Genomic DNA, 142,704 nt, shown 5'->3' with positions numbered 1-142,704 from the left:
CTGTATGAACAAGAATATCTCCAATATTAGCATGGAAATAGAATTTTGTCAGATCCCCAAAAAACAGCAGTGAACTTGTGTTCACACTAATGTGTTTCCCACCTCAGAACAGAGGCTAATATCAATACACCTGTGCTGCCATATTCAAAGCTGATATGAGGTCATCCAGGTAATTGTGGACAGGTATTTACATGCACCAACCCAGAACTGGACCATTTGAGTATCCCAAATCATAGGCTATTGATTTATTCACATGCATGTAAATGGGCTGATTGTCATTATTTTCTCTGCTATTGTTGTTGTTGACATATGATGATTATGATGATGTGGTGGTGGTAGTGATGCTGGAGGAAGACAGCTGTAAGAAAACAAACCCCCAATATATTTTAGATTTTTCTCATACATGTTCCTCATATCTGTTCATCTTGCTGCCCTAGCCTTGACTAGCTACTGCATGTAAATCCTGTATGACCTATCCACATTATATTGCAACTGGGAGGGTAGAAGTGCATAATAAACTATATTTCAGAGTTCAAACAAGGGTCAAGTATGTTCAGTATGCCATTCTTTAGTCTCTTGCTATGTCATTTGTCAAATCTCTCTTCTTTTGTAAGCCCAGACCAATGTGTACAGTATGATAAAAAAAAATATTTTGTCTTATCTGCCTTTTTATTATAAACAGCTCTATTTATACTGTTGCTCAGCCCTATGGATAAGGTACCACAAGGATGGAAGGCCAAAAATAAGTTAGATATAATTCAATACATGTCTTTATTAAATTTTAATTGTTTTTGAAGCAACTTTATTCAGGCAAAGGAAGACAGCCTCCAGGTCCTTCAGGCCCACTGACGTCATCAGGCTGTTCTCGGTTCCACGGTGGGGAAAACGTGGAGCGGTTCAACAGCGTGTTGTGGACCTGAGATCAGTCAACTTTAGTAAGTTTTACGGGTTCTCGTTTGTTCGAAATGAAACTATCGAATCATTTTTGCTTGGCATTTTCTGCTCATGTCTCCATAGATGTCACTGAAACATAAACAACGGAACTATCCGGCTTAGCCTTGAATGCTAACTGTCTGATATCCATAGCATTTAGCATATAGCATATAGCCATGGCAGTATACTAACGTTAGCTGTCAGCGTTACAGTGCGTGACTACCTTGCCGAAAGTATTTGTCTATCTATACAATTGTCTAGCTGTCTATAGCCAACTATCTAGCTGTTTAGCTGGTCTATTATTAAACTATTGTTAACTTTAGCGACCTAATCGTTGCTCTCAACTGTTGTACTGCTAACAACATGTAGATTTCGGTCTCCATGTGTACACTTACTCGAAGATCTACTGAGACAAATTAATTTGAATTCACCTACTGATACGATTGTAAAGTTGTTGACACTACTAGGTAACCATTAGCCACCCCACATCCTAGTACTAGCTACTGTTACAGCTGTCCTTGGGCTTTGACAAGACTAAATCTGTGGTTGTTTTTCTGTCTTCAGAGATCACTGAGATACACAGATCTATAAAGTTGACGAGAATGGAATACATGCAGGCTCCTGCCACAAGTAGCCAGGGGAATATGTAAGTACTAAGAATTTATTTATGTGCTCAAATTTGTTCTTGACACATTCATTGCGTCTTATTGACACATGTATCAAAGATATTTCTGTCACATATTTGTACACAACGGTCACAAAAAGATATGTGCTAGACAGTGAATCTAGATATATGAAATACCAATCCAGCCATGTATTTTACTCATTTCACCAGTGTTTCTACTCTCCCCTCTCCAGCCTGTGCTGTACCTGTGGGATCCCGATCCCTCCCAACCCGGCCAACATGTGTGTGTCCTGCCTGCGCAGCCAGGTGGACATCTCCGAGGGAATCCCCAAGCAGGTCACGGTGCACTTCTGCAAGCAGTGTGAACGGTTTGTTCCAAGCCTGTTTGTATTCATGCATTATTTTACAGTGTGATATATTGATTACTTTGCTGTTGCTCCCTGGAAAACATTTACCAGGACACACAAAGTAACTCCAGCAATTACTGTATTGACTTTGTTGAGAATGTATAAGTTGAGGCGGTGTGTTGAAGGCACATTTTTCCTCCTCTGCTCAGGTATTTACAGCCTCCGGCCACCTGGGTGCAGTGCGCTCTGGAGTCCAGGGAGCTGCTGGCCCTTTGCCTGAAAAAGCTTAAGGGCTCCATGACCAAAGTAAGCATTCCTGATTCTTACCGCACCACAGCACACACGATTGCCTACTTGCATTTTATTTACACTCAGATAAAATGCATAAGACAACATTATTTGCCATGCTCCTTGTTCTGATCACATCATTCTGTTAGTGCATCTTTTCTTCTGCCCATATGTTCACTAGGAGGGAAATCTGTTCCACCTATACCCTTCTAATCTATGATTTTGATTGCAGTCTTATAGTACTTAATGTACTTACTTCAGTCCCATCTTGTAATTTCCCAGATATATCTTCATCATGATTTTGTGTACCTGAAAAACACCTTGGATACTTTGTGAATAATAGTAATACATTTCAATATATATCAGTTTTGATTATACTTTGGGGGATTTGTTAGAGAGTTAGAAAAGAGGAGGGAGTTTTACATGTATCTAACTGTTTAGTGAGTGATGGAGTTACAAGTATATGGTTTGCACCATAGCCCCCTCCCCCTCTCCCCCACCAACACCACCAGTGCTAACAGGACAGCAAGAATATCGCCACTTTGTAGTACCACCTAATCCCGGATCTTGTGTTTCCCTGTTCCATCAAGGTGTCAAGATGACAGTGGCATTGCCCCCTAACATTACAATTCAAATGTGATCTAACATCACCAGTAACCCTAGTTCTTTGACCAGTCCACGTTAGTTCAGTGGTGATTTAGGTCGAGGAGAAGTGCTTGTGAACATGTGAGCAGGGCTCTTGCCACTTCATGCATTCAGCGTGACCTCTCTCCTCACAGGTGCGTCTAATTGATGCCGGCTTCCTGTGGACAGAGCCACACTCCAAAAGGATTAAGATGAAACTGACCATACAGAAAGAGGTAAGGAAACAGAGTAAAGGTGATAGGCATGAGAGAGTGGCATTCAACCGAAGGGATTAAAACTGATTAGGAACCTGAGATAGGCAAGTTGCTTGTTGTCCAAAAGTTGTCTTGGGTGTTTTTTTCCAGGTGGCAGTGAATGGATGATCGCCTCAGTTTGCGTTTGCATTGTTCACCCTCTTTTGAAAAATATTGTGATATTTTGAGCTTTTTGGTAAACAACAATGTCAAGGCTTAACACATGCACCCGATTACCACAGATGACACACAGTTTCACATGAAGATAATTATTTACACAACAAACTTTTAGAAAACTCTTAAGTAAGAAAACATGTAATTGTCTGTTCTGGTCTTAGTTATCTGATTGTTTGAGACAAGTGAGTGTTGCCAGTGGCTGTCATCTCATCTCTCTGACCTTTAGTGAGAACCTGAGCCCCACGCCTCTCAGGACCAGGTCTTTTGTTTGTGCCGGAGGAGGGTCTGTGTAACACCGTCTCTAGAGCCCACTTGTCACATATTCTCTTCATGGCACAGAAATGGCAGCATCAAAACCAAAAGTTCTCCTCCCAAAAGACTTGGTTAGAAAAGTACTTTGAGTACAGGATTTGGCCACTGTTTGCGGTGCAGACGGAGCACATGATGTAGCTTGCTGGTGTCTTTCTCTCCCTCCAGGTGATGAATGGCGCTATCCTGCAGCAGGTGTTTGTGGTCGAGTTTGTCGTCCAGTCCCAGATGTGTGACGACTGCCACCGTGTGGAAGCCAAGGACTTCTGGAAGGCTGTGGTGCAAGTTAGGCAGAAGGTCGGTGTCAGTGGTCTCAGGAAATATCATATAAATAAATATTTTTCCTAGTTTTGGATTTCTCCTGTTTTAGTTTACCTGGACTGGACTCAGCTTCTCACCTTTTTAACGCATTTTTACATCCACCTGTAATCACACAATGTTTAATATCCATGCTTATATTAAGAATAGATTGTTTTTATCAATATGCATCTTTTCTCAAGTATTTACTGTTTAGTTTAAATACTAATAGTGGTTTTGTTTTGGCAAACCTGCCTAAAACTGGTTGTCTAGGTAGCAAAAGGGCCCAAAAAGTTCACACCTCCGAAACAAATGAGAGTAACTTATACACTAGGGCTAGAAGGCTTTGGCAATGTATCACAAACATTTCAAACAGGTTTTTGCAAATATTTTTTGGCTCCTACACCCCTTAAATCTGACCCCATATTTCACACCGGCTTGCTCCCCTCAGCTTCCACATTAAGATGCTTTCTTTTGATATTTCCATGTTACAGTTTACTCACATACCAAATCTTTTACTTTTTGCCCTCACAATTCTGTTATTCTGTGTTTATGTCTGACCTCCATTTTTAAACATGACTCTTTATCCTTTGTTTTTCTATAAAACAAGCGAAGAGCCCTGGATATTCCGATATGTCATATTCACAGTGAATATGACACTAAAGTCATAGTGTTGCACTTCTATCCATTTATCACTATTGTGTGAAGGTAAACCAAGCTTAGCTGCACTGGTAGAGAGGCAGTAGAGCAGAGACTTCTATTGAGGGGAGGACTGTGGTTTCATCAGGACTGGTCTTCTAAGAGGGTCACAAAGACCACAGCAGGCTTTGACAGAGAAAGATTGTGCAGACGCTAAGCCGTTTATCCAAGTTTCAAACCAATACTTTTTGGAAATCACAACAGGAGGGGGGTTTGTGTAAGAGTCTCTATATGTTGGTGACGCTGAAAAATGTGTTTCTTTGACAGACTGCTCACAAAAAGACGTTCTACTATCTAGAACAGCTGATCCTCAAGCACAAACTCCACCAGAATGCCCTCAACATCAAGGAAATCCATGGTAGGTCAATAACACATAGTTTTATATATTTTATATTGTTACATACACTACCAGTCAAAAGTTTGGACACACCTGTTTGAATGTATAATGTTTTTCATTATCTTAAAGCCATTTTGATCTAAAGGCTTATGCTTATATACTTGAAATTTGTTTTGTAGTCATATATAAATAGTGAAGTTGATGCCTATGTATGAAAGCCTTTGCCTTTCCATCAAGACAAAGGGCAGCTTCTTTAAAGAATCTAAAATATAAGATAGTTTTGATTTGTTTAACACTTTTTTTGGTCACTGCATAATTCCATTTGCGTTATTTCATAGTTTTGATGTCTTTACTATTATTCTAAAATGTGAATAATAGTAAAAATAAAGAAAAATGTGTGTGTCCAAACGTGACTGTTAGTGTACATAAAAGTATGCAGAGAGGGGCCTACTACTTTCTACGGGGTCTCAATCTGAATTGCACTGAAAAGGGGGAAACGTGTCTCATTCATCGCCAGTGTAGCTAATGTGGATTAGAAATAAGCGGAACATAATGATGTGTCGAGTGTTAATTACCTCTTCCCGTAACGGGCAGCAAACCACGCATGCATATCACTGGCGCCAATCAGTTCCTAATACAGCTGTCCTTGTGTGGGCTTCAGAAGGGCATGCGATGTGGATCTAATCAGCATGCTGTAATCAGACCAGGCATTCCATACAAGATGCCAGTAATGCAAGCTTGCTCCATGCCCTGTTTACAGATGCAAATTTCTACACCACACACACACACACACACACACACACCCACCCAGGCATCCACACACCCAGGCACACATGCTATGGATTGAGTGATGGCTCAGCACCGGCACTCTGTGCTCTTGGACTGGGTTGTAAAGGCGAATTTGGCCCGACAGTTTAATTTAAATTATCTCCATATCTCGGCACGAGTTAAAAGCTTTATGGAGGCTTTCGACATGTGGCTGCCATATTTTCTCCCATCCTCATCTGCTCTGCTGTGTGTGTGTGTGTGTGTGTGTGTGTGTATATGTGTGTGGTGTTTGCATGCGTATGTGTTCTGCTGTGGTGGCGAGCTGTGAATTATGTCTGTGATTAATTTATTGGTGGAGGGTTTGATGGTATTCCTCTTCTCTCTCTCAGAGGGGATTGATTTCTACTACGGCTCCAAGCAGCACGCTCAGAAGATGGTCGACTTCCTCCAGTGCACCGTGCCCTGCAGGTGAGAGATGCCGGAGTCTGGGCCAATGAACTAATTGTCCACATGAAACACAGTAATAGGATCACATTCCACTTTTATTCAGATGCTGATCATAACCTTCAAAGAGAAGATTCAAACTGAGGACTGCTTATAATCAATAGCTATGTTTCCATCCAACCCTCAAGCATATTTTGAGGGAACGTTGGTAATGTTGCAAAAAAAGAATGTGCAAATTAAGTCCATTACCATTGGCTGGGCTGAACAAAGAACAGAACTAGTCAGAAAACACTTTCACAAGAAAAATGGAGCTATTCTTATGCAATGTCATTATGTGACAGATGTGTTTCCATCTTATCACATCATTTATTTTTTGACAAAAAACCTTCTGCTACAAGCAAGTATAAAAACATTTTTGCAAAATTCATTTTCATAATTTTCATTCATAATTTGCCATTTCCAGCCTTCCTACTTCAATACATTATAATCTGTATAAAAATAGTTGAATGGAAAACCAGCGAATGTGATCAGGTGCTCTTAGTGGATGTTCGGAGCCCTGACATTATATAAAGTTGCCTTGATGCTGAGATGACCTTCAACACTTGGGATGAGCTAGACCACACAATACACTAGTCATTTGCATGTGTGGAACATCTTATTGCACACAGGCACTGTGGCTTACAGTCGGTTGTTTTGTTCGTATGATTTGTCCATCATCTGGGACTGTTTGTACTTGGCTCTGTCTCTTTTTCAATTGAATGCTGTCTGTGATGATGATAATAAACAAGTCTTTCACTTTTAAAGGTCAAAGACATCCCAACGCCTCATCTCCCACGACATCCACTCAAACACGTTCAACTATAAGAGCACCTTCTCTATGGAGATTGTTCCTGTCTGCAAGGTATAAAGCACTGTGTTCTGTTGTTGTCAGTTTGAGTCGGACCTTCTTTCCGAATGATCTACTCCTGTATCCGAGACACACCCACATCTCCTCTTTATTTCAGACAAGCCAGAACTGTCATATTCCCATATCCCGTCACTACTGAAGCCTCTACTTTGTTGGTTTAGGAAATATGTTGTCTTAGAAATTTGTCTTACATTCTGCTGACATGCAGATGGAAATCTGAGCCTGGCCAAGAATCTTTCATGTTGGATCTGCCTTTGTCAGTGAAAGCTGATCATAAGCTAGACCCATTCAACAGCAAGAGAGAATTAATATGCTCCGACATGAAAACTAAGTTGGGTAGGGACATTTTTGGCAGGTGTGTTTCTTTTTTTCAATGGATGCTAAATCCTATTTGACATGTAGTTCTAGTTCTGTATTTTAAACAACCATGCAGAGTAGATTTAAGCTTTGGTCATTTGACATGTGCTGACAGCAAATTCTTTAGAACTGTCACTATGTTTTTATAGCAATCCTCCAATCTTTAATATTATATAAGATGTGATAATACCAAAAAAGTTGGTTAAAGGTTATAATGAAAGTAGTTAAAGGTCATAGTGAAAGTGTTAATATTCTGATCATTTGTATATCAGGTTATTGAATATGCCATAGTCCATCTGAGTCTGTCAGTCTGTCATTTATATACTTGGTTTACTATTTTGTTCACATCCAGCCTCTGTAGTTGTCTCAGCAATGGACAGCTTGTCAGAAAATCACATGAAAACAACACAAAATGCCATGAGAGCATCATGATGACAGCAGGAAGATAGAGGATTATACTTGTATAGGGGAAAGGGTATTTGTGATTACATGAAAACAGGGATATGTATAGGACATTACTTTTTCCTACACATAACATCTTAATGAGATTGTTGTGTACGTACTGTTGAGACCAGAGTCCAAAGCTTACCTTTCCATGTTATTCTTAAATTAGTGTAGAAAGGTGTAATCCAGAGATAAACTCCTAATCTCTGCTGTATGATCTCTAGGCTTTCTTTGGAAAACAATCAAGACTTGTAGGAAACGATGTGGACTTCCATAACAAGTCCAAAGTCTTTGTTTTTTTTTCTCGGTGACCTCACTTTGACCACTGTATATTTTGTTGCATCTGGTTGCCAGGACAATGTAGTGTGCCTTTCACCGCGGCTGGCCCAGAGCCTGGGGAACATGGGTCAAGTGTGTGTGTGCACTCGTGTCACCAGCACCATCCACCTCATCGACCCCAACACACTACAGAGTGAGTATTCTTTCTACAGGTGTACTGCTGTATTTTCCACAGGTAGGCTCATCCTGTTGTACTCAAACAGCTGCAGTGTAGCGTGCCTGGGTATCGTCGGCTCACTGTGTGTTATAATTTGATTCACTAAAGCCCAGAGTACTGATGTCTTCATTCATTCAGTAATGTGTGCCCCGTGTGCACCTACTGTATTGCGCAAGAATTTATATATAACAGGCCAGGGGTTCCCAAACCCTCTCCTGCTAGGAACCCTCCCCTGAGGAATTTGCCCCATGATTTAGCACAGTGTGAACTTTGTAATGTTTAATATGATAGGTAGGGAGATAACTGTGGGGAGTGTCAAATCTATGATCAAACTAGATAATCAAGTTCTTATATATTGTGATCCAATTGTTCTAACTCATAGTAAACATTATCAAAGTTAAATTAAACAACTCATTTTGTTGGGGTCAGTTATAGGCTGCGCATACGTGTGCGTTTGTGAGTGTTTGTTTATGTAAAAAAGCATCAAAAATATCTTATTTGTGTTGGTGATTTAACTGAGACTGGTGGAATGTGCCTAGGTATAACCTTTCCATGCTGCACTAAACTGACCCTAGTCTGCTGACCACATGTTCATCACAGCTGTCTAACTCAACAGCTTCCCTCTGCTCCCAATCACGTCATTCCACACAAGACACACACACAAACCATATTTTCAGTTTACATTATGCATGCTCACATAGCCAAGTCACACATTTGGAGGGATGTGTAATCAATACGAGGATGGTGACAATTAGTGATGATACGTTTCCTCCGTTTCTGGTTTAATCACTGATTATATGAGAGATTCAGGCGCCCCTCCTCAACAGAATTCTGACATTTTGAAAGGCAGCGCACACGTTTTTAATTACTGTTCAAAGATCCAGGCTATTTTTGCTGCAGAAAGTTTTTGAGCTGGCTGAGCAGCGGAGACGGCCTCTAGGCAGAGCAGCATCGGCCAAAACTGGGCTGCAGTCGACAATTAAGTGCACTACTCGAAATATATGCATGTTTCTGTCTGTCTGCCTGTCTGGTTTATTTGTAATATGGACAGATAGAAACACATTGACAATCAAATGTATTATATCACATTGATTCTAGCTAATTTCTATCTTCCATCCCTAGATGTCTTTTTGTTATAGAAACTTTATAGAATTTTAAAGTGAGTTTTTAAGAAATCTAGATCAAGAATTAGATTTAAAATACTCTAATGCATCCAGATTGGCACATTTCTAATACACATTTCTAATACAAACCTGTCTATGAAATGATAGTTGATAAAATGGACGTGATTTATCTCATCTTGCAAGGTAAATGTTGACTTTTGAGGTTTAACTGTCTGGCAAGTAAAGTCTCAGTGACTTCAAATATTTGAAACTCTATTAATTTTGCTCACTCTTGTTGGCTGCCTGTCTTATCAGACTAGGAATGTAAAGCGGTCTGTCAATAATAAATACATTAATAAACTCTGACCCACTAGTTGCTGAGGTGGATGGGAGCACATACTGGCGCAACCCCTTCAGCAGTCTCTGTAACCCACGGCAACTGGAGGAGTTTATTGTTATGGATATTGACATCATCCGTGACCAGAAGCTGGGTGCTGGAGCTGGCCTGAGGTCCAGTAAGGTGAGGGTGTGTGTATGTGCGCATGTGTTGTGTTGTAGGCAGTGCTGTTGCACAACAGATTGCATTATGGAAGAACATTGCTCTTCTCTGGGAAGCAAAATCAATAGTGGACCATTACATTATCCCCGAACCTGCATGTGTGATTCAAGCCAAAAAACAAAAACACGCAGGAGTGTTTGTGTAACTGGCGCAGGGAATGAGGTTTGCACGGATACTGTTCCCTCTCTCCTGTCTGTCAGAGTGTTGGATTACTATCAATGCTACTTTTCTGTTGGGATGAATTGGAGGAACGGAACAAGAATAATATTGTTAGAATGGCTTGAGACTAAATTTAGTCTCACTCCCTGTGTGTGTGTGTGTGTGTGTGTGTGTGTGTGTGTTACAGCACACCCTGGCTGAGCTGTGGGTTCAGAAGACATCAGAGATGGATACCAGTCAGCAGTACCACTGCCGTACATTCCTGGGCCACCTGCTAAACATAGGAGACCTGGTGCAGGGGTAGGTATGGAGGGCTATATAGAGGGGTGCTGGGAAGTCCAGATGTCGGTCGGGTGATTACAATAAAGACCAATGGGCCGCTGTGATTTTGCACATATAATAGCACATTTACTTCTCACCCTACAGCTTTGACTTTGCCAATTCCAACATCAACGATGAGTACCTGAATAAGATGAATCCTCACCATCTGCCTGATGTGGTAAGACTGAACTCTTTACTAACATCCTCAGTGAACAAACCTGATTTTCAGAGGAGTCCTCAGTAACCACTGCAGAGTTGGTTGACACTGACCTCTAGTGGCAACATACAGTATTGACTATAGATTTGATCTCATTCTTTGAAAAATATTACATCTCCTGATCACATAGGAAAAAATAGGTAGATATCTTGTAGTATCTGTACAACAAGATTGTGGATCCTCTCAGGTGCTGATAAAGAAGAGCTACGACCGCAGCAAGAGGGTGAAGCGCAGGAACTGGAAACTGAGGGAGATGGCCCGAGACAGAGAGGGCATGGACACAGATGATGAGAGGTAGGAGAGTGATGCCGGCTTTATACAAAGTTCTTGAAGTGTCTCAATTCAGGCTTCAAAAATGTGACCACTCAATACCATGAAAGTCGCCCACACCCCTTTTTAATGATGAAATATTTGGAAACCCCTGGCATTTCACTTATTTGAATAATTTATTCATGCTGAAATCAAATTCCCACAAGTGCACTGGCTTTGTTGATATTGATATTGTATTCTCAAAACACAACAGTGTTTTAGTCTAATTTTGTCTTTTCACAACAATTGTAGATATGATTGTATTGTAGATGAAAATGCCAAATACTATTTGAATAACAGTGTTTGAAGTCATTACATCTTTATGAACTGTTGTAATGGTGATAATGATCATTTATATGAAGCAAGAAAAAAAGCAAAAACAAGCTTGGGCCCTCCTGAAGGGAAATGAGTATTAGGCAGTAGAAAGTAATATTAGAAAGTAGTATTGGTCATAAACCTTTTCTGTCAGTAATAGTATGACAGCCTGTAGGAATAGGGAACGGTATACTTATTATATGCTCCACTGTAATTGTGACTGTCTGCTTCCATCTTTTTTTTTTCTGTTAAAACTCTACTGTATGTTATTAACATGGGGATGCTCTTCACTTGCTTTCCTCTCCTCAGACAATACCAGGACTTCCTGGAGGACCTGGAGGAGGATGAGGCTCTGAGGAAGAACGTTAACATCTATAGAGGTGAGCACCTGGACCTGGACAGATGTTTTTATGACTCACAGTGTCTATAATAGCAGCTTGGACTCTACTGTTGACACACTTAGGTTTGCATTGTTGCAAATTAAATTGGCAGGCTATGGCTCATTTTTTTGTCAAGGGCTGTTAAACAGTTTGTGTTAGATTTACACTCGGGTATATCTGTGTATCCTTTTATACCTGTAGTGTCACAGTTTATTATGGATGAGGTATTAGATGGTTAATGAATAAAGCATCATTTTGAATTTCAGATGCATCAAAGATCCCAGTGGAGAGTGACACTGATGAGGAGGGAGCACCGCGTATTTCCCTGATGGAGATGCTGGAGGACCTCAGCCTATCGGATGCCACTGGAGGAGAGGGTGCCGACATGATGACAGAGTAGCCTGTTGTGGTCCTGTTTGTATGACATTGACAGCTGATCTGTCAAATGCGGCTCCTGCTGACATCATTATAATGACTGATCAGTCCAGTCAGACTTGACATTTGTGATCTGACAGGAGATTGAGGACTGACTCAACCATTCACAGATGGTGTTTCATATTGCACCAATCACAGTCCCTCGAACTGTGATGATGTTACTCGTTCCAGTTAAAACCAAAAAAGTGTGGGTTTTAACATCACCATTTGATAGATATCCTGTCCTTACAGTGACAAATAAGTTTCCACTGAGAAACGTGACTTTCACTTCTGCTTACTGGTCACTAACCTAGGCCACCCAGTCTTTATGCATTTTTTTAATCTCTCTATACTGGGCATGTAATAATAAGATCTTCAGCTATTTCTTCTGTAGTACTCATTTCCCCTTCCCCATGTGAGTAGAAATTTGAAGTGATGTGGAAATGGAGTGCAAAAAATTCACTATATCAAAATAAATATTTGCCCTAATGCAGACTTGTCACATATATATTCTTAGAGTTATGGATGGAAAGAAATGCAGTATTACCAAAATACAAATTTAACTACATGACTAGTTGTGTTTTTTTTAAGTGCTCTGCTAGAGGTTTCCACTAGAGGGAGTTTTGGACCATTTATGACCAGGGAAGTAATGCATCCAAAAAGATACACATGCCATAAGCTCAGCCCAGCTGGTTACCTTGGTATCATTTGGCTGCCATTGGAAATATTCAAATGCTCAGCTGCACCAGCCAGATAATGTGCGGTCCATGGTCTGATAGAGAGTGATGGTCTGATACAGAGTGATGCTCTGAAGATACACATTTGAATTAAGACTGTTCTCTGAAAAACAGTCAATCAAATTTGTTTCCATAGTATGTTCTTGTATCTGGAGCAACTGATTTGAGCAATGGCTGCTGAAAGACAGTCCCTCACCTCCACCCTCACCACACACACATACACACTACCACCACCACCAAGTGGCGCACCTCTTGTATGTGTTTCATGAACGCTGCCTCCAAGGTCTCCAATCTGCATTCGGCTTCCTGAATCAGACAAACAAAATTAAGAGAAAGATTCCCTTCCTGGACAAGCTCGAGATGCCTCTCAAAGGGCCAAACTTTGCACCAGGCCACAGGCGTGAAAAAAGAAATGACAACAAGGCTGTCAAATGTATGGATAGGGAACTAAGATGTATACAATGTAACCAGGAGCCAGACCTAACTGAGCTCTAAATGTGATCAGTAATTCTGTATCTAACTGGTAACCAGTGGCGAGATGCTAATATTGGGGATATTTGGTCTCTTCATTTGGTTAAGAGTTAAAATCGTAGCTGATGCATTCTGACAACAGGCTGGAGACTTGAGAGTGACTTGATTTAGGCAGGAATAAAGGGAGTTGCAGTAGTTTAAACGGGAAGGAGATAGAACACGGATGTCCCCTAGATCTTAAAAGGAAAAAAACAAATGTATTTTTGATACGTTTCTCAGTTTACTCTCTCTCTCTGTTCGTCAAGAGTCAAGTCACTGTCAAAAATCACTCCTATGTTTCTGGCCACTGGCATTGTGTTGGAGAATAGATTACCAACAAGATTTCTGGAGCTATGAGGGCAAATAAGACCATTTTGATGCCATTTAGCTGTAAAATGTTCTGCAGCACTTGATGTTTGCGAGGCAATTCTTAAGAGTGTGTATGGAGTTTGGGTCGGTTTAAACTGGAGGTATATGTAGCTGTGTATAGTCTGTGTAGCAATGGAAAGAGGCAGCATGTTTGTGAATGATGTTGCCTGATGGAGAAAAGGATGGGGCCTAGGATTGAGCCCTGAGGTGAGGTGATGCCTACCGTGGTACATAAACAATTGCCTTTTATACAAGGAGCTTTAGATAAGAGAGTTAGGATTTGGACGAAAGGGATTGAGATTACACAATTTCCTGTATCTGCTGTTTAAAAGGAGGCCATTTGTTACTTTTAGAGGTGTTGTTTCTGTGCTATATAGTGATCTAAAACCTGATTGGAAATTCTCAAAAATATTGTTAAAAAAAAGAGTAAAAAGTACTTTTTCTAAATTTTTTTATTAAAACAGTAATTCAAGGATAGCTCTGTACTTAAAGGTTTGGTTTGTTCAGGAGTGGTTGAGCTAAAATTACTGGTCAGAGAGCTATAATAAAGAACTAGGACTTACATTATCAAAGACATCTTTCAGAAACTTTAGGGGAACAATATCAAGTGAACAGATAAAGCACCTCATGCAGGAAACAGTTTCCTTTAAAAACAATAGGGACATCATTTCAAATTGTCTTAAAACAGCATAATTTTTTTGATAAATGGAATAAGGTACAGTTAGGAGAGGAGGTCTTAATGGGCCCTGATGGTGTTTTGGGGAAGGAATAAACCATGGACTTTGCAGTCACACTTAATTTCTTCCCTTGTAGGCCAAGCTTAACCCTAATTTGTGTTTGGTAATATTTTCCTAATCACAATTTATAACATAACAGGACCTTAAAGGTACACCAACCGTCTTGGAGTTTATTATGCTGATGGGCAGAACTGACAGGAAGCTATAGGTGATGTAGGACACTGGAAGAATGTCTGTGGCACCAGGTGCATCAGTCTGTGACAGGTCTCAGATTCTAAGTGGGTGGAGGCGGAGGAGAGAGGCGGAGGAGAGAGGCTGAGTCTTGTTTTTCGCAAACCTGAGCTGGTTGTTGGCGGTAATCAGATCCACTTGGGAAAGTGAATGAAGTGAATCACTGCGTGGGAGGGGGGAATGCAACAATGTGAACTGAGTGTGTAGGGGTGGTGGGGGTCTTGCTTTTCTCTGATCAGTCTCCCCTTGACCTCCTTTTCTCGCCGTCTTTGCATGTGCATACACACTGAGCCCTTAATTGTGACCCATATGCTCGGCCTCTTAGCCCCCTACCACCATTTTTTCCCCCCAGCAATTTCTTACTACAGGCTCACATTCCAAGTGTGACATAATATATAGTGTGCCATTCAAACTTTAAATGTCAACAGTGTCTGATCTTAAGGGCTCAGCCGGCTGGTTTAAGTCTCTGGCCTAGATACTGAATCACCTAGATGCCTAGAGGACGGGTTCATGTCAGGTCACTTCATGCAGCAGAATCAAGCAAGCGATGGCTCTCTTGATCTGCACACACACACGCACACACGGTCTTTCCTAGGTGGGAGAGTCTCTTGTGCATGGCTAGACGATATCTGCATGGTGAAATGTGCGCTCGTGCAGTGTGTCTGGCATTTGCAACGAGTCCTCATCCATCCACGTCGCGCCGAGCGTTTAACGCTAATACAATCGTGCTGACACGGTGTGTGTACTCCTCCGTGAGCGCTGTGCCACGGCGGCACTGTGTTTACACATCAATAATGCATAGTGTTGTCAAGTGTAAGAATTCAGCAGGTCAGCAAACACTGGGAAGATAGGAGAGGAGATTTGTCCCCAGACTGTCCCCAAACATAGCGCCACCTGCCGAGTCTGTAGCCTACTGGAAATTATTTGGAAATTGGCGTTTCTTTTTTCCATAAATTAATGCTTTTCTGAAATCTGCCTTTGTTTACCTTTTATTTACCACTAGCCTATATCATGGCCTAGCCCCGATACGTGCCCTTTTCTCTTAATGTAGGAGAGTGTAGCTTACCCATATGAAGTTATCCCTAATACAAATAGAGAGAAGATATGACAGTCCATGCTTAATGCGATGGACAGGCTACAGATCCAGCACCTGTGCAGTCAGCCAGGTGCGTCATCATTACACTGAACCTAAGCTATGGCAAAGTCCTTGCATCTAATAGCCTCCATCCAGCCTGCATCTAATAGCCCATCATTTGCCACCAAAACTTCGAAACACGCTTATCGACTACATTTTTGGGGATAAAATGGAACAAAGACTGTTTGACAAGATTATATTTTCTCGTGATAAATTAGGCTATTAGACGTCGGTCACCAAACTTTTGCACAGAGGGAACACTGGTCCTATGCTCCCCTGATGTGATCTTACATGCACTGAGTGTACAACATATTAGGGACATTTAGGAAGTAGAGGTGAATCCAGGTAAAAGCCATCATAAGTTATTGATTTCCCTTATTCAATTTAGACCAGGAGGGGATAAAGAGAAGCAGACGAATTGGAGAGCTTTGGGTCAATTGAGATGTGGATTGTGCAAAAGGAGCTGCAACTCAATATCAGGAAGATGTCCCTAATACTTTGTACATTCAGTGTATGCCTTTAAAATGGATTTCTGACCATTTTTGTTTGATCTTTCTCCATTACAGTAATTAAAAACTACAACATCTAATATGGACTCACTTAGCCTACGGTATGGTGAGTCCCAGTGCCATATCCATATCCATTTGACGCCCATGCAGTTACGTTTTTTTTTTCTCCATCCTGTGCAGCAGAGCAGCGCTGCTGCTGAGCGCCTACGTCAGAGGTTGTACTGCGGCGCAGTGCCGGGCTGCAGCATGGTGGGACAGATGCGCAGGAGGATGCGACACGGGCGGAAAAAAGTTTGAAGATGCTGCACATAGCACCGGTCTTTAGATGGCGGAACTATAGCTGCATCCTACAAATTGATTCCTAGTCTGTTTCTAATGCGAGGACTGTTTCCCTTCGGCTGCACAAACACATGCGTTAGTCTCCGGTCACTCCACCTGCATGTCTGAACCAGGTGAGTGTAAACACGAGTAGTGGGTGTGGTGTCATTCTGATAGTGTGTATGACCTACTACATATAGGCCACTGGCAAACTGGTAAGGCAGCTTTTCGTTTACACAAAGCAACGGAGCAGCAGTGGGACGCGGGCTGCTGTCTATAGCGCGTCCCGCAATTATCTCAACCATTAGTAGCCAATATCCAGGGGATCTCGAGTCGGCTGCTGAGGTGAGTCAACATATTGATTCTAATATGTAGGCTGCATTACAGACTACAGTAGACTGGGACTACCGTAGGTACATGAGAGATGGTCTATTCCCTCTGTATGACTTCTATTTAGGCTATTAAAAAATAACAACACTGGGACAGTGCTGAAATATCTCATTGCTATTAAAGTCTTATTATGCCATCAGGAAGCACAACTTTTGCTGAAGTGTTCACATTGTGCCATTTTGAGAGACAAATTTGCTAAGTGGGCTATTTGTAGCCGATTTAGTCAATTTATTCCATTTCAAAGAGGATGCCATCATAACGGGTGAACCTTAAAGGGACATAATTGTGGGTCTGTCATTATTATAGAAAGCTGTGGTGCTTTCTCATAACAGCATAACAACACCCCCGCAGTAGTCTTGTGGGAGTCCACATCTCTTAGACAGCATCCTGTATTTAATAAGGGGCTTCCTTGCTTCCCCAACTTCCACTTCCTCTGCTTCCAAAGTATATTCTAGAAGTGTGCGTTAGGTGAGTTTACCCGCACCTGTAGCGCACCTGTTGACCCCGCCCCCCCCGTGGCAGCAGGCTCTGTTGTGCCTGTGGCGGTGTTAAACCTCAGCTCAAACAGACACATTGTTTGTTTTGTGATCATTTAAAATCAGTTCAATTTTCTCTACTATTAAACTAAGTAGAAACACCACAAGCAACCTATACAAACGGAATTAACAAAGATTTGTGTGTGTCTGTGCACATGCATGTTCAGGTGCCTGTGTTTTTTTTAAAGATTTTATTTTAGGCATTTTATGCTTTATTGACAGAGATAGTGTGAGAGAGAGACAGGAAGGTATGGGAGAGAGAGAGGGGAGGACATGCAGCAAATAACTGCGGGCTGGATCGAACCCGGGAAGGACTGAGCCTTACATGGTACGCGCTCTGCTCGGTGAGCCACCGGGGCGCCCCAGGTGCCTGTGTGGCCATATTGTTCTGTGGGGGTTGAAAGGCGTTACTCAAACTGTGTGTGTGTGTGTGTTCCATATGTGTGAGAAAATATGTGTGTCAAGTGTGGGAATACGTGTGCCAAGAAAATGAGTAAGGAAGATTTCACGTCATCTGGTCCAAGTGGGGCCCCAGGGTCTAATTTCATCAGTGTTTCTCTACCCACCAAACCGACTCCTGTGAGCCCCTGAGCCGCCACAGGAGCTGGTTGATTGCCCCCTCAGGATCCTGACTTGGACTTAGAGGGGCTTGGTGGCTGCTCCTAATTCCCCTTCACGCCTCCTCATTAATAAACACAGAACCACAACTACTGCAGTTTTTTCAAGGAGTGTTTTCCATTGTAGAAGTTACAAAGTGATCCCCGGGGTAAACACAGCTGTGTAGGGCACAACAGAGAAGGCCGTTTCATAGTAATAAGAGAATCAGCATTCATGATTATTCATTGCATTGTGGGGGAAAAAAATACACACTTTGATCTTTTTGTATGGTCGATTTAAAAAATACATCAATGTCGTGATGTTATTGCAACATAATGGGAGCATTATTATAGTGATTTTCCATCCGTGACTGGTACATTTTTCAGAAAAGAAAGTAAACACTGGTGGAATGCTCACCTTTCATTTATTAAGCGTCCTTCCTTATTACTATTGTATATGCTTCCTAAAATACCGGTTATTGTTGTTACTGTAGGTCAGACTTTTTAAGCCTGTGGCAAAACATTGAATAGTGTTTTTTATCCAAGTCACAGTCAGATTGATTTACTGAGTAGTCCAGAGGTAGAAGCTTCCAGGATTGTTGTTTTTCACCCCGTGTCTTCTGTGCAGCTCATGTGTGTCTTGTGGCTTGTTTGTGCTTTCGTCCCATCATGTGACATCACCATGCCCCCGACGCTCCGTACGCCTCCTCCATTTTGACGTTACCTTTCTTACCATTTCATTTAATTCCTTGTATCCGCTCGCTTTCATTCCCCTCTCTCCATCCCTCAACCTCACCACTGTTTCTTCATCCTCCTTCCACCCCTGCCATCTCTCTCTCTCTCTCTCTCTCTCTCTCTCTCTCTCTTTCCTTCACCCCATCCCTTTCTTATGGCCTGGCTCTCATGACCCCCCCTTCATCCCCCATCCCCTTCCTCCCGCCCCTCCCTCCAGCCTACAGGATGAACTTTAAGAACTTGAGGGAGTACCTGGCCTGGCTGTACTACCAGTACCTGCTCATCACTGGCATCTATGTCCTGGAACCCTGGGAGAAGTCCATCTTCAACTCCATCCTCTTCTCCGCCATCGCCATGGTGATCTACACCTCATATGTCTTTGTGCCCATCCACGTGCGCCTGGCGCTGGAGTTTTTCTCCGGGATCTTTGGTGGCCAGCCTGAGAGCGCCATGGCACTCATGAACTAAACGGGAGAGAGAGTATGGATGGATGGAGGAGAGGGGGAGAGAGAGGTAGAGACTGGGTGGACCAGCATGAGTCCCCCGAAATCAATTACTAACATGACTCCTTAGCTCACTGACCGCCCTGAGCCCTACCACTCCTCTTAACACCATGCTCATCATCCTCTCACCCCGCCCCGAGCCGCTGCGCTCTATCGACCCAGCCGAACGAGGCTGAATCCAGGAAGATTTTGTGGAATATTCTGGAAATCGGAGCCTTGCCATCTTCTTTACATCCTAAACCCTCTGGCCTTACCCCATGGTATTAGACACGCTACTGTACATTACTTTCACACCCTCGCTGTGAAACGTCTTGTGAAATGTTGTTTGTCCTATTTCTGTTTTTTATTTTTATTCTCATGTGTCCTGTGTGAGTGCATACCACCTCTGGGTTTTGCATGATAGGGTAACACGTGGGTGGTAGATTTGCATGCTTGTCAAAATATAGGTACTTTGCCACTACTGCACCTCCTTCCCTCCATCACACCTTTTGTGTGAGAGTCTATATGTATGAATGTGTGTATGTATGAGTGTGTGTGTTTATCTGCCTAATCTGTAATGCCATTTTTCACTGATTGTTAATTGCTCTCCTGATAAAGAAGGAGACAATTTGGTCCCAACATTATGACACACACTTAACATCACTGGTTGATTTATGGTTTTGTATCAGAACCACCATCACCTTTTGTTTAATTACCTTGATGCACTGTAATGCTAACCGGCAGGGCACATTGCACATTTCATGAAGTCATCATGTAGCTAATCTTTGAAGAGAAAGAGAAGAGTCTGGAGAAAAGCCCCAGCTATGCAATGAATCCAAAAGCATTAAGATCAGGGAACTGTTACACAGTTGTGGAAAGTTTGTCCCCTGCCTGCATTTATCAAATTATTGGTCAAAGTGAGTAATAAACTGTAACAATTGCCGAGCCCTCTCTTTATCTCCAGTGTTTTAACTGTTGGTATGTTGGGAAGGTGTGCTCAACGTTAAGCATGAGCAAATATTGATACAACACTCCTTTGTATTTTAGGCTTGGCTTTGTTAATGACAGGGCTTTGCTTGATCAACAGCCTCTTAACTCAAAAAGGAACTGTTTGGAATCGCATGCAAAACGCAGAGTCACTTCAGTCAAATTGGCCTGAATGAAAAGCAAAGTCTTTGACTGGCCAACCAAAACACTCTCTTCCTTACCTATAGTTGAACTGTAGAGAATGAACTGGAGAGAATAAGGTACACTGTATCTGGTAGTCGTGATGAGCATTTCATTTAGTTGTGTGTTTGAGATTATCTTTGATTTATCTGCTTTGGGTTAAGGGCTTGCTGATTACAGTCTGTACATGATCTATAAGTTAACTTTATTTATATGTTATATATTTATATACACTGGTAAAGCTTGGCTGGTTACAATGTCAATTACCAAACTTGTTTGATTATTTATATCTATGTTCTCTTGTGGCCATAAACAATACAGAATTTATTCTTTATTTTTCTCCAACTGAAAGTGCTTTTATATCATTTCAGTTTGTGTCATTTCATTTCAGTTTTGTTAAATTGCTGCAGTAGTCCCAGACATTTCCTGTACGGAGAATGAAGAGCTCTCTGAGAGGCTTTAAGGCGATGTCTGTGCTTTCTTAGTCACCAATATGTATGTTTTATTTACATATGATAGCAACCCATCACTGCAATGTTCAGAAAATAAAGACATTTAAAAATACCTGGACAGTTGTTTGCTTGTTTTTGCTCATCCAGGTTTGCTACTTGCTTGATATGAGTGTCTGTGCATACTGACAGTGGGGAATATGTATTCATACAATCCCTCCAGCTCAGGAGCATATCAACTCAGGGACACCTCACATGCTGCACAGCATCTGTCAGTGAAGCAGAGCGGTTGTCATGAGCAGAAAGGACAAACAAAACAAAAGCCTGGGTAGCACATTCCTGACACAATGGACTGTACCACATATATTGCATTCACACAATAAGAGGCAGAGCCACCAAACGGGTTCTCCCTCAGACAGTGTAGGAATGAGTGCCCACAGGCTTAGCTTTCCCCACCTGCAGATACCAGGCAGCCTATTGTCCACGTCTAGGAAGCTCCTTTTACCTGGAGGCTGCACACTGCTCTGCCAGTGGACCATCTATTTGTCCGCAGGCCTCCACCCTCTCTACTGCTACAGGAGCGATGAGAAATTTGAACCCATGTACAGGCTGAAAAAAGAAACCCGCTACGTTGGGCTAACTGGTGGAACTAAATGATGCTAAAATGATAACAGAGAAAAAAAATGGTGTGGCATAGCACTGATATGAATAGTTTTGCAGGTTAATCATATTCCCTGTGATATAACTCATTGGGAGGGCGGATGAGGGAATAGGAAACTTTTCAGGTTATCAGTTGGGCCATCTTGGTCTTTCCAGGATGTTGGAACACAATAGCCACTACAACACTCAATTCTCAACTTGCACACCAAAGTTCATCCAAAAATATTACTAGAGTCTCTCATCTCCTCTCCTCTCCTCTCCTCTCCTCATCTCCTCTCCTCTCCTCTCTTTGTTTCTCCTCTCTTCTTCTGGAACTAGACCCTGTAAAATTATTATTATTTTGTCACAGTGCACTTCAGACGCTCTTTGCAGTGCTAGTTGTGTTTGGAATCGTTAAGCTTTTGTCAGGGTCTTTGAAGCGCTGTCCTCTGTTTACAGTTCACATGTTAATTTGTATCCCATGAAGGAAGAGGGCAGAGGTTATCTCCATAATGACAAGGTGTAAACAAAGCTATCTCCCGCCTCAAAATGCTCTCAGCAGGCCCAGAGACTCAGCGGGTATTGTTTTCTGTTGTTTTTAGGTCTGGCTTGTCGCCGTTTCTCTAACAGAAAAGTCGGGAACTCCTAGCAACTGTCGGGTACACAGACAGAAAGGTACATGACACCAAGAAAAACACACACGTGCACAACAGCACCGCCACTACCACTACCACCAGGTTTTAGTTTACAAGGAAACCCCAGAAAGTATTCAAATATTAATATCATTGTGAACATGCGATAACACCTTCCACTTTGGCTCAAGTCACAGCAAAGTGAACCCTGCATGTATACTCTATCGCTCATTCTCTGTCTCCGTCTCTCTCTCCCTCCCTCTCTCTCTTTCACACACACACACACACACACACACACGCACGTGCACAGCTTTAATTCTACAACCACACAACCTCCAGCAATAGGTGCTATTGTTCAGCTCAACCAGTCTACAGGTGTGTGGCATTTCAAAGATTATCTCCATGGTAATGAGCTAAGACTATTGTTCAGCCACAAAGTGTGACATACAGGGACAACAAAAGACACATGTGGACACACACGCACATACACTTGATATTGCAGATTACAGCCTGTGCATGATCTACAAGTTAACTTTATTTAAATGGAGTTATATAATTTGAGGGGTTTCATTCCAAAATGTTATACATTTTGGAAGAACTTTGCTACCTGAAGTTCATCAGGAAGTTATTCTGTCAGCAAAAAAATAACTGTGTTAGTAAAAATGTCTTAAGATTACTCCTAACTTCAATACTAACCTATGATGTGCTTAACTTTCATGCTAACAGTCAATATGGGAGAATGGGTGTAATTTGTTTTTAATGGTGGATATCTCATTTTAGAACCAAACTCTTTATTTATATACACTGGTAAAGCTTGGCTGGTCACAATGTCAGTTACCAAAATTTGTTTGTTCATTATATCTATGTTCCCTTGTGGCCATAAAAACTACAGAATTTGTTCTTTATGTTACTCCAACTGAAAGTGCTATTATATCATTCCAGTTTGTGTCATTTCATTTCAGTTTTGTTAAATTGTTGCAGTAGTCCCAGACATTTCCTGTACGGAGAGTGAAGAGCTCTCTGAGAGGCTTTAAGGCAGTCTGTGCTTCCTTGGTGACCAATACTGCAATGTTCAGAAAATAAAAGACATTTATAAACACCTGGACAGCTATTTTTTTGTTTTTGCTCATCTACGTTTGTGCTTGATATGAGTGTATGTGCATACTGACAGTAGGGAATATGTATTCACACACACACACACACTTGGTATTTGATATTCATATGATATTAATCATGTTTTCAGGGCCATGTTTGGTATACATAAACATCCTGTTGACGTGCAGCGATCACACTAAGCAGAAATGGTGAATGTCCTCTTATCACAGGATAGCATCTAAGCGTTGAGCACTGGAGCAGGGAAGCCCTGGGGTAATGCAAACACACACACATACACACACACACACACACACACACACAAATGCACATACACAAATACTCATACATGCACATACCTACAGACATCCTGGTCAACTTTCTCATTAAGTCAAATCAGCACCTTGGGAAATTCCATGTTGATTTCTTCAGTGCAAAAATGTATTATGCCAGGAAGAACGAGGAAGAATCTGTTTCAATTATCCACTACAGTCTCTGACTCTTGATCAGACAAGAATTAACCTAAAAAATCAGTTTATTTAAAAAGATTCTAGATGTTTGGACTGATGGAAAAAAATGTCTTGACCCCAACCCGCCATTAAAATGTCATTTAACAGGTTTGTTTTGAGGGAAGATTGTTTGCAGTGCTGGGCTGCAGAACAGACGGACTGTGTGTGTGTGTGTGTGTGTGTGTGTGTGTGTGTGTGTGTGTGTGTGTTGTCGGTCAGTCTGTTTGTTTCTATGTGGAAAGTGAGCTCATGTTTTTCAGCTGAGATCTTGAATAGAAACTCATGTGGAGCCATAGGTCTATGAAAAATTCCACCACACCTTGAACCAACACAATTTTACATTTATCCCATAACATCCTCAAATGAATGGCTGCAGAGTGGATGACTGGCATGACATTGAGTCACAGTTGTATGTGTTGTTGAATGATGTTGAGGGAGGAGGCTCGGCTGAATGCACACTCTTCTAACAGTATTTTTCTCTGATTGATTCAGATGTGAACATGAAGAGATCATTTCATATCTATAAAACATAGATGATCCACTCTGTAAATGTTGTCATTTTGTCAGCCAATTACTATACCCACTATCCTTTTAAAAATACCATAATTTAATTTTCTGCCATCAATCAGTACTTTTCTCAACTGGTGGATTTCTAATTTTGAAATGAAACTCTTAATATACTGAAGAAAGCAAAGGCTCTAAACATACTGTTGGCAAATCAACCACTGACCAACAGATGAACATAGATTAGGTAAAATGAAACTTTAATGATCCATGTGGTGTAATTAGGTAACATAATTTGGGAACATAATCACACCCACAACAGACATCAGGTAAATGAGGATGGATTATGATGGCTTGAGGATGCAAATTATTCTGCATTATACTGAGTATGCCTTCTCTATGGCAACATCATTCAGGTAGTTGGATTTTCTTTCTAGACTGAAATCTCTGCAATCATGCGAGTCTGGTTTGTGCTGTGGCATGTGGAGTGATTGTGTAATAATTCCCATCCTTTGTTGATCAAAGACGGAGGAGGAAGTCATGCGAATCATTGGGCTTCACACCTCAAGAAATGGCTCCCAGTTCTGTATCTGTGTTATACATCAGTCAATATGAGCCGGGGAGTGGCTGGTCTGATAAAACTCTGAGCCCAGCAAGGCATGAAACCACAGCTGGAGCCAAACCCTGACACATTTGATGCACTTTCACTAATATGAAAGTGTGTTGTGCAACCTGTGGCTCTTAGTAAGAGTTGCAAGGGATCAGTACTAATGTAGCTAAAGAAACAGACAGAGGTGCTTTGTTTCTCAATGAGGTGTTATAACTACACTTGTGAGTGCAAGGTCAACACCATCATTTGGATATTGTAAACGGTGGCCTACTGTATGGCATAGTTTGTTATAATACATATCTGTTATACATATATTCCTGCTGTAATTAAGCTACATTAAATGTATTCTTGTTAATGTCTAATCAAACATGTGGTATCTTAAAAAGTGCACTAAATATTTCATGTTCAGTGACTGTAACGAGCCCTGCGGCTTGTTTTTAAACACAAGTCTGCCACCAAGTGGTCAAGGAGAGAAACTCTTGATATCTTCTGCTCATTGCAGTACAGTGGTGATCATTTGATTCTCAGCACAGTTAAAATGCTGCCTTGTCAATGGTCACAAGTCCAGTTTAGAGTGTACTTTGGCACCAATAATCGTGATTCAAGGTGGATCTCCCTGCATGACATGCTGCTCATCAGTACATGTAAGCTGGTGTGAAAGAATGTTTGACAGAATACCAAGAATTTTAGGGCGACATGCAGGGGAGGGAGGTAGGGGAGAGAGAGAGAGAGAGAGAGAGAGAGAGAGAGAGAGAGAGAGAGAGAGAGAGAGAGAGAGAGAGAGAGAGAGAGAGATTTGTAATTTGTTTTCCAGAGGACACCAAACCTGCCCTATCTTCACAGAGTCATGGACTCTGTTAGGAAAGCTACTCCTGATCTTAGTGTAAAGGAAATGTGAAGAGGAGCTTTGATTGAAGAGGTTGAGAGGTGTAGGTGGATGTAGGCAGGGTGCCATTTGGGGGAGACAATGAGGTGCGAGGGAAGGGAAGGCGGTAGAAAAACACAGGGTTGGTGGAGTTGGAGGAACAGGTAGGAAGGGTAAAGAAAGAAGGGGGGGGGGGGGGGGGTTGCAGGTGGGTGGAACCCAAGGTGAAAGAGTTCAGATATAGGCCATCCAACCATGACCCACATCTATCATTACCCCCTCATTCTCTGTATGTCGTCCCTTCTCTTGAGACTCAACTCATGTGAGCATAGCGGCACTCCTCCCCCTCTCTTTGTGTTCCAGGAGCTTAACGGACCCTGTTTGCTTTCTGAAAGGCCACAGATACTGGCATCCTCACACTCCTTTCCTTTCCTTTCCCCCTTTCCTCTGCCCAACCACCAACTTTAACCAACTTCCTGTACAAAAACACACACCAGTCGGTGTCTATGGGGAGTCTAGTTCTGTATCTGATCTACCTTAAGTGTAATAATCCTCCTACAAATAAATGCATGTACATTTCACAGTATGTGCAAGTGCTTTGCTCTTGTGCAAAACACCATTGTGCTTACTGAATCGATGGACACGTATGTAGACAGTACAATTTGGAGTGCATTTGAAAACACTCCCTAACATTCGAAGAGCTTGTCGGGGAAAAGTGTGGCAGGAGAAAGTCCTTTTGTGTTCTGTCCTACTACATGAGATGTGCCTTCACTGCCAGACGTTCCCCTGCCAAAGTCATTAGCAGCTAATTCGGGGGGAGATCTAGATTTCCTTTGATAAGATCCCACAGTAAAGAACAAGAAACAGTCTATGGCCTTGTTAGTGGTTAGAGTAACAGGGGAGTAATCATACAGAGAGTGGCTGGTTACTGTGTTGGTTACTAAGCAAGGCAAAAGTCTCTCTCTCTCTCTCTCTCTTTCTCTCTCTCTCTCTCTCACACACACACACACACACACACACACACACACACACACACACACTCTATACACATTCATTGCAACTTCAAGATCTCCTTTACATGAGCAGGGTTAATGTAAGGGAATACACCTCCATCCATCCAAGTCATCTTTGGTCCTCTCTTTGCTCTGCTGCACCTGTTGAGTAAGTTAACTCTTCGCGGTGCATTCTCCTTATCCCGTGCTCTATACAGTGTGTGTGTGATGGAAAGTGAGGGCAGGGCCGGTGCCAGTGTTAAATGAATGGACAGGTGAGCGGCGCCTGGGTCCTCTGTGACCAGGCTGGCACTGTAAGCTGACCGCCGCTGTTGTGTGTGGTCTGAATGGCGCTGTGAGACGGCGGGGTTGAGGTCGGGCACAGAGAACCCCAGAGGAGCCCCACTCTCTCAGGACCCAGCTGCATATCTTACTCTCCATCTCTATTTGTCCTTTATGGAAGCTGTCTGCAGGGGCAAGCCAGGGACACTTCACTTGAGCTGCTGGGAAGGAGGGAGAAGGAGAGGATGTAAATGGAGGTGAGGAGATAAAGTGGCAGGAAAAGGTATAGAAAAGTGCGGGCGGGGAGAGAAGATTGGTGTGGTAACAGTGAACAAGAAGTGAGAGGGGAAAGTGGTTAAAATAAAGGAAACAACGCTGCATAACGGCGTCATATTCTCATGTATCCCTGTCACAGTTCTCCATATTATGAACACACTTTCCTCCCATATTTAGTGTCTAACCCCGGCTCTCTTCTCATCCCTCCATCCCACTTTCACCTCTCTCTGTTTCCCTATTTCATTTCCCTTCTTCCTGCTCATTCATAGCTGGACATAGATCCCTCTGAGGACTTGAGGTCTTTGACAACTGAGGCATGTCATTTGGTGTAGCACTGCTCAAACATTCACTCTCATGGGCAAGTCTCAGTTATGACTTGATGACTACCAGTAAATTACTTTTCCATCAAAACCTGCTGCTATCTCGCTACACCACAAGAATGAATCATTGTCCTGCCCCACAGTATGAATCATGGTTAGAAAATGCAACTTTGCCCGCTGTCTCTCGGGCTCATGCGTGGAAAGTCGGTCACAGTGATCAGGCAGGCATTTCAACTGCACTAAAGTTAAGAGAGATAAGCTGGTTCCTTTGACAACAGCTCAGGTTTAGCAACTGTTGAGTGAGGAGATTATCAGTGCTCTTTAGGCTAAAGCTTTCTCCTGGATGTTCACCAAGCAGATTGAAATGATAGAGTTCCCTGTGCCGTGCTCCAGTTTACAGTCCTAGTCATAATGAAGTAGTTTCAAATGAACTGTTGAACAAATTCACAAGAGCGTTAATCTGGTAAGATTGCAAATATTGGCCTGTATAGTCTTTATCCATCGGTGTGTCATCTTCCGCCTGGTGCTGTATAAAAAACTTAAAAACAAAAAATGGTATGAGATAAAAAAAAAGAAAAAAAAAGGTGTGCAGCTCCTTCCGCTTGTAGCTATGTGCAGAGTCGAAGTGTTGTTCAAAATGACACTAGATAAAGGGCTGTTGTGGTGCTTTGGCCTCTCACAGAACCCTCTTAGCTTGGCTCCAGTCCCACCGTAAGAGCAGGGTAGCAGGGTAGTAGGTTGGATTTTGGAGGAATGCCTCCCATATCGGGTGACCCGTTGCCCCACGGCCTTTGCTCCTTGCCCAGCCCACATTGAGGGAGTGCTCCTGGCGGGCGCTGTATCCCGTGTCACAAAAGCACCTTTTTACACAACAGGGGTACAGAGAATGGGCCACAGCACAGTGGTTCTGCTTGGGTCGGCTCCAGCCTGCCGTAGTTGGATTTCAGACCTCCCCCTGTGCTTCCAGCAAACACCCTCATTGGTGGGGATGTTCTTTCGGCCAAGCCTGGCAGAGATATCACCTGGAGCTCTTGGTGCCGTCTCCAAGCCACTGCTAGAGAGGAGGATAAATGACAAGACCACATATGCATGACAGGGTAAGTCTTACCGACAGTATTTATATGGTGTATCCTGCTTTACACTGCCTGAAGAAGACCTGTCTAGGTTGAAACACGTTGTGTGTAAGTTGGTACCTGAATGCTTTGTGGTATTTTGTTCTTGACTTCGGAGGATGTGCCACCTCTGTTCATTTTTGACATGTGGACACAATTACTTCTATTAAAGTGATTTTTTTTTTTGCATGCAAAAGGAAGCCCTTCCCCTGTTCTTTCTTTTTTCTTCTATGGTGTATCCTGCTCAGAAAGTTGCATGACAGCATGACAGGTAAAGACATTCATTAAAACCATTAGTTTATATGTAATGATTGGCATATATAATTTGGAGAGGGTACAACTCAGCAGTTCTCAGTCATGTGCCGTCGGGACTCAAGAGTCTGCAGGTTTTCATTCCACTTTAGCAGCTGATTTCACCGATTACTTCCTCTTCTCGAAGTAATCTGTGAAATCAGGCTGCTGTAGTGCTTGGTTTAATGAAAACCTGCAGACTCTTGGGTCATGATGGCACTCGACTGACAACCACTGGTAAAGCTCACGATTGAGATTTGCAACATAGGAAAGTTACAAGTGAGAAAATAACATCAGAGGTAGGAGAGGTAAGAAGATGAGTGGAAATGAGAGAAGAGGAGAGAGGAAAGGAGAGAATAAATATTTCTATTCAGTGCTGATATTATGTGAGTGAGATGAAATACTTGGAGTTATCTGTTAGGACAATTTAAAATAAACATCCTGTATATATAAGCCAAAGGCGTAATGAATCCTAACCAGCATGTGATATTTTTGTAAACCACTTGTCAGACCCTAAAGAGTCTAAGTGTGAAGGATAATGACGTTAACACATGGACAAATGGTACGAATGTGTGTTGTGTACACTCCTCTGTTCTCAGATCCCAGTCAACCATGAGGATTATCTCCTGTCACCCAGCCCTACTTGCTGTAGTTGTGGTAGCACTCACTGTGGCTTCCTACTCTGAAGCTAAGACCACGCAGAAACCCAAGTACCAGTACACCAAGAAGCCCGTCCCTCAGGTCACCATGCACAGCACTCTGACCACCAGCATGCCCAAGACGCTAAAGATCGTGGAGAGCACCAAGCCTGCGGAGCCCTACCCGCTGGCCACCACCGAGAAGACCACCTACCCAAGTCACATGTTCCCCGAGCACTACACCGACAGCACCGGGCCCCCTGGTGCCGGCCATGACAACTACACCCTGGACTACAACGAGTGCTACTTCAACTTCTGTGAGTGCTGCCCACCTGAGAGAGGCCCCAGGGGGCCGAAGGGAGACAGAGGACTGGCAGGTATAAGACTGGCTGAATGATCCCTGATAAAGTGCAATGAAGAAAAAAATGTTTTGTTTTTAGCGTTTTAACCTAACTTCCCCTTTTTTTCCTCATTTAGGAGCACCGGGCTTAAAAGGCGAGCCGGGACCCAGTGGTGTAGCTGGACCACAGGGTCTGAAGGGTGCTATGGGTTCAAAAGGAGACAAGGGTGAATATAATATGATTAAATGCACTTTCAACATTGATGATTACAAAATATTTTATGAGGATAGCTTTCATGGTATCAGAACTGCATTTCACAGCCATGAAATATGACAGCCAATCTCTATTAATATCATTCTATTAGAGGGCCTTTGAAACATAAATACAACATTATTCCATATAATATTATTATTAATGTTATTATAATTATAATTATTATTATTAGTAGTAGTAGTAGCAGCAGTATAAGAAATATTAGTATCAGTATATTACTATTAGAAGTATTCGTACCATTATTGATGTTATTAATATTCATATATTGATGTTATTGTTGGTCATTCTCAATTGAATAGTTGTGTTTACATCATTTTTTTAGGAGAGAAAGGTGATCGAGGAAACAGTGGGATGGCTGGGACACCAGGAGCTCTAGGGAAACCAGGAGAGAAAGGTACAGAGACACTGTAATGAGTTCAGGTGATTGTTTCATTGTTCTTAATAGACTTCAACCACTAACTCAGACTGACACAGCGTCCCTCACTCTGCAGGTGATGTTGGCCCCAAAGGTGAGAAAGGTGAAGTAGGATTGCATGGTGTCAAAGGTGACGGTGGGGGGAAAGGTGAACGTGGCCAGAATGGGACTGCCGGTGAGAGAGGAGAACCGGGAAAAGAAGGGCCAACTGGACTGCCAGGACTGGCTGGGGAGCAAGGTCTGAAGGGAGATAAGGGGGATAAAGGGGAGTGTGGCACATTGGGAGAGAGAGGACACAAAGGTGAGCGTGGGGACTCTGGTCCTCCTGGTATCCCAGGAGGAATGGGCCTTCCTGGACTGAACGGCAAGTACGGCCCCCAAGGTCCTGCAGGTGTCCGGGGGGATCCAGGACCTCCTGGACCACATGGGGAGCCCGGGGTGAGAGGGCCGCAGGGACCGCAGGGGATAAGAGGGATCTATGGGCCAAAAGGGGACAGAGGTTACCACGGGATGAGAGGGGAACGGGGCCCTCGAGGCATCAAAGGAGCCAGGGGGGCAGGGATCCCGCAGAAACGCTCAGCCTTCAGCGTAGGCATCACTCCCAGCAAATCTTTCCCTCCCACCGGCTCCCCCATCCGCTTCGACAAGGTCTTCTACAACGACGACAACCACTACAACGTCTCTGCCAACAGCTTCACATGCGTTCATGCCGGGGTTTACGTCTTCTCCTTCCACATCACTGTGCGCAATCGGCCTCTGCGTGCCACCCTGGTGGTGAATGGGACGCGGCGCGTACGGACGCGGGACTCCCTGATTGGCCAAGATATCGACCAGGCGTCCACTCTGGTGCTGCTGCGGCTGGCGGTGGGCGACCAGGTGTGGCTGGAGACGCTGAGAGACTGGAATGGGGCTTATGCCAGCAGTGAGGACGACAGCATCTTCTCTGGATTCCTGCTATACTCAGACAAGGCCTGACGCTCACCGGCGCTATCGAGGCTCTCTTCACCCACTGTACTGTTCCAACTCGCCCATATCCATGAAAAGGCCAAATACTGGTGCTGCCAAACTATACTCAGTTCTCCTGAAATTACTTCCAACTACTCTACTGTGCACTTCACTGCACTATACTAGACTGGGAATTCAAGAACTGGCAATGTCTCGATCAGAGGGAACCATGTTTATTGTACTTTCACCTGACTATCTTCTTATTTTACCTCTCACCACCTCCAAACCTGTTGTTACTGCACAGCCTTCTTCTGAGTACTTCTCAACTTTTTCTCTTTCCAACCCTGAACCCTGAAGTATTTATTGATCCAAATAAACAATAAACAGTCTAAACTGAATTATGCCCTTGCGTAAACACCATGACTCCACGTAACCCTGTAGTCTTTCTGTTGTAACTCAGTCACTCCCTCATTACATGTTGTTCCTGTTTCCATCTTCTTACCACATCGCTGTTGTTTTTCTCCCACACTGACCATTATTACTTCCTTTCCAACTACATTATCACCGATGCCATATCTGTATTTATCTACAGAAAACGAGAAATAAAGAGATATATGATGTATGTCTCATAAAGTATATAGAGAATATCACTGTGACCTATTTCTGTACAATTACTCTTACTGTAAATCTGGCAAGAATGACCTTGCCTTTCTGCAATGTTAAATGATGCAAAGCACTGGAGTAGTATGATATTCATTGTCTCATATTATACCAATATTTCTAATATGTAAGCAGTATTTCTGTATAATAGGGTTGTTACAAGAGATTGTGTCTACACTGAAAATAAAATCCAGTAGAACATATAATTCTTGAAACACTTTATTTGTTTTAAACAAAATTGTATTAGTCATGATCTCAAATACTACTAATCCAATTAAGTTTGTACAATCAAGTTAATAAAGTTGACACTTGGTAAGCTGTAAAATATGAATATGACATCATCATAGTTATGATTCTCAATCATATAAAAGCCTGCAATGGCAGCACAGTGGCCCTGAACGATTAAAGATCCAGTAAGTAAAGATTTGGAATTTACACATTATTATCCAGCAATTGGATCATTCATTTCTGAAATGTTCTGTAATTTACAATAACTTGTCACTCGAGTTGTTCCGGTGCAGCAGGATAGTCCCCAGACATATCAACAAGATCTGGGGGGACAGTTTGGTTACTGGTCTTGGGCATCACACCAGGTAGCTGGGGTTTAGCTGCTGGCTGTATTGGCTTCAGAGGAGCATCTGTGGGCTGGGGGATCTCCTCTTTGAGCCAAGGGTAAGTAGGAGCTGCAGTGGGCTGGCGAGGGACGGGCCAGGCTGCTCTGGGCTCGACTGCAGTGGGCAGGGTGAGGGCAGGGGCTGCGGTTGGGGGAGCGAAAGGCTTTGGGACTCTGGGAGGAAGAATCCTCTGCTCTGTTCCTACTGGGTCAGAGACAAGTTCACCTCAGAGCGGCGCATGAGCTTAAGAGTCACATGAAACAATAATTGCCCCACTAGCCATGCTCAGTGTTTCACATTTCAAGACAATTCAGGAATTATTATTAATTAAGGGAAGAAAAAAGCTAATGGATTAGGATTCAAATATAATTTAGGAAACTTTTTGAGGAAACGCAGGTTACATTTACTTTAACGTTAAGTACCTGTCACTTGTCCAAAGTTTTTGGTCTCACTCCACCTCATCAGGTCTAACTCGGGCACCCTGGCCTTGCAGCTGTACTGGCCTGGGGTCCGCTCGACCGCTACATTGTTCTCAGAGGACGCTGTTGTCAGCTTGTTGCCATTCTTGTAGAAGTAGAAGTGTATCGGAGGAGCAGGAGCGTGGGCGTTGTACTGGAGATGGCAGATGAGCCTCATCATATTTGCTGGAATCAGGGGATCTCTGGGCACCACCTCCAAAAACGGCTGCGTCAGAATCTCTGAGATAGGGCCAGAGAAGAGGAAACATTGCTGACATATTGGAATAGTTTGAAATAATTGCTGAGAGAGAAAGATACTGACAATTTGTTACGCTGACTCAAATCTTTCCACAACAGTCACTGATCCTATTTAACATCTGATCTGTACTCACACACAATACTTTTTGGTGACAATAAAACTCATCTACAACCAGGCACATGAGCTCACCTGAGATATACACCTGACTGGGCACCGACACTACAGAGTGCGAATGTCTTCGTATGTCCCAGGTTGCCCTACACGTATACAGCCCTCGGTCCCTGAGGTCGACGTTGGACAGGTGGACATGTGGGTTGGAGCCAGTTTGTCTCTTAACTTCAACATCGTCTCTGTACAGAATGACCTCTTCAAGCTTAGGGTTGCCACGGACACGACAGGTCACCTTCAAGGTCTCTCCAACCAGGGTGGGATGGGGTGGGACCTGCAGGATAGCCCACCCTCCTGAGCAGGGAGAGGAGAAAGTTACCTCTAAATATCATTCTGTGGTCATTATCGCATTGAGGATCGTACTGATAAAATAGAGCAATGCCTGTGTGTTTGAAATCTATTTTGACATAAACACTGGTAAATTTGCCTTGTTTTCTACTCTCCATTCAAAGAAACCCAAGATATCTACAGATACTGCAAAACCTGAGCTTACCATCCACGTCTATCTCCACAGGCAGGCTTTGGAGGGTGTGTATGGGTCCCACGATTGTCTCCCTCATCCCCTGGCAGGAATACTTCCCGCTCTGCTTCACGTTGGCGTCCCACAGGCTGAACTCCTCCGACTCTTGGAGCTGCTCGGCTCCCCTGAACCACAGGTGCCTCCAGGTGGACTTCACGTCCTCAGGGATGCTGCATCTCAGACGGATGCTCTCCCCGGAGAAGATCCTGGAGTCCCCCGCCACCTGCTCGACCACGGCTTGGTATGGGGCCACAGAGAGAACTGCAGAGATACATGGGTGTCTGTTTTTTTAGTGGAGATTATCCCAAATGAATGTCCAAACTGTTTAACATACAGGGACTAGGTGAAGCAGCTTACATACAGCATACATTATTTCTATTGGCAATGCTAGTGTTAGACAAACTGACTTCCCAATTTGCAAGGGCACACATTACCAAAATGCCATCGGTTCTTTGGCAACATAAGGTAACATAATGATATTGATGACATATACTTACAAAGCTTAACATTACGTTATGTGAGATTGTCCCACCTAAAATCTGCTTATAAGAATAGTCCATACGTACCATCGAGAACAACAATCTGTGGTAGTGTTGAAACAACTGAAATTGGAAAATATTCAAGGATAAAACAAATTATGGTAGATTAACATTATTATCAAACACACTGAATGGTAAATTTGTAAATTTGTGAGATATTGCAAATGAGCTGAGAAAAACTCACCAAGGAGGGAAAGGAGTGTGTCCATTTTGAGCATTCTGTTGCTAATAGATTGGGGCTTAAGTCTTTTATTTCTGATTACAAGGGAAGTGAAAATGATGGTTTCTCAGGCTTTTTACCAATCAAACAGGATATCCTCTTATCCAGAAATAAGTTCCTCTCTTTCATTTCTGGCACAGTTAACCTAACATTTGCGACACATCAAATGTTAGTCATTGTGGGCATACATTTTACAGACATTGATGGAAATATTCTTTATTTAAAAGACATAACAAAATGATCAAGAATGGGGGGTATTATTGTACAGGGGAGCAGCGTCTTTTATGGTAGAGTAGGTAATGGAAATTAGGTATTTCAAACAAATTAAGTCATAGTTAAGGTGGTTATCCTAAAGTTTCATGATCAGTCTACTCCCTAGGAATTCATTTATTTATTTATTTTTTTTTACAAACAATATCTTTTTCAAATCTTAAATATTTCAATTCCACAGCTCCATTTGAGGTATACCTCTCGAGTTCCATTTCTGGATAACGCCATTATAACCAGTGAAAAAGTAAAGGGAAGTAAGGGTAAACAGAAACTTAATATTATTCTTAAAACTGTGGGGAAAAATACTGGTTACACCACATCCTTCTTAGAATTTCTGGTAGAAATAATACTCACCCACAGCAACTAACATGCAAACATGGGCAGAATGATGAAGCAAATTACAAAACGGGAAAGGATGACTAATATGATAAACAGATGACTTAGAGTTCCTCTATAGTGAAGGGTTCTGGTGAGGACTGGTGTGGGGACATTTCTGGTATTGAATCAATCCAGACATCCCTAAGAGGGCTAGGCAAATCTAATCATTATTAACAGTTGTCCTGTATGTTTTCCAGGTTTAATTGAAGTGATATTTTACTTTGGAAGAACCACAGCATATTTAATGCGAATTCTTTGCTGCCCAAATAATCAATAGTCACTGACAACATTTAGGCTTTTTTTTCTGACTTCTGGCAAAAATTGGAAACACATGAGAAATCACAAACACAAAAATATTAGCTGTTACACTGATTTATTTAAAGAGCTTTTGGACTGCATTTTCTAAACGGAAGAATGCTAGCACCATCACTTCAGTATTAATATTGTTGGTGTTTAATGAAGTCATGAGTCAGAGTTTTTTTTTTTGTTAAAACTAATCCTGTCTGAAGATATCCCTATCTGTTAACTTATATGTTATGTTTGGAAATGCGCAATTAAAACAAAAAAAAAATCAGCCTGTTATTGAGTCTTAAGGTTCTGTTTTATCCAAACTTGCATAACTCTTGCATAACTCATAAGTCCACAGACACAGTGAACAGGAACTGCAGAAAAAATCCATGCCTTTTGAATTTTTATTATAATTACTCATTAACACAAGCCCATGGATGCTAATAAAACAACACTGCCCCAATAAGTTACATTTAAATAAAAGACAGTATTGAGTTACTTACTCCCTTGTGATACAATAACAAACCTATAAGGTTACAAAGATGTTTGTTTTACTTCCAAAATACCTGATAAATGGCTTCTGCATACAGTGCAATACGCAGTTATTCAAGCTATTATTTAAATTTGTATTAAAAGCCTTTTGTCAAACTAAAATTGGATAGCAACTGCACGCTGACTACATTATTGCAAATGTGAACTTAAAAGATTAATGTATAGCAAAAAAAGGACAATATTAGTTAACAAGCATGGGGGGAAAAAAAGATGTGCTCTTCAAATTTCTCAAAAGTACCACTCTTCCAAATATGTCACATAGTCTCCCAGACATTCTGCTTAAAACAGGATTGCCAAAGATAAAGACACAGCTGAAATACAGTATGTCTGTATTGGCAACAATCCACAAAACTGTTTTCACCAAAGAATTCAAGTTTGCATCCTTTCCAACATTACAGTTTAGGCAATTACTTCCTTCATTAAACACACTTCTGAGTTAAGATCATTAAAATCAAGCTAAAGAAAAGTGCTGTACTTAGATTCATTTAAATCAAAAGGGTAATATTGATTCTTTTGCACTGGTTAACCAGTAAGCTTTAGGAGTGATTTCATATGCAGTGATTAAGGGGAATAGCATCATCTTCGTCTTCTTACCCACTGATCCAACAGCTCTGACAGAGCAAGAAAAAAACATGAATCTGTAAATAGATTATAATGGGGTAGACCTATGACATCCTCCTGATAAGACAAATAAATAAAGAGAAAAAAGGAAAACGACATTAATTTCTATCCAATCATTAGAATTAATGCAACATGTCTGTACTCAAGACATCTAAGATCTGTATACAATGTTCTTTGACATGGATAGTACTGTAAATATTACAGGAATAATGTCTCCTATTGCATCCAGAAGAATTCATTCACCTGCCACTCCATAGAAAAATAAAATCAATTCTGTAAATCCAGCTTATGACTGGAGTGAGAGGTCTGGCAGGAAAACAAGAATATTTACACACAACTCATGGAATCTCTGCTGCAATAATGTTAACCGAACATGTCCGTGCAAGTGAACCCACATGTACACACACAAACACACACATCATCACTGTCGAGTGAAAGCTTGTAACTCCAATATTGGGGATTTTCATGTTTTAAAGGATTGAAAGTTCTCTACAGGATGATTAATTTCTACAATCCTTGGGCTGATCAAACCCTTTCAAAACCCTCATTTGATGAACTCTAAAATGCATGGTTGTCAAGCTTTGTTCTTGAAAAGCTGACATTTTAGAGACACAAGGTTTTCACCTGACAGCAGCGATATGCTCGCCTGCACCCACATCTTCCACACACTTTCTCTTGCTTTCCTGAAATTTCACACCTTACTATGCAGGACAGAGGAATAGATAGTAGAGAAGAGTACAAATCACTAACATGAGCTGGAGGGGTATTTCCTCATGATTTCCGAGAATTCAGCCTCATCATTTCCTTTGCCAAAAAAAAAAAAGAAGACCTTTCTTCGCTGACTGGCGAGAAATACTGCGCCTGAAATGTCCTGAATGATGACAGAAACATGTTTAAAATCACATCCAACCATTTATACCATCAGTATAAATGAGAGAACAATGACAAATGAGAATAAGTACTGAGGTACTGAGGATGCCATTTTGGGTGACCTACACCTAAACATCTGGAGTGGAAGGAGGGCTGTCAGAGGGCTGCTGTATGTGCATACGGACAGGAAGGTTTAACAGCAGGGGAAAGGGGGAGGAGGAGTAAAGCATCCAGAGGGGTATAAGGGTTGAACTCTTCGCCCAGTTCAAACACATCACCCAGCAAACACCTGCGGTTGGAGTGGTGGGGGCAGGAGGTCATTCTCAACATTATCAGAGTCAATTGCTGATGATGCCGCAGGAGTGCCGGTAGCCGTGGTCGTGGCGGGGGTTTGCGTCTCCAGCGGAAACCTCTCCAGAACGTCCTGCACCTTGTGCTCCACTCCGTCCGTCCAGTCGATCAGGTCGCTCTCCAGCTGGCGAGCTTCCTCCATGACCCGCTCCTGCCTTACCCCCAGCCCTGTCAGCAGGTCCAGCCGTTTGTGGACCTGATTGAGGGCTGCGCTGCCTGATGAGGTGGGGGAGGACGAGGATGAAGCTCCAGAGGCCTGGGGCCGCTGGGGGGACGCCTGGCCAGACATGTAGAGCTCAAACTCCTCAGAGCTCAGGTTCAGAGACTGGCCGTCCAGCTTCTCTATGAAGGCCACCGCACAGCACTGGGGAGAGGCGAAGGAGGGGGTCATTAAAGGAAAATTCCCTCGCAGACTCTTACACATCATCAATCTGTGATGTTCAATGCATTCCACAGGTTATGTTGTGATGAAGTGTTGTAATTCAAACTTTCTGTGTGTACCCACTTTCCCTCAACCTGCTACATCTAATGACTTTTGACAACCAACTGAAAACGTGCCTGAACATTGCAGCTGTGGGATTTATGTGTAGGAGGAGAGAGCAATAGCGCTGCGGAGTGAGAAATTGGTATCTTTGCCTCTTCTATGATGGATTTCTCCCTGTATAACACGTGAAAGAAGCCCTTGCATTTTGATACTGAGGGACTGACTCTAAAACTAGACTTTTGCTCCTATTAAACTCCATTGTAGCTACGCTAGAAATATCTTGATGTGATGTCACATTGGCTTCGTGTGGCCAAATATCCATGGGATTAATAAAAATACACCACCAACCAACAAAACGGACCCAGAAATGCAAGGCACATCACCAATAGCTGTTTTTTCAGACAGTGTTTAAGTGTTTTGGGGTGGATTTTTTTCCTTTAAGGTTGCTCAGAACGTGTCTTCTTTATAATGTACTTGTGCATCAACAGTCAGACATAGATATGTATTTGAGCATGTGCAGACACACACACACACACACACACACACACACAACCTGTACAAGTGCGCATACCCACAGACACACACATGCATACACGCACACACTCACTGCCTCACCAGATTAGTGAAGTAGTAGCCATCTTCTCCGGTCATGAGCCTGCTGGGGTTGCAGAAGCGGGTGATGTACTGGATATTGGACTGCAGTCGCGGCGGGTTTGCCTTCAGCACAATGTAGATGAGCGTGGGGAGGAAGTCGTCTGCAGAAGCCGCCTCTCTCTTGGTGGCCTTGATGGCGTTGAAGATGTGCTTGCTGCAGCGGGTGATGCACCCCAGCTTGTCCTTGGGCACACGCTTTGAGTCCATCTCGATCACATCTGGAATGACGCAGAGATTTGAGGAGTTAGAAAAATTCTGACTTTGCAAATCGTATTGCATCTCTCTGCCACTGGGATAATAAGCACCAGGGGACGTCCTTTCTTTGAGTTTTTAAAAAATAATCCAGTATGAGACTCACCTGTGATGGCTTTGACTACACTGTCAGACACCTCAGGGATCTCCTCATCCACAGGAACACACAGCATCTCAATGGTGACCCAATGCAAGGACCTATAACAGGACATAACCAGGATCACAATCTGCCTAACCCTCAGATCCAGTCAGTCCATTTATTTGTAATAGTGTTTCTTGTACTCGACCAGTAGATATGAATGTAGCTTACAATATCATCATGAAAACTTTTATGCACGTACCTGATTCTCTTCTGAATGGCCAGGTCCTTCTTCTCATCATCTGTGGTTTCGGGACAGAAGACTTCCTCGTACAGGCGAGTCATCATGTACTTCTCTACTTCATCCATAACACTCTCTACACGATCTGATGAACCTGGGGTCAACACACACATGCACACACAGCAAATGCATTATATTATATATGTATATATATATATATATATATATATATATATATATATATATATATATGTATATGTATAACTCTGTCCTCCTCTTGTTAGTGAACTGACATTCAGTCTCTGCTTATCATAGACAATAATGTATGACTCTACATGATTGTAACAGGAAGGCAATACCTTTGAAATGGGTGTGGAGGCGGTCCGAGAGGTTCTGGTAGAAGTCCTGAACACACTCCGACAGCTCATCAGCACCCAGGTCCTGGAGAAATGGGTAAAAAAAAATCAGCTCAGACTCACTTTAAAACCCACTGAGCTGTCAGGCTTTGGCTAAAAAAAATGATCATGATAAATGTGTTTATTGGAGCAAAAATACGGCAGTCTTTTATATGATTTGCTAACAAGATGACAAGACTTACACAACTATTAATAAACAAGAACAAATATCAGGACTTGGCTCCTACAAGATCAATTCACCCACAAACACGTCAGACACTGTAGGTAATCCACTGTAGCTCACCCTCTTGTAGACCATGCTCTCAGTGAAGGCCCGGCACTGTTTGAAGATCTCCCTGCCAGGCTTCAGAGGTTTGAGGAAGTCGATGAACTCTCGTGTGGCGTGGTCGGAGTCCGAACTGGGCTGCCGGCTCGCAGAGGGGCTGGGGCTGGGGCTGGACTGACTCTCAAAAGGAGCAGCATCTGGGAGAAGACAGTTGATATTATTTTAATTGAAAGATAACACATGCAGAATTTTCTCCAAATATGTCCTTGTCAAATAATCGTGGTCATGACCATCTGCACTGCACTCTGTATATTTTTTGTAGGTAATCAAGCCACAAAACTAGCAAAGTGTTTGAAATGAAAGCACAAAGCAGATCATTGGGGCTACTGTTTGTAAAAGTTTTTTTTGCCAGAAATAAAATGAGTCATTATAACTAATTCCTCAAAAATATATATAGCGAGAAAACCTTTCATTCAATATTTCAGTAGTAGTAAGCCAACATTAAGCCAAAAGAATGATAATTAAAGAATAGCAACTGACAGCAGATAATGACACATTTACCTCTAAACTTAAGGTTAGTGGTGGAAACTTTCTACATGCTTTCAAGTGCTCCATTTGAGATGATTGACAACTTAGGAGGGACTCTCACATTTTAACCAGATTTAACCCCAATTTGCTCTTCCCATGCGAAGTCTAAAGATCAGAGAGAAAGTCCCAAATAGTTTTTTCTCAGAACCGCAGACCAACACACACACACACACACACACACACACACACACACACACACACACACAAACACACTCTGTTTCTCAGGAAAAAAACAGCAGGTCAAAGTGCTGACTCAAGAATGACAGTGCCTCCCCAATATGCATTATCAGATGCCATAAACTAGACGTCAAAATGTGTCTTAACTCAAGTAATTAAAAGTCAGAAATGAGTCTATTGATGAGTGTGATAAATAACACAAGGGATTGATGAAGCAAGATTACTGTCAGAGAGCATTTCTTAAAGCTTTCTGAAAAATCACAAAACAAATCCAATCTCACAAAACACTATCTACAATGGAGAAAACATAACTCAAGCATCTCTTGCAGCCAAATATGGGCAATATTATGTACCTTTTTTGGGTGGTGTTTTTGTGGAAGGACTAAAAAACTTAGTGACTGTATTGACTTTGCTGGACTTTTCCTTGGTTTTTCTTTCCTCAAACTTGTTGAAGGGTGTAATGGCAGGTTGGGGCTGTGCCCTCTGGTGTCTGCTTGCATATGCTTCCTCTTCCTCTCTCTGCAGTCTGGGAGGGAAAAGACAGTAAGACTATTGCAGTTTGAGCGATGGACAGGCGGACATACGGGCAAGCAAACAAAATGAAAAAAAGCAGACAGGAGGTAAGACAGCAAGAGACACAGCATTGGCCATATCCAAACAATAGTACAGAGATACATGATAGGGGCATAGAGAGAAAGACAAACCTCTCTGCAAGTGCCCAGTCTTCTTGAATCTGTTTCTGTTTGTCTCGTTGATTTTCCTCTCGCCAGCACTTTGAGCACAGGCCATGCCAGGCTGTGTTGCCATAAAAACCACATCCTTTGCTGCACAGCAGTTCTGACTGGTCCAGATGGATGCCACGGCGTTCCGACCGCTGGCTCATCTTCCCTCTCTCCAGGTAGGAACACTGCTGGGAACATCAGAAGACAGGGGGTTGGAAAACCAAAATAATCATGATGGTAAGAAGCGCGGTGATTAAAAATTTGATTCCACTTTTGCGTTATCATTTGTACCAGGACATGTCATTCTACAGTAAATTAATCCACTTCAAATTACCATTCAGATTAAACTAACGTTCACATCTTGGCTGTAGCGTTAATTCGTAAACGTTAACTTGAATGGGTAAAGTCAAGAGAAGTGAAGCATTTTGACAAGGCTACATATCCTTCGGACCTAATTTGTCGTACATTAGCTTATTGCTTGATGGTTCACATTGTTTAAACAAGTCCCTGGCGAGTCTGATGCCGAACTCATTCAGTGCGTATTTCAATTAATTTATTGGGGCCTATACATCTGGTGAAGGTCCACCTGTGCTAGATAACATTGACTTAGGTTAAGTGCAGTCTCCAACTCTGACCTAGCGACTAGCTAACATCGGTTAGCGTTAACGTTAGCTAACGTTGACTTAGGTTAGCTAACAGTAGTAATGACTTGATAAACTCTATAACATCTTCTCAAATAACTTTATTCGGACGTTAGAATTACTCCCTGTCCTTTCGAAACGATGGATGTTCTAGGTTCGCGTTGCAAATTTTGCTTCATACACAAGAACATTGGCGAAGTCAACAAGCTAGCTATAGCTAACCATATCTCCCATCCGATTCCAGTCTACTATAGCTTAGTGTTTAACTACATTAGCTACGTACCTAGCTAGCCTAAATCGATGGTAGCGTTAATGTTAATGCCGATGTTCTACATTCGCTGTGTAAAACTTGTTTCACATACAATCTCATTCGCAGTGTCAACAAGCTATCAGGTAATGTTATCTTCGCTCCAGCTCCAGTCTACTGTGGGTTGATGTTTACGTTAGCTTCGTCTCACAGCCATTTTGTCTGTCTGTGTTGTTTCTTCTTCTTCTCTAACTTTTTGGGTTTCTCGCAAATCAAGTAAACGGGTGTATCGCCACCTACCACATTGGAGTGTGAACAGCGACATCGTAATTATTTGAATATGCTACAAATAACGACGTTAAAACTCGTTCCCACCACTCTATAAACGTATATATATTGCGTTGGGCCAGCAATAGGTCTGTAAGCAGTTTCTGGAGGCGATCAAAGTGTTACTGTTCAGAAAACATCCTAACAAAATAACTATAACGTATTATTCCTATAATATTCCAATATAGAGTTAGAGTCACATATCTTAAAGTGTTCTGTACTCAATAGTTTGCTTGTAGTGACCTTATCGTGCTCTTTGATATTCTCCTATGGTATCACAATAATATTACTATAATATCCATATAGGATATTATATAGCCTAGGCATATATATAGGCTATATAATATCCTATATGGACGAATATCACAGCAAAACTATAAACTATAGTTTTAGTCCTACTAAAATGTACTGTTGCATGGTCCTTTTTGACAAGGGTAGATATTATTTGATTTCTTCTTTTACCTCAGTAATAAATTGTAATAACAAATTGTGCCATGGATAATAATAGCCTATATAATTACATATATACATCATTTTTAGAGAGATTGTTGCAACTGATAATGTAATAACGGCCAGCGATAATATAACAACTTGTCAAAATGTCCCGCTGGATAACATCATTAGAAGATGAACTGGCGATTATTAGGATCAAGGGGTTTAGCATATTTTTTATCTGATGGTGTCATAAGAATATTGACATAGCCTAGTAGGCTATAACTCATACGAATAAAGAGAATATTCTTTTACATTATTACATTATCTCGCAATTTACTAAATTAACAGGTTTCATTACACCTGACCCATTTACAGGAACATTTTATTACATTTTGACAGGTTATTATTACATGATTAGTTATCGCATTATCACATTGATACTGTAGGCTACACATATCACAGCAAAGATATAAGTGCTATTATAATGCGTTTCATTAGGGATGGCTAGTGGCTTGTGCTGTCCATAAGCCAATGATAGTTGTTTTTCCATTTCCAGTGACGATCAGATTGGCTATTAGCCCATCACATTCATTAGGGGTTTTTCACCAGTTTAATCACCTGTCAGGGGAAACACACCTGGGGCCATAACTAGACGCGTGACTCATTGTACTGCGATCAAAGGTAACTGTACAGGGAAGCTCTGCACACAAAAAGATTTGACGTTGTAGGCCAACCCAAATGTTTTCCTTTTTGTTCGGAGCAATTAAACAAGACTCGCTTAGGTAGGCCTATACAGCAATAATGGAAAAAATCCTGTATCATGTTCGATCTAGGCTAATCTTAAAATGTGGTTTAGTAAAAATTCATTTCTAAGAATTCAGCACTGGGAAGTAAGACCGAATCAGCACTGAATTTCGTTTTTGAGCTGTAGCCTAAACATGTTTATGGCTTCTTTATTGCGAATATCATTAATCTTGTACTTAATTTACACATTTGTCGTATAAAGTTCTGCATCCGCTTCTAGAGGCAGAAAATAATTGTTGCACTGCTCTCCATGGGCTGAAACTTTCAGCCGTGTTGCTTACGTGGCCACACCTCAATCAGATCAGTGCCAAGGCAGGTATTTCCATGGAAGTAGGTTCTTTAGTATTTCGCCTTTGCCAGCTTCAAGCCCGTCTATGGTTGTGATCAGAGAATTGTTACCACCCCGACTCACTGCCACTCCCCCTGTTCACTCTACACCTTTTCTGCATCCTTCAAAGCTGTAGGCCACTTTACAATAGGCGCAGACTGACTGAAAACTGTGTTCACGCACTCTTCATTAAAACGAGGCCAGATTTCGATCCCATCTCAATAGGTTTATAAGGAATGGCAGGTAAGATCTGTGTAATAAATGATTTACAGTCTATATAGCTTAGGCCATGTGGCTGCAGGCGGCAGTAGCCTACCATGCAGGCGATCACCTGTTTATAGATAATTAAGTAGTAGGCCTATATGCAGGCTGCAGTGTTGATGCAGAAGACAATGTTACAGTTTACACCCAGTTTTACAACAAATGTACACCAAAGAAACCTGTTGATGTCATGTAACAAATTGTTTTCTGTAAGACATGATGGTTTCACTTTCACTGTGAACAATCAAGAGATTGTTCATGATCAGGTGGCACACTATCAACATGTCAAGTCAGCCCAGTATGAGCCAAAAACGTCTCTCTTCATTTAGATATATTGTCTGAAGGTTTAAGATCAAAAGTCATACTATGATGTAAAATTGTTATGAATGTTTTTCTTTTTTATTTTCAGTTAACTTTCATCACAATATTCTAGAAACTTTTTTTTTTTTTTTAATGCCTTACTCACCTGTGATGCCTTCCCCGGAACCAGCTTGACAGCCTAAACTGGTTCGGTCTGTCTAGGCACAAAATGATCTGATAGGATCTAATCAAGTAGTGAGTAATCTAATTTTTATGCCTCATCTCTTTCTCTAGCTACGAAGCTTGCCAGCGTTCGCCGTGCGTTTGTGGACAAGGTATCAACCGCAACTCTTAAGGCTCTCCTGGATGGGCTTTTAGAGGATGAAGTCTTGAATGATGGGGAGAAAGATTCAATACTTGAGGAGAACACTGCCAGAGCAGACAGGGCGCGCTGTCTCATAGACATAGTGAAGAAGAAAGGAGACAACGCCAGCGGGACGATGATCGCTCACCTGAAGACCAAAGACCCTGCACTTCACTCCGAACTGGGTCTGTGTTAGTGACACCACAGATGCCTGCGCTCCACACCCAAGGAGGCTCACCAGATGACTGTTAAGTCAGTCACTCACCTTCCACCCTGTGAGACCCTGAACCCATCTCCATGACGTCAGTCCTACTATATTTCACAGGGGTCTTGACCAGCATGCACCGCTTTACAACTCACACCACAGATAACTTGGATAGAAGTAAGAAGGCAGAAGAGCCTACAGCTCAACTCTTGTCACCACCCGTCCCACCTCACTTATAAAACATGGATCAACCTGTTATTCTTGGATTTCTGTGGCCCTGCCGGACACACAGCACCCCATCAAAGAAATCAACAAAACTTAACCATTGGATTTCCATGGCAACCGGACAGCCATGGCGAGAGACCAAAGAGAAAGGCAACATTTTTCAGATTTTCACCATTGCCAAGTCCAATGGACTTCCCTGCTCACTGATGATCAACAAAAGACAAACCAGCTCAACAATAAAGAACCTTTTTGAGCAACATTTAAGACAATGCTCTACCAAACCTGTAACTGAATTCAGCAATTAAACTGCAACACAAGCGGGACCACATTGCCCAGGCGGACCAAGAATTAGACTTCTAATTAGAATAAGCATTACCTAAACCTGAAGTGCTCACGTTGGAAAATAACCGCTACTAAATACTGACCTCTCTACAGAGTTAGGCCTAAAGGCCTCTCCTCCCTGTAGACTCCAGGAGCCATGTGACTCTTCAGCTCCATCTCTCTCCTCTCACTTAGTTCCACTTTGTTCTGTCTCAGATCATTTGCCAACTTCCATAACCTTCATGAGGCATTATTTTCCCCCTTTGCTATATTGTTAGTTGTTGTCTGTGTGTGTAGTTGTACCTAATAAATGTGTGTGTAAAGACTTCTGTTTGCCGTTCCTTTCAATTCAAGTCTCTTGCGTTTGAGCTCATATCTTCAGAATAAGAGAAGTGTGCTATCATGTGAGATCACTACATATTACACCTTTATTTATAGTTTCCCAGGAATTCCTGGGTGGTGCCTGATGAGTTTTCAAGTATTAAGTATGGTTAAGACCCATAATGATAATTAATATTCATAGATAGAACATACCTGTCACATTGTTGCCTGGGCAACCTGCTCAGACAGGTGAGTTGACATCTTTCAGTCACTGCCCTCACTACTGTTGAGCTTTCTGGAGGTGTTGTGTGTGGGCCTAATTCAATGAAACATCTGTACTGGTAGGTGCCCACTTGATAACCCCAACCATGCACCTATCCTCGCCCACCCAGCTGTCTTCAAACATCCAAGCAAGGCTTCTACATAGCTGCTCAAATAGCACAAGGGATAGTTACATATAGGATCCTGTGTTATGGTGAAAAGTCTCCCTTTTTGTTAGTTGGTACTGTTCCACTTATTGGCCTTTTTATTAAAATGGCTTCAAGTATCATCCAATAGTCTATAAATTAATTTGTTAAAGGGACACTTTGAATTTTGACGTTTTATACATTGTCAGAGAATGTTTTCATGTACTGCTGTAGGTATCCATAAAAAGTCATTCATTAACAGACCTGTCAAGTTGAACTCGAGCCCAAAGTATAAAACCAAAGCAAGGAAGACAGGTTTGACAGGATTTCCTGTGTTAACAGGGTGCAAAAGTAATGTTACCAAGTTTTTTTTATATTGCCTTTTTAAATTTGTGGTATTGAGTAGGCTACTTTAAATAAACTAGGCCTATTTCATAAAATTCACAACCATTTTGTCTGTGTTGTTTCTCTTCTCTGAGTTTTTGGGTGTTTTAGAAAGGAAGTTGAATTGAGGTTTAAAGCCACCTACCATATTGGAGTACTTCATGTTATTCTACACTGCCTAGTGCGTTTGTAAAGTTAGACCAATAATACATTTTACATTTTAAATTGTAATCATTCGAATCTTCTACAAATAACAACATTAAAGGTTGTTCCCACCCCTTTATAAAACTGCTTTTTGGTATTTCTCTATCCTCTGGTAGCCTATCACAATAATAGCCTACTCAAATTGGATAATACATATAATATACAATTTGAGTTTTATAGTGATAGTTGTAGTGTCCTCTTCAAATTTATTATAGGATTACAGTCAGTCTGACTTTGCAGAGCGTTTCTAAAGTGCAGTGCATGTGTTGCCGGATTGCTCACTGTGTTGTCTGTCAGGTTGCAGCGCGCTAGGCTCGCGCGGCCACTGTAGCTGATCAACCAATAAGAACTAAGTAAGAGCGAATCAAATCATCACTGAATCTCGTTTTTCAGCTGTATGGCAAGCCATACAGCATGGCTGTATGGCTTGTTTGTTGTGAATAGCATTAATCCTGTACATAATTTCCACATTATTCCTATAAAGTCCTGCATCTGCTTCTAGAGGCAGAAAATCGTTGCTGCACTGCTCTGCATGGGCTGAAACTTTCAGCCGTGTTGCATGCCGGGCCACACCTAAATCCTATCAGTCCAAAGGCAGAAGTTCCATGGGCTATCATTTAGTATTACGCCATGACACCAGCTTCAAATGGTTTTGTTACCACCCCACTATTCACTGACACTCCCCCTGTTCACTTTTTCCGCATCCTTCAAAACTGTACAGGCAGTCTGACTGAAAACTCTGACTTTACGCACTCTTTCATTAAAAAGAGCCCAGACTTTGATCCCATCCTTTACACGATTCTGTGATAATAGGCTTATAAGGAATGGCAGGTAAGATCTGTGTAATTAATGATTTACAGTCTATAGCCTAGGCTACGCACGTAACGTATATCTGCAGGCGGCAGTATAGCCTACCCTGCAGCCGATCACCTGATATAGATATTTAAGTAGTAGGCCTATATGTGCTGCAGTTTTGATGCAGAAGACAATGTTACAGTTTACACTTAACTTGCAACAAACTTTCACCAAAGAAACCTGTTGATATCAGTGGTCTGCATGTTACAAACTGTTGGTTTCACTTTCACTGCGCTCGCTCATGTCGGCCTCATTTACCGTTTTCGTATGTAAAGAAAAGAAAATCATATACAAAAAGCCTATGATACAGTAGGCCTACACGTTTTGTTTCAAAAGATCAATTCACAAGTTGGCATATAGTCATCGACCACAAGCAAAATGAACATGTGGGTTTAAACGCCAACTTATATATATTTTTTATATTCATAACATCCAGTTCAGTGGAATCAACATAGTATTGATAATTAAGGATCAAGAGATTTTTCATGATCAGGCGAAACACTATCAACATGTGTCAGGTCAGCCCAGTATAAGCCAAAAACCTTTATCTTTTTTTAGAGATATGGTCTGAATCGGAAGTCATACTATGATGTGAAATTGTTATAAATGTTTTTATTTTTATTTTCAGTGAAGTTTCATCATAATAGTAGGAAAACATTATTTTTAAATGCCTTATTCTCCTGTTTTGGTCATGTCATTTTGTCTCTTTCTCTAGATAAGGAGCTTGCCAGGGTTCGCTGTGCGCTTGTGGACAAGATTACAACCCCAGTTCTTAAGTATCTCCTGGATGACCTTTTAGAGGATGAAGTCTTGAATGATGGGGAGAAAGAATCAATACTTGAGGAAAACAGTGCCAGAACAGACAGGGTACGCAGTCTCATAGACATGGTGAAGAAGAAAGGAGACAACGCCAGCAGGAAGATGATCGCTCACCTGAAGATCAGAGACCCTGAACTTCACTCCAGCCTGGGTCTGTCCGCTGGGGAAGCTCAGGCTCCGGCAGGTGAGTTGGCTTCTTTCAGTAACGCTGGTCACTGCTGTCGTTGTGCTTATCGGAGCTAGTCGGAGCTTTATCCTCCTTTTATTGAAGTGCGTTACACAAATCCTGCAACTTTGACATCATCATACCCAAAGCTGTGAAGTGTAGTACACAAATCGACAGAGTTTTGAACTGTAATCATGGCAGTGACCCTCTGCTTTGCTGTTCCCAGCTGACGGCCCTTTTCCCGTGGAGAGTCTGACAATGGCCCCCTTCCTCATCCCCGGTCTTAATACCTCCAACACACAGACGGACAACGATGTAAGCCATTCATAATCATACAATTCTAAAAGCCATATCACATATCTGATATGGTCAATTTACTGCCAGATCTACTCTTAGCCATTTGCCATTACTATACATAATGTAATTAATGTAAAATACTGTAGTTTCACTGCAAGAGGACAATTAGATTGGTGGTTGTTCTCTTAAATTAAGCTCAGTGTAATATCTTCAAATCATATCATTTCTTAAATTGTAATTTTATAGATGCATGTACAGTGTACATTACGTAATGTTTCCTGTAAGATTTTTAATTTTTGAGTCTCAGACAAGGCTGAATTCAGGTCCGTGAAGTTGGTCAATTAGGTTCTGTATTATAAATGAATCTGTTCAAAATGTTAATTTTTAACCATGTTCTTTAATCATCCTAATGTGCTGCCTTTATATAATTTGTTCTGTTAGATTTACCCTGTGAAGTCCACGAGGAGTCGCCTGGCCCTGCTAATCACCAATAAGGATTTTACTGATGCGACAAAGAATAGGAATGGAGCTGAGAAAGACGAACAGAACATGGAGAAGCTGCTCACAGATCTGGGATACACAGTGGTGAAACACAGGAACCTCAGTGGACAGGTACTGCTTCACAAGGGAAAGGACAAAAAAAAGATCTCGTTAAAGGATTCATCTAGTTGATTGAGCGATACAGTAACTGGTGTCTGACTGACTTATCGTGTTCTCACAGGAAATCGACGCAGCTGTGAGAAACTTCTCTCAACATCCGGGCCTCCAGGAGACAGACAGTGTGTTTGTGATCATCATGTCTCACGGGAAAATGGGAGCCATCCTCGGCGTCCACTGGAGGGAGGACCGACCCGACGAGTTCCCCATCGACAATATCTACAGACACTTGAGCACACAGAATTGTCCTGCTCTGCTGAACAAACCCAAGGTCATCATCATCCAGGCCTGCAGAGGAGGTGATCTTCTCATCTTCGTCATGGAAACACCAACATACTGCAGTTAGAACCCAGATTAGCGTAACTGTTAAAATCATTACAGAGTCATTTTAATATGAACAGCTATCGTAATCTATGAGATGCGTAATAGTTTGCTTGTGTCTAAAGCTTTATTCTACCTGTTGTTTTGTTTAGTAACATAGCATTCTTTTTGTATAACTCAAGTCTGGTTTGTTATTGTGCACACGCTTATATTCAAGGTATGCCATGTATGTTTCAGAAAGGGAAGGAGCTGTGATGGTTAGTGATGGGCTTGGTGGCAATGATGATATGACACCAGATGCTTGGTCCCAGCCCGGTCCCTTCCCATCTGCTGATATAGACGACATGGAGGAAGATGCTTTGAGGATGGCACACAAAGAAAAAGACTTCATCTCCCTTCTGTCCTCCACTCCTGGTCAGTCCAGGTCGTATTTGCCAGTTTATAAGCGAGGAGAGAAAAAAACATTTCAACTGTAAACTTTTCATAGAAGTTGATAGATAACAGCCAAGACTAGTTACCCTAAACAATATCAATTCATATATTTGCCATTTCTGTATTTTATCCTGCAGATACTGTCTCATATAGACAACCAAAGCATGGGTCTTTTCTTGTCCAGTACATTGTTGAGGTGTTCAGGGCCCGTTGCCAACAGGATCACATTGAGGAACTGTTCAGGAAAGTAAGTTTTGTGACTGGAAACTGTTTCTTGGTATGAAATTTGCAAAGAAGATATGACACTTTGACTAAAAACTGACCACTCATCATTGCAATCTAATAGGTAAAATCAACAGCAATTGTGTTACACACACAGCGGGACCGTACTAAATAATCAGTAATGAAGGATGTTTTATTTGTTTCATTACGCTAAGCCAAACTAACTTTCTTTCCCTCTCTTCACCCACACAGGTCATGAACCGCTTTGAAGATTTTCCCTCTCCCACCAAAAGACAGATGCCAACCAAAGACAGATGCACTTTAACAAAACTCTTCTACCTCTTCCCCCGCCACTGAGACACTACGCATTATTGAGTAATGCACATTTCCATTCCACATTATGCCGTTATGCTTTATGGGTTGCTAATAGGTAAATAGGTATTTAGAAACAATACGGTATGTCAGTAATTGTTGCATTTTTTTTATTGTTATGAATCAGACAATGTGGAAATCTTTTAATTAGTGGTTATGGAATAGAGAGATGAAGTTTGCAGTCATTTTGTAGTCCTTGATTCAACAAGTAGCCTACTCATATGGTCATCATGCAACTTGCTAATTGTTTTCCTATGAGGAAATGAACAGGATATTGAATGATTGCCTGCACCGGGCTGCATGGCTCGCACCTTTATGATCTCCTGCCACCAAAACTACTACTGCACATACATCCAAAATGATGAAATCACTTTGTTTCTCTATACCTCCATACACTTCCATAATCCATATCTAATCTAGGGTGAGAGGGTTTATCAGATTACTTTGTATTTAGCCTACATGTGGAAACTATATCCAATAAAATGGAATAAGGGATTTAAATCTATACAATTAATGTTATAGTATATTTTTAACTGGCGTTGTATATAATCAATTTGACTTAAACTGTCAGACGACCTTCTTTAAATGAGTTGATGGAATACGTGACACCTTGGCAACATGTATAACTGTGCAATGACTGATGTTTAAATGAGACCCTTAAAATTTAGATGACTCCAGACAACACCGTCTTTAAGCTAGATACAGTACACCATCATTAATTATTGGCCCCCTTGGTAAAGATGAGCCAATTTTTTTTTACATTTTTCATCACTTAAAAAACAGTGGGGGTCCCAATTATGAACACAGTTGCAAGGCTTATTAAACAGACACCAGTTGGGCTGTGATGCATGGAAAACCATCCCATGGCTAAGACAGGCATTATATATCATATGATGGTAAACTATGGTAGCAGAAGTGGGTAGTCATCCACCATTCTCAGCTCCTGGTATAATTGTATTACATAATTAAGCTTACTGTTACAGTTCAGTTGCCAAACTACTGTTTCAAGTCAGCAAGATCAGCCGTCCTTTTAGCCTGTGGTTGTTAATATGATTTGTTTTCTGAACTGCTGAGCCCTCAATTTGTTAGTTGTGATGTTCAACTTATTTTTACTCATATGGCTTCATGTAGCATCCAATAGTCTATAGATGAATCTGTTAAAGGGACACATGGATCGAATTGTGATGTTTTATACTTTTAAATGTATAATAATCCACTTTGTCAGAGAATGTTTTGATCTTCTGCTGTAGGTAGCCATATCATTCATTAACACATCTGTACATTTAAATTCCATCATTATGTACCATGTGCATCTACCAATGGCAAATTAAATTGAATGTAGAGACCAAAATAAGGATGATTTTTTTTTTTTTAAATGTTGCCTTTTCAATTTATGATGTTAAGTACATTAAATAAACTATTTTAATTCAATTAAAATTGTCCTCTCAAAATTATTTGATGTAATTAAGCTTTTCAACACAGCTTGAGAACTACTGCTTTTATACACTCACGTTACAAATTCAGCCTGTGCTTCACCCACAACCTGGAAGGCAGTTTGCCCCACTATGAACTTTATGTAGTAAATAAGGGTGGTTGAGCCAATAGAGCCATTCTCAATCCAAAATGTTTCAAAAAGAGCACTTTAAGTGGCAATGATCAATTCTGATTACTACATGGAGATCCATATGAACATTTGACATGCATGTATTTGGCATTGTTGGCAAGATAAATTGAAATAATCTCCATTAATGTTAAGCCCACCAAAAGCCTGGAACATGTTTGAACCTGCACAACACTGACTTCACCATATAATATGGTCAGTGTTGTAGTAGTGCTCAAATCCTGGAGGCCCAGTTTCAATGACTTGAATACTGATGACTCAGAGTTGAACTTGGGACTTGATTACCTTAGACATAGGCTACATATCTTTTCAGCGTTATCCTAAAATGTACCTGATCATCTAGTTGGTTAACAGTTTAGGCCAACATATAGACATAGGCTACGAAAATGTATCTTAACACAACCACTGACAGGATGATGTCAGTTGTGATAGATGAAGATGGCTCCACCATGTATTGTTAGCTTGTTAGCTTCACTTGCATGTATTTTACATTAACTGGAACAAAAACTAGTGCCAAATGTAACATATGTAAAAGGACAATCGAGGAAAAGACTCTTCCAGCATGGATTACTTGAACTCAAACTGGTTACTCGGACTCGAGACTCGACTCGCACACGACCTCGGTGACTCAGACTTGGACTTGGATTCGAACACTGAGGACTTGGGACTCTATTTGGACTCCAGGTTTGGTGACTCGACTACAACACTGGTTAGAGTACACCATTCTTGAGTCACTGTGATATTTATTAGTGTATGGTATGGTTATGATACACTTGGTAGCCAAAATAGACAAGAAAAAGTTTTAGTGCATCCCAAGCCATATAGCTAAAATAACCAGACTTCTATCAGGTTCTAGTGTTCCTGGAGGAGAGAAACATTCTGTCTCAGTGCCATTAAATGATGGAAAGCCAAGCACAAAATCGGTGTTTGATTTTCAGACGAACTTTACTTGAAAAAAACAAAACAAAACAAACACTCAAAGTAAACAAACAGAACCATGTCATCACAATACAACACAAAGGCAACAAGTTGAGTAGGCAACATGGTAACATGGTTGTAGTCTGTGCATGTTTGATGTGCCGCCAGATTCTGAAAACCGATACGAGAGTCTTTTACAGGGCTACTTTGAGCTCATGCTGATGATTGCGATGATTGAACAAGTTTATTCATAAACAAACGAAACAGAATAGAGTAGCATGACAGAGGGATACACTCTGTTTTAAAGCTTACCATAGGGTTTTAAAAAAGACAAAATAACAAGGGGTTTGTCACTTAACAGACCAGAATTATCAAACCAACCAGACTTGACTCCATGTTGACAGCTTATTAGATTTGAACATATTGGCAGTGTTAAAGAGCTTTATATCTGTGAAGGAATGTACACTTTATACAGAACAAAGACACAGGTGGCTAGTAACAAGCACTCATTTGCTCATCGCATGACTCACGCTCAGCACATCCAAACACGCAGATACAAATAAACACACACACACACTCTTTTTTCACATGTACGCATGCACTCACACAACGTTCAGAGATGCTGTACAGCTGGTAAGGCCAGATCAAATACAGTAGCATTGCTTCCATGGGCAACAAGGTATGACTTCATCACTTAGGCAGAAAAGTTTGGCAGTGTGATGATTCCACAAGCAAATAATCCCACATCAGTACAGCTGTCTTCTTTCCCGTTTGCTATAGAATACAGAACACCACTTTACCATGAACTAAACCATGCAGGGGTTTGAGGGGAGGTAGAGGACATCAGAGAGGGAAAGTTGAGTGTGATTACCCAAAAAAAGAGACTAGAAAAGATCAATAAACAGATGTTTCAACAGAGGTCTATAGATAACCGTGGCTTTGAAAACACTGCAGATTAGTGGCCTGTCACTTTGCCTATACAACACAAAATAGACATTATAACTGAATAAATGGCATATTTGGAAGTCGGAATGTGTTAGTATAGTGTTACATATCATTTAGTAACTTTTTCATTCAAGAATTCACTTTTGGAAACATCTTCAAACATCTTTTGACAACACTCAACACTCAGATAAACATTTTGCAGCACCACACATTTACAAAATAGGAACTCATGCGAAAACACCTCTGGCCCTGTACACTGCGTGTCAATTGTATCATACAATATGCAACGCACCTTGTGCTAGACATGTTATAGATTGCATTCATGAAAACTGGAATTGGAAAATCTGTATGTCTTTTGTTTTTGCTCTTTTCTCGAATAGAGGTGTGTTGTATCAAGGTGTGTGTGTGTGTGTGTGTGTTTTCTGTGTGTGTGTGTGGGGAGGGGGGTTATTGGGTTGCTGGGGTTCAGGCCAGCGTCCCCCCAACAACGGAAGCAATAACAATTCCCAACACCACACAGCATATAATAATCATAATTTTCTTCTGCATGCATGAAAATAATAGGAAACAGTCATCCAAGGCAGCAAATGGGGAGTAGAAGAAAACATGTTAGAAATATCAGTTGTATTTTGTCTAATTTATGTTACAGTACTTACAGCAAACTTGTGCAGAAGAACAAAATGCAGTTTAAAGAAAGACATTTGGATTTTAATATATCTGATGATGTTACTGGAGTGTGATTGTGGTTTATAAGTATCCTCATGTCTTCTGGTCAGCATACTTTTAAAACCAGAATCCCTTTTCCCCTGCATTTTGTTCATGCCAAACATAAAAATTTGCCTCTTCAAATATAGTTCTCATATTTAAAGCGAGCTTCACTTTTGAAGAACATGTCCTCTTTTGAGCATCCATTCCTCCACAAGTTCATGAACAGTCAACCTTCAATGTTTGATGCCCCTGGAATCAACAGTCACCACCAATTACTAATGATAATTACAAACAGGCAAAGATACTTTTTGAAAACTGATCATGACTAAGAGAAGAGGTGTAAGGCTGCTCATCATCACATTCACCTACTAGAGTTATATGGGTGACTGATTGTTCACAAACTTACTGTGTTGAGGAATGTGTGCTGAAAAATGAAAATGTTCTTTGACAATCTGACTTAAAACACTCTGTGCACACTTTTTATTATTATTATTATTAATGTGTTAGCCAGTCTGCTAGTTATCTGCAGCTTTATATACAGTATATATGCAGTAAACATGCAAGGCTCTCCAACAGACTGCAGAACATGCACATGACAAAGCTTTGTAAATCATGACAACCATCACAAACACACACAGGGAATGAATCTCCATAAACAAGCACAAATAGCAGAGAAGTTCCTCGAGGTGCGCGACTGTTCAATCCAGAATAGAACAGTTGCATATAAACATTGATGAATTACAACAAACAAAAATACCAAAAAGTACCAGTGACCCTCTCATTAAGTCAAATATTTCAGTGCAGAGAGGCACTGTGAGCTGTTTCGTGTTCAGACTGGTCAGTTCAGTCGGCTTCCCAGCTCAAGGAAACAGAGCTGACCTCCAGCACTGCTCAGCAGCAGTTATTGACTGCGCATTATGGAAACCAGTATACATTTTAACAGCTCAGCAGGGGAGAGGAGGTCAGTCTGGCAGTCATATCCTCTGTGAGGCTGGCTGGGAGAGAACCTTAATGGGACCAGTAAACCCACTTAAGGCCTTGAACCGAGGGCTAAGAGGGGCACAGCGCCTCTGGCCCTGTCTGCTGTTCTAAGCTACGAGGTCTGTGGGGATTTCTGAGGTTTCTAACCGAGTCCAGCTGCGAGGGAAATAATGAGGATGGTCAGACATACTGCAATACAAACTCCTATCAGGATCATCTTCTGTATGGGGGACATGGGCAGGGAGAGAAAGAGAGCGAAGAGTTAGATGATGATTCAGTGACTGCGGCAGAGAATGAATGAGTAGAAAGAAAAAGAAAGAAAGAAAGAAAGAAAGAAAATTGGCCATTACACACTCTATGAATATAAGATTGAATTTGCTCAAGGTCAATGGGGAAATAATCGAGTAGACGACATCCAATCCGTTCTGGTAAATTTGGATGAGGCGATGAGTGAAATTCCCACACCTGTGAGCGGCAGTATGAATATTAACCAAGAGGTGGCAGAGTTGTTCCTCCGATCACACTGTATCTGCCTTAACTGGTGGTGTAGGTTGTGAAGTGAAGAGGGAAATCATCAGTTTCAGAAGGAGAACAGTTTCAGAAGTCCCACCGCAGAGTGCAGATATGCTGCTGACTTCATTATAAACTCCAGCGTATGTAAAATGAGCTCACAAGACACACGCGCAATACAACAACGACAGGTGAGCATGCAGACACAATAAGTCATTGTATAGCTACAACATATGCATGCCATGCTTCTGAAGTTGTCTTTCACTTCCAGGGAATGTGAGAGCATATATGTGCACATGCATCGGTTTGCACATTTTGCACATGTGACTCACCCTCCGGGCTTTACTCTGGTATTTAACCGCCTTCTTAGTGTCTGACACGGCCCTCTCCACATAGTCTACTGAGTGCTCCACATTGTACTCTATGCGGTCTATCATTTCCCCCTAGGAGAGGTTGGTCATGGAGGAGGTGGGGTTCAGAAAGAGGACAGAGGGAGAGAGGGGTGTAGCGGGGAGGGAGAAGGAGGTAGGGAATCGGACGAAGGTCAGGGACAGGGGAGCGGAGGAACGGTGGGGGATAACGGGTGAAAGGAAGGGAAGCAAAAAGAGGGAGAAAGGGAGGAGAAACAAAGAGAGAAAGAGTGACGTGAGAGCTGGTTCGTAGACTGTGTGCGTCTTGCATCTCACCCGCCTGCTGGTCTTTGTAATCTTTTTGCATTTAGAGAAGCTCTCCTTCGCCTGCTCCACGTAATCCTGGGCCTGCAGGACGCTTCGCTCGATGTTGTTCACCAGCTCCCCCTGCGTGGAGAGAAGGAAGCAGTCACTGTGGGGAACGCTGCCTGGAATCACATTCAGTACCATCTTTTAAATCATTCCCTGAAACACATTTTTATAGATGCCTTTAAGTAATAGTTTACAGAATTTGCTGGACCTTTTATCCGTATGTTGTGTCGTTTTGTGTTTTCTTTCATTTACTTCCTTTTGCTTTATTTAAATTAATTGAGTTTTGTAGTTAGCTGTTGAGCCCTTTGTAAACTCAAAAAAAGTGCTATACAGTGCTTTTTATTCTAAGGGGATGTTAGAGGAACTATAAAACGTGTGGCATATTGTGAAAGCTTTGAAAAAAGGTATCATTTGGTCTTTTTTCCTTCCTCTCTATACTTCTATACCCATCCACATCTTCCTTCCTACTGACAACTTATTGTATTAACACAGCAGGAGTCCTTAGCTGTGTCTTAATCAGCATTCAAGCCACAAACAATCCCTACTATTGCACATTTAGTAATACACCCGAGATTGTTAACAGTAGCCAACAAATTTGCGTGAGTTAAAACGGTTCCATAACTCCATGCATGCACTGCAACAATGAGTTCCCAAAGTACAAAAAAAGGAATTACAAGCAAATTACCTTGCCATATTAGAAGGGGGGCGTTGTTCTCTGATCTCTAGAACTTAGTCAGTAGTGTTGTGGAAGAGAAAAATGGATGAAAAAGAAGAGGAAGAGGAGAGACGGAGAGTCGGGGACAGAGAGACCAGGGCTGAGATAGAAATAGATGGAAGTATAGTCTGGAATGATGTAGTTCTCACAGTTAATTAAGGAAGCGTTAGTTTGATCAATTATACATTCATTAAAAGCATTCACATATGCATGACAAGGGAATACAAGAATACACACACACACACACACACACACAAAATAGGAATATTAGACATCTATACAATTACCACTCCCAAATTCTAATTATAAAGCTGTCACTGTAATACATATCGCTTACATGCTACAATTTACTTGTATATTCACATTCAGCATACTTTCTTATTCATTTATTCTCTCACATACACTCAGATTCCCTTTTAGAGTCCTTTGCATAATTCAGACCCAATATTTCTGATGAGAGAGACAATTCATCTCTCCGGGGGTTCAGCCCACACAGTCATGCAGTCAGGCCTCCATATTTACCTGTAGCTCTACACTTTACAGGCAACTCTTACAGTTGATGATAATCTCTGTGGATTTTCATAGCGACTAATTAACTACATGTAATCAGCACACAGGTTGAAATAAAAATCTCAGCATTGTGTGCCAATGTCCACCGAGCATGTTAACCCTCTGGATGATGCAAGTTCTCCTGGCAAGTCCCACAATGCATCGCGCACCATGCAGCATCTCTGGTTAAAAAAACACAGACACTCCAGTTCCACTGGAACAGAGTGAAGTTTCTAACCCAAATTTACAGACAGGATCAGATATGACAAAGAGAAGATCAAAGTGTAAAACTAGAAGGGAGTTGTTAGAGTGGAAACCTCCTCCAATGCTGAACAATTCTCCAACTAGCAAAGCTGCAGCCTGCAACAGTTTATGTTTGTTTATCATTTATCTTCCATGTTTGATGTTTTGATGAAATAGCAAGTGAATGCAATGCTGTTGAGCAGCCAATTTGGACGCCCAGATGTCGGACCTTCCGATCAGCACATGAACACAGCATAATAGTTATGGCTAAAAAATGATCCAATGGTGGAAATCCCAGATCCGCTCATTACCAAAATCTAATCAAGTGATTCTAGGGCAAATTTCATCCAATTCCATTTGTTACTTTCAGAAATATCTTGCTAACAAACAAACAGACATAACCTCCTTCCAACTTCGCTAGAAGAGACAATAATTGTCAGTCACATTACACTAATAAACCCTACAGCTTATATGCAAATTAAAAGGCTGCGGCAAATTGTTGTCTGAGAAGAAGAGATGTTATTTTCATTAGGAGAAGCAGCTAATGCAGCACACTAGCAGGCTTAGTTGGATAATTATGTCACCTTTGTGAACAGAATGGGTTAGTGAACCTCTGCCTTGGCCAGAACACCCAGAATGCATTTTGAAAGCTCTGAGAAGAAAAAACTCTGAATATAGAAACTGGAATTTGAACTGTCCTGATTGTCCTGATGATTCAGTTTTGTGCCAACCTTGAAGTGAGTGCATGCTTGAATTTGGAGTGCCAACCCATAAATGCATTTGGCATTTGCATGCGTTGCACAAAGGGCTGTGAAATGGCACATGTTCTGCATGTGTGTGGTTGAACCCCAAACCATACAGCTGTGGGTACCAAGAGGGAGGAGCCTTGGTTCTCACCTGGCTCTCCACTAGCATGGCCATGTCCATGAACATGTCATGAAGCTCTCTGATACTGTTTTCCAGCTTGATGATCTCATTGTGCCGTGTCTCAATCTCATTCATAGCTTGCTGGGTGATGTTGTCCATGATGATCTGAGAAGGTAGAGCAGAAGGGAGAGGGAGGAAAAGGGACAAAGGAGAAAGAAATGGGCAGAGACAGAGGAGGAGTATTAGAATAAAAACATTGTTTGTGCATGCATTCATGTTGCGTTTGCTATATCACTTACCCCCGAGGTAAAGATAGCTGGGTTGTCACTCTCCAACATGCTCTCCAGCTCCTCATTTGTTGTGTTTCTCCCGGCTAAAAGTACAAACACACGAAGTCAGAAACATCTCTATTGAGTAAGTGCACTCATGGTCTTTGTCATAGGTGTTCAAGAGTTTTACCCGAGAGTGACTATTAGGTTTACGCTCAGGCATTATGTAGTGTAGGTGCCATGCTATTTAAAAGGTTCCTCAAACAACATCTGATAGGGATAAAGACTATATTAGGAAGCACTGATAAAACTCTGTGAATAATAATAGCCATGCCTTCTCCTCCTTCATGTCTTTCTGAGGATTAATTAAAGGATGATGAGAGCTATGAGCCTCTCCCTCTTTTCCACATGCTCATTTTCTCTCTATCCATCTGTCTCAACCTTCACCTAGATTTTAACCTCTTTATCCCTCTCTCTTTAAACATTTACCAATACACAGGATGTGATGGAAAAAATCCCTGGTGCCATAATTCAAAGCAGACATCCATACTGAAGTCCAATTCAGATGCTAAAAGAATGATGCATGAACCCATAAATGGTTACCATAGGATATCAGGCTATGCCATTATACAGTATTATCATTATATATTATTATTATTATCATATCTGGTCCCGCCCCTCCCAATAGACCAGTCAAGTGTGACATATTTTTCCTGCCCAAATAAGGGATTCTGGATCTTGTCCCATGCCAGGCTAACATAAAAATGAAAATAAAATTTCTTTATTTAATTGTGGATTGTGATCAGTTTTGAAGCTGCAATGAAAAAAGCAAAAATTGCTAACGTTAACCTAGTTTAGCATTCCAGTATTTGTCCCTGACATCGACTCTTTCAGCATGTATATGACACAAGTGTCACTTTCACTGCATGCATTCTCTACTAGTTTGCTAGCAGTGGGTGAGATGGCAGCATATCTATTGCTATTTTTGAACAGTCCACACCTCTGCCCCTTCAATTTAATCCTCTAGTGTGTAGCCATCTTAAGCCTGAACATAAAGGACAGGTAGTGTCATGCACCTACACACTGACTGAGATTATCACATCATAGGCTGCAATAAATCTAATTCGGTTTGCCTCCATACCTCACAGCTCCCTCCAGCCAACTTTCTTCCTCTCTACACTTTCCTGCTGATGTATTTGCTCCACAACCGTCTTTATTTTCCCTGACGGAGTTGCCCTACTTCACAAAGGTTGCCCTATGCCGAGCCCTGAGCCTCCCCGCGCTTGCTGCAACATCCCTATGTATGAGTGCTGACTGCGCCTGCTGAACTGCTTCTCTTGGGTTCCATTTCCGCCCCGCTGATACAGTAAGTCTCCTAACAGTTAGATCTTTAGACTCTGTCAGCATCATCTCCAATCTTTCCTTTGCACATTTTAAGTCCTCTGTTAGACTAGATATAGGTAGTTCCACAATCCCTTACCCTGACAGATAAGCCAACCAGTGTCTCTAACTTCTCTACCGTTGATACAGGTATTTCATATATTGATGATGATGTTGTTTTATAGGCCAACATATAAACATCCAGCAAGAAGAACAGTCTGAGAGTGATTTGCAAGTACTAGTCACCAGCATGTCTAGGACCAGGAGGTATGACTGAGAGACATATTGAGTGTGAGAAAGAAAGAGCAAGAGAGAGAAAGAGAGAGATAGTGCAAATGTTACAAGACTTCAACAGTACGATGCAGCCAGTTCATCTGACAGAAACAAATCGATGTAGAGGGCTTTCAGGTGACGTAACGCACCCTCCAGCAGCCATAGTGGAGGTCCACAGCTCTTAGCAACAACGACTGAAAACAGCTGATTGCATTTCTAACCTTATGACACTTAAACTTATGATAATGGAATAGACATGGTTGATTTCTGTGCTGTTTTTGACTGGGCACTGGTCACTTCACAACTGATACATCTTATGTGTTTAGATAATGTCAGCTAACCAGCATAGAATCTGGATAGGTAACCATCACTGTTTTGTTGTTAACACATCTGATTAGCATAATAGAATAGTGGTTAGTAGTTGCATGTTAACATAGTTAGTAGGTTTGCTAAATTTGCTTGCTGCCTTGTAAGGTAGATAAAAAAACCAATCCAAAAAGAACTGTCTGGGAAAGAACAGTCTGGGTTAACTGAGCTGACTCCACTCAAGCTACAAGTCGGAGTGTTTAGCTAGGTGTTTAGTAAAGGCTAGGGCTAAAGACAGTTCAGTTTACTGTGTCACACTGACCGAAATTTGGGAACAAATATATCAGACCGTTCACTTTTACTTATAACGTCAGTGAATGGACCTACACCCACACCATGACTATTTTTTCCAGATCTCTCTCTCTATTCTCTCTCACACAGCCAATTCTCCCATGGTTCCTCCATGGTGGCACCAGCTGTGGCTGCTAGGAGATTTGTGACGCAACTGCAAAGCCTCTATTCATGACCTAATCAGAATGTGCATGCGTGTGTGTGTGTGTGTGTGTGCTGTGTTTATCTGTGCAGAGAGGTCTATGGGTTGGTGTGGGGGCTCAGTGGCCGAGCAGGTAGGGTGATGGTGAGTGATGATGGTTGGGAGTCAGGGCCAATGATTGCCTTCATGGACAGAATACTGATGCAGTTCCTGTCTGATATTTACTGGTGTGTGTGAATGTGTGCGTATGTGTCCATGTGTGTGTTTCAGAGCCCCCGTTCGCCCATTTTCCTTTACATATAATGGGATTATCATGCCTAATCCAATCTTCATATCCATAGCAAATGGTTAATTTTCATTTCGTTGTGATTTAATGGTCCCACAGAAACAATCTGCTAGTGCTCACCAATGACATGTTGCACTCAGACAAAGGAGAGGGGGAAGAAAGGACACTTAGATGAGTGAGAGACCACCTCTATTGCCTCTATCGCCCACCGCACCACATGTTGATCCATCCCCTTTTCTCTCTCCCTCTCTCTGATAATAAATAATCTCTCTCTCATAATGCACAAAACTCAAGCTTTATAGATAGGGTCAGAGTTAGCGTTGAAGGGAGAGAAGAGAGACCAAATGTCATGGATAATTATGAAGAAAAACAATTGAAGCACTCTGCCTTGTTTCCCTTCCTACACACACACACACATACGCACACACGCACGCACACAAACACACGCACACACACGCCAGCACATCCCTACTCTCCTCCTCATTGGCTTCTTTAAAGCCCCGACAGGCGCTGAGGGAGGCTCTTATTTGTTGCCATGGAGACCCAAACCCTGAGAAACCTAATACGAATCCAAGAAGTCTCACTTCACCCATAGCATTTATGGGCTATTAAATCATTCATGCTATGTTGCTACCAGTAACACTATTATTTCATTTCCATTGTTATGTAACACAAATGAAGTGAGACCCTCAAGGCACAGAGTGAGAAGGCAGACCACACAAGAGTTCAAACATGGAGAGCAAAACAAGCCTGAGTGATTTTCATGCTTGGATGCGTTGCAATTCACCTGCACAGGAATGAGAATAAGCAAGTATGAATTTTGCTTTTCCCTTCTGTTTACGAGTGAATACCCAGGTTAGTGGCAAAGCAAAACGTGTATTTATGCGTGTATCTCTGTATATGTGTTTGTGATTCACAGGAATGAGAAGCATGAGCGTGTTTTGCCTTTTCACTTTACTTTTCATTTTTGTTTTTTTCATATTTGTTATATGTATGTAAAGGTGTAGATCTCAATCTTTTTTATCCATCGTTGTGTGTGCATCTCTATTAGCATAAAGAACATCCACCATCCCTAGCTGAGCTTACCTGTCTCCTGATTGGTTATGAAAAGTAGATGCAAATAATCATGTGATACTGTGCATTCTGAATCGATGCGAAAGTAAAATGTTAGAAAATGCCATTGCACTGGCTTGGAATATGACAGTATTATTAAAGCAGAGTGTTTGAGTCTTAATTGGTAATGCAAAAATATTCAAATAGAGGTGTGGTGCGTTGGTCCACTGAGAAAGGAGGCCACATTAGTTAAGCTTCATTAAGCTGCTTCAAGAGCTGTGAGGAAGTGGAGCTTTAAATTAAAGTCTCTTGGGACATTGTGGGCTAGATGATAGATGGCTCACTAGCTAACGAGTCCTGTGCTTTAAAATATTATACAGGTCTGTGTGTCTTAGTATAATTATCGACTGAAGCTATGGACTAGAAGAGACTTAAGTCAATTATTGGCGATAATGGCTGCATCAAGGATTAACTCACATAATTAAGTATAATTAAGTATATTAACACAAATTAATGCACAAAGTTGATAAGTAACATAAACACACACATCTTGACTGAAGCTTAAATGCCACCCAAATGCCACAGAAGTATGAAATATCCCACAAGAAAAAATGATATGAAGGAAAGGAAGTCAATATAGTGTCATGCTCTTGTAGAGTACAGTATAATACAGTATTATACAGTATAATACAGTATTATACAGTATATTATAGTATCCAGCTCTTACTGTGTAGTATAGAATACAGAATAATATAGTATCCAGCTGTTACGGCTCTGTACTCCCTGCTCATTTATTTAAAGGCAAGAACAGAAAGAAATTGTGGGGGAGAAGCTCATCAACTGGCAACAGTGTTGTTTTTTTTTCTTTGGATAGCAGAGTACTTAGAGCAGCTCAATATGGAAATACGTTATTACAAGGAAATTAGGGCAGCCATTCAATTGGGGAATAAGGCCAGGGATGTAAATTATCCAATCTGTGATACTATACAATCTGTAGAAATAGAAAGCTTGCCTGGATAAAGGTCAAAGGTGTGTCAGTGCCTAGCATCAATGTGGATGATCTCTCGTTCTCCAGCAAATTGGTTGAATGCTCAGTATGTTTTACTGCTGGCAATTTGTTCATCCATTTTATTCAGACAGTAGGAATCCTAAAGAGGCAAAGGTGTAGAAAGAGGCTTTGATGTGGGTTGAACCAAACAAATGGGGGATGGGGGGCACTGTGGCACGGATAGACATGAAAGAAGAAGAAAGAAGAAATGTTGTTGTCTGGAAAATGACAGCTAATGACATGTTGTTTATGTCTGCTGCTTGCCTGTTTCTCCTATCTCTGTATCAAGCAGGTTTGTGTAGAGGTGAAGAAGTTTGAGAGGAACACATCAATACTCAGTCTGACAGACCAGACTCTGTCTACCTCTGTGTGTGACACACTCCTATTGATTCACACACAGACCAGTCAAAGAGGTTTGCACTACACAAACACAGCTCTCTTGCTGTATTACCTTGAAGAAATTAAATTCTGTAGAAAACAAAACAAAACATATAAGCAATGTAATCTGAAGGGAGAGGCTTGTGAGCTTGGTTTCCTCAAAACGAAAAATGCAGCCCTTCTTTTTCTCATACATACTCTTTCCTCTCCTCTATCCTTTCCTTCCATCCCTCTACTCTCCCTCTCTCTCTAATCCCCTCCCTGATGACAGGTGATATCGCTCAGGCCCTCCTGTGAGTCCACCAGCTGACGAATCAAATCCAAATGGATCTGGAGGAGCTTTAGGAAAACGTGAGTCAGGTGAGCAGGTTTTTTATTAGGCCCATGCCCATTACGTTACTACTGTCGTCCTCTTGGCTGGACGACATTAGGGGTGGGCTGGGCAGGATATGGTTGGCATAGCTGGGTTGGGCTGGGCTGGCCTCACATATACAGACCTGGCTGCATGAGTCCACTCTAGGAAACTGACAGATGGCCAGAGGAAATTCAGTCTATGCCAAGTGCCCTACGACATAATCACCCCTGCTGCTCTGCTATTACCACTGAATGAGCCATAGAGTGTTTTACATGTGCGGTTGTGGGTGTGTGTGTCTGTGTGTGTGTTTGTGTATAAGGTGACGCTATCGCCGTGCCTGTTAGGGGCAGCTGGCACTGCGCATCCTGCCAGGCAGTCAGACAGTCATCCATATAGGTAGCTGCAGGCTGGCAGCGGCTCTGTCAGTGTCCGGTCCAGCAGCCTAGGGCCGGGAGATAATACCTGACAAACCATATTAATGGAATGAGAGGCGCTTGGATCTGAGCTGGAGCAACCTGGCATGTGCATGCGTACACAGATACCCCCCTTTTACACATACACATACACACACACACACACACACACACACACACACATTCGCACAGAGCTAATGTGCAAATATGTAAAATTCCAAAAGTGATTTCGCGCCGTCTTGTGCAAATATAATGGTTCAGTAACTGAGTGTTGGTGTTGGGTGATGCATGTGTTTTGAAGAGTGGTTTCACTGAAAATGGCTGTTTTGCTACATTACACCAGCCAAATGCCTGTAGAATAAAATATGGATGAATTAAACTGAAATTCCACAATAAAGGATCTTTTGTTGAGCACTCATACCTCCACATGAGAGCATAAACAGCAAAGCCTTTTGTCCAAATTTCATTATTTATAATTATAAACAGATAGTGAGTAAGTACCTTGGATACAGAAGAAAAATGGCATTGTACTTTGTGTATATGTATGATTTCTAGGCTAGGTTTAAAAAATTAAAGCACATGGTGCTTTAGTGAAAACCCTTTACCAAAGAGAGATATTTTAAATTGAGGCACTGCTGGAGTAGTTTACTTCTCCATAATACTGTCAGGAAATAGTCTTGGTATAGTTGTACTAGTAGTAGATCTTCTCACATATTAACAAAGACCCATTAGGCCTGGTAATGCTTTTGCAAAAATGGAATATTCTGATCTAAATGGCAGGTGCACAATCATTTTTAACATTTAAAATATGTAGGGAACTGGGGCAAACTGCATTTTAAGCCTAATTAATATGTATTTTGGGGTGTGTCTGTGGAAAGTGTGAAAATGGGAAAGGGGGCTAATCAAATGATGCCCTCCATATGATTTCAGAATTAGGAAAGCTCTATTTTGTGCAATAGCAGGGAGGCTAGAGGGTCGTTCCTCAGCCGGACGACCCGGGTTCAAACCCTGTGTTGGCAAGCATCCGCCCTGCTCAAGTGTACTTGAGCAAATCACTGAATCCTTACCAGCTCTAAGGGGGCTATTCTGTAGCCAAATTAGCCTGTTGTTGTGTGCTGCATGCTCAACATTGCATTGCATGGAGGAATGCCTATGATGAGAATGGACAGGGGGATGAGGGAGGGAGGGGTGATGAAGATGAAGAGGATGATGTCCACACTGGGGATGAAAGACATGCAACCGAAGGTGTGATTAAGATTTGTTTCTTCTGACCACTGTTTTGACAATGACCTAAAATAGAAAAAAATGACAAAAGAAATAAACAAAGACTTTTCTCTACCAATGCAGAAATGACCAAATAGAATGCCCAAACTGACTTTCTTTGTGTGATGGGTATAGGTGAATAACCTGCACTCTTCTTTTTTTGTGTGTTGATTTGCGCTCCTCTTAGTACATCCAGGCCATAGTATTGGGCAGACCCATCTCCTATAAGGCTAAAAACGTTTGTGCTTTTGATTAGTGATGGCAACCAGTGATTCGTAACTGTGATGCAACTCAGGTGGAATAGCAATACACCTGTTTTCAATATCAAAGGAATTGTTGGAGAAAGCGTCTCCATCACAGGCCCGGGCCTGTGACGCTTTTGTGTCAATTAGTGACTTCGCTGCAAGTGGAAACACCTTGAAGTTGGTATATGAAATCAAATGATATGCGCAAGTGTGCTCATGCATCTCTAGTGGAAATAGAAAAAAAATCTTGACAACTGTACAATACCCTGTACTTGGGTATTGTATATGGTGTAAATATAGTCTATACTGTGTGCTTAGTGTATACTTGTAGGCCTACCAAATACTATATAACTGTAATGAGATACAGATGTGTTGAATCCATGCAGTGCTCAGTCAGTATAAGGAGGGTTCAGTCTCCCAGGTCTACTCACTGATTTCCAGCTGTCTCTGGATGCGTCCCTTGCAGCGCTCCCTGTAGTCCGACTGGGTGGTGTTGTACTCTGACATCACCTCCACAAACTTGCGGGAGAGTGTGGAGTGCTGGAGAGAGAGAGAGCGAGGAATAACACAACAACTCACTGTGGTGTTCTTGCTGGACGCCACCGGTTCACACTAATCTAAATTGGTGAGCAGGTACAAAAATAGGCTGACAGTGATAAAGACCAAGAGAAGACAGTCGCTCTCCTGTCCTCTCCACTCTACTCTACTCGACCTGTACCTGTGTCTTGCGTATCCTCAGGTCAGCTGATGACCTATTCTGCCCTTCTTCCTGCTCAATGGTTTGCTGGATACCTGGAAGGATACACAAAAATACTTATTCAATCACCAGGTCAAAGCTCACCTTGAAAAATTCAGACCAAGCAAAATATGGAACATTTAGAGTGGTTAGAACAAAACAAAAATCATTCCTAATGCTACACTTGAAATCAAGCAGACCTGTTCTATATAACATTACAATTATTGCCAGACTGGTGAACATTATATTATGCTGAAAGTGCCGTAAGTGTTAAGAGCTGCTTCTGTCCTCCATGCACATCCACAACGATCACACATCAAATGTGACAGAAAGTCACTCAGAAGAGAAACGCAATAATGGAATGTTATATAGCAGCTTAAGGAAAAGAAAGCCTGACTAGATAGCACTTAAATAGGAATTTTACAGATCAAGGTATAAATTACCGGCATGGCTCTCCTCTTTCATCCCTCTTAAGAGGATTTCTGAGAATGGAACAGCAGCTTTTGCCTGTAATGAGCACTTTCCTGACTGCTCCTTCACACTCACACCTCTAGAAGCCATTGTAGAGGAGCTGCTGCCAAGCATAATGACATAAATTAAAGACGCCGTCAATGAGAGGCCATTTAAAGCACTCTGAATTACACAGTGACGTGAGGACCTGCTCATTCACATTCTCATTTATATGAATCTTCCATTTAAATTGGGATTGGTATCCGTCTTACTGAATATGATAGCGGGTTTCCAACCAGAAGGATGAAAGATAAAGCAGGGGTGGGATGCACCAGCTCCAACACTCTCAGGGATTTCTAAGACCCACAATCCTGTGGCTACTATTATGTCCACTTCCCCATTTACGCAAACAGCTTGCTTCTCCAGTCGGTGAGTCACATGGCTGTGACTCAGTATATAAAGCAAGAAGACAGGGTCAAGAGGTTCAGTTCAACCAAACATTAGAATTGGTAAGACACGCAATCTATGTGACGTTGAATGTAGTAGTGTGATAGTTGGTGCCAGACGCACTGGTTCCAGCACCTCAGAAATGGTTTAGCATAAACAGCGTCAATTCACTGATCCATCCCGCCTGGTGTAAACGGTGCAGATCAGTGGTGGTGGTGTAATGGTGTAGGGAATGTTTGGCACACATTAGTACCAATTGAGCATTGTTTGAACACCACAGCGTACCGAAATATTATTGCTGATCAGGTGCATGCCCTCCATGGCCAGTCTATCCTTTTTCAAATGGATACTTCCTGCAGGATAATGTCACAAAGCACACATCGTCTCTAGATTGTTCCAGGAACATGACAGTGGCTTTAGTTTACTCTAATGGCCAGCACAGTTCCCAGGTCTCAACCCAATAGAGATGGAACGGGATGTTTGTAGCATGAATGTGCTGCTGAATACTTTGCAGGAACTATGAGTCAGCATGGACCAAGATCCATGTGGCACCATAAAGCTGGCCACTGCTTTGGAAAGATTGTTTTGGGAAAAAACTGTTGGTTGGTGGTGCATATTGATGATTAGCGCACAAAGGCCTAAAAGAATTAACCTCACTTGGTGGTATCGGATCTAGATGTGGGAGTTTAGCAGGTCATGTATTGGCCATGTAATGACTTCCTACCATCAACAACATTCACATGCAGGCACACACACCCCTCTTTTTGTCCTCTTCTTTTAGATAAGGGACAGAGAAATCTTTGGCACACCTCAAAAATGGTCTTGGTGACAGGTGCTTAGGAGAAGCAAGGCAGGTCGTAATAAATACAAAAGATACTCACACACAATGCCTTCAAATATCTGAATTTTATCAGCCACTGTTTCTATCTAGAACCTCCATCAGGCATCTGAAGATCTACAGCTGCCTATATCTACATCTAAATTGTCCCTCTATCTTTGATGGAAATCACCCACTGAATCCTATGAAATGGTTTAGGATTTATTAAGCGAAAGAAGAATAATATTGATGTTCTTTCTCAGAGATCTATCCCAGGGCATTGTTAGACAGCGATGAGGTCACTCGCTGACCAACTAGACACACACACACACACACACACACACACACACACACACACAGTAGGCACACATTACTACACAAAAGTATCCTGTGGCAACAACTGATGTGAACTGGAGTGACTGTTAGAAGCCTGTGATGCAGAGCCTGTTCCGCCTGATAGCACTTATATCTGTGTACATGTATGTGCACATGAGGCTGTGTATCTGTGTGTGGGCGTGTGTGTGTGCATTTGTGTGTGTGTACATGTTATGTATCTGTAGGCAGGCAGGGGGATGGATAGGGGCTATTATCTCCTTGCTGACTGTATTGGAGCTGGGTTCTACTTTCCTGGAGGAACTAGAGATATATATTTTTTAACTCTGGCCCCTGTTGTTTAACACCTGAGCCCGGTAGTGAGGCACAGGGGAGTCGATAGGAGTTGTATATAGCGGGGAATAATGAGTGTGGCGCGCCAGTGTAGGCAAGAGGTGGGCACAGGAGTTGTGATGCCATAGGATTTCAGGCAGGACTTATGCATACGAGACGGATCTTCATACACTGAAGCACAGGAACCATGCTGCAAGAGAGAAATGAGAAAGCAGCAAGCAGGAGAAATAAAAGAAAATGACAGCAGTGAATACAAGAAAGTGGAAAAGAGTAAGAGTGAAGTCATGTTTTATTTAGTGGGTAAGATAGTGTAATAAAGTGTACGAGCAAAGCAGAAAGAGGGAGGGGGGGGATATGGAGAAACAAGAGTACAAGACGAATATGCATGCACTTACATCAATGCACACACACATATGCAAATGTATAAATGAACAATTTTGTTGGTGCTCATATAGCACATGTTGCTGGTATGATCCATAACCATTCTCAATAACACATCCATGATGCCTGCACAAAGTATGCTACTGTGAGTGCGTTTGAGTGCACAAATGCAAGTGTGAATAAAACTCTGTGTGCGCATGAATCACAGCCACCACCTCTGGAGCGAGTGACACTAATCACTGCTCCCACTAGAGCAGAGAATCCACCAGTGTAAATTGGGTTGGCTGTTACCTACCAAACGCTGTGCAGTTAATTTACACACTCTCTCACTCTCTCTCTCTCTCCTTTTCTCTCTCCTGTCCTGAGAAAGCAAGCTGACCATCATGTAGAAGACTACACTCCCTAGTTATGGATACAGTCTTACCAAAATAGCTTTGTTGAAACTCCCTCATACTGCAGCTGAATGAACACGAATAGCTAAAGATTCATTTGACTACATTGGTGATGATAAGGTAACTGGGAGAAGATAAGAGAAGAGGAGAGGAGTGGAGAGGAGTGGAGAGGAGAGGAGAAGAGAGGTGTACTCACTCTTTAACTTGGAGCGCACTTTGTTGGCCAACTTCTTGATGTCTGCCATAAGATCCTCCAGCTCAGCCTTAGTTTCTGGGGAAGAAGAAAAGAGGAGGAGAGGTAGTAGAGTTTGATGAAAGAGAAGAGAAGAGAAGAGAAGAGAAACGGGGTGATTAGTGCGCTTGTGTGAAAATGCACTCACACACACCATCCCACACACACTTTTATACACTAACTCACCCACTCACACACACACACAAACCCGTGTGCCAGCCAGTTTCACAGAGACAGAATCAATACTGACAGAATCAAGGAATGACTCTAAGTGGCACTCCCAACAGGGACAAACAATTCATCAGCTTCACTCCACACCCTTCACATCCCTCTGCAGTCTACTGTTTTCTTCCCACCCTGCCATATATATTCACACACACACACACACACACACACAGTATACATGTAGACACGCACTTTTGAAACGCCACATAGTGAAGGTGTGGGGCAGATAACACTTTTTGTTTTTGTTATTGTATTAGTCTGAGCATACAGTAGCGTGATGCTGTAATGCATCAGGTGAGGGGAAAACTCAGTCTGCTAACATGAGAGTGAGAAGGAGCTTGTTGCTTCTTAGATGCACATGTCAAGCTCGCTTTCCCTCGAGGGGAAACCTCAAATAAGCAAGGGGCTTTGAGCAAAACAACAACATACACACTCACAGAAACAAAAACGCTGCTCATACATTCATAGTATTCCCATGATGTCACATGCATTTCCTACCAGTACACTTGATCACCTGTTAATTTATTGCAATCACCTGTTATTTTCCTACCAAGATGGCCGTGTGGTGATGTAACAGAATACTATGAATAGACAAATGCCCACACCCTCACACATGAAACACACGTGCGTACGCCCTGCCGCGCGCATATCATGCACACACGCTGACACACACACAGACATAAACATTCAACGCCACACACATACACACATGTATGCGAACAAGCACACAATGCAGTATCTGATGCATACAGACACACACACACAGTAGAAGAGGAGTTTTTCTCATCAGTGTGATGTTTAAAAGGCGGCAGCACTGTGTCTTCAGCAGGGGAAGGATGGTGTGATTGTCAGGATGCTGCGTATGACAAGCTGAAGCACAGAGGAATCTCTCTATTCCTTTTTATCTCTTTCCCATTCTGTCGCTCATTAGACTACAGCTAAACCAGCAGTTCCATACTCAAATTTCATACACAGGTTATTATACACAGAAGACTGCACTGATAAAAAACATTAAAATACTTCTATCTAATGTTGTGGGTCCAGTGAATTAGCTGTATGAAAATAAACCAACTAGTTTCAACATTATTACTGCTTCATTTGTTGAAAGAAAAACTTGTAAAGCATTGATTAAGTTTAGTAATTCTCACACATCTCTGAGACATTTGAAATGGCTTGGTTATTTTGTAATTACTAACAACCTAACTTTCAAGAGGCATTCATTTGCAGCCCAGCTGGCTATTGAAATATGAAATCCACTTAAGTTTGAAATGATCATTGCAACAGCTGAAAAAATAACCTGTAACAATTTTATATACTATTTGGTGATGTATATGAGTGATGTAGACACACATCAACAGTTCACTCAACTCCTGTAATCACACGGCTTGTTGAACGAGCTTCTTCTTAGTACTGGCATACATAAATCGGAACAGATGAAAATAGATTATCTACACTTTCCCCATAGTACACTGTGCTTTATCTTAATTACTACAAACCATTTTCCTCTTTGTTTTCATTACCTCAAAATAAGCAAAATGAGACAAACGAGACCAAATGAGCCCGGTGTGTGCTATTTAATGGCACATGCTATTTTACGGAAGAGGATTGGGGCCACATGTGAAAATTTTATGTGAGTTCTGAGATTATTCTCAGAATTCTGACTTTAAACTCAGAACTCAAATGTTTCACGTGGCCCTAATCCTCTTCCGCACTATTTCTAGTGTATGTGTTTGAAGAAAAATAAACAGTAATACAGTCTTTGATGAGATTGGCATCCATGTTAACCCTGATGAGTGCATACATTTTCAGCATGGATGGTTCCCCTAACCTTGACAGTGTGTCATGTTTGAATCACTGAGCCACAGGACCAGTCATTGAGTTAGAGCTCTGTGGAAAACTTTTCAATGCTCATCTATTATTTTTATGGACGATTCACACCAGACAGGAGAAATAATGTAGCATGTGAAAATATTAAGCATAAGATTTGATGCAGTTTTATGGCCACTGCAATGAAATAATACATCAAATCAACTACACAAGTGCCTACTTAGTCATTCATTCATTTAATTAAAACTGCTGCTGATTTACACTTCGCAGTATCAGTTTCACATCATTAGAGAGCTGCAGGTCCCCTCTGATGATATCCATATTAGATAAACAAACAGACATAAACAAAATAATTTCAATAAAACAAACACACAATTTTCTATATACTTTGCTGACAAGAGAAAGAATATAATATCTACACATTACACTTCCGTTAAATGTTTAGTCTTTATGTGTGTTGCAAAGATAACCCACATTACTTGGTAGGTTTAGTGAACTTTATTTCTGTGCTGGTTCATCTAGGGAATTCAAGAGAGAGGAGAGAGAAAGACAGCGTTGAGAGAGAGAGGAAGAAGAGGTAGGAAGGAAAGAAGGAAGGAAGGAAGGAAGGAGAAAAAAAATCTGATGCATGCAGAATGGCGCTCATATATACACACTCTCTCAGACACATTACCCTAGGGTATTAATTGCCTTTTTTAGCACATCCCAAAGTGAGAAAGTAATTTATCATCTTAATGCCATAAGAGAACTAAATCTCCATGTGTTAACAAGCCCAGGCAAGCCAGCAGACATAAAAGATGGTCCTTAGAAGTTACTCCACTCTAAACTATTCAATCAAACCTGCCCTCCAGATTGCCTGCAGTGCTTCTTTATAATGAGTTTATTTCTGCATGCTATTTGCTTCATTAAGACTGCAGAAATCACAGAGAGGAAAAAGAGTAGAGGAGCAGCCCTGTTGAACCCAAGCCCACAGGAAACATCCTCATTCAATTACAGCCAGCTAGTCTATTGAGAATATGATTACATTATCTCAGGAAGACTTCAATCACTGGTAGATGTGATTAATAAAAAACAATATTTGCACATATTGCGATAAGAGCGCATTTAAAAACTGTGTGATGCCCATATGTTCCACAGTGGCACAGCAAATCTAAACTGTGAATGATCATCCTGGCAGTTTGAACAATCAGAACAACTTGATGATTAAAAACAGCAGTGAGCTGAAACCTCATAAACACAAATAGACGATGAGAAGTGGAGGGCCTACCATGATGGTAAGAATTGCTCATTTTATTCATTCTAAATTAAATTCATCAGATGAATTCCAATCACCAGCTTATCCCAAACACTGGCTGGGGTAAATCTTCTGGTCAGCTTGTATGATAAAGTAAAATTATGTGGGCTCTGTGGAGAAGGTAAACCTATTAAACACTGATCAGCAAAGCTTTCATCAGTAAGCTTTTAATCTGCTTAACAGACATATTTCCATATCAACCAACATCAGTCTGGTGTAAATACAGCTCAGCAGGACAAAGTCATAGACCGTGGTACATGCAGGGCTATAACAGATAACTTCAGACTCATTTATAGAAAGAAAGGATATCATTTTATGTCCAACTGACAACAGTTCAAAAGACAAAGGCTGAATCTGACTGCAAGATGGCAGGGGAGAGTGCAGATGTTCTCACAGGTTTAAGAAATCTGGGTAACCATCATACAGTACTATGTCACTTGGCAAAGGAAGGCAGTTGAAGGCAAGCACATGTGTGCAGCTGAGTTGGCGACAGAAATGAAATAATGTGGGAAAATGGTGAGTCTTCTAACCAAGCTCTTGGAAGAAATCTGGAGCAGCCAATCGAATCAGAACAGCTACAGAGGAAATGAACAATAATGAAACCAAGATAAGGTTTGAAACACTGAGAAATCAAATTCTGATGAATATAAATATGATGATTACTTTTTTTGAAACAAACACTCTGAGCACTATTACCGTAACATTAGTATACACTTGTATACATTTGTGTCTCTTTTCTGTCTATAATGATGGTGCTAGTGGCAATATGTATGCGGTATATGGTGTATTTTTCAAGGTCAGAGAAATAGTGGAGTTCAACTGATATGGTGGGCTGAGGCCCTTGGGGTAGAATGAATAAGCAGTGCTGTATATATATATATATGTGTGTGTGTGTGTGTGTGTGTGTGTGTGTGTGCGTGTGTGTGTGTGTACAGGGATGGAAAGGTTACTTCATAAATATAATCAGTTACATTCCGGTAGATTGCCTGCTTAAAACAGTAATCAGTAATGTAATAGTACGGCAAATCAGTAGTGTAATCTGATTACTTTCAGTCTGAATGAGTGTAACTGTATGAATGTGTTGCTGAAAAGGAGCAGTCGCACTCAGCAAACCTTCTCTGGGTAAATAAAGGTTAAAAAATGAGATACTTTTAGATTACAATGGATTATGATGGATCACAGTTACATTTTTGTACCCAGATTCCATTTCCAAGCCTGTTTGTGTGTGTGTGTGTGTGTGTGTGTGTGTGTGTGTGTGTGTGTGTGTGTGCATGCACAGCAAGCTTGGTAACATACACATGTGCATGCACACACACAGACACACAGACACACACACACACTCACACACACACACACACACACACAGGCAACAGGCAACGACTTCAGAAACTCGGAGGGGTGTAAGGTTATACAAAAGTATTTCTCTCATTTCTCTGTAGCCATAGCAACCTCTATAACCTGGTCCATGAGGTCAATTGCACCAGCATTACAGAGATAATATCATAAAATAGAGCTTAGTGTCAGGCCGGGCACAGAGTGTGTGTATGTGTATTCAACAGTTAGATTAGATTTCCCCTTTATGGCTGCGAAACACTGGAGTCCAACCTGCTCGATCGAGTGTCTATTCAGCATCATTACTGCCTGTCTGGGAAGAGGAAGAGTGGAGACACTGATGAATAAGTAGAGGGAGAAGTGAGAGGGAGGCAAATTAGAGGGCAATACTAAGGAGTCAATTGAGCTGTGACTTCACAGTGGAGTCACACTCCATTCCTCTCCAAGACATTCTCAAATGGAATCTTCAGGTCACGCTTGTTGCCATCATTAAGACTGTGTTGCTATGGCGATGTGTGTGCTTGGTCCTCTCACCAGCTTCAGATTGTTTCAAAGTGGCAGAGGGAAAGAGAGGGGAATAGAGCAGGGGAGACGCAGCACAGCAGGAAGAAATGGATGAAATGTGGAGGCAAGAATACAGCGGGGAAGGAGAGGAAGAACGACAACTGTTTAATGCAGTGTAATGCATATGACCGTTTCCACAGTTAATGTCTATTGATCAGGATGGCACTCCCATCAGGGATATGGGGAGGAGAGCATATTACTGTGATGAAAGGAAAAACAAATTCCTGGAGGTCCTGGGTAATTCTCTTCCAAACTGTCACTGTTACAGCTAGCAGTATTTATCCAGTCATATTGAGTTCATTCAGGCATAAGAATATCACCCAGGTTTCATCTCGACTGTTGCAATCAGCAGCCTGCCTCTCACACTGATAAAACAGGGCCTGTCACTATATTAACACAGTGTGTGTGTGTGTATGTGTGTGTGTGTGTGTGTGTGTGTGTGCGATTCAGAGAGCGCTGATGTCACAGTGCGATGACACCGACAAGACCCTGAGCCAATTCTCTTTCCTCCATTCCAATACAGGGTCAACTGCTGCCATTTCAATCTCTAACTTTCAGCCTTTTATCTTTTTCTTCCTCCATATCTTCCTCCAAACATCTTTGCAATACTCTCTCTCTCTCTCTCTCTCTCTCTCTCTCTTTCTCTCTCTCCCCCTCGCTCTCTCTGTAAATATATTAACAGTGCTTTGTGTGTTTGCTCCTCTTATTGATCGTCTAGAGTCCAGGTGTCTGCTCTTTTCGGACAGACAGACTCTGAGCTTATCCCACAAACGCCCGCATCTCTAACTGCGAGATTATGGTATGCACTCATGTAATGACAAACTGACAACACAGATAAAGACTAACTACTGAAAGATACTAGAGGGTAACGAGATCAGAGATAACATACAGTACTTCAGGAAAAATCGGACTGAAGGAAAACACCAAAGTCTTGCTCATCTTTAACATTTCCCTGCTACAGTACTTCTGACCTACCTAGCACAGCATGACCCACTGCCATATTCTGCAGAAAATCCATACATGCAGCTATGCTACAGTGAATAATATCAATACTATTTAAAATCCTGACATTGCTATGTATCATTAACTGTGTAGTTTCTCTGCAGATTATGGCACAGATGTGGGAGTTGCCTTGATCTGATCTCTGCTAACAACCCCCTTCCCTCTCTCTTATCTCTCTCCTACAACATCTTTCAAAACAGCTAAGGGGGCGAACAGACAACACTAGCATGGCAGTTTAATTCTCACTTTAAAACTTCCCCCAGCCTCCCAACACTTGACATTTCAATCTGGACCGGAGCAACTATCGCCCCACACCTCTCCCTGACCCCCGGTCCAAGAGCCAAGCAGACAGAAGGCAGTGATTTATTCCTGTGTGAATGAGTTATCCTACTAGCCTTGACCTCTGGTGTACGTGTGTGTGTGTGTGTGTGTGTGTGTGTGTGTGTGCGTGTGTGTGTGAGTGTGTGTGTGTGTGTGTGTGTGTGTGTGTGTGTGTGTGTGTGTGTGTGTGCGTGTATGAGAACATCCAAGCCAGCTGGGTCACAGACTCATTAGCCCCGGGTATGACCATCCACATCAGATTAACTTCACTTTAAGAGGGATATTATTATTCCACTGTATGAAGCTATGTCTTCAATGGCAATCACACTACATCAACTCAGACAATATGACAGACAGGGAGATAAAAGAGAGAGAGACAGAGAGAGACAGAGAGATGAGGGAGATAGAGAAAGACATGACAAAGAAAGATGTGAGAAGGAACAAAAGGAAAGGAGAGGAAAGAGTGAACCTGCAATTGTTTTTGGATTTTGGTTGAGGATGGAAGAGCTTTGTGCAACAGCACTCTGAGAGTGGGAGAGCACTCAGCCAAAAACTGACACTAGAAATAGTAACACTCACAGGCTGCAATTAAAACAAGCATCTCCACTTTAAAGTTCTGGGGAGATAAAGGGCTGCGAACTGAGGCCATTTAAGAGTCAGAGGGAAGACACTCCTCAGGAACTGGAGGCTGGGATGTCGGAGAGAGCAAACACTAAGTGGGCGGAAGAATAGAAGGAGAAATGTTGGTAAATAAACACTAAGTATCAGTGTGAAGGAGTGGATTCTCAGGATGTAATTAAACTTGAAGTCAAACTACATTTTGCAGTAGCTTGGTGGTAGTTCAGCCGGTGGCGTAATTGTGTTTAAACATTGGGGGGGGACCAACTGAAGGTCAGGGGGCTGGGGGCTCCCCCAGAAAGTTTTACTAATTTTAAATGCATTTCCTGCAATTCTACAGACTTTGGCATCACTGTTGAGCTTTCTTGAATACAGTAAAAGAGACTAAATCACCTTCACCAAAAAAGGAAAATGGTGACACACACACACACACACACACACACACACACACACCTAAGAAGCATGTGACATCCAATTGCACATAGATTTTGACTTATTTTACATACATTAGACTTGAAAAGTTTGACTTGTAAACACATGCATCTACAAGCCTACTCCAAATAGAAATAAAGTTCTACATAATAGGCTAAATATTATTTCAAATAATCCAAACTCATTTTTGGCATTCAATCGGCAGCTTGGCCCGCTGTTTCTCCTCCACCAATCAGAACATGGCTTTGCTTCGCCATTCTAACCGATTATGACATCATTGGATGGAGCTGGACTCTGCTCTACCAATCAGAGCCTGTCTCAGCTGCACTGATGACATCACAATCAAAATTCTGACGTGTTTGGTCACAGCAGCTCAGGACATAAAAGGCCCCGCTGGAGGTCTTGAGATCATACCTTACCACACGCTGTGTGGTAAGGTATGAACTCCCCTGGGCGCTGGTAAAGCTGATGCTTGGACCGAGGCAAGAGGCTCTCTTTGGGAACCTTTTTACACGGTCCTCATTTCAGACCAGTAGCTATTGGACGCTTGATGGGCGTGTTTGGAAACTTTCTCTTTAGTTTTGTTTTGGGTTTTTTTCTAGTTAATTTTGATAGTTTGGACCAGGTGGCGTGGCGGCTAGTGAACGCGGTTCGTTGAAAAGCTGGTGGTTGGTACGAAGAGGTGCGGTTCACCTCCCGCTGAAGCCTGCCAGTCAGTCCAAACGGTGGTCTGGCGGTCGCGGTTGAGGCGCGGTTCGCTTCCCGCTGAAGCAAACCAGCCACCCAGTCCAAACTATCAAAATTAACCAGAAAAAAAATTAAAACTTAAAAAAAAAAAGCCAGCACAAGAGACACCACCAATCTCGTTCGTCCCCCTGAGACCTACCTGAGAAGTAGCTTCACCAGCTACTTTTCCTGAATTTCCCCAAGGGGATTGATGAAGTGATCTTATGAAGATCTTATGAAGATCTTATGAAGATCTGAAGATCTTATCTTATCTTATCTTATCTTATCTTATAGGGTTTTAGGCCCTTGTCAAAGTCCACAGTAAGAGCTTTACCAGGGGTAAAGGGGGTGGGTGCTGCCGCTGCTGCTCCTGCTGCTGCAGCAGTACTTTTAAGCCAGGTGGTCGTAGTCAGTCAGCAAGCAACAACACTGCTGCTGCTGCTGCTGCTACAGCTGCTGCAGCAGTACAGGTCTAGTAGTGGTAGTTCCAGTAGTTCTCATTACAGATATCTGAAATATCTTAAAGTAGCATTTTGGCTAGTCATAATGTAATGAAAGATATTGTAAATTAGCATTTAAGATATCTCTCATTACATTATGACCAGTCGAAATGCTAATTTAAGATATCTTTTATTACATTATGACCTGTCAAAATGCTAATTTAAGATATCTTTCATTACATTATGACCTGTCAAAATGCTAATTTAAGATATCTTTTATTACATTATGACTAGTCAAAATGCTAATTGAAGATATATATTTTTTACATTATAACTAGTCAAAATGCTGTGTTTGAGGTATCAAACACAAGGCAGAGTCCAGTTTGGGATGAGGTTGGGATATGATTGGCATGCTTGGTGATTGATGACATGTGGTTTCGATAGTGAATGTCCCGTATCACTAACAAACTGAATGATGACATGGCGTATGAATTTGGCCGAGCGCCAGGATACTGTGCGTCGGCCGTATAGGATTTAGCAAAAATACAAGAGTACGGAGAATCTCTGGTAGATCCTGGACCTTTGTTTGGATGGTGAGCGATTCAAGGCTTGTTTCAGGCTTTCAGGCTATGTGACATGCGGTGCTCTTGTGCCGTTCCAAAAAGTTGAGATATTTTTATCTCAGGACGCCATGGTCTCGCCTGAATAAAAAGACGCCTCACAACGCATGCGCACCGCGACCGCTCCATCTGCAGCGCGCACACATTGAAAAGAATGGACTTGCGCGAGCAAAAGACGCCGCATGTGAACCGTCAATTTTATTGGGAGGGGACAATTTTGCCTACTTTGAACAGTGGGGGGGGACGCATGAGTTCAGCTAAATAAAAATTTAGACACAGTTTTTGTAGTTTATTAGTTTTTTGTCATTTTGTGGTGTAGTGAACAACTGCAACTTCCTACTATCTTGAGCTATAAAAGTAAAGAAGGGAATTGCATTTTTCATCCTTTTATATTTGAAATTTAATCTAAATTATATTAAAGCTTAAATTTTTTCTGTGAAATGGTTTGGGTTAAGGTCCAGACTGTAGTCTCTGTAGTTCGCAGATGGGTATCTGACTGAAAATGTGAAATGTGAAAATGGAGTGATGGACATTACATACAAAAGGAAGTTAACATTCCTTGTACTTGCATTTACATCCAGACTCTATAGTTTCTGGCAGGCAGCTGTTTTTCTAATTAATTTTACTTAACAAAACTATATTTCTCTTTAGGGTGGCTTTGCTATAGTTCAAGTTCTTGTATGTGAAGTAACTGGTAGCTTGTAAAACTAAACTTGTTGCAAGTAAAACCCACAGAAAATCACAGTGAACGTTTCCTTCCTGAGACACTAGAGGTTGTCATAGTGGGATTTCTTGTGGCTTTGTTTATGTTACAGTGTGATTTGTCCTGTAAAAACACTTCCAAAGAAGAACCACGTACATGTGGATATAACTAGGCAGATCTACATGAAAGTGAAAATCAGATGTAGTCAGATGTTTAGTCACGCTCAACAACTCCACCGAACAGAGACTCAACACAACTACACTTTCCTCCAGTGGAGATATGTTGGCTTGGTCTGTAGAGACCAGACCATCATGATCATATCTAACCTGTCGCTAAAGAGAAAGGATAATTTGAAATTGCAGTTTGTGAGGGAGAGTCAGTATCTTGTCAGACTACAGAATCAGGGGCTTAGTGAGTAAATACAGTATCAGTAACACTGTAAACTGTCCTTAACTCTGGAAGCTCAAACCTGATTCGATGTATCAGCTAGTGTAGGGCAAAGGAGAGGAGTCAAGTCTGTTTATATTGCCCTTTATGTGTATCAAAGGGCTTTTATTTTTTATTATTCTATCTATTGTAAGGTTGATTGGACAGGTACTCTGAAGGTTTTTAGTACCTCTCACCTTGCTAAGGACTGTGTTTCACTTACATCTTCCCTCCACTCCAAAGGCCACTGATCCCATGGATGCTGCTGGTGGAGAAGCAGCCATCACTGACCTTTGACCTTTCGCTATAGAATCTGTCATTGACAATCTCATAGATCAAAATAATGAGAAGGAAGGCGAGGCGAGACCAATAAACAATACTAAAAATGAAAATAAAAAATGTGATAAAACAGTCTTAAAATTTGCTTGGTTTTTTAAGCATAACATATATTTTATGATTTATCCATAGCCATTTTGAATTCAAACATATTTCTAGCTATGTTAATGCACTTCTTCCTTCTCCATCCTAGGCATACATTTATACTCATCAGTGTGGGGAAATTGGCTGCCACCCAAAATATCAGGGTCAATAGTCATTATGATCTGATGGCTATTACCTAATCTATCATCATTATTGAACCTACTGTACAGCGCTGCTGAATCACTGCCCACACAAACGTAAACACACAAATCCTCAACCCAACCAAGCAAAAACAAGCACATATACAAACACACACACACACACACACACACACACACATATTGCTGTTCTCCTGTGGAAATTTGCTGTGCTTTAGGGGGTGGATAAAGCTGTGATATGGGATAATGCTTAATGCAGGGGCGAGGGTAATATTACACAGAAGCTGCGTGATTCTGTGTGTGTGTGTGTGTGTGTGTGTGTGTGTGTGTTAATAAGGGTAGAATAAGTGACGTCAGGCTCTGTGTGTGGGCTGGAATTAACCCTGTGGAAATCACCAGAAAGAGTCTCAGTCAGCGAATACAAAGCCTCCCAAGTAGAGGGGAGGCAGAGAAGGGGAGGACAGGCCACAGAGGGATGAGGAGCGGAGTGGAAGTGGGGGTGGACAGGGTCGTGAGGCGCGCCAGGTGGGTGGCGGATGGGGAGATGTGATGATGTGATTATAAAACTGGTAAACCGTGACAGAAACAGAAGGTTTACTGCCTGACAATGTTACGGTGTGTTCGGAAAGACCTTCACACTGAAAAAACGCACTTTGTTGTGTGTACGTGTGTGTGTGTGTATGTGTGTGTGTGATTCCAACTATCCCCAGCTCAATTACCCTATTTAGCAGAAGACTGGAAAGAGAATAAAAGACACTGCGATCACCATCACTCTCAGTATCACACACTCACAGTCTCAGTACCTGATCCATAATGTCCATTATATACAGTATATATGAGTGCGTGTGTGTGTGTGTGTGTGTGTGTGTGTGTGTGTGTGTAAAAAAGACAGAGAGAGTGTGTGTGTGACGAGAGAAGGCTATAGACGAGAGCACTGCAAGAAAGATCCTGATATTGCCTTTCTTATGACAGGAGAGGAGAAGAGAAAACAAGACGAGATTGTCATTTTTCAGGAAGGAGGTGAAGAACGAGCTGGCAGGAGGAAAAAGCTCTGAAGTTGCATCAGAAGCTGAGCAGGCAGCTCACACCTTAGGGGAGAAAATAAGGAAGAAGAATACCAGAAAAGATTTTATGCAACAAAAGGCAGGCTCAAAAGCTGGAAGACAAAAGGAAGTAAGAAGAAGAAATAAGGTTTTTTTTTTTTATGAAAACGGTGAAAGACCAAACTGTCTCTTCATGTGATTGGCATCTGCAATATAACAGTGAATAAGTATGGATCTTGAAGTACGTTAAGATTTTCACATTAAAATGTCATTGTGCAATTAGTTGTGATGACACATTCTGATGCTGGCAAAAAAACACAAATGTCAGAATTACAGACTGTAACGCCAATGGTCTCTCTCTCTCTCTCTCTCTCACACACACACACACACATACACAAACACACACACACACACACTACCAGTCAAGAGTTTGGACACACCACATTTTTCTTTATTTTTACTATTTTCCACATTTTATAATAATAGTAAAGACATCAAAACTATGAAATAACACAAATGGAATTATGCAGTGACCAAAAAAGTGTTAAACAAATCAAAGCTATCTTATATTTTAGATTAGTTAAAGTAGCCGCCCTTTGCCTTGATGGAAAGGCAAAGGCTTTGGAAAGAAATTCATACACAGGCATCAACTTCACTATTTATATTGTCTAAAAAACAAATTTCAAGCATCTAAGCATAAGCCAAAAATGGCTTTAAGATAATGAAAAATGCAGTACATTCAATCAGGTGTGTCCAAACTGTTGACTGGTAGTGTATATGTACACATACAACACACAGCAGAGGTCTCATAACCCTAACACACACACACACCACACACACACACCATATAAAGCACTGCTAAGGAGATAGTCTCGTCATTTAAGTGATTTAGGTGATACTCGTCCCCGCTAGTGGCCCCACCGCAACAGGCAGAAGGCAAGAACATATTGACCTCCATGAACGACCCTGACATTTACATCAGTCGCTGACTGATGTGCACTTATCAGGCAGACACACACACACGCACTACACACAGAGTCAGACACACGTGCACACACACACACTGGCACGCAAACACACACATACACACGCAGCATCGATTTCGGTCACGACAGAGACGACTTATAGAAGAGTTCCTATCTTAAACGAAGCACCTTGTCTCTCGGCTGCTCCGCTCCCTGTGTCAGCGTCACACACCGGCTAGTTAAAGGGCTCATCTGACGCCTGCTGCAGCGAGCAGATCGATGCTTTTTTTCCAGGTAGGAGGGCGGTGTGGGGGGGGGGGGGGGGGGGGGGTGGTGGTGGGGGTGGATTACCAGTGTGAGTAACATCCCCCTTGTGGGAGCAGGGGCCTAGATCAATGGCCTGACATGAAGGAGGGAGGGAGGGAGGGGTGTGTGAGAATGGAGATGGGGGAGTAGAAAGAGAGGAGGAAAGATGGATTATAGCATCCGACACGCAGCACGAAGCAAACAAAAGCAAAGAGGAGAGTGGGTGAAATGGGAGAAGGGCTGCCACAAACTGAGAGACGCAGGCAGAAGGAGTCATGGTGAGAAAGAGAGAATAAATAGAGTAACGGAGGGAGAGCGGAACAGAGGAGAAAAATGGACAGAGCAAGACAGCGTGACGGTGACTGTATGACAATTCATTGAGAGAGTATGAGAGCTCAAAAGTGCAGAGAGGACTGATGGTAAATGGGACGGTTCTCGATGTCTTCGATGTTCTCAGACTTCTATTGCGGCCTCCATCATCAGGCGGGCTTCTTGCTTCTCTGACAAATCGTCCTTTTCCCTCATTTTCTTTTGCGCGATAAGAGTCATATTTCTCCGTTCTGTTCAGTGGAAGCTGCCACCATTATCAGGCTTTTTGCTGCTGCTGTACATTAGACGGGATTTATTCTCCTACTACTTTCCATTTAGAGCCTCTCCAACTCATTACTGAGTCATTATAGTATTAAAGATTAACGTTATCATTAAAGACCCATACAACATGTGTCTCTATAAAAGGGGCAGACTTGGCTCTGACAACGTAACTTCTTCTGGCTGAATCAATAAGTGAATAGATGACGAATCATCCATTAGGCGTATTTGTTATATCTGAACCAGCAGATGTAAATATAATTGCACCAGGACAAAAAGACAAGATGAGTGAAGCAGCAGAAATACAAAAACACCACCTATGCTCCAGAGTTAATCACTGAAATCCTTTTTATAATGAAACCATAGTTGGAGGACTGGGGGTTTTGATGGCTGTGGGGTCATCATGTTGAGAGAATTTCAACATTTGACAGGATTAGACATAAACACAAACAGACTTACTCTCATCGGGGTTGGGTGAGGCGAGGATGGCACTGTGCTTCCTCTTTACCTCTTCAACTTTCTCTGCCAGAGACTCAATAAAACCGCGGATCTCCTCCACCTATCGAGAGAGAGAGAGAGAGACAGAGAGAGAGAGAGAGAGAGAGAGAGAGAGAGACAAACAAAAAGGCCCTTTTAGATCCGCACAGTATACTGAGGCAGGAAGCATCAATGATTAGTCTGAGTGATATTGATAGAAACTGAACTCAAGATGATTATCACATTAGAGACACACTGGGAGCAGAGAGGAGCAGGTTCATGCCAAGGAACACACAGATGATAGTCATTTTTAATGTTTACCCTGCTTCAATCATTATTCCTCTGTAACTTTAGACACACTGAAATATTATTTTATTTATGTGTGTATTGTGTGGACTCCAAATTCGCATTCCCATCTGCTGCAAACAGGATCGTATTCAATTGTGATGCTATCAAATAACCCACTTACACATCCTCATCAATATGTAGCTATTATCCATTAATACATACTTTATTAATACTTTATTCATATGCTTCCTTGTTTGTTTCAATCAATAATTTTGATAACTTGCAGAACACATATAGCCTCTGAATCACAAAGTGCAGTGGAAGTAAAGCAGTGTGCTACTCTTGATACTCATTAGGTATCAACAAGCAAGCCAGCAAGCCGGCGCTCACTTGTGTCTTCACAATCTGTGACACAATTAGGGGTCAGAGGCTCTTAAGACACTTACACATTTCAAAATGTGTGAATTAGGGACTTCGCCTTAATAAAATCATGCAGTGGAAATGATGTATGGATAACTAGAAGGCATTTGGAGAGCGCAAACCTCCACCAACGCTGAACAACTGTCCAACTTGCTGTTACACCCAAACACATAATTCCTATCACTTTTAATTTTTAATTCTAAGTTTCTTGACCCTGCAAAAATACCCTCAGGATTCAGAACCAAGTCTCTATGTCTGTTAGTTTCAATGTTATGGCTAAAAAATGCTAATCAACTAATGGCAGAAATCCCAGATCTGAATCACTAGCAAAGTCTAATCACTTGTTCCTTGGCCAGGGAGGTCTATCTGTCCACCAAATTTCATGGAAATCAGTTCATAAGTTTTTGAGATATCCTGCTGACAGACAGATAAACAAACTAACTAACGAGTGCAAACATAACCTCCTTGGCGGAGCTAATAAATCAAGATAAAGATTGCTCTTTTCCTGCCTCTCTCTCTCTCTAAGCCCTCACTCTGTCTTTTTCACACACACACACACAAACACACACACACACACACACACACACACACACACACACACACACTTAAATAAGCACATCATTAAATATAACTGAGGCACGGTGAAGAAACTGACCCCGGAAGTGCACCGCACACCTATGTCCTTTTAACTACACAGTATCATCTGCCAGAGACGCTCACCAAGATCCAGGTTTGGCATTCTAACCAATCACCTCCCCCTCCCCTCCCCTCCACCCCTCCCTGCTGCCTTGTCACCAGCTGTGCCGTCTCTGGCTCAGGCAACAGCTGGAGGAACAGCAGGTCACATCTGTCAGTGACTTCATCAATCTCTACTTTCATCTCAGTCTGTCATCTACCTCCGTCTGCCCCTCCACCAATCACTTTCCTCCGCCTCCACGTCTGCTCCGTTACTGCCTAGCCTTCATTCTTCTATTCACCTGCATCTGCATCTTCCTTTCCATTTTTAGTCCACTCTTCCTCTGTCACTCCCTCCATCCATCGCTCCGTCCATACATTCCTGAGCGTCACGGCCTTGTTTTCCCTCCGCTCTACCCAGGTCATTATTCTCCCATTATCTCCTTAATTAGCTGCTGATTGGATCTTTTTTTTTATAATAAGGACATAATTGGCTCTGGAACACCAGTGGGAGACAGCAAGCCCTACTGTAGGTGTGTTGAAAAGAGTACAACGTGGTGTACTCTGTGGTGTGTGTGTGTGTGTGTGTGTGAGAAAGAAAGAGTGAGGGCTAAGAGAGAGAGAGGCAGGAAAAGATCAAAAGGTTAGAAAGTAAGAGAGAGAGAGAGAGACAGTTTGATAGGATGAGAGGAGTAGATGGGGAGGAAGAGAAAGAAACCGACTAAAGCTGCCTTGGTCCGGTGGAAGTGAGTCACGGTGTGTCTCTCAGCCAGATCTCAGCTCTCATCAGACATCAGGCAAATTTTATTGGAGTGGGCGAAAAACAATATCAGACACACACTCGAAAGCACACACACACACACACACACTCATGCACACACATACTCAGACACAAATAAACAGATGCACATACTTAGGCACTGACACGCAACAGACACTCATGCATACACAAAGGCTTCTGTGTGACAACTCCATGCGTGACTATAAGATAAAAGCATTCGAATCACGACTCACACTCCTCTGTCAAAGCTGTGAAACACACGTAAACACACATGCACAGACTTGCTCCTACACACACACACACACACGCACAGACAGAAGGCCAGAAAGTGTGGAGGTAAACAACCTAAGTCAGATGTCGCACCTCCTGCTGAAGGACATAGCAGAAGGTAAAGACTTCATCTCTGATTACAGTGACCATCTGTTGCATCTTCATGTCAGTATGCCCATAGGTACGGACTCTAGTGAAGACGCAACAGTTCAACATTATGGTCAATACACAGTATATCATCCGCCTCTCTTTCTCTTAAAGGTCCCATATTATTCAGTTTTTATGATTTTGTTTTCAAATATACTATGGCTCAGAATATGGTTGTTCTTCATGATGTTCTTAAATGCGTTTAGTTAAAAGGGTATTTATTGAATGAATATGCAGACTAAGTCCTCACAGGCAGAACAGTCACAACCCTGGACCCTGATTGGCCGACAACCTAAGCTCCTCTAATTCAAATGAGGTAAACCTGCTAACTGACGGCTTTCCATTGGGCTTGTCAGTTCAAATACTGCAATTGCCCAATTGGAAAGATTTTAGTAATGCTTAAGTAAGATCATGCTTAAGTGAGATCACAATCATGACAGTTGGGACTGGAGGTATTGTGTATTCATGTGCTATCAGATATATCCGAAAACTACTTGGAAATTTCACATGAATGCCCTCCAAAGTCAGATGATTACATCAGAAACTCAGAGAAAATTTAGCTACCCAAGTTTCCGAATTATGACACAATGATGACCTTTAACATTCTCAAGGCGAAAACATTTTTGTGTCAGTCATCATCAACAAAAAAACACATACATGTGCACCTTTATTGCAAGTTTGAAGTTAGCCAGACTGACCTAATATTTGTATGAATGAAGTTCATCAATTATAGCTTGTTTTGCAGCAGGACATTCGTGTTTGTTTACTGTAAGTTTTCCAGGTTTGATTTGATCTGAAAAAACAGCACATGAATGCAACGCTGTTTAGCAGCCGACCTAAAAGTCCCGGATGTCGTAACTTCCCACCAGCGCATTAATGCACAAATAGTCCGAAACTGCCTGTATAAAACAGTGGCTTTTTGAAAATGCAATAACTTTAAATCTAACCACTCAAACAAAATCTAATTTTAACGATGTCTTCATTAAATATTTTTATTTGATTATATGTGTATACAGATAGAGGAACAATGTAATTCCTATAATAGGGCCCCTTTAGCTCTCTCTCAAATGCACACACAAGCATGCACACACACATAGACACACTGCAAACTGTAGTGCACGCTACATCAACACATGACACAAAGCCCGCAGCACGCACAAACACACACCACACACACCACTCTCAGGGTCATGTTTACGGTGTGAGTGAAGGACAGAGGGCTGCAGCAGACTCTCCACTGACTGCTATCCTGCCAGGTTTTCCACTGAATCCTTAATTAACAAACCCAGTCGGGGTGAGAGCCTGATCTCTGCCTCCACTCCCTTATGCTGCTACCCTCACTATCAGTCCCTCTGTAGCTCTACATCTCCCTCTGTCACTTGTTATTACCACTCCTCTTCTCTGGTCTGGCTCTCTTCTCTACACCAATCTCACTTCAAACTCTCTCTCTCTTACTATCCCTCCCTCCAGCTGCTTTCTCTCAAGCTGTTCTCTGTTTATCCCTCCTTCTCACCATTTCACTCAACCCTCACTTTCATGAGACCAATGTAACAGACAAGGCAGATAAAGAGATGAACGTTTCGGCGCCGAGGATTGATACAGACAGTTTGTCAGCGGTGAGAACCAGTAATGGAACAGAAATGAGAGGAGACAAATGTGAGAGAAATGACTGCAGGCGGCGGTGTTCCCACAGAGCCAAAAACTCCCACACTGAGTTTTAGGTTGTTTTTTTTTAAGTCATATTGACTTGGCGAAAGCAAATAAATTGACAATATACAGTAAACAATACAGAAATCAATATGCACAAGTGATTTAAAAAGAGACTGTCTTATAAAAGACAACAAATACAGTAGAGACAGATAATAAGAAAGAGAAAGAGACAAATAATAATAACAATAAGAGACAATAGAGAAAGAGACAATCATCGATACAGATCAAATTATTGTTTCCTAAGAGAATAATATGTTACATTGTTACAGTAACTTTGAAGCTGACAGCAACACGTTCAAAGTAAGATACATAATGACAGAGAACAGAGAGACGTGAATGGAAGGTGAGTCTGAGCAATGATGATGATGATGATGATGATGATGATGATGATGATGATGATGATGATGATAACTAAGCAGTAAAAGCTAGACGATACACATTCCACAAAGTAGAAGAGCAAAGCTGTCAACTTGTTCTCTCACACTCTACATAATGCATTCAAGTATGTGTGCATGCATTTTAAATATGCAATACAATACATATGAATTCCACAGCCGATGTAAATTCTTCAGTTTTCACTCAGGAACCTGCCTCAGTCTTCGCCCTGCTTTTACTTCTAAACCACTCACTGTGGGAGATGTATGTAACAGGTCCATTAAAAACGCATTACGGAGCCCACTTTACTCACGGAGAAAGATGTCGCACAGTAAAGTCAGCCTAGCTCCATATGACTGATGATTCACAGCAGGCCTCCGTCTCTCCGGGGAGGAGATGTCAACTGGTGCTACACTGAAATGGGCCCCCCTTCTGAGAGCCTCGGCAATGTTCATTTTGTGTCCCCACCACATGTGCACAGCGTGTACAGGAAAACACACTCCCAAACGCATGCATAGATGCAGTTTTACAAAGGCCCGGTGCATATAGATCAGCATGCATACAGAAGAGGCTGAGGGGAAAAAATGACTGAAATCATGAAACGCTCTGTTATTATTCAGAGCTGGACAAGGAGAGCATTGTTTCGTGTTTGAATCAATAAAGACCTTTTGAAATGAAATAAAATACATAACGATCCACGCCACACCAGCAGCAACATCAATAGCTATAAATCATATCAATGCTCCCCAGAGGACAGAAATGGCATAGGATTGATTACACAGCTCTGAAAAACCAACACTGTTAGATTCAATATCAGGAGAGGAATAATGCCCCGGCAGATGGTACTGTGGTGTGTGAATTGGGCAATAATAAAAGGTGGCAAGTTATTAGTTTATTATGAAGCCATTAAATGGGTGAATGGCAACAATAAAGACTGAGAGAGACGGAGATAGAGAGAGAGAGACACAGAAAGTAAGAGAGAGAGACACACACAAAAAAGAAAGATTGGAAAAGGAAGGAAAGGAGAAGATTGAGACCTATAAATGCTTTTGGCGAGAGAGAGAGAGAGAGAGAGAGAGAGAGAGAGAGAGAGAGAGAGAGAAAACTCACCTGTTCAAAGAACGCGTCCATAAAGCCTTTCTCCATGCCCACGGCGACTTCATCTTCCTCCTCTGTCGTCTCCTTCCCCTCCTGGACGGACACACACACACACACACACACACCATCAATGTAGAGTTATTAGAAACAACTAAAAGAAAAAAGAATGGATATCTTTCATTTATTCATTTTTAAAAAAAGAAAGAAAGAAATACCCGCACACTGGAATGATGCTCCCTTGGTGTTTAATTGCAACGGCTCATTTAATTTAATTTAAAAAACTTTAATCAAAGCACATTGGCACGATGATCACAATACACGTGACTGGACTGGACCAAACCATGTGAGGTTGTTTTTGCATAATTCAAGGTTAAATGGAACAGTATTAACGCTCTCCCCACCTCTCCACCCATCAACTGATGAGGAACAAGGAGCGCTATTAATGACACTTACTAATAATTAGTACCATGGGTCGAGTGATTAGCAAGTTGTTATTGAATCAGGACCTAGGGGCAAAGAAAACCTTGACTTTGACACACACACACACACACACACACACACTTACAAATGTATAGAGAAATATGCAATCATGTTCAGCTTTAATTGTGTCAATTGCCAAAAGAGAGCTGTTGTCAACAGGAAAAAATAAAACGTTACAAAAAAAAAGTCTGATTCTGGTCACGTATCTAATGTTCAAAATCTACTATACGCCCAATACATCAACTTGAAGTTTGAAAACTTTCCGATGTCTAGGCGATGATTCATTCTCAATTACATGCTCATTTCTAATCACATATCTACCATTACACTACATTAGCAGGGATCTCATATGGCTCGATCTCATTCATCTAGCCACTGTCAAACTAATTCAATTCCCCATTAGCGGCCCACGACTTCCATTTGCTTATCAATGCTGTGGAGAGGAACTGTAGTTGTCATCTTCCCCTGTCTTAAAAGACTCATCATTCTCATCCCCAAATCTCCCACAGCAGGGAAGAAAATAGCGGAATTATTTATGTCATGTTACCTCTGTCGCTGTTTTTTCTGCACACAAAGACCAATCAGTGTGAGTCTGTTGGCAGTTGCTGTCTATTTTTTATGACTCTGGACTGGTTGGTGATAGAGAAAAGCAAGGCCATAGATCTGTATAAGATCTTATACAATGCATACGACACTTTACGACACTTTCTTTGCTCTCATGATCAAATTTACTTCCCCTTTTCCCAACACCATGCAGCTCAAATCTCCAGCCACTCCTCCCACTCCCACAAAACCATATAGTTCATTCAAAGGCAAACATCCCTGAAGTCTGTAGCCTTTGTTTAATACGTGGGGATTTGCCTGTGCCACCCCTATAGTTCTGTGACATGCTAATCTACAGGTAGTCGAGATCTGCCTCTGCGCTTGCCATATGTTAGCACAGGGCTTTGTGTATCTTTATCTGAGGCTAGGCTGGGGCTCAGAGGAGAGTTAACATGTATGACATGCTGACACGGAGAGGGAGGCAGGGAGCAAATGAAGGGAAAAGGGGAGAAGAACAGAGGGAGAGAGAGAGCACGAGTTCTTGAGAAACAAGACTGAGAGGACAGACTTCTGCGAGAGATAGTGAGGGAATTGGCAGGGAACGAAGTGAGAGGAAAGCAGTGCCACGGCGAGCATGCTAATATTCTCTAAACCCACTCAAGCTATATTTGATCCAATGATAACTAGTTGGTATGATGCTCTATCTATATAATGCTATTATTGGGAACATAAATACAAGCATGGTGTTGTACGGCAAGGAGGTTTATTTATTTGAGGAACTATGAGCCGCAATAAGAATAGAGGATGGGAAGTGACAGCACACAGATGAGGCGCAGGCAGCAGGAGGAGCAGGAGGAGGAAGATGAGGAGGAGGAGGAGGAGGAAGAGGAGGAGGGGGAGGAGGAAGAGGAGGAAGAAGAGGCGGAAATCTGAAGGAGCTCCCGTGAGCAGAGAGCGGCAGTGAGCTCTGGGATACTGTATCCCCTGCAGAGAGAGGAGGGCTTTGGTCTGCTTCTGCTCTGAGAGGGAAGGAGGGAAGAAGACCAGTAGGAGCAGTAAGGCCCCCCCCCCTCCTCCTCCTCCTCCTCCTCCTCCTCCCTGGAGAACCCCTACTGAGCCACAAAGAGGCTGGGAGAGGACTTGGTGCTGCACTCTGCTCCCTGCCTACTGACTTGGACTTGACTGTCCACACACAGCAGATGCTCTCGGCTAAACACGTACACGCACGCACTTAAAATACAACAGCTACAGAGGGTAAACACAAAGAGGGGACAAGCCTGTCACCAGTAGGCCATCACCCCACAATGCACTCTGCCTCTGGGGCTCACACCCGGGTGAAACACCCTGGCGGGAGGGGCGGCCTGATTTTGCTGTTTATTAGATTAGAGAGTTGTTCTAGGCGTCACGCCAGCAGGGAATCGCTCCATAAAGACAAAAGGCAGTGACTGTAGATACAGTACAAACAGCCGAGAAAATATAGTCCAAGAGAGAGGAAGCGAGAAATGAAACAGACGTCTGGAGACCAGGCTGTAAGAATCAAGGCTGATGTCGGTACAACCACAGGCAAGCAGCTGAAGAAGATGAGGAGAGAGAGGAGGAGAGATTCAGAAAAAGCTTTATTGGCAGGGATCAAGTAGTACTGAGTGTTGCCAAAGCATATTATAATAGTACAGGATAAAATAATATACACTACAGATGAATATAGGAATTCCTAATTATAGGAACTCTATTTTAAAAACTGTTCATACTCTTGATATATACTGTTTTCCTTAGGTGAAACTGCATGTTCAATCAGAGGGCACAGAAAGACCAAATGTGTGTGTTGTTGGTGTGTAAGCAGTCATGCTAATTTCAAGGGAAAGGGAGAAAATGAAGTATGCGAGCAAGTCTGTATGCATTCAAATCCTAGTTTCATGAATCATCTGAGAGTAAGAGAGAGAAGAGTAGTGAGAGAGGGAGTACAAGGAGAGATGGAAATCCATATGGGCCCTTCTTCATCGTCCTTTGTGTTTACATATTAAAGCAGACCTGTTTCCCATATCTTTGTATTGAAGCCAATTCAAGCAGCTTCCTGCAGTCCCATTAGAAATGACTCAGAGAATCTGTGTCAGCCACAGAGAGGACTGCTGAGAGCCTAACCAGATTTATTATCATAATACAGCTAGGTAACATTCATTATGCATACGTGTGCTCATTCACTCACACACACACACACACACACACACACACACACACTTGATTTTTTATTCATATCCGAATATACGAATACAGGGATAAACACAATAAAAACTGAATCAGAAATGTTTGTGAGAAACTGCATACTGTTTCACACTGTGAGTGCTCCATTTACAGCTCTGCTGCTCATACAACATGATTTGAATCAGCTCAGTTGGGGTATGAAAGCACCTGGAGAGGACTGGGACCAACACATGTTTCAAGTCCAGATCAGAGACACACTACCGTTTGTTAATAAACCCTCCCCCCTTATAAAAATAGAACAGCCATGCCTTCACCTGCGGCCGTGCTCAAGCCCTCAGGACATTCACTACCTACACAAAGACATCTATGTACGCATGCTATAGTTGGCAGTAGAATCACGTATACAAATTAATTTACATTTGCATTTGTTCTTATCCAGAGTGGCATATTATGAGTCAATTCATGAATGAACACATCATTTCCAATTTAATTCAATGAAATTCTGTGAAATTCCATGATTTTTTGTTTTTTCTTACCACATATCTGAGATTACATGTAGTGGTATATATTATCAATATTGAATATGAATATGAATATTGAAAATGTTAAAGGTATATTTCAGGTGATATTTGATGCATAACATGTAATTGTAATACATACATTAAGATTGAATGTATTTGATTTGTTTCACTGTCTTTTATTTGATTCATAATAGCAAGTCAAGACAACCTCTCGTGGAATTTCATGGAATCTAATGGAATTCAATTCTGTTTCCTCTCATTCCAATTCAATTCCAATTCTGTTTCCTTAGAGCTGGGTGATTCCAGATCACCAGAATTACAAGCAACCCATGATAAGAAGTGCCAGGGTCACAGCATTAGTGTCCCGACAATATTTCTGTGACTACAGGATGATCATGTAAGCTTAGAGCAAAGGCAAATATCAAACTATTTCAAAGACAGCTAAACAATTTCATTTTCCTGTCATATTTTGATTAGTCTGGTCAGAGAAAGACCTCAAAGGCAGAGCGACAGTGCAAACACATTGGTGGCACAGAGTTGAGCTTCAGGACAGCTGCAAACTATACTGGAACTGACACTGACACAGCCAAATCAACAAATCAACAACTGACCAAACTGACTGATTGTCTCGCTGGTTGGCCGACTGAACGACTGTCAGACTGAATGACTGGCTGATGGAAGTGGAGGATATTACTGCAGGAAACATCAAGAGAGGACAATCACACAGCCAGGCGATAGTGTGGAGCTCAAGGGGTGGTGAGAGGACATGTGGAGCGATCGATTGAGCCAAATTTAAAATTCCTTCATTTGCTTGCATGTTATTGTGCGATCACCTCATTGATAACAACACCAAGAGCTCCAACTGTCATCCTTTTACCAATCTTTGAAAATCAACAAGTCTCTTTAGGGCCTACATGGTTTTATTTGATGGTTGGGGGGAGGGTTGAAAAATATGTGATATGGTTGGTGATCACAAAGAGGAACATCCATTTTATTTTGCTGTTTGAATATGAGATATTTGTGTATGAATAAAGTGAAACTGCAGACCTATAAGTGTCCCGAGGAGAGATGCTGTGTGCTGCAGTAGAATAAGAGTCTGGATGAGGTTAACAGGATGTGTTTATCAGCCCTGCCCGCAGCTTGAAGGGTTCAGCAGATACACCAAGAAGAATATTGTGAGTGGGAGAGATGAAGCACTGCCGCTGTAGTCGCGTCTTGTGAAAGTGCGTGCATGTGCATGTGTACACAACCCTAAACAATTTCCCTTTCCTGACAATCCTCCTCAATGTCGTCCTCTCTTTAATCATCTTCCTCTTTCTCTCTCGTTCCTCCCGTCCATCATTCTCTCCTACCTCTTGTTTCTCTCTCGCCTGCCTCCGGACTCAGCTTCGCTTCACAATCTCATTACTGTAGCTGGCCCACACAACATGGACTCAGTTACCTTTGACTGGCGCTCCTTCCTCCCTCCTTCGCTTTGTCTCTCACTCTCCTCCTTTACCCTTACGCTATCCTTTCTCAACACCACCCCCGCTGTCATTTATCCAATCTCATCTTCCTCATTCAATCTCATCCTCCTCCTCCTCAGCCTCAGCTTATCTTATCCCCTTTTTCTTTATCTGCCTTTAGCTCTTCCTCCCTGTTTCCCTCTCTCCCCCCTCACATCCATCCGACCTTTACCAGTGTAATCATCAAAGTGATGCCATTTAAACATGGCTAATACAAATTTACAAACTGCTGCGTCATAAAAGGTTAAATAATGGCTTATAATACGATAATGGCGTGTCTGTGCACAAATCAATGATAATCAATTTTAGGCCAGCATTCAAACGTCTGCATCTGCCAATTCTCTCAGAGATAACTCTTTCTTCCACAGCCTCCGATATGATGATTGACCTTTCAGAATAAACAGTGGACGCTCTCTTCCATTTTGGCAAATTAGCATCTAATTGGCAGGTAGGTGTGTATATGAATACCTATCTCACATGCTGTGGCAGATGCTCACACAGTAATTGTTCATTCCCACTGGTCTGCTCTACATGCATCTAGGCAACTGCGGTGGGTCGACCGGTGTTGACATGTTGACTGAGCGGGTGAGAAAATGTCATAAAGCCTCATTTGAACCCTAATGACAGATCACAAGCAGGGAAAAGAGATGTGCTGTCACCTCGTCTGCCGTGCCTTCTCCCACCCCCACCCCTCTCCAGCTCCCCCTGTGGAATATATTCAGAGCGTCTCCCTCTGTAACTCACTGCCCATGAAGGATTATGACAGCACCGATGCGCCACTAACACAATTATAGATACGGGAGAAATGTGAGAGAGCGAGAGGGATGTGGAGGAATGACAGAATGTATAGAGAAAGAATCGGGGCCAACAGGAGGGGAAAGATGGACGAGCTGAAGAACGGAAAGAACGGAGAAAGACCAAGCAGTGAAAAAGTGAAAGAAAGATATGGGGAAACAAAACAGACAAAGAGGCAGAGAGAGACAGAGTGAGAGAAAGAGAAGCAATTAGTACAGTTGACATCCGCATCTACAGTTCAGCAAGGTCTTCTTCAGAGTGAAATCCATCAGTCTTTCTTTCAAGCATGCAAAGACTCCAAAAGATTCACGCCAGACAATGACAGATAGAGCTACTTAGGGCCTAATGAGGTCAAAGACAGTTCATGCGGTTTTTAATTACATTTTAAGGCCTTGATCTTCAACAAGTATCTGTGATAAAAAGCGATATCTGTATGTCATCACAGCTAAAGTACTTTCTCTGCTGCTGTGGATTATAAGATGATGTGAAAGAGAGGTCAGCGGCGCATTACAAATTAAATTTGAACAGTGGCAACAAAGATGACCGGGAGCAAATTCAACACATGAGGAGGGTTTAATTACAGAATATTCTTTACGTAACCGCTAGTCTTCCTGGAGTCCACAAAAAACACATTATTACCACACAATTGACATCACAAGACAGATAGACGGTGCAACATAATGGACGTTAAGAGCCACTGATCATACAACGTAAACATTTTGAGAAATCTGATAGGTCGGAAACATCTCATAAAAGTGATCTACCATTGATAAACATTGGAATACAAGTGCTTTCTTCACGCTGGTCTGTTTGTAACCTTTACCACAAGATTGTCAATGAACTGGAGCTGGAAAATAGCAACATTTAAATAATTAACTGGTATATTAACTGGTGTACTGATTAAGACGATGTGGGGCATAACTGTTGAATGGACCATCCATTCATGCGTTCCATAAATAACTGTTACACAAACACTGAACGCCAGCCAACAGCAGATACTGGATATTATTGTAACTGTCACCTCATTTGCAAAGACAGACAAGTCTCTGGTGAAATGCCAGATCGGTCACACTCATTTTATGGCTCATTAATGCAATTATGCAGACTCTATGCGTTGATGAATAACGTGTGCTTGTGTCTGTGTATGTGTGCGCCTGTCTTATGGATAACGATGGCAATATAGGACGATAACTATGCATTTTCCTGCTACTTTATTCCCCCACCGCCACTGATTCTATTGATAAAACCTCATCTATCGGCCACAGCAGTCAGTCCACCATAGATTCTGGAGTTTACAAAGGCTCTGCATGTAATGAGGACAAATAAAACCTCTGACCCTCTAGGCCCAGCGTTCAGTTCAACACCAACCAAGTGGCTCTTTCTTTCCTCTCTCCCGCTGTTGACTCCGAGTCCGCTGTTTGTGTCACTGAGCAAGTGTCAACAGCCAAGATCAGGTCAAGGACAGAAGAGAGAGAGAGAGATAAAGACATTGAAAAGAGGAATAGAAAGGGCAGATAGACAATGGGCGAAGAAAAAAAAGGGAGAAAAAAAGAGGATAATGAAAAGGAAAGGGCATGGGGGAGTCAAAGACACATACGGACACACACACACACACACACACACACACAGCCTCTGGGTCTGTGCTCTTCATCCATCCTATTAGTTAATGTGTCACTCTAACCCCACACAGGCAGTGACAGCAGACCCCTCTCCTCACACACACACACACACACACACACACACACACACACACACACACACCCCCCTCCTCACACACACACACACACACACACACATGCAAAGCCCTGCCTGAACCAATAGTAACACTGTCTAACAAAGCTCCACCAGAGAAGACAGGGAAAAGCATGTAGGGGGGATAGGAAGCCAAACGGTTCATTGTCAAACACCAGTAGGAGAGCGAAATAATGGAGGAACTTATCATCACTGAGAGGATGAAAGAAAACAGAGGGTTATTATTAAAGAAGGAGAGGGAGGCGGGAGAAGAGGCAGATATGGTCAATCAAAAGACGAGATATAAAGAATAGACAGGACCAATAAAAAGGAGGGAAGGATGAGGAGATACGGAGGCGAAATGGCCTGTGCAGGTGGAAACAATCCCATTTGATTGATAACTGTGGTGAGTGAAATCTGCAATAACCTCATCAGTATGTTTCCTTCAACTTTCAGAGCTTGAACGAGGCTGACAAACGTTAACCCGCACATCATATTATGTTCCATCTATCACCCAATCACTCCTGAGCCGACTGGGAGTGATGGGACGAGGTGAGGAGGGGAGAGGAGAGAGGAAAGAGGAGGAGAGGAGGAGAGGAGAGGAGGGCGAGGGCATTACGACCATTTCAGTTATTGAGACTGGCAGCTTCAGGCAGCAAGCTAATGAACTATTGGAAGAGAAAAAGCCACAGGCAGATGTTGAGCTCATAATGTGGCTTTATGGGCATATGGGTGATATTGGAGCACAACCTGCGCTCTGATACACATATTAGCATAAGCCAATTTCCTGCCAAACGACACATAAGCACATGGGTGAGCAAACTTACAGTATGGATGTACAGAGAAACACACACAAACACAGCAGAATCTTCAAAGCTCAATTCTCTGCCGCTATCTTGAACTTTAGTTGTGTTGCCAGTGTCAAACGGGACTGGACTAGACCCTCGAAAACATAATGCTGGTTGCCCGAAAAAAGCCTCAAGATGTCACTATCATTCATTTGCATGTACTTGCATCTTGAGTCCGAGGACCGAACGCAACCAATGAAAAACCTTGGAAGAAATACAGCTGGTTAAAAACAGGTTGTGATGCGATGCCTTCCTCCTTGAGTATATACAAAACAGATATATCTAAAAATAGACACTCAGATGTTTGATTTGATTGTTAAAATTCATGATGAACATCTCAGAAAGGGACCACTCCATGTCCAAGTCCACCATTTGCCGTACTGCACAAGCACCCTTCTCCTTCCTGTGGCACCTGCCAGCGCTCCCTGTATGCGCAGACCAAATTTAAAAATAAGAGGGATACACTGACCACTTCCAAGGTTTTGCATTGGTTGAATGTGGAAATCAAGTTACAGGTAAAACGCAAATGAACTACAGAGACATCTTGAGGCTGTTCGGTGAGGTCATTTAGCTGGACTCTCCTTGCCTGGGTTCAGTACAAACACCAGTCCACTGCTCTTGTCTTTCGCTGACAGACCCAGATCAGAATTCTTCCTAAGGTGAAATACTACAGTGTCATTTCAACGGAGCCTACTATTGGGATTCTGACATGAATGATAGCGATGTAAGGTAACTTCTGGCTCCGTATCCTTTACATACAGTAACTCTGCAAAGTTTGAGAACCATCGGCATTACCATGATATGATTTCACGCTGTACAGAGGATCGTACCTTGCAGCAATTTACTGACAGATGGAATGTCAACACCTTAATGACAAACTCAAATGTCCAAACCGAGTACTGGCAAAAACCCACTGACCACTCACCACCATATATTAGCTTTGGCAGGGTCACTTGCACTACGGCATTCTCCCAAATGAATTTTCCTGTAGAAGTCCAGCTCTGAAACAGGTGAGGTTGCAGTGGAGAGATTTTTTTTCCTGGTACACTAGCTTGGGATCTGGATATTAACAGTCGGCCATGCAGGCATTAATGTATCCTACATTGCTGAAGTACTGTGTAGTCCTCACACAACCCCAAAGACCCACTGAGATGTTGACATGAGATGCAAGAAGCTGAGTTTATTTGACTCTGTAAATGGAAAACAGCAATAATCTAGTGTTGATGGGAAGTAATCGTGTATGACTTCCAATTTACTTGAAAATTATTTGGCCCAATTCTTAAGCTTGCCTGAAATTGGCCTGCTGCGAGACTGGCTACAACAACTGCCAATTTCTCTGGCATGTTTAAAGATAAAAGGAAGTAAATATTTTTAAAAACTCAACTGCTGACTCATAATTTTACTCGACTCTCTGAAGACTTTGCTTGTGTTTGAGCTTTTTGACTAAACTGGTCCTTCAGCGAGTGAGAAAAGGCCATTTCTCTGTCTTGCTTTGTACCACTGCATCTATCCTAGGATTACTGTGAAGAGGCAGCATGGCAGGCTATGAGACACACCTCTCTCTCTCTCTCTCTCTCTCTCACACACACACACACACATGGCAGGGCTGAGTTGGGGGAGGCAAAACCAATGTCTCCCCAGAGGCCAATTCATAGCTAGATCTCCGCTGAAAACTGAGGAGCCGTAAATTGTTTCCTCTCTCTTTCTCCTCGTCTTAACCGCCACTTACACAGATCTGACAATGGCCCAACTCTGCCGCGAGACGCAGGGCACCTTAGTCAAATAAGATGTCACTCACACACTCACAAACACACACACACACACACACACACACACACACACACACACACACACACTAGTGTGTCTCAAAAGAGGCATCCCTATGGAGGATAAGATATGGATCCTCTTCTTTATCTATTAAACCAAAACACCACCAGTAACCTTTAATAATCACTTTTTCTCATTTATCCCCAAATACAACAGCAGCAGCAGTAAATGTGTTTGAGTACATGGGCGATGGGAACAATTATGGAGATGTCACCTAAAAAAAGAGAAATTAAAAAAACTGTAGTAAAGGCGCCGGTATATGAACCTGTCAAGTCAAAGCGCAGCTTCCACAGATTTTAACTATTTCTTTTAGGGATATACTGTATGTGTGACATGCAGCTGAAAGAGAGACGCGGAGATTTAGCCTTGGAGTTGGTGCGCACGAGGCACCAGCCCTCTCCAAAACCTCAATTCACAGAACAACAGAATAAACTCGGAGTCTCTCCACATGCAACCAAAGCCTTCATAAATTGCAACATAATTGCTTGAAAAGGACAAAACACTGTGGTATAAATGGACACGTTGGAGGACGTTTGGAATTGCCTGTGTCCGCCTGTGGCGCGCAATTAGCTGGCGAAGGTAGACATTAAACAGGTGAAATGGGCGAACTGGGACCAATTCCCGCTCCAGTCACACGCCCACAGTTGGCCAGATCGATCAAATCACTTAAAATCCGGCTATTTGGACGAATACACACATTACAATGTATTCACCTGTCGCATTTTTCCCAAAACAATTAAATTTACGATCTGACTCTTTCTAAAAAAAAAAGAACTGTGGAATCCTATAATAAATTATGGAAGGGATATGACAGATATGACAACTATAAAAATAGATAGTCCTAACAGGAATATTATATGAGTATTGGCCTATTAGTGATAAAATGGGAGATAAAATACCATTAAGTACGACAAGGTCTTCATAAACTCACTCTTGAGTCCCAGAGGCGCACCATAAATCTTCATAGTAATATTATAGGGCGATTAAAGTGTTTTTTCCGTGAGCAGTCTTGTAAAATTGCAGGCTATTAGACCCTCGTGTGTCACAACTGTTGCTCAATCAGCGCAACCTGTTCAATGAATCCATGTTTCCTCAATTTCCTACCGCTTAATTTACACCGTCTAACATGTGGAAACAACCATACTGACCATTTAAAAGAATCAAACAGAAACTTACATGTTTAAGTTCTTGCATGCGGTCTTTCATGGTTCCCTACAGTTATTAATACTCTTATCCGACAGTTCCCGTTGTGTCTTTCTCTGGATCTGTTGTATTGTTCCTGTGGAAGAGGCGGGGTGGAGACGGAGTGTCCAACCGAGGCAGCGATGTGCGTCTACGGGCGAGAAACGGTGATTTTTTCCCCCCTCCGTCTGTATGATGGGATGGTGGGACCACTTAGACCCGGGTGACGCGCATAAAAGGTGAGGCGAGGCCTTTCGCTGTTAACCCATTAGACACCTTCAAGTTCCCAGCCAATCCTCACTAATTGATATTTTACATATGTGCTTATTCTCCAGGTTGTGTCTGTTCAGGTGCTGTCAATCTAGTAGCCAGTATGTTTCCCGAAAATGACCATCTTTAATATGGCTGACTGAGTGAATTGTATCGGATTTGGTTATCGATTGAGCAGGTTCTGAGATAACGCCCAGATGAGCTGTGATGGTTTGGATCTGTGCTTTAGTTTGTGCAAAGTGCACAGCGACCTCTGCAGGACACACGTGGTGTGGCTTGGTATAGAAACAGCAAAGTGATCTATCTATGGCCCGAGATGGTCTTGAAATCTTATGCAAGTATTTTTATTTATCCAGAGTGTCAACTGAGCATGCGTGCTCTTTTCCAGCCTGGCCCTGCTTCATATTCCCAGTTTCACACTTTCACAGCTGGGAGCTTCCCAGTACAACCAGTCGTCTACTGGTCTAGTCAACTGGGGGTTTAGTGCCTGGGTCAAGGGCACATCAGCAGTGGTTGTTTAGGGAGGGGAGAGCATCACTCACACACTTTCACCAAACACATTTTCCCATTTCCCCGAGCCGTCAACAAACCTGTTTCTGTAGCCTCTAAGCTTACAGCTGCCGCCCAGATCTAATGGAGATTACCTTATTATCAACATGACTTTATTATTGTTATAGATTGTGTTATGTTCTATTCTTCTGATAAGACTAATTCTATCTGAAGCACCATACACACACCAAAGAAGAGTAAAATGTACTCCCATTTAAACAAGTGTTTACATGAAAAACACTAAACGTCTGTTTTTCAGACGTTCAGACATCCCTCCCCACACACACACACACTTTTACTTCATTTTCCCCTTGTGTGTGTGTGTGTGTGCTTGTGCCTTTTTAACGCATTTATTCCGCCTTTTTATAATCTTGAGAATTTAACTGCCAGTTTGTTTAGTACCATCATACACAACTTAACTACATATGTACATGCCGTTGTACTATATATCCAATCTCTTGGTGCAGTTGAGGTTGTTTGTTGTTGTTTTTTTACTAAGGAAACAAATAAAAAAAAACAATGAATGCCCATATTTGTGCAAATGTTGTAGATAGATTTAATCAGATGGGCAGAAATGATGAATCTGACATTTGATAATCTATAAAATTGTTTTAATTCTGTGTTTTAATTCTTAGTCTCCATAACTATTGGAAAGCCATTTGTGCTGTCCAATAGTTATGGAGACTAAATTACATCTCAGCTCTGTTTTTCTGGATAGTGGGCAGTCCATCGCTGTGTCTATACACAAGGTCAGTTCCTGCCAAATTGAACAGGCAGACTGCAATCTTATGAACATTCATTTCAGAGACAAATTGGCTAACACTTCACTAGGCCAAATATAAAAATGATTGACCATAATAGCATTTCACTCTTTCATTTCATCCACTTGAATTAACGAGTTGAAAAATTAATTGAGTCCAAACACTTGTCAGCTACAGAGGTGACTGTGTGTGTGTGTGTGTGTGTGTGTGTGTGTGTGTGTGACGTTGCAGCCGAGAGCTAATGAAGCTGCATGAGTCAGAGCTAGAAATGAGGTCTTCTTTGGCGTCCGGTGTACTTTGTGTCTGCCCGCACCTCCCTGCAGGGGAACACACACACATCAGCAAGCGTCAGAACACACACACATCGGAATCTAACTAATCAGAGGTGATATTCAATGTTACAACTGCACTACTTTACAATATTCATACCCATTTTCCCATTGAACATATTTTATTATAAGTTTATATATGTAAATGTGATTAATACAGTTAGCAGTTCCAATGTGATCTATATTATTCCTGCTGCATGCTGTGATCTGTACGCTCCTCATCTGGGAACATGTTGCCAGTTATCAAAGTTGTCTGAAATGAACAACACAGCTATTCCTATAAATTACAGCAGGTGGACACTATTCAGTTTGCACTGATGGATTGTGGCTTCATATTAATCCTCATCAATATGAAGCCACAATCCATCAGTGCAAACTGGATTGTCGGTCACCAGGTTATTTCTTAGTTTCCAATAAGCAGGAAAGGGTAATGTGACTTTTAATTGTACATCCATTGACACACGCTATGCATTGAAAATTAACTAGGTAGGTCTGAAGTTGCTGAGAAATGACAGAGATGAGCAAAACCTCAATCCAACCAATATGATTCTTTCAACTTTGCCCTTTAAAAAGTCTAAAAAGACGGAGTTTACAAGACAGCCATGTACATACCGGCCCTGTCTTCTTCTCCTCTCCTTCTTCTCCATGATCCAGTCTTTTCCCTTCTTCGCAGATTTGCCCTTCATGTTTTTGAAGCGGGATCTTCATGAATAAAGAGAAAGAGTGTTTCACATAGCTGACCATCTTATTTAAAATGCATCTTGTTCTGCGTGACAAAACACTTCCATCACTCTGTTACTGTTGTAAAATATACAATTCATGACAAGCAGTCTTGTGTATTACCAGGAGAAGAGATTTGAACATTAGTATGTGAAAGGGAGGAAAATCTGCCTGGCAGGGTTTCAAGTCAGGCAGAACGACGACCCTTTGTTAGATTTCTCTAGGTCTTTCAGCTTCATCAAGGCAGGACATGAACAAACCTGCACTTATCAAAGCCAAGACCTGCTTACTGTCCATACAGTGGGTAATGAATGGGTACGTTTAAATGGGTTTGTTTACATACACACCAATAATCAAATCTTAATCTGACTGAGGCAAACGTCCAAGTAAAGCAAATGCAAATTAGATGGATTATCTTTATCAGAGTGAAGTCATAATCAGAGTAAGCATCACCCGGTTAAAACACCTACATTTCTGCTCAATATGTGGATTTATTTGGCCGTGGAAACAACTAAGTCAGGTTTCATTCCATTTTTTTTAAACATGCAAATCTGCCAGATGGTTGCAGAGGAAGCTGATGTGTTTGTGTTTGTTTACACAAATGACAAAATGGCAAGTGGTGGTGGGAGCGGCCCATACATGTGAAGTGACTGCAAAAAGGTTTTCATGCTAATTCTTCCCTTCACCAGATGAAAGAAATGAGCATTGCATCAAAGTGCGCTGTAAGCACATCAACGAAAACAACAGAGAATAGCAAGCAAAATAACAAAAACAAAACGTTCTAACATTTTTCATCTGAAACTGAAATGGCCGCAGGATGGATCTCATTACATCACATCCTTCTCTGAGTGAAGTAACCCAACTAACAAATAGATCCATGTAAACGCTGGTTATTGGAGTGAATTGCACTACTTCAAATGACATAAACACTTTCATCAAACTACTACCTTCATCTCAGTGTCCAGTGTATTATGCCATGTAAACACACCCAGTGTCTGCCTAGTGCAAATATCTTTACCTTTGTCCTGCGTACTGGACCTGGTTTTGAACACCCCTTTCTGACGTTTCTGATCCCAATCCCTGAAATGAAGAAACAGAGATAGAGATCACGATGAGGCAGAATAAGAAAGGCAGACATCCCAAATATCTACTGCTAATCGGCCTGTTCCTTACTTTGGGAAGGACTCCTGTTACCCCGGCAAAAAGACAAAGGAAGAACCTGGGAAAAACAAGAGAAGTCAGGAAGGTCATGAAGATAAATTATTCAAAACACTTTAACACAATTTCTGATGTAATAATTTAACATAAGGCAAATGTAATCAGCAGTGTCATCAATATAAATGCCATCCTGTTCCAATTAGCCTTGTGTTGCAAGTACACTATTAATAATTTCACAGGCTATTAAAAAGGAAACAACTGCAGATGCCGGTAGTTGAACATGGAAAAGTAAATTCCCCCTCTGTAAGGAACTGACTTTTTGGCCTTGCTGCTGTTGGGATAGTCGACCACCATGCCTCCACTGAAGCCGGCCCTCATGGCCTGGGACGTGATCAGCTCAAGCTGCAGAAAGGGAACGGGAAGACTGCAGGTGAGCGAAGGAATGAAGAAAAACTCTCTGGCATTGGACCACACATCCACCGAAAAAATTAGGAACGAAGGCATTTTTTCACCTGTTCTGAGTTCTCTGGGTAAAGCTGAAAAATGGCACGTGCGCCTCTGGACTGAAAGACAAAGAACGGAGTGAAGTGAGTAAAGGAGTATAGATTTACTCTGGCGTCCAAATCTTTCACTGTTTGTCAAAAGAATCAAAGACAATGATATCACCTTACCAGAGAAGAATAAAGTGTACTGAAAAAGGTATAGAGTCTCTTGGGTGGACTGTGTGTCTTCTTGTCCGCATTGCAGAGCCACTGTAGGGCCGAAATACTGAAAGTGTGGTGAGGGAAAAAAAAAAACAGTACAGAGAGAGGAGAAAATGAAAAAGAGAGGTTATAAACTCACAAGATTCCAAATTAATGTGGATAAAGTCTGCCTTTTTTGAAAACAGGTATGCTATGCTCGTCACCTGATGCAACCATCGAAGGTGCCGGGTCGGAAAGGCATCCCTTGGCCCATGTCCCCCAGTACGAGGTCTCCTTCTACTTCCCGCTCCAGCGCAACATCTGCCACAGACAAGACAGTGACATCCGGTCATTGGTTCACCAATTTATCCAGATCTCAGACTTCTGAACTCTCCGGTTAACCAAACAAGAAAAACTGACGAAACAAGTTGAGCTGCGATATATTCTAGTCAACTGTTGAAATTTCTCTGTTCACCTGAACTTTTAAACTGCACTTTTGACAGCGTGTTTTGAAATGTTTGCACATGCACGTACCTGCATACATTCGTTTCTGAAATCACATCTCAAGACCAAATATGTATGCGGCAATGTCGGACATCAAACTCACCCAACATCGCAGTGCTGATGTCGACTCCAACCCAACAGTGTCCCTCCTCTGACAGATAGTCTCCACTCAGCCCCGAGCCACACCTGGGACAGAGAGACAGAGAGTCACCCGTGTTGTTCAGCGTCTTCACATTTTCATTAGAACTGGATCATAAAACGAGCTCTGTCCGTTTCATAAAACTTACTAAAAAATAACTATGTGTCCTGTGTGCCGAATGCTGGTGACATTCAGATAAATTGAATCTCAAATACTATCATTACCTCCAACATGGCTCTCTCATAAGCACTCTACTTCATTTACAACAATAGCAAACCACCACATCCCAAGTCACTCACTTACCCCACATCCAGTAGAAAACAGGGCTGTCCCTCTGGCAGGTTCAGAAGCTCTACAGCTCTCTCCGACATCTGGGTCTGGATCTCAATCATTCGAGAGCTGAGAAACAACAAAACACACAGAGACTGTAATAACACTTTCACATGTGACTTCTGACCATGGGGAGATATTCCACGTTTCAGTTTTTTTTCTTCTACAACTATGTGAAATGTCTTCCTGTTGTGTCTGCTTTCCCTCTGTCATGGTGTGTTGGTCCATGTCAAGTCATGTGTCCGAGTAATAATGGTCTTGTATGGATGTATATGAGTCTGACTGGCTGTGGAAGTGGAGTTCTTCCTTGAAGGCAAATAAAGCTCTAATCTTATCTAATCTAATCCAATCCACTAGCAGATTCTACCTTTGTAGGCGGCATGCTGAAGTCAGATCTGAAGCTTGATTTGGTAGATTCAAAACCACATTCTGCAACACTACAGAAGAAATCTCTCTTCAGCTAGCGCTCTGTTGAAAACTGTGCAGAGTCACACATGGCATTCTGCAGCTTGTCAGTCACATACTCCAAAGCTTTTGTTTATTAACATCATGACACCGCACTCAAGCATCAAGCAATCCCACAGTTATGTGACTAATGAAATTACACTCAACATAACACCCAGACTCACTTTTGAGAGTATTTCTTGGCTTCGCCTTCATTGTAGAACTGCAGTGATGAGAGCAGATCAGATAAACATTAAGGCATGTTGCATATGACACTGTTTGGATGCTGATTTGACTGCAGACAGCAAACACAAGCCTAACCCTACACTTTCCAATATATATTCAACTAAATTAGCGTTTCTAGCAAAGAGGATGAATTCTGCTGTTATGCATGAAGGAGCGTTAAACAGAGGCTGATCATCACTGTTTTGAGATTGAAAATGTACATGCCTTACTACAGTACAGTCAGCTAATGATAGCTTGCTGGTTGGCTAACTCCTCTGCTGAAACTCATCAGTCTATCCTGGTAAAAAGCCAGTAAAATGTCACTCACCATTTCGGGAGGGGCCATGTGTTCAGGCCTTCGACAGCTGGACGCCATGGCTGTCGATGTGTGTATCGGTACCTGAGGAGAAACAGTTAATAATCTCAATTTAAAACCAAGCTAGATGTTGTGATGGTCCGTCCACACGCGAGGTGCTGTGACGTCATATGTAAGCGACAAGAGGGACTGCTTCTTCTTCTCCGGGTTTAATGGCGGATCGCAAACCAGCGTAGGTGCACATCGCCACCTGCTGTACCGGAGTGTGGAGTATCATGTTCATGTATACAGTATATTGCTGCCTGTCTTATATTCTACTCTTCCTCTTCTTATATTCTAGTCTTCCTCTTCTTCTTTTTGGTTTTAAACGACCGCAATCAACTGAACTGGAGTGGATCAGAAAACTATAAATGGTAGAACTGGTGCTGTTTCTTTTAAATATGTAAATAAGCTGTTGTACCCTGGATATCCTGTTCCAAAAATTAAATAATAAAAAATACAGTACAAATCAAATCCAGATCAAGGGGAGGAAATTAGTTAATGCTGGGTTAATAGAGACAATAGTTTTTGGGCTTGCTTACTCTTAATGCATTTCAAGGGGTTTGCAAATAGAAACTCACTCTTAAAGGTCACTAATAGGGCTAGGAATTAACATTTTGACTGAAATATTTTACCAATAATATTAGATTGTTTATACCAAATTCCAGGTTTTTGTCCTCCATAAATATACAAAATTTTATGTTTTCTGAATTTAAGGGTGGCAAGATATTCTGTAAGCAATTCCATAAAGTTTGAACAACTACAGTGGAAAAATAGATGTTCTGTGATTTATAATTCCATATTGCAAAATATTGTTTCATTATTTTATTCCAGATTCATATTTTTGTTTCAAGGGGCAGCAGTTTGTTGCAGTTTGTTGTAGAGCAATGTTGTCGCTATCCATGTTTATCGTCTAAAACCTGCAACCCCTTTTAGTGTTTATCAATAAATAGAGCAATAAAGAGTCAAATAATAATGTAATAACATGGGTTAGTTTACAGTTCTTGCATAAACACTTGAAGGTTCCCTGTTGCTGCAATATGATTGGTCGAATGTGGTATCTACTTCCCGTTTACATTGCCTCTCATTGGTGCTGTGTTGACGTGTTGTCTGACGTCACCGGATGCCCCAGCCGTCTTCCTCTCCCCGGGCTCGTCACCGGCGCTGCCAACGGGAAAATGGCAGAGGTCAGTCAGAGGCTGGGGAGCGGAGCTTACCGGCTGTCTGCGCTCAGAAACACCCAGAGTCGCTCCGTCCGCGGCGGAGAAAGTCCCGGGTCTCTGCTGACGAACTGCGGCCTCACCGGGGCCCGGTGCTGCGGCGGGGCCGAGGAGGACACGGGCCCGCCGGGTCTGCGCGAGTATCAGCCGCTGTCAAACAGCAAGTCAACACAACGCACAGCCGGGAAACTTTCTAGACTTGGAAAAAGTGAACGTCGGCAGGAAAATGGGACTTCGCCATCTGCCGCATCTCGGGACTTGGATGCATACTCTTTCGTCAGACTGGTGGAAAGCAGAGAGAGCCTGCAGGCTGATGGGACACCGCTCTACCTCTCACCAGGAGTGCAGCCTCTGCTCCGGGCGAACCTGCTGGGTGGCAGGATGACCCGCTGGAGGAGAAGAGGTGTTCTCCTGGCCGCCGTTCACCCCGAAACCTTCAGTTCGCCTCAGCAGCTCAGAGACTTATGCACTGTTGTCCTGACTCTAGCAGAGCGGGGATCAGAGAGACAGAAGCGTGTGAAACTCCATCCTGGGGCCCTGCACCCCTCCACCACGACTAGATGTTACAGCTGGAGGGGTAACAACAGCAGCAAAGACGCTCCCCCGCTGTACCGGAGCAAGACGGCCTACTACGACATCCTCAGCGTGTCCCCTAGTGCCACCCAGTCCCAGATAAAGACGGCCTACTACAAGCAGTCCTTCATCTACCACCCAGACAAGAACCCGGGGAGCGAGGAGGCCACCCAGCGCTTCTCGGAGATCAGCGAGGCCTACACCGTGCTGGGCAGCATCAGCCTGAGGAGGAAGTACGACCGCGGCATCCTGAGCCAGTCGGACGTCCGGGGTGCGGGGAGACCCTCCTCCAGAGAGGCCCCGGGCCGAGCCTCAGCGTCCCAGCAGCAGCAGCAGCAGCAGAGAGGCAGGCGTTTCTCCCAAGGCGGGGGGAAGACCATGTTCGATTTCGACGCCTTCTACCAGGCCCACTATGGGGAGCAGCTGCAGAGGGAGAGGGAGATGAGGGCCAGGAAGCAGTACCTGGAGGAGAAGAGGAGGGAGGAGTACAGAAAGTGGAGGATGGGGAAAATGATGGAGGTGACTGTGGCGATGCTGCTGGCCATGGCCGGGATAATTTTTGTCAATCTCAGCAGGCCCTGAAATAGAAGCAGCAGTGAACGTCTCCCCTCTGAGGCGGAGTGTTATGACTCCCAGGGTGATGGGGGCGGGGTTGGGGGTGGGGGGCGGAGGGGTCACTACCTCTGACTTTCTTGCTAGTGTTGCACAATTTTTGACAGTTAAAGCTGTTTATTTTCAGTGCAGCGTAGAGATAAACATGAAGCCTGTTCACTGCGTTGTTGTCTAATTGTTGAGATTGAAGCAGTAGATCGGCTTGTCTTGCACAAAATGTATTCTATCCACACACACACAAGCTGTTCCTACAAAGTAAACAGCTGAACTTGTTGATTTCCTCATTTGGAGATGTATAGGATTTGAAAAGCACCCAGTTGTAAGGGTGATAAGACGTTATAGGCCTACACCACAATTTAACATTTTTTCATTGTTGGTTTCATTCAAGGCTTCAAAACAAGAGCTTATTTAATAGAAATCTGTTCTATTCATATTCTACTTGATTCCTGCGGTTTGAGTGTAACATCGCTTTACTGTGTAACATCCACAGTAGACCATCATCACAGACTTGTAAAGGTTTATTCCTGGCTTCACTTGGCTACAACCTCCATAAGATATGATAAAAACCTGAAATATGTACATGTGGGCTCAGTCAGAGTTCAGTCTTTGTTATTTTAATTGATTTTCTGGTAGAGAAGATACAGTGTAGGCCCAGCAATGTATTTACAGTTAGTAGTTCTAATAGAGGTAACTCATACAAACCAAATTGTCTTCTTTTATCCTCTTTACAGCTATAATTGCAAAGACAACTCCAGTGAGGTATTTTTTGGGTGTTGTCTATCCATCACACACCAACAAATGTAAAAACTGTAAAAAGGACTGCAAAAACTTAAGCCACTCATGCTGAAGAACGCACAATTCCTCCACATTTCCTTGGCTCTGTAATGTAGAAATTGAAGTGTAGAATTGCCGTGTTATTAGGAAATGGATATACATAATATATGGCACATTATGATGAATGATTTCATGCCAATAAACTGTAAAAATGTGTTAATATTTTGTGTAAGGAAATCTGCATCTGAGCAAATATAATAAAACCTTTTGATTCATACTTCTTTATCTTAAGTTAGATTTTCTTATCAATGTGTTGACCATGCTAAATATCTAGTTGTATTTGTTTTACAGCCCTGCTTTCATCTTTGATTTTATTTTTTCAGTTACAAATGTTTACCTCTAGAGGGCTTCTGAATCCATCAAATACACAAATGCAGAAAGCCATCATTTCTGTTGGCCTGCTGAGCCAGTCTGCATCAGGGACTTTAGTCACTGAGTCAGTTTGAACTCTGTGTAGGAGACAGAGGTTTCTGAAGCAGGTTAAACTGTTACGGAGGACCCAAAACCCCGATGGGAGCTGGTGTGGTAAGATAATACTATTGCTGACCACAAATTCAGCTGGACCAGAGATCCATTGTCTTGTATGTGTATTTGTGTACGTGTGTGTGTACGTGTGTGTGTGTGTGTGTGTGTGTGTGTGTGTGTGTGTTTGTGTGTCTAATTTGTCCAGTTTCCCTTGAAAATGCTAAATGCTAGAAACATCATCATGAAACTTGGTAAACATAATATTTAATGATGCTTTAATCAGTTTTTAAATTGACCAATACCAACAAGCTACAAAGACTTAAAATGAAGATCTCTGAATCTAGTTGATTAAATGTCACATGAATTCAGAATATTGACTCAGGGCCATATTGATCAATATGATGTCTGGCTGTGATTGATTAACTTGGGCAGGGTCTAGCACTGAATTGTTTATAACTCAAAGTGTGTTTGCATTATAACTAGGAAACTTGGTATCTACATTAGGGCCTGTGTTTGTAACATATTGCATTTCATTTCATGTAAATCCAACCAAAGGAAGCCAAGAAATGGCATCAAATGTTTAGCCAGTCAGTTATGCAAATTCATAGATGGATGAATAGAGTGACTGTTACAATCTCCACAGAAAGATGTCTCTATCACTGTACATGTTGTTGTTGTCAGATTGTTTTCAACACTAAAGCTCTTGTCCTTTCACAGCCTTTAATCTCTTAACATGCCCATTTCATTCTGAACCCCAGCAGCTGTATTAATTTCATTACACTGCATACTTGACTTATATGAATGAAGAATCTCGGAAGGTTTGCAATAGTTTCTTCACATTTTATTCACAGAAATATAAAGTAGTATGTCAAGTACATCACTTTGTACAAAATTGCACAGACTCTTCAAAACTCAGCCAGACAACAGAAAATCAGCTTTAAGAAGTGTTAAGAAAATAAAAGGAAACATGGGTAATCTGTGATATGTGAGACGGGCTCTTGTGACGGACGGGATCCACTGAGGATGTTTAATCAAGAAGAATCAATCAATTGTACATAAATAGGACTTGATAGGAAAATGTAATTTACAACGGCTGAGGAATAAATACGTTTCAAAAATAGGATTCAAATTGGCACATGAACTGCTTCTCCACTCCATTAGTCCTGTGAGACTGACAATTTAAATTTCCCCTTCGAAACTAAATGGCCACGCTTGGAAAGACAGAAGCACCTCCTTGATATGTTTATTCCAACCGAACAAATGTGTTGTATACGTTTGGAAAATTATATAGCTGCTTGCTTTCTGTACACTATGGCCAAATCTGCTTTTATCTTATGTATACATATACTATCCTGATGGATTTTATGTGTGTCAAAGGTGTTTTTGAGGTTATTTTTTACTGGTGTTTTGCATTCTGATGAAAGTCTGGGGCTATAATTCCTAAAATAAAAGAAATATTTTATAGTAGTGTGGCAATGAGTTTTTCTAGGAATCGTAAATAGACGACAACTTTAATCTCAATACTCAATAAACATAAAGTAAATCAGCAATGTCAAATCTTTCCACATCTTTCCTTTCAAGCATGGCCATCTAGTACCAATTATGTTACTGTACCGCTCCAGTCCACGCCCACGAGTTCATCTGTAGGCCGCACACACAGTACGCAACACTGCCACCTGTTCTCTAAAAAACACCGAACGAGTCCCCGTCTCAAGTCCCAAGTCCCTCCGATAAATGCTGGATTTGGTATATTAATATTATCAAGGCATTACTTCAAAGTGAACTTCTCTACCGACAGGGTATCTATTCTACAGGTTATTGATATGAACTTTAATACAGAACCAGCACCAGACGGAGGGACCTCGACAGCCAAGTTTCAGAAACACTACTGTAGCACACCAATCATTGAAAAATATTTGGATTCTTAACACACCACCACACACCCATAGAAATAATCCAGTGTGACAGAAGAATGGGAACCACGCTGCCATACTGATATAGCTTGAACTTGCTGTTTTGTTTATTTTCCATATCAATTTGTTTTTATTGATTTGTTACACACTGTATGACTGACTCTTGTTTACTTTGTTCCCATTAACAAAACTGTGTGAACGAAACCATTTGAATATGCAGAGATTTACATGTTCAGTGTGTATTAAGCAGAAACCGACAGTCAATGAATCACCTGCATTTTATTTTTGGGGGTGTTATGATTATGCTGGATGCCAACATCTTCCTCGACTCCCTCCCCATCATCATCATCATCATCATCATTATGGACAGTAGTTTTCCTGTCGCTATGGACAACAGTCCGTTCAAGTCCAAGGTAATTGTCAGGCACTGAGACCTTTAGGCTGTACACGTTAAGAAAAATATCTCCAAGCTAACACTAACACACCCATGATCACTGTACTGAGGTTGGCGCTGAGCAGGACTTGGTAGGAAAACCCCGTAGGGACAGTGAGGATATCCGGGACAGACTCAAAGCAGCTTAACAAACATTAAGGGGATGCTCTCGGGGGCTCCGAGGAGCTCAGAGGGGAGGGACTGTTTCTTCGGGGTCATTTCAACTCTTGATCCTTCAGCAGGGCGGTGACACAGGCTCTGCTCCCAGGGAATTGTGGGTAGGGGGGTGGACAGGAAGCGGGTCTGACGAGGTGAATCAAAGCCATATGACTCGACTGGACAACTTCCCGTCATGCTCTCCGCCTACGTCCGTCTCCCACCGCATTTCTACATCTATCCCTCATCTCTCCGCTCCATCTCGCCCCTCTGCCTCGCTCCCTGCAGCCCTCTGCTTCTCCATTCGCTCACACACGCACCAGATTATGTCGCCCATATCCTCATATCCTCAACAGCTGAGGTTGAACTCGGCCACAGAGCCTCAGGGATTACCGGAGTGGACGCACTGCGGAGGGACCGAGATCGATTTAGTGTGAGCTCACCTCCTTCTCATATCGGGGAAACAGGAAATTGCCTCAGAATAAAAATGAACAAACAAACAATCAAAACAATGGGTGATCCAGTGATTTGGACCGTTTCCATCAGCAGCGGAGCTTCCCATGTCACTTCTAAGCCTCAAATCCCTAACTTTCTGCATCTCAACCAATCAGAACCCCTGACTGGGCCCTGACCGGGCCTTTTAGTAGAAAGAGTACTGGTTCTCCACAGCTCGGGTCCTGCGAGTCCCGTCGGTGTCGTGGTAGTCCTCAGACGCTCCACTAGAGGCCTCCAGCAGCCGCTCAGAGCTGTTGCTCCGGCTCTGTAACCCTCCTCCTCCTCCACCCCCTCCTCCTCCTCCTCCAGTGCCTGTGTCGCTGCGGGAGAGGGAAGGAAGGGCAGTGGGTGAGGAGGAGGTACTGGAGGAGAGCGGGGCGTCAGGAGGGGGCCCAGCAGGCGGCGCAATCCCAGGGAGGTGGAGGGCTGGCTGGGCCGAGTCAGTCCGGCAGCCCGCGTCCCTGGGTGGGGTGAGAACTGGAGGCACGGTCACATCTGTAACAGATCGAGCGAGACTTTTGTGGGAAGAAGAAAGAGAAACACAGACACTGAACAAAAACTATTATTATAGGACACAAAATAATAACACGGGATAAGATAGAATAAATAGAATTTATCTGTGTTGTTGATCATCGTTCAGGGGTTTGAGCTGGTAGTAAAAGGCTCCTTCATAGAGCAGCATGTAAACACAGGCAGTGTGGGCCTCCTTTATTATCCTTTCTCTTGGTGGGCAATAACACCAACAACACTGGTGCCAAAGACACGCCTGACCAGTGTATCAATAAAGCCATTTACACCCTGAATCAAATCCTCACTCTGTGCGAGTGTGTGCATGTGTGAGTGCATGTGTGGGTGTGCATGTGTGTGTGCATGTGTGTGTAGGCCCGGAGCCTGGGGGAAAACAGAGGGCCTCTTTGTGACCACCAGGGCGGGTTGGGGCCAGAGTCTAGGCCTGCATGCAAAACTCCTGTGGTATAATCGCCCCCTCACTCCCCTGTACAGGAGGGCATTCATCCCATGCCAGCGGAGCGGAGGGCAGGAGCAGTGTTACTAAGGAGGAGGGGGAGGGGGGGCAGGTTCAGCGAGTTTCGGCACTGCTTCTTCCCACTAAGGACAAACCTCCGCAATCCATCAACACATCCAACTTTCTAGTCGCCCTCTAATATCCTCCAATGACCTAAGGAGGCGAGTGTCAAGCTCTGAGACACTTATGGCCTTTTGAGACCAGCCACTGTGTCACCAGTCACTGTGTCATATGAATGATGTGTGTGAGCACTTGCGAGTATGTGCGTGCGCTGCGTACCTGTGACGGGGCATCGCTGCACCTGCACGTAGGAGCGTAACGTGATGTCAGCGGAGCCTCCGGACTCGAGGGGGATGGGGTGGGCGTGGAAGTGCCTCAGCATGTCCGACACGGTGTGGAACCACAGGTGGTGAACGTGGCACTGCCCGTTCTCGTTCACCGACAGACGCAAATGCTGAGGAGGGAGAAGAAGGGGAGAGAGGGAGAGGAATAAGGAAGGAGAAATGGAGGGTAAGAGAAGGTAGGGAGTGAAATAGACAGAAAAAAAAAGAAAGAGGGTGTGAGATACAGTGAACGTCTGCAAGACACCGATTGAGACAGAGGTCAGGACATGCGGTGCATTATCTGAGAGGTGTCTGGCACTACAGAATGCCAAGGCTGACACCAGAGGAGGAGGCAGCAGCTGACACTTCCTCAGCGCTGCCGGCCGGCAGGATGTGATGTGCGGGGATCATGTTACACAAGGGGACACAAAACGTGACATTACTGCATCTCTTCCTGGGTGTGCAGTAGCTGCAGCCCCAAACGCCATGAGAACAAGCCTGAGTGATTCTTATACTCCCACAGAACAGTTGGTGCTAGAGATGAATCTATATAGATAAAACACATTAATATACAAGTGTAGATTTGGGGGGAGACAGGAGGAGAAATTCCCCCGAATATTAGGAGAATGATGAATTGTCATCCCCAATTATTTCTGCCTCAAGTGCATGTACTGCATTTTGATTGGTTTTGTTCATACGAAAATAGAGCCTGTCCCCTAGTTGTTTGAAATTATTTTAATGCACACCTTTTGAGGCATTTCAACAACTTAGACTGCCATGTTTCATATTTTGATTAATATTTGCCATTTAGATCAGAGGTTCACAATGACCAATAATTCTCCTCACTCTCTCTCATACTGTGCCTGCATCATTTTCTCACGTAAATCTTTTGGTTCAATCTTGCTGATAAAATGAGGGAAAATTTAGGCTATTAGTATCACTACTAGTATGTCAGTGTCATTTGCTGTTCAGCATTTTGATCCCTGAACATCACCCTCTCTCTGACTTTACTATTAATGGGAGTTAATTTACAGAGGTGTGTAAGACCCAATCATAGAAGATAACGGTGCTACTAAACTGTTTGGTTCACATTCTCTTTCCCCTTCTCACCTTGGCTTTGCCCTGGAAGTTGAAGGTGAGGACGTACTCGCCCGGCCGCGTCTCACTCTGCCGGATCACGAAGAGCCCGTGGCTCCTGGCCCCGCCTGCCAGCACCAGCTGAGCTGCACGCACGCGGGACAGTGTGCCGTGAAACCACGGGTATCCTGCCAGGCTGGCGTCGCCATCTGAGTCTTTCACTCCTTCACCCCCTGCGCACAGCCACACACAAATCAACAACCCTCACTAGTCCTTTTTCTGTCTGTCTGAGTATTCATCTGCTGTGTATTCAGTGTGGAAAAAGCAATGCGTGTGCGTTACCTGCGGCAGGGTTGGAGCCCTGGGCCTCTGGGGACTGGAGGAAGCGCTCTAGGGGCATGTGGGATGGGTGCTGAGTGAAGGGGGGTTCCCTGCAACGGACTGAGGGGGCGCTGTAGTGCTCTGCCGCTGTGGGGCAGGACCTCTCAGGGGCACGATAGACACCTGAACACAAGCGTTATAAAATATATTAATTTGGATCAAAACAACTGAGTGTTGTGTAATGTGTGTGTGTGCTGGCATATATAGACAGGAGAAACCCAAGAAGAGCCGCTGCTCACCCTCAGACAGCAGCTCACAGCTGCAGGAGGCCACCATGGAGCAATCTTTGGAGGACTGGCCATGAGGACACGACGCCAGCTCGATGTCATCACCGCTGTCACTGTGCGCAAGCAGACAGGTCAGCTGGACCGCAAAAATGTATACAAGAGTATGCACACACACACACACACACACACATGTGCCAACAAACACTACCACATGTCTAACACACAAGTCAACACACGTCCACATCCCACAAACATGGACACAAATAATCTTTCTGTTTATGTCCTGAGCTGCACTGACAAACTTCCACTAACCTGGGAAAGTCTGAAGTGGAGTGTGTGTGTGTGTGTGTGTGTGTGTGTGTGTGTGTGCGTGTGTGCGTGTGTGCCCATGTTTGTGCTAGAGCAACCTGTCAAAAACTCCACTAATTGAATGATTAATGACTGTGTGTGTTATTCCCCCCCTTCCGTTCACCCGCTCCCCACTCTCCATCCCTCCATCCCTCTCTTCTCGACATCTTCAGCCAACAGCAAATATTTATCTGGTGGTTTACCCGGGGTCTATGCAGTCCTGGATGTCAGCAACCCAGGAGTTTTTCTGCAGCGAGTCGATGGTTTCCAGGATGTACTCACCCCCGTTCTCCACCTGCGGAGGCAGCCAAAGACCCCGATCACACACTGAGCTCTGTTCGAGGGACCACATCAGGACACAGAACAGGGCAAACCCAAAGCTAGTCCATGTCAACTCAGCCATGGCATAAGCTAGCTAGAGCAGTTATTTTCCAGGAACCTGTTTTTTTCATAACACCGTCTTGTATAGCCAAACCCTTAGTTTTCAGTCTTATTATTAAATTAGTCATGTAAAATACTTTTGTGTGGGGATTTATTGTTGCATGAAGCATTAATCTCTGAAGAGGAGGGTGGTGTTGTTATATGGTGTGGCTCCTACCTTGAGAACAAAGGTGTTGTCTTTGTCTGGCATCTCCAGCGGCATGGTGGTCCTCACCTCCACGATGGCTGACAAAGGGATGCTCACCTTGGGCTTTGATGACTGGAACAACAAATAGGGGTTTGTATTTTAGTCTGAGTTAGTGGGACAGCTTTAACAGTGTTGAACTACACCCTCTGCATCCTGAAATAAAACAATTCCCCCAAACCTTCCATTCATATATGACAAATATCAACAAGGGGAAGAGGGAAATTATTCCACAACTCAGTTTTTATACACAGCCCCTCATCGATTATTCCTACTGAATGAACGTAACAAACATGAAAAGGGAAGAGTTTTCAGGAGGGTGAACTCACACACAGCCTGGCCTCGGTTTACCCTCTGCAGAGAGTTGAGTTCAGATCATAATCTTAACAGATCCAACGAGCACGAGCGTGTTTGAGGCAGTGTGCTGTGTGTGTGTGTATTTGTATGTGTGTTGAGAGAGAGCGAGACAGAGAGAGAGACCTGGAGAGAGACTGACTGATGGTCTGGCAGAGGCTTATCAGCTGATCTGTCTGGAGTAACACTGTTCTCATCTTGATCTGCCTGTACAGCTGGCAGCCCTCCACACCCCGCAAACAACTCCCTTCTCAGGATCAGATGTCAAAAACCACTTCCTGCATTAAAGAGACCATTTCCTGTGCCTCTATCACGGGCATCGCAACTCATTCTCAGTGCGCACTGTTTGTTAAGACCAGTGTTAATCAGTGAACATGTCTGTATCTGCTCCAATACATAGCACATACACAGTCTTGCAAAATAGGTTGGCGGTCGATGTTAATTACAAGCACAAACAGTATGGGCTTAAAGGAAAATTCCACCTTCAGATTCTCACTGTTATATATCATCAATCTGTGATGTTCAATGTGTTCAAGGAGTTATTTTGTGATGAAGTGCTGTAATTTACTTTTTTGTTGTTCCCCCTTTCCTCAACCTGCCTCGTCTACTTCTACCTCAGTGATTTCCCCCAGTTCCCAGAATGCATTTTGACAACCCTGAGAATATTCAGTGTGTGTAGGTGGAGAGACTAATAGCAGTAGTGATAGCAACAGCAATAGCAGAGCGAGTTTTTCCAGTTGACAAAAAGCAAGAGTCACGGCCCTTACTAAAAAACACAACATGTCTTGTTGCTGCATTGCATTCTGGTCTATTGAGGCTTCTGTCAATGGAAGAATTGGTATCTCTGCCTCTTCTACGATGGATTTCTCCCTGTGTGACTGTTGAATGTTGGTGCAAAATGGTGAGTCAAGAAAGAAAACATTGCTCTTTGATTCTACAAAACCAAACACCAAAATGCAATGTACATTACCAATAGTTTTTTTATAACAATGTCAAAGTCTTTTAAGATGGATTTTTCCTTTACTGTTTCTATGATGTTGTTACAATAGAATGTTATTGCTACTGTTACTATGCAGTTATTGCATGTTATTTCTACATGTGCGTGTGTGTGTGTGTATTTGAGTGAAAAGGCGAGCTGGTCGTCCCGGGGCCTGCTGCTGTGTCATAATGCAGGGAGTGTGTGTGCTGCAGTGTGCCGTCTCTGCCACAGAGAGCAGCAGGCAGATTGATGGGCCTGACAGGGACGGAGCCAAAGCCAGTCAGCCAGGAGCAGGCAGGAGTGAGATTTTATGACTCAGTCTATCTTTCAGACACTGTTGACTCTGCACTGTTATGATTTGTAAGAGCTGAATAGGACGGCAGTGATAAAGCAACTTCGAGAGAGATTCTGTAGGGCAGGCCGGCCTAGATGTGCATGTGTATGTTTTATAAATGTGTCATCTATCATGTCTTTCCTTATTTCAGTGCAGTCCATGGGTAATAATCATTTTCTCACGCCTGGACATAAATAGAACATAAATATAGATGAAAGTGCTGACCATAATTTTACATTTCCCCCTTGTGATTCTTACTGACTGTTTTTTTTTTTGAGTGACTCACTCAGATGATTTCAGTTCCTCTGATAGTGACCACTACTTTGTCACCACCCTAACCCATTTTGCAGAAGATAGGAAAATTTGCATCGTGATCAATCAATCTATTTCTGTATACGAAAAAGAAACTACGCAATGTATTACCCTCATAGAAATCAATGTAATCCCTTCTCTCTCTCCCTCCCTCTCACTCTCTCCATCGCTGTCTCGCTCTTTTCCGCTATATCAGCTCCTCCCCCTCCCCGTCCTGCTTCCCACCTGTCCTTCCCCCTCTCCCCGGCCTCGTCCCCTCATCCCCACCACCCATGATCAAAGGACAGTGGCAGATTTACACACACTCAGCTGCACAGCCTCATAGCCATCTTAAGGTCAGGGGCAATGATCTGGAAATCCCATATAGACAAATGTGGTGTGTATGTGTGTGCGTGTGTGTGCGAGTGTGTGTGTGTGTGTGCGTGTGTGTGCATGTGTGTGTGTTTGGACTTAAGTCTGTGTGACTTGGGTTCAGAGAGGTTGGGTTATAAGGTTCAAATTTATGAAATAGTCCCTCTATGCCTTTAGCTTAGTCCAGCTTACAGTCTGGAATCCATACCCTTCTGCCTAACGTCCTCTATGTGTGTGTGTGTTTGTGTGTGTGTGTCCGTACCTTGGGTGGCACATAGAACTCCAGCAGGAACCTCTCCCCTCCTTCCTCCCTCTTGGTCTTCCTGAGCAGCAGGCGGCACTTCTGCCACTGTGCGGCGCCCATACAGTTTGTGTCGTCAGCCACCATGTACCTGAGCGCCCCCTCCCTCTGGATCTCCAGCAGCTCAGCCTTGTGGCCCTGCGAGCCCCGGGGAAGGCGCAGCTTCTGGGACCACTTCTCTCCCCCCGCCTCCCCTCCTCCTCCTCCCCCATTAGACTTCCTGGCTCCTGGAGGAGCGTCGGGTTCGGGGGAGGCCCGTCGGTGCCAGATCTCCTTCACCCCGTCCACCACGCACAGACTCATGTTCCTCAGGGAGAAGCCCTTCTTGAAGCGAGCCTTGGGGTGACTTACCGACACGTCCTCCGAGCTGCGGGACTGGCCCAGAGCGGACACTTTGTGGGCCGGCTGGGGCCCTCTGGAGGAGGCGGTGCCGCTGCCTCCTCCCTCTATCCCTCCTCCTCCGCTGTCCATGCTGTCCAGGGATTCGCTGGAGGCCCCGGCGTCCTTGCGTCTCTGGTAGAGGTCGTGGCCGTAGGACAGCGGGCAGCCCTGGATGCCCAGGAAAGGAACAATGCTGTACTTGGGTGGTGCGTTTGAGCCGTCTTCCCCCGGTGAGGACGCCTGATTCTCCCGGGCCTGGGTCAGCGCTGCCGAGAAACACTCCAGGAAGTGCTGGGCGAAGTGCTGTGAGAAGCTGGCATCGGCGCCGGGCGAATCGTAGCACGGGTTCTCTGACAGGAAGCGCTGGAACTTGTGGGCGAAGTCGGCAGCGGAGGCGCGAGCGTGGAGCTCACAGAACTCTCGCCAGTCAGGCAGTGGGCACGAGGAGGAGAGCTCCGGACTACCGGGCACCACCGCTCCGTTCATCACTGGGCCATGCCAACCCACCTGGGAGAGGCTGGGGGGAGAACACAGCGTTAGTATGGATGGAATCAATGGAAAGGCCGAAAATGGAGAGACAAATTATTGCAGTATGTGTTTGTGTAATTGGCTTTGGACCAGACATACGCCGGTTGTGGAACAGCCGGCCTGTGTGGCGGCGCAAGGAATAAAGGATGTGTGAATGAAGCAGACTGCTGAGCGGGCCTGCGTTTGTCATTATATTAAACTCTCAATGAAATTAAGAATGACTATATTGTTATATCAAAATTTGTATGTTTTATATCAAAATCCCACCAGCTGCCTTGCCCCTTCCATCATATAAAACCTGCACATCTTCACATCTTTCAAAGTGACACAGTACAGCGGTGCATTTTTGAGTTTTCACCCCCAAAAACCCTGTTTCCTTTCCCTAACACACCGTGGTTGAGTCCCGCTGGCTGGAATTTATTCAGTTTGAAGAATCCTGAATTTGTGACAGCTCAAGATTATGAGCAGGGTTGGCATGTCGTGAAGGCTTGAAAACCATTTACCAACAGAGTCAATATGAAGAGGGATCAAAAGGAAATCACCCAGAAAGTTAAGTCTCCAACAATTGCCAGCATTTACCAAATGATGCTTTCTGACAAGCACTCGGATTATCTGAATTATCTTGAAATATGTTCTGTCAGAGCAGGTTAACAGCAATTTGGAATGAACAGGGAGCGATCGTGCAGCCGCTCTCTTTGTTAGTCTCCCGTCTATCTCACTGTTGTTCTTCTGAATAATGAGGTTTTTTTTTTTAACCCGTGAACAAAGACCACAGTTGCTCTCCTCCTCTCACGCAGACCCACTCATCCTTCCATTCCTCTGTTCCCCAGTGTGCGTATGACTCAGCCCTCAGTGCCGCCTCCCTCTCCGGGCCGCATCAGGGCCAAGCGGTGCCAAACCACATCACATCAGTGATAAAACCCTCTACGGTCTGCGGTGTGGGTCTAACACACAGCACGACCAGAACCACACCACATCCAGCAACATCCAAAGGGCCGTTTTCATCCCGTCAGCACCTCGCTGAGTAATACAGTTGCAGATTAGCATCGGTGGAGAGCGCTGCACAATCAAACACATGTTGGTTTGATTACTGGTTTCTGTGGGGCCCAAACAATCACACAGATAAAAGGATATCTTCCCAGCAGGCAGGCCGGGTGACATAAGCATGGAGATGGCCAACACTCGAGCTCCCCAAGCTGTGAAAGCTTATTCTCAGAGCTGCTGGGCTTCTCTTGGCAGTTCAGTCACAATATGCGCTCATTGTTTTCTTTTGAAATGCTCCTGAATTCGCACTCGCAAACCAATCCACACACACACACACACACACAAATCTACACTGCATAGTTCCCTGGAATGTCTCATGCAAGCAGGCTTTATTGTCACTTTCAAAAGCATCAGTGTGGGTTGTCTTTTCATAAAGGATTAGCGCAAAACTCTCCGGTCCCTCTTGGAATTAAGTCTGACACAGACATTCAAGTACAAGCCAATCTTTCTCTCTTTTTCTCTCTCTTTCCCTCCCTGTCTCCCTCCCGGTGTTAGAGAACCAACAGATCTGAAACAAACAAGATGCCAGATGAGAGAGAGGGGGTACGATAAGGAGAAGTACACAGAAGTCCCAGCTCTTTGAAGAACCATCTCTTAGCTCATCTCAGGATGGAAGGAAACCCTGCTATGCTGCTGAGATAACAAAAAATAATTTAAAAACCCAGTCGCAAAGAATTTCAGAGGAATGTTGTGATGGATAGAGGGACTGGTGAGGAGAAGAAAGGGTGGGATGAGAGAATAATAAAGGAAGTCTTCAGTGGGAATAAAGGCGAACAAAATATCTCCCTTATCTGCCTGGATGTCCCACTCAGGATACTGAACAGGAATCCAAAGTCTCTATAGTGCAGTTATTTTAGCAGCGTCCCAAATCATACTCCTTTACATGGTGTGCAGAAGGGGGTGGCAGGGTCTCCAGTTGGGCTGTTTTGATTGGATACATGACATTTCTGAGATTCTCGCTCTGCTTGGGTTGGCCGAACAGTGTAGGAACGTGAATGAGCAACATTGTGTTGTTGTTTTCTCCCACATTCTCCCCCCCATGCAGGCTGAATCACGACCGAAGGTCCTGAGATGGGAGCTCTTTCATAACCTGTCAGACAGAATACATCTTGACGCGTTTCGACAACTCGCAGCTGAGAAAGCCGGCCTAAGAGGTTTGATTTGTGACTGATGGGGTTTCTTATCCACAAACTGATGACACACTCCCACTCAGATAGAGAGGGAAAGAGACCTACATAGACCAGTAGAAATATGCTTACATAAACCCAAGGTCTTAACATTGTTGGATGCACAGCATGTTTGATAATATGTATGGAGAGAAGATAATATACCTGTTCACTATGAGGTGCTGTCTTCTTCATTCATAAACCATCCAGCCATCCAAACATCCATCCACTCATTCATTCTTCATGCCATGCGAGATTTGTTATCAAGCTAAACTGGTAATCACTAAGTGTTGTAATAATTAGCCTGTTTCCCCGGTGAGAGTGTGCTGGCTGTGAGGCAGTCAATACCCATTCAGCTATTTAAAAACCTGCACTGGGCCAACTTTCCACTCATTCAGCAGAAAAACAACAACACACAATGAGGTGCATTTCTCAAACTCCTGCCCTTCCGCAAAGATGAGGATGTGCCTTTCTCAAGGATACTGAAGTGACTGTACGCCGCACCCACACACACACACACACGCGCGCAAGCAAGCACACTCACCGAGTCAGCATGAAACTCAAGCCATGAGACGCTGGAGGAAGTTGAGGCTCAGTACACTGTAGCCAACTAGGTACTGCAAAGCACACAGAGGTAGAAAGCAAGGTGCCGAAAAGGATTGGCAGAGACAGCGCAGCAGTGATATAAGAAGAGAAAACAAGACTGGTGTGTGGGGAAACGAATGAAAGAGCCAGCTTGTGAAAGCAACGAGGAAAGAGTGAGGAGGGGGATTGCGATACAGTACGGAATAGAGAGGGGTCATGTTTTTGCTGCATGGGCCAGCTGCTAAAACAATCAGTGTGTGTGTGTGTGTGTGTGTGTGTGTGTGGAGGTGGGAGAGACAAGGGGAGCATAAAGGAGGGGAGACACACTCCAGCACTAGAGGCACCCTGTCGATTCACAAATCCCCACGGCTCCACGCTTCCTTACACACACACACCGAACTATGGACCAGGAGAAAAACACTGGGGGGAACATTTTCACCTCCATCCAGCAGGCCTTGTTCCCCTCTTTCCCTTCCTCCCTCTCTCTTCCCTATCTGTTGTAAAATCTACCACTACTGTGCCCCCCCCCACCCTCCTCCCCCTCCTCCTCCTCCTCCTCCTCCTTCTTCTTTCCCCTGGGGAGCGGGGCTGATATCTCTGTCAGATGGTTGGGAGTTCTGTCTGTAACAGTAAACTGACCGGGGAGGAGAGGAAAGAGACGTTGCTGTGTGTAGGGAGAAGCTATCTACTGCAGCCTGCAAAACACATTGTACAAGATCCATTCACCCCATGTCCTTCGCACAGCACCCATAGGACTGAACTGTGCAAAGCCAGGCATTACATATGCTTGATTAATACCGCGGCGTTGTGGGTAGTGATATGGCGCTACTGAGAAAATGATACTGGAGCCCCAACCACAACGGATAGACAAGGGTTGGTTTTCCCAAGCTGTATATACACATACATTTATATATCTCATGCACTCGTTGAGATAAGCATTGCACGTGTAGTTTAACATGTAGATTCCAGTATCCACATGCACATACACACACATTGGCTGTGAGGAGTTCCATGCCAGCAGCATATACCCTCTCTGATTGGCTGATGAGGATGATTGGTGATGTTGTGCTCCCACCCCAGGGAGTTTGGGCCCAGCCATGCTTTCTAAGATTAGCCTGCTCCAGTCATGTGTACAGCACACAGCTAGCACACTCCGTACAGTACAGCGCTGTACATTACACATATTTTAAAGGCTTTATTTGAATCATTAATTAAATTATATTATATAAGATTCAGATATTGCTGCGCCAAAATGTGGATTGAAGACGTTTAAGGACGCAAAAAGCATCGTCTCCACCACACAGGCTGGCTATCTATTACAGCAGAATATAGTTAAACCTCTACTGCGTTAATGGTGGCAATTACAACAGGTGCATTGTTATAGGCGTGTGTGTGTCTGTTCTCGTGTACACACACACATACACAATGATTTTAACACATTGTTCATGCATGTCCAGGTATTACTGTAAAGCATGTACAATAAGATAATTACATAGATCGGATCAGGGCGGCAAGGAAGACCCAATTACTAACAAACATTCAACTTTAATCTAAGACAGTGTTTTCAGCCCTAGATTAGATTATACAGATGCAGATATCAGCATGATGTTTGTTTCGGTGACTCTGGGGACACGCTGAAGGAGGCGCAGGGACAGAGACAAAGACAGATGTTGACAGAGGCGAGAAGTCACACTGACTAAGACTGACTCACCTGAAGAAGTCAAGAGCCAGTTTATCACAGTAGACATCCAAGTGTGTGTGTGTGTGTGTGTGTGCGTGTGTGTGAAGAAAGAAAGCAAGAAAGCAAGAAAGAAAACAAAAAAGAAAACAAGAAAGAAAGAATGAAACAAAGGAACCTAGCTTTAACACAGAAGAAAAGGAAAGGATGATGGAAGCGGAAGGGAAAAGAAGCGGCAGCTCAGAAGTGGGGAGGAGATGTAGACAGACGATAAGAATCCCAGGAGGGAGCGATGGGAGGAGGAGGAGGAGGAGTGGGATGAGAGAAGGGGGGATTAGACATAGTAGCAGGAGAAAGAGCAGAGGCAGGGGTCAGCAATAATAAACCCCCCTCCTCACCTGCTTCTGGATCCATCCTCATCAGAGAGGCCTCTCGCTGACCTTTGACCCAGCCACTGATAACCCCGTCTCTCCCTGACAGCTGAATGCTGTCTGGAGCCGTTTTTATCAGTCGCAAGCAATGACAGAATGAAGACCAATAGACCAGTTTCTACTTTGAAGGGTACTGGAGTAGAGATGAGCACAGGCAGACGGCATGAAAGGTACACAGGCGGCCAGGAGGAGTCTGAGAACAGATCCAGCCACTGATACGCCCAGCTACATAAGGCCTCTGTATCTGTGTGTGTGTGTGTGGGGACATAGACAGATGCAATCCGTGATAGGAAGTCAGACATGATGAAAAGAGAGAGAATCTGCATTCCTGACTACCACATCACCAAACCATAAGTACACACACACACATACACACACACACACACACAGACTTAGACACAGGCACACCTGAGCAGTGCTGATAAGTGCCCACCTGTGTGCCTATGGGTTTTCCAAGCCACTTCTAATGATGCGAGTAGCAGGGACTCATCACACAGATATTAAACACACTAATTAGCGTGTCCTCTACAGGCAGGCGCGCGCTCTCAGGCAAGCGGTGACAATGTAAATATTGAGCAAGCTTAGGCATCCATATGGCTGCCAGTGATAAAGGATGGAGCGCGTGGGAGATGCACATTCCGCCACTGACTTCCATTTCCTGTCTCACCCACTGGGTCTAACTAATTTCACAGATGACCATGGGCCACGATGTGAGATGAAGAGGAGGCTTAAACATGGAGGACAGAAGTGGATGGCATGGAACATTCAGGACCTATTTCAGCATATGCATTACTGAAATAGATGGGTTTTTAATTCAGTCTGATACAAAAATATAGCCTCATATTTGACACCTATCAGTAAAACGCTGGGTGGTCTGGCATCTCTTGGTACTTATCATAGCGCACGAGCTATGTTCTGAATAACCCATAGTAAAAAAAAGTAAAAGCAATGCAATAATCCTATAATACATTTTAGAGGGCTAATATTACAGCAAAACTATAAGTACATATAGGAATATTATAGGAATATTATAGTCATACCATAAGGAGGACAATACCATAAAAATACCTCCGATATTGGTCACTAAAAACTCTATTGAAAGTCACAGACACACTTTAAGGAATATTATCGGAATATTACAGTGATTTTCGTCAGGAGAGCCGGCCTATAAACAGCAGGCCTATAAACTCATAGCCTATTAAAACAGCAGACCTATTATCTGTTAAATGACTGTCTCATGTTATAATAAGACACATGAGAGAAAAGTCAATAGCAGGCCTACAGCGGGTCTGCTGCAGGCCCAGAAAGCCTATTTAAAGCCAGCGGCAGGATCGTGGTACAGGTTGCGTACTGGACTTCATGAATGGGAAACAGCAGCAGCCTCCTGCTGAATGGCTGAGACAGACAGAGAGAGAGAGAGAGAGCGGATCCGGAGAATAAAATGAATGGGAGCCCGCAGACTCACGGGTCGGCACTGAATCTGGATCATCCCCGTGTAAACATCAAGGCCCCTGATCCGTCCTGTGACTCGCTGTTATGACTGACCAGTCTTTACTCCCTCAAGGCTATTAAATGGATTATCGGAAAAGCCCCTTCTTACCGCGACCCCCAATCCAAGAAGCCTCTCAGGGCGCATCCAAACACTCTGCCGCCCCTGTGCTCAAAATGACCTGCTATTAATCTGATTTTACTTCTAACAGTCAAAGCCAATTCTCAATTATGTTTCAGAACCGAGGCTGCGGGATGAATCGGGTTTAACACCAAGACACACAAGCTTTCCTTCAGCACCTGGAGGCTGTTGTTGCCCTCACTAAATCACGATGCTGAGGATGCTCGCCCTTTCCCTTCATATTAATAACAGGCCGACGGGACTGAGAGCATGAAACAGGTCTCTAAAATGTCGACTTGGATTGTGAACAGCTTTCATAAACGTCAGGATGGTGTAGACGCGCTAAATAAGAAATAAAACGCAGCAGCAGCAGCAGCAGCAGCATCGCTCACCTCAATACAGGATTGGTTGCATGACGCTGATGTCGGTGAGGCAATCCCGGCTCTGCTGTTGATGTTTTCTGTTCAAGACCGAGAATCAAACATTATTCCCTCCGACTCTAATGCTTTCTTGTTATATTCGCTGGCAGCCTGGCAGCACTCTCTCCATCTCCCTGCTCGACGCACTGTGCTGCACCGTTGGCTGTGTGACTCCACGGACCAGTGGCAAGCCAGCCACAATTAAATAAAAAAGACTACTTCCGTTTATAACTTTCAAAATAAAAGCCTTATTGCTGTTTTTGCAGGCTACAAAACAAAGTAGGGAGGAATCTGTAAATGGAAGTACAATCGTAAATGAAAATACAATGTGGTTTTTTCTTGCAAAAAATCCTTTTCACAGCAAATATTCATAATATACGTATACATACCTGTATACATATAGGTCGATACATGTTGGCCACATCAGTGCAAGGGTTTCATCTCAGGTGGAGCGAAAATACTCAAGGGGCCCCACAAAAATTACTTTATATTTTACAATAGGGATAATAATGTCAAAAGCAGCGGTATTATAAATGCAATGAAATAGCAACTATTTAAAAAAGCCTACACATGTAACTATGTGTGGGCCTATGTGTGATTATGGAGGCCTATAACATATTGCTTTTGTCCTATGAAAACCTCGCAACTCATATAATCAACTTTCAAATCCCATTGGATATATCTAAGTTTGAGTTACAAAAGCTACAAAAAAGACTGTATTTCTTTCTAACTGAAAAGCTGACATTTTAGAGATATAAGGTTTTAATCCGACAGCGATAATATGCAAGACAGTTTGGAAGGATGGATACTCTGGCACAACTGTTGTTCCTAAAGACAAAAGGGACTCAGGAGCTCCGGTACCCGAGGTCCAGTCAGCCAGAATAAATGGAATGCCCTATGTTTCACTCCATATATTATAATGGTTCCACTGAGTATTTTGAAATTATTTCTGGCACCCCGCACACCCTAATACTTAGTCTTTTTCTCCCCTCATTTTTAAGGCTTTTATTTTGAAGGATAAATCAGGTGTTATTCTGTCTATCTCTGGCTGACTTGACCGCAGCTTCCTTCTTTCGGGGTATGTGTGCATGTGAGCAGTGAATGACCGTGTGCTTGTGCGTGTGACTGAGTGAGAGAGAGAGAGAGAGAGAGAGAGAGAGTGTGTGTGTGTGTGTGTGTGTGTGTGTGTGTGTGTGTGTGTGTGTGTGTGTGTGTGTGTCACTGATCTATTTAACAGCCACCGACGATTGGCCTTAAAGGAGCCACGGCCTCACTGTTGCCAAACTTGCCACTCTCACAAGTAGAGGCCCTGTGTGTGTGTGTGTGTGTGTGTGTGTGTGTGTGTTTGTGTGTGTGTGTTTGTGTGTGTGTGTTAGTGAATGAATGAGTGAGTGACAGAAAAAGAGAGAAGTGACACACACACACACACACACACACACACACACACGCCGAGCACGAGCACTGACTCATGCCAGTGGGCCTACATACATTCAGGTGGAGGCGGCAGCTGGTCACTACACACACAGCAACATTATTGACTGACTGCTGAATGAACCAGCCAGACTCTTCCTTGTGTGTTCGCACTATAATTGTTCTTTCAGACCTTCTTCTGAAAATTGCTCACTGGGGGCTTCTGGGAGGAAAAACTCACACACACACACACACACACACACACACACACACACACACACACACGCTTATCTCAATTCAAAAGTCTATATGCTCTTCTCCATGCTCTGTGTATTGTCAGAGTTGATGAGCTTAGATCAGTGACCTCTGACCTTTGTGTTGTGAGAGGGTTAGATAAGCTAGGCCACAACTCTTGATGTTTTTGAGTAGAGACAGAAAGAATAGTTAAAACCCAGAAATGTGTTATTGATTCCTGATGTAACAATCTGATGAAGAGGTGACTGAAACCATGGAGTCATAAAAATAAATCAGACTTATTGCTCCCAACACCGCTGCTCTGAAGCCATTTACAGCAACAGACAGTAACTGTAATGGGTTTTTCTTCCGGTCCTTTATTGATAATATTCAGTGCTTATTGCCTGGTCTATTTGTATGACAGTGCCAAGGTCACACACAGCAGCAGACCAGGGAAAGACAGTCAAGACTTGGTAAAGTCATATGCGAACATCAAGAGATTTGGCTCATACTTGACTGAACTGACCCCCCCAAAAAAAGCAGACAAGATGGCAACTGACATTTCCCACCGTTCATGAAATTCAGGTTCTCCCATCCAGAAGCAGGTTCAGATGCTCACAGACCATCAGGAACAGACCATCATCCATCACGCAGCTGAACGGACTGAGATACCAGGATCATTATGACAGTTATGACATATGCAGTTTAGCTGTGATGCTGCAAATATTATAACTGTTTTTTATGTTAAACAATAAATTGCCTCACTGAGGATATTCAAATGTTCTAATCTAATCTAGCCAATGATAAGGCACACAACAGAGTCTCATTCCTACCAACAGCGCTGTCATTTACCCTGCATGTTACTATCCAGGAATGTGCCCAAAGAGCTTAGACTGACACCATTACGTACGTCTTGTTTATCGTGGCCAAACAAGATTTGTCATGTGGCTCGATGATGTTTACCGTTTGGCGAGTGCTACAAAGACTCTAGCGTGGCACACCTTTACTACTAATCCTCTCTGAGAGGATTGGCTCTGCTCCTTCATGCGGGGCTAAGGACTAAATATACTGGTCAGAGTGAGGACAGGTGTTAGTGGGAAGGGACAAGCTGATCTAGAACCCAGAACACTTCCTCTCATTACCTGTCCTCTGCCAAACCGGCCGCTGCAGGGTTGCTTCGGCTTGGTGCTGCCAGACAGCGAGCTCACTTTCCAAATCCTTTCCTCAGTTATTAGGCAGCTCAACTAATAGCCAGTCCAAGATGTGAGTAAATAATGATGGCAGCAGCAGCTGAATGGTTGAACAAAAGCTTGTGACTGGAAGGTTGCCAGTTTGATGCCCCTGTTGAAGTGGATCTGCACTACAACTGCTAGAAGAATGTGCTCTTTGTTGACTTGCTTGGTTAAAGAAGAGTTTAAGGAGGCAATCTGGAATTTATTTGACCCTCTACATTTTGGGAATATTCACATGAGAGTTTGACCTCTACATGAAAAATACACTTTTTGGAACATTTTGGAACAAATCATAACTCTGAATACAGTTTTCTTTTCCTAGGGTGTTGTGTTTGTAATAATTAGACATGTTAACAAACCTTTCATAGCCTCAAAATACATATAAAATATATGTTTAACTGTCAGTTTTTCTTTATATATTTCTGAGTGGTGAAAATAGTTTCTAACCCAATAAAAGCTGTGTTAACAAAGCTAGAAGTGGGGTAACAATCTTTCAATTTTCTATAAATATACAGTATACCATACTGCAGTTACAGATTAGGGCTGTAAAACAATAATAATGGTCAAGTCATTTTTGAAGAAGAGGCTCCATCATTGTTTCTATTATCAGTGATGATTATGATGCTGATGACGACAGAAACCTTTGGGCTCATTACTCTCCATTCAAACCTGGAAGAGAGCTGGGGCTGGTTAATGAAACAAAAGAGACCTGGGCTGGGCGAGTTCTCTCTCTCTCCCCCTCTCTCTTCAGAGACCTCCGCTTCATATTGATCCTCACACACTTCCTGCCGGAAGGATGAATCGACGGGAGCCTCGAGGGGGCAGGGGGGCTGCTTCAGCCTCCTGCTCATCCTCCGACCCCACACTGTCTCACCCACACCACTTCTGTTGTCTCCCCTCCCCTCCCTCCCCTCCCCTCCCCTCCGTGTCTCACTCCCTCCTCCCAGCCAGCAGCTCATCCCGCTCTTCATTCTTCCTCCCATCTCGCCTCGAAGGTCATTGTTTTCAGTCGTGTAAAGAAACTTTTTAATTTCTTCCTCTTTGCAGGCACACAGTACAGTTCGATGGCTGAGCACGAAGCCATAACGTAACATTGCACACCAACAATGCGGCCTCCTTGGTGGGCGTCATCGATCGGGAGTTCAAATATATATTTAGACTTCAGAGGGGTGAGACAGGAGGGTGGGTGGGGGGGGGCTGGAAGAGAAAAGGAAAACAGAGATGCTTTTGAGTTGATTTCCTGTGAAAGCATCTAAAGTGGTGGGGATGGAGATTGGCCTCCTGGGGCTGTTTGAGGATCAATGTGTCAGCAGGCCTTAATAAGCGCTGGCCCTCACTGTCTCCTGATGAGGGTCTGCAGGACACACTGCTGGCCTTTGAAGCAGCTGCCGTACTCAACATGGCACAGATCCCACTCCTCTGCCTCTCATATTGAAGAAATCTGTGAATGTATGCACGTGTGCATCAGGGACAATTCATGAATGAACTTATCAATTCCAATTTAACTGAGGAATTGGAATTGGAATTTGAGAAAACCTACAGGAAACAGAATTTGAATTTGAATTTTCAGGAAGTTGACTTTAATTCAATTAAATTCTGTGAAATTCCATGTTTTTTTGTTCTTTCTTACCACATATCTGAGATTCCACATAGTGTTATATATCAATACTGAATATCAACAACAACAAATGAAAAAGAGTTGAGAATGGATCCTGCATAACATGTAATCATAATACATACATTATGATTGAATGTATTTGATTTGCTGAACTCTGTTGTTTGATTTATGATGTTTAGCAAGTCAAGACAGCCTCTCTTAGAAGCTGAGTTTAATGGAATTTAATTATGTTTCCTGTCATTCCAATTCAAATCCAATTCTGTTTCCATAGAGCTGGGTGACATTCCAATTCCAATTTGGAATTGGAATTTACCATGCATTCTCAGTCCAATTCATGAATGGCCCCAACCCTGGTGTGCATTGCAGTGGGAAGCATTTAAAAAGCTGAAGCACCCTGAAGCTCAATGGAAGGCATGGTGACTTGTCTTCCAGAGTAAGAAAAAAAAAAAAAACCCAAAAAACAGGGAGAAGCAAAAGATATGATAGATATTGGGAATAGAGCAAAACTCCCACATTGCCCCTGAGGGATTTGAATGATGCATAGTTAACTGATCAAAAATCAATGCACTTTGAACACTTCACTTTAAAGAGTGCAGGAGGAAATAATTCTCTCTTTCACTCACACACACACACACACACACACACACACACACACTTTGTGCCTTGGTTGTGTATGTGTTAAGGCACTGACTAGTTTCCACACGGCAGCTCCAGTTCTATCTCAACATACTGACAGATGCGTCAGTCTGTCAGCTGAGTCATCCCCACTTTCACTCACAACTGCTTCAGTGAGGTGACAGGAAATTAGCAGGGTGATCAGATGACCTGCCAGTAAGTGTTGTTGTTGTGTTTGTGTGTGTGTGTGTTTTCTGTGTCACCCTGTACCTGAGGTTGCATCTCCCACTGAGCTGGCAAGAGATGGTGCGTGATGCGTGTGATGATGTCATTTGAGCTCCTCTGGAGCTCGGCCCAAGATAGCACAGTAAACCACACTATAAACGACACTGTAAACAACACAAGGAAACAAACAACAGGAAGGAGAGGATGCAGGAATCTGTCATGTGCTGCAAAGACATTGCCAATATACTTTATTCGGCATTAGGGCACATAGCAGCCAAATATGGATTCAAATTGAAATGATAAAAAAAACATTTATAATACGCCCACAAGACAGCACACACATTTAATGAGATTGGGAACAACATTAAGGAAGAAAAAGCACAATGTTAATCTAGTTAGAATGGAGTCAGCCTAATCTGTGAATAATATAGCTTGAATATGTTAAACATGGTTTTGTCTTGTAATGAGCGTACATTCACATCTTTTGTCTGTGAATGAACATGATCCAAATCCACAGTCACTTCCCATCACCTTCCCTAGGAGAGCTGGGAGGGCGGGGGGTGGGGAGAGGAGAGGAGAGGAGAGGAGAGGAGAGGGGAGGGGAGGGGAGGGGAGGGGTTGGTCTCCCGCTCTCCGAGGGGGGTGAGCGGGGTCCAGCAGGGCTGGGTGGCTCTTGGGCAGAGGAGACGGGTGCCGCTCTCTGGATGTGGATTGGCTGAGCCGGGAACACGTGGACGAGTGATTCAGCCAGACGATGTCAGAGCGAATCAGAGCGCAGGGGAGCATTCAGCATGGAGCCACCTGACAGAGGAGGCCTGTTTCCATAGCAACACCCATGGGGGGTGGAGGGGTGAGGACAGGGGGGGAGGGGGGGCAGTGGGCAAAACCGACTACATGCAGAGACAGAAGAGAGGGAAAGAGAGAAAGAAAGAGTTAGGGAGAGAGAGAGAGAGTTTCAAAGGGGGATTAGGAGTGGCAGAAATGTTACTGAATGATTTATCCGAAATAAAATGAATGATGAACCCCCCCCACCCCACCCCACCCCCACCCAATTCCCTCAGCAATCCTCCTTCAAACACACACACACACCCACACAGTCTTTGTATCCATGCAGTCTTTAGCCGTTTATGGTCTGAGGTGCTTAGCGACACAAAAGAGAAAAATCTTGAATGGTGTGTTAGTTCAATGAACGCAGTGAATGAGATTTTCACAGCCACCGAGAAATGAATGAAGAGGATGCTTCTGAATGGGAAGGATGTCTGTCTGGGGGAAAAAACCTTACCTGCCAAGCTGAAGCCGAATTCATACGGAGCTTTTACATAACTCCTCTCTACAGGACTGATCTGCAGCCCAGAGGCTCCGCTGGAAACAACTGGGCTCTCATTTCATTCATTCAGCAAACATTATAGTGAATTTAAGCTGTGAAAGCCCCAGTCTGGGATGTTTTTGAGTATAGGGCTATCACTAATGGCTATATACTGTACAAATAATTATTCAAGGGTAGGACTTGATCATGTAAATTAAACATAAATATAGATATAGAGCATTTTCTCATCCCAACATAATAATAAAACAGGTGCAAGGTTAATTTGGCTCCAAATGCTTACAAATAATAAAGATGTACGGCTTCATAACATATGCATCTTGTTTCACTCTGGCATGCTGTCAGCTCTTGTATCAAGAGCTCAGTCATTTAATTTGACAGCAAAAAATGCTTCAACCCAAAGCCGGCAGTGGGACGATTTTGATGACACAGTTGATTCCAGTCGACGACAACAGAAGGCAAAAAAGTTCATACTGGGGCATATTTTATGCTGACTTGGGCTCAGACAAAAAGAGGAGGAAAGATAGACAAGAGGACACATAGGAAAAGAGAAAGACGACGATGCTGTGAGCAGAGGCAGGCAGACAGACAGAGGGATTAGAGTCAGCTAAATAATTCATACTCATAATAAAACATAACTTTACTGCCCTCTGCTGAATGCCTGATGAAAATGAACAATCTGGAGCTTGAATGAAAGATGAAATTATCCTTCTTCCTCTTCCTCTTCAGTCATTCACAGTCACTGAAGGATGGCATTTGCTCCTTGGAAACGGCATCAAACAAACAAACATGACAAGGCAAAAGAAACTGCTGACACCACCAACATAGCCATGTTGATAGGAAGAACGCTCTCCAGCTCCCCCTCTCCATCCAAGGACCAGCGCATTTGAAATGACCCAACCAGTGCAGTAAAAATAACATCAAGCCATTAGACTCACTTAAGACCTTTGTTATCCCACAGATGGAGGTTGTTAATATTTATGGAGCTGTCAATGGGCAGCTGGAGGAGCATGGGACTGGGAATATGGAGCTATGGCGGGAGGCACAGTGGCAGGAACGGTAAAAGGTGTGTGTGTGTGTGTGTGTGTGTACTAGATCTAACTTTGGGGTGAAAGGTGAATGGATCTCTGGGGGATGGAATGAGGCTGTAATTGTGCTGAGATAGCTTGAGGTCCGCTCTGATTGATGGACAAAAGGGGTTTAGGATAGGGGGAAAAACTGAAGGAGGAAGTGTGTGTGTGTGTGTGTGTGTGTGTGTGTGTCTGTGGTCTGCCTGTCTCGTTACTCTTTAATGGCTAACTGAGAGGCTGCGAGCTGAGGTGCTCTTTAAGGGGAGGCCTCTCATGAATAATGCAGTCTAATTCAGTCATACCAAGATGTAGCCAGCCATCACTGGGACTGCTGAGACCCAACACACTGATAATCACATTCTTTCCCTCCATGTGTTCCTCGGTGCAGACGGTAGTCAGGCCCGTCCTCTTCATCTCGGGTCAGTCGTTAACCAGACCTTTCCCCACCATGTGCTTTAATTATATCAGCCCAGATTGCCCCTCACTATCATGACTTAACTCTGGATACAGTGAGGATATTGTAACATTTAATTAAATCTACGACCATTGTTAACATTGAATTGAACATAGTTAAAATCTCCTTGCTGCCAAGTGTGAACCTATTCTTATGAACAGAGATCATCCACTACTATAAACCCACCATACACCTTGAAGAAGTGATTATTTCTCTTTATCCACCCTTCATTATATTCAATAATACATACATCGCAGAATGAGAATTTTAAAATGAAAAATGATTAAGAGAGAAAAAATTACTGCATAGTCTTTATTTGGAATATATTTGCAATGCCAGTCAAAAAAGGATTAATAGAGCAGGTAAGCATGCAAGGAAATGTATCATATAACGTGAAGGATTTTAGAATTAATAGACTCAGTAACGATTAGTGTAATTTACTGCTGCAAACACACTGGCTGATGTAAACCTATAGTGCCTCATCCATCAGGCTAGGAGCAAATGGTCTCCTTACTAAGCACTAACAGTAACTAGATGATTTCTGCACCGATGAAAGGCAGAAGTCGTGTCTGTGCAGCGAATGATCAACACATTTCAGGTTTTAATAATGCACTACTACACTTATTTGAGTCAATCCCAGGTCTGAGCTCAGAGGAATGAAAAACAACCTGATAACTACTGTATGTTTTGTTCCATCACCATAATCTCTTGTATAATGATTATTTATTCCTCAATAACCCCCCTTTACAGAATAAGCAAACGCTTTCACAGTACACTCTCCAATCAAGCATAAATTATGTTAACCGTATCACCATTAATCTTATATTAATTATTTCTTCATTTAGCAAAATCCCTAATAATTCTAGATTCCAGTATAGCAGAAAAAAATATAACAAGACCAGAGTGTTGGTCCCTTTGGTACAAGAAGATAAACTGAATCTTAACTTCAATAAATTTGTGCTACAGCAGCACATCCTACATATAACTATAAATGATTGCCTTTCAATATTATTAATCTAAGAGTATAAGAGGGAACCCCAAGTTACAGTTTTACTTACTTATACTAATTGCGGTGCATTAAAGATCAAGCAACATGGGAATGAAAAACATCAGAACTGATTTTGGAGTCGATCAACCCTTTGTACAGTTGACAGTCCTACACTGCCCCCTAGTGGAGATTATTACCTACTGCAAAAACAACTGCAAAGCTCCATCTTAGTGTAAATAAATGAACTTAAATTCTTATCCAGGACATGTGGGGTGTCCTTCTGGGCATTAGATCAGATTAGTTTCTCCCTATATCGCTGCTTGGACCTTAAAACCAGCCCTGTCTCACTGGGAAGTGATGACATCACTGTGGCAGGTTACAGGTTGTCATCGCTCTCATGGAAACGGTGGAGGTGGTCAGAGTACCTGGGAGTCAAAGAGAGACACAGAAGATCAGAGCGAATCCTCTGGCATCGGGTACTTGCATGTGATGGTTAACATGATCAATCAAAGCAGTATGACACATTCTGTACGTACATAAAATCAGAAATATTAACTTAGACACATTTTAGAGCTTTATAGTCAGCTCCAGGATGCAACACTCACTTCTTAGCGCAGAACGCAGTGCAGTCTCGGCCGATGCTCTCGCTCCAAGCGGTCTTGTACAACACCTGAAAAATCACACCAACAGTTAAAAATGTGTTTCATCGAAGCCGACAGCATAGAAACCATTAACAGTGTATCAGAAGCTCCTCGGTGTTGAAAGAGACGCACCAAGAAGACCAAGCAATGCAGAAACAGGGTGTAGAAAAAAGCAATGGTCCTGGCCATCTTGTTGGATAGAATCACACGGCCCTGAAAGGCACAAAAGAGGAGGATTAGGTAAGTAGTGGCACTGACGACATCAAGTGTACGTGTGTGTGTGTGTGTGTGTGTGTGTGTGTGTGTGTCTCACCAGGCTCAGAGTTGCCTTATCCCAGGGGCTGAGGCTCAGGTATCGGCGCTGACGCTCCTGTAAACAGCCACAAAACACAGTCAGCCTCAACAAAAATACACCGTCTTCAA

The 142,704-nt window shown here is 42.7% G+C and overlaps 11 protein-coding genes across 15 annotated transcripts in view; 5 read left to right on the top strand and 6 right to left on the bottom strand.

Annotated features, from left to right (window-relative positions):
• Positions 1-886: 886 nt before the first annotated feature.
• Positions 887-12,581, top strand: nmd3 (NMD3 ribosome export adaptor). Its single transcript, XM_071927897.2, has 16 exons — positions 887-935; positions 1,498-1,579; positions 1,792-1,926; positions 2,115-2,211; positions 2,973-3,053; positions 3,726-3,854; positions 4,821-4,911; positions 6,048-6,126; positions 6,907-7,003; positions 8,165-8,282; positions 9,784-9,929; positions 10,315-10,427; positions 10,554-10,626; positions 10,853-10,959; positions 11,599-11,669; positions 11,936-12,581. The coding sequence occupies exons 2-16, from the start codon at positions 1,536-1,538 to the stop codon at positions 12,067-12,069; spliced, it is 1,515 nt and encodes a 504-aa protein (XP_071783998.1). The 5' UTR covers positions 887-935; positions 1,498-1,535; the 3' UTR covers positions 12,070-12,581.
• Positions 12,582-16,900: 4,319 nt separating this feature from the next.
• Positions 16,901-21,080, top strand: sptssb (serine palmitoyltransferase, small subunit B). Its single transcript, XM_071894199.2, has 2 exons — positions 16,901-16,974; positions 19,104-21,080. The coding sequence occupies exon 2, from the start codon at positions 19,112-19,114 to the stop codon at positions 19,352-19,354; it is 243 nt and encodes an 80-aa protein (XP_071750300.1). The 5' UTR covers positions 16,901-16,974; positions 19,104-19,111; the 3' UTR covers positions 19,355-21,080.
• A 7,663-nt stretch (positions 21,081-28,743) lies between these two features.
• On the top strand, positions 28,744-31,750 carry otol1b (otolin 1b). The gene is made up of 5 exons (XM_071894215.2): positions 28,744-28,802; positions 29,708-30,123; positions 30,224-30,313; positions 30,683-30,754; positions 30,852-31,750. The coding sequence occupies exons 1-5, from the start codon at positions 28,795-28,797 to the stop codon at positions 31,748-31,750; spliced, it is 1,485 nt and encodes a 494-aa protein (XP_071750316.2). The 5' UTR covers positions 28,744-28,794.
• Positions 31,751-32,601: 851 nt separating this feature from the next.
• Positions 32,602-35,190, bottom strand: LOC139933745 (high affinity immunoglobulin gamma Fc receptor I-like). Of its 2 annotated transcripts, none has more exons than XM_071894196.2 (6): positions 35,123-35,190; positions 34,966-35,001; positions 34,373-34,660; positions 33,901-34,173; positions 33,417-33,692; positions 32,602-33,198 (listed from the first exon to the last, which is right to left on the bottom strand). In XM_071894196.2, exons 1-6 carry the CDS (start codon positions 35,154-35,156, stop codon positions 32,879-32,881), a joined length of 1,227 nt encoding a protein of 408 aa, XP_071750297.2. In that variant the 5' UTR covers positions 35,157-35,190; the 3' UTR covers positions 32,602-32,878. The 2 variants fall into 2 exon arrangements, with proteins under 2 accessions (XP_071750297.2, XP_071750298.2); XM_071894197.2 differs by having other exon boundaries at positions 32,602-33,195.
• Positions 35,191-36,253: 1,063 nt separating this feature from the next.
• LOC139933708 (rab5 GDP/GTP exchange factor) lies at positions 36,254-43,497 on the bottom strand. 4 transcript variants are annotated; one of them, XR_013504940.1, is made up of 10 exons: positions 43,370-43,497; positions 42,349-42,551; positions 41,998-42,170; positions 40,898-41,076; positions 40,558-40,639; positions 40,220-40,352; positions 39,985-40,076; positions 39,588-39,844; positions 38,018-38,852; positions 36,254-37,324 (listed from the first exon to the last, which is right to left on the bottom strand). XR_013504940.1 is itself a non-coding variant. In XM_071927893.2 (9 exons), the coding sequence occupies exons 2-9, from the start codon at positions 42,525-42,527 to the stop codon at positions 38,412-38,414; spliced, it is 1,536 nt and encodes a 511-aa protein (XP_071783994.2). In that variant the 5' UTR covers positions 42,528-42,551; positions 43,370-43,497; the 3' UTR covers positions 36,254-38,411. The 4 variants fall into 4 exon arrangements, 3 of the variants coding, with proteins under 3 accessions (XP_071783994.2, XP_078140422.1, XP_078140423.1); XM_071927893.2 differs by having other exon boundaries at positions 36,254-38,852; XM_078284296.1 differs by having other exon boundaries at positions 36,254-38,852; positions 42,349-42,554; positions 43,370-43,491.
• A 5,358-nt stretch (positions 43,498-48,855) lies between these two features.
• On the top strand, positions 48,856-54,661 carry LOC139933709 (caspase a). The gene is made up of 8 exons (XM_071927894.2): positions 48,856-48,971; positions 49,711-49,998; positions 50,207-50,295; positions 50,719-50,889; positions 50,999-51,233; positions 51,493-51,669; positions 51,825-51,934; positions 52,162-54,661. The coding sequence occupies exons 1-8, from the start codon at positions 48,965-48,967 to the stop codon at positions 52,264-52,266; spliced, it is 1,182 nt and encodes a 393-aa protein (XP_071783995.1). The 5' UTR covers positions 48,856-48,964; the 3' UTR covers positions 52,267-54,661.
• Positions 54,662-54,846: 185 nt separating this feature from the next.
• Positions 54,847-104,902, bottom strand: stx1a (syntaxin 1A (brain)). The gene is made up of 10 exons (XM_071927896.2): positions 104,820-104,902; positions 93,207-93,287; positions 87,413-87,512; positions 72,908-72,982; positions 69,541-69,614; positions 69,254-69,362; positions 61,360-61,433; positions 61,091-61,225; positions 58,297-58,407; positions 54,847-56,308 (listed from the first exon to the last, which is right to left on the bottom strand). Exons 1-10 carry the CDS (start codon positions 104,847-104,849, stop codon positions 56,231-56,233), a joined length of 867 nt encoding a protein of 288 aa, XP_071783997.2. The 5' UTR covers positions 104,850-104,902; the 3' UTR covers positions 54,847-56,230.
• Positions 104,903-106,185: 1,283 nt separating this feature from the next.
• On the bottom strand, positions 106,186-111,412 carry bud23 (BUD23 rRNA methyltransferase and ribosome maturation factor). The gene is made up of 12 exons (XM_071927926.2): positions 111,266-111,412; positions 110,898-110,935; positions 110,242-110,337; positions 109,903-109,985; positions 109,520-109,616; positions 109,284-109,380; positions 109,125-109,175; positions 108,929-109,014; positions 108,628-108,673; positions 108,473-108,534; positions 107,347-107,436; positions 106,186-106,722 (listed from the first exon to the last, which is right to left on the bottom strand). Exons 1-12 carry the CDS (start codon positions 111,311-111,313, stop codon positions 106,668-106,670), a joined length of 849 nt encoding a protein of 282 aa, XP_071784027.1. The 5' UTR covers positions 111,314-111,412; the 3' UTR covers positions 106,186-106,667.
• Positions 111,413-112,469: 1,057 nt separating this feature from the next.
• On the top strand, positions 112,470-113,717 carry dnajc30b (DnaJ (Hsp40) homolog, subfamily C, member 30b). Its single transcript, XM_071894220.2, has one exon. It carries the CDS (start codon positions 112,471-112,473, stop codon positions 113,665-113,667), a length of 1,197 nt encoding a protein of 398 aa, XP_071750321.2. The 5' UTR covers position 112,470; the 3' UTR covers positions 113,668-113,717.
• A 2,097-nt stretch (positions 113,718-115,814) lies between these two features.
• sh2b2 (SH2B adaptor protein 2) lies at positions 115,815-132,589 on the bottom strand. The gene is made up of 9 exons (XM_071927908.2): positions 132,444-132,589; positions 124,591-125,527; positions 121,972-122,073; positions 121,577-121,668; positions 121,038-121,138; positions 120,760-120,921; positions 120,451-120,650; positions 119,297-119,471; positions 115,815-118,488 (listed from the first exon to the last, which is right to left on the bottom strand). The coding sequence occupies exons 2-9, from the start codon at positions 125,494-125,496 to the stop codon at positions 118,139-118,141; spliced, it is 2,088 nt and encodes a 695-aa protein (XP_071784009.2). The 5' UTR covers positions 125,497-125,527; positions 132,444-132,589; the 3' UTR covers positions 115,815-118,138.
• Positions 132,590-141,358: 8,769 nt separating this feature from the next.
• cux1b (cut-like homeobox 1b) overlaps positions 141,359-142,704 on the bottom strand; it is a 59,687-nt gene continuing 58,341 nt past the window's right edge. Inside the window, exons 19-22 of the mRNA XM_071894209.2 lie at positions 142,595-142,651; positions 142,414-142,494; positions 142,246-142,310; positions 141,359-142,065 (exon numbers count right to left, since the gene is read on the bottom strand). Of these exons, the coding sequence (XP_071750310.1) occupies positions 142,017-142,065; positions 142,246-142,310; positions 142,414-142,494; positions 142,595-142,651 (252 nt within the window). The 3' untranslated portion in view covers positions 141,359-142,016. The remainder of the gene's footprint in view (positions 142,066-142,245; positions 142,311-142,413; positions 142,495-142,594; positions 142,652-142,704) is intronic.

Source organism: Centroberyx gerrardi, chromosome 6 (genome assembly GCF_048128805.1).
Source record: "Centroberyx gerrardi isolate f3 chromosome 6, fCenGer3.hap1.cur.20231027, whole genome shotgun sequence".
Taxonomy (NCBI): Eukaryota; Metazoa; Chordata; class Actinopteri; order Beryciformes; family Berycidae; genus Centroberyx; species Centroberyx gerrardi.
This window is presented reverse-complemented; position numbering and strand designations above follow the sequence as displayed.

What these genes read in the sequence shown, in the direction of transcription:
- nmd3 (XM_071927897.2), top strand. Translation starts at nt 1,536, where the DNA reads ATGGAATACATGCAGGCTCCTGCCACAAGTAGCCAGGGGAATAT. An exon ending in TTAAGGGCTCCATGACCAAA is followed by an intron (nt 2,212 to 2,972) that starts GTAAGCATTCCT and finishes CTCTCCTCACAG; the next exon opens with GTGCGTCTAATTGATGCCGG. An exon ending in AGATTGTTCCTGTCTGCAAG is followed by an intron (nt 7,004 to 8,164) that starts GTATAAAGCACT and finishes TCTGGTTGCCAG; the next exon opens with GACAATGTAGTGTGCCTTTC.
- sptssb (XM_071894199.2), top strand. Translation starts at nt 19,112, where the DNA reads ATGAACTTTAAGAACTTGAGGGAGTACCTGGCCTGGCTGTACTACCAG.
- otol1b (XM_071894215.2), top strand. An exon ending in GGGAGACAGAGGACTGGCAG is followed by an intron (nt 30,124 to 30,223) that starts GTATAAGACTGG and finishes TTCCTCATTTAG; the next exon opens with GAGCACCGGGCTTAAAAGGC. An exon ending in GGGTTCAAAAGGAGACAAGG is followed by an intron (nt 30,314 to 30,682) that starts GTGAATATAATA and finishes TCATTTTTTTAG; the next exon opens with GAGAGAAAGGTGATCGAGGA.
- LOC139933745 (XM_071894196.2), bottom strand. Translation starts at nt 35,156, where the DNA reads ATGCTCAAAATGGACACACTCCTTTCCCTCCTTG. An exon ending in CACACTCCTTTCCCTCCTTG is followed by an intron (nt 35,002 to 35,122) that starts GTGAGTTTTTCT and finishes TTCCAATTTCAG; the next exon opens with TTGTTTCAACACTACCACAG. An exon ending in TGTGGAGATAGACGTGGATG is followed by an intron (nt 34,174 to 34,372) that starts GTAAGCTCAGGT and finishes CTCCCTGCTCAG; the next exon opens with GAGGGTGGGCTATCCTGCAG.
- LOC139933708 (XM_071927893.2), bottom strand. Translation starts at nt 42,527, where the DNA reads ATGAGCCAGCGGTCGGAACGCCGTGGCATCCATCTGGACCAGTCAGAA. An exon ending in CCTCCACACCCATTTCAAAG is followed by an intron (nt 40,353 to 40,557) that starts GTATTGCCTTCC and finishes TGTTGACCCCAG; the next exon opens with GTTCATCAGATCGTGTAGAG. An exon ending in GCTACTACTTCACTAATCTG is followed by an intron (nt 38,853 to 39,587) that starts GTGAGGCAGTGA and finishes GCCTCTCCCCAG; the next exon opens with TGCTGTGCGGTGGCCTTCAT.
- LOC139933709 (XM_071927894.2), top strand. An exon ending in ACACACAGACGGACAACGAT is followed by an intron (nt 50,296 to 50,718) that starts GTAAGCCATTCA and finishes TTGTTCTGTTAG; the next exon opens with ATTTACCCTGTGAAGTCCAC. An exon ending in CCTTCTGTCCTCCACTCCTG is followed by an intron (nt 51,670 to 51,824) that starts GTCAGTCCAGGT and finishes TTTATCCTGCAG; the next exon opens with ATACTGTCTCATATAGACAA.
- stx1a (XM_071927896.2), bottom strand. Translation starts at nt 104,849, where the DNA reads ATGAAAGACCGCATGCAAGAACTTAAACAT. An exon ending in CTCACCCAACCCCGATGAGA is followed by an intron (nt 72,983 to 87,412) that starts GTAAGTCTGTTT and finishes CTTCTTCCCCAG; the next exon opens with AAACTAAGGCTGAGCTGGAG. An exon ending in TGAGGATACGCAAGACACAG is followed by an intron (nt 69,363 to 69,540) that starts GTACAGGTCGAG and finishes CTCTCTCTCCAG; the next exon opens with CACTCCACACTCTCCCGCAA.
- bud23 (XM_071927926.2), bottom strand. Translation starts at nt 111,313, where the DNA reads ATGGCGTCCAGCTGTCGAAGGCCTGAACACATGGCCCCTCCCGAAATG. An exon ending in GTACACTTTATTCTTCTCTG is followed by an intron (nt 109,176 to 109,283) that starts GTAAGGTGATAT and finishes TTTGTCTTTCAG; the next exon opens with TCCAGAGGCGCACGTGCCAT. An exon ending in AGGAGAAGAAGACAGGGCCG is followed by an intron (nt 106,723 to 107,346) that starts GTATGTACATGG and finishes GTTCCCCTGCAG; the next exon opens with GGAGGTGCGGGCAGACACAA.
- dnajc30b (XM_071894220.2), top strand. Translation starts at nt 112,471, where the DNA reads ATGGCAGAGGTCAGTCAGAGGCTGGGGAGCGGAGCTTACCGGCTGTCT.
- sh2b2 (XM_071927908.2), bottom strand. Translation starts at nt 125,496, where the DNA reads ATGAACGGAGCGGTGGTGCCCGGTAGTCCGGAGCTCTCCTCCTCGTGC. An exon ending in CTGTGAGCTGCTGTCTGAGG is followed by an intron (nt 120,922 to 121,037) that starts GTGAGCAGCGGC and finishes GCTTGTGTTCAG; the next exon opens with GTGTCTATCGTGCCCCTGAG. An exon ending in GGGCTCCAACCCTGCCGCAG is followed by an intron (nt 120,651 to 120,759) that starts GTAACGCACACG and finishes GGCTGTGCGCAG; the next exon opens with GGGGTGAAGGAGTGAAAGAC.